Below are 144,179 nucleotides of genomic sequence, written 5' to 3' on the forward strand. Positions count from 1 at the left end.
AAAGGGAGCGTGAGGTTTCCAGGGAAGGTTTTGTGGAGAATATGATAGTGAGACCTGATGAGGAGGGGGAGACAAATGGGCTGCCATCTAGGAAAGAGAGCTCCAGGCAGAAGGATCAGCCATCCTAAGGCTCTGCAGTGGGCTCCTGTTGAGGATGAAGAACAAGGGACCACAGGGTAAGCAGCAGGGTAAGCTAGGGTAATGCTGGCAACATGATAGATCCTCGTGGGCCATGGTGAGCATCTGGGGACTTATTCTAGGTGTACTGAGAAGCCCCCCAAGAGATAGTATACAAAACTGGCACAATCTGACCCATGTTTAAAAGCTTGAGTATGAAGTTTTCCTCAGTTTCCAAGAACAGTAGCAGCGTTTTCAATGATGCTTAGCAAGTAGTCCCTTCTGTTACTTCTACCATGTCTCAAAATCTCTCTGTTCTCCAGAGCTCCTGTGGTGGTTTCAATGTGAATTCTATGTCTGAATACTTGGTCCCCAGTTTGTGGAACTGATAGAAAAGATTAGAAGGTGTGGCCTTGTTGAAGGAGGTATGTCATGGAGAAGGGGGGCTTTGAGGTGTCAAATGACTGACATCATTCACAGGCCCCCCCCACTCATTTTTGTGGGATGAATTTTAAGCTTTCAGCTGTTTCTGCCACCAGGCCTTTGCTCTGCCATGATGAACTGGAACCCTCTGGAATGATGGGGCCCCAGTGAAATGCCTTCCCTAGTAAGTTGCCTTGGTCACAATGTCTTACAATACAAAGTGCTAAGACAGCCTCATTGTGTCCCTCATGATTTCAGCTGGCTTCAGCTGGAAGTTGTAATCGAAGGTGAGACAGAACGAGATGAACAGTTGACGCGCTGGTGGCATGAACCTGTGGTGGGGTAGCCTGGACCACCTCAAAAAGGGGCTGCTCGTACAGGCATGGAAAGTTGGGTGGCTCTGACAGGACATGCTGCTGAACTGAAGACTTGAAGGATAAGGAGGGGTTGGCTAGCGACAGAGGAGCCATGCTTATTACAAAGGAATCAGTGTTCTGTAACCATCACGGTCTGGTTTCCTTACCCACCTGTCCTTCAGGACCTACCAGCCAACTCCATTGCCAGCCAACCTGAGCAAAACCTATTCTCCTGCTGAATACTGGTGCAAAAATCTGCTGTCCTTGGCTCCAAAACAAAGTCACATTTTAATCTCAGCTGAGCCTTTGACCATTCAGTACTTCCTCTTTCTTTGATAATTAACACCACAGTCCCAAAAGCACATTCTCCAGACTTCTGTGTTCTTTCTGAGACCCAGCCTCATGTATAATAGGACCCTAACTCCTCATGTACCTCAAAGAATGTTTACCTCTGCATCCATCTCCTTCAGTAGTCTCAGGAAAAAAAAAAAAGATATAATCTCCTGGAGAGAGATTAGGCATCTATCCGGCTTTGCCTGGATTGTACTGCTGAGTAACTTAATAGACTGGGGTGATAAGTGTTCTTTTTTATAGAAGCATTCTAGCTACAAATGTGAGTGGAATGCAGAATTAGACAATCACCTCTGTCCTGTGCAATCCTATTTGGTTTGAGTGAAAATCATGAGCGGATGAAACAATGACCTCCTGGATTCATAGTGAGGGTCTTAAGGAGGGTCCAGTGTGCTGTCACCAGAAAACACTGCTCAATCTTACCACAAGAATGGGGAGGCCAAAGATAGAGACCTCCTGGTGAGGTAAAATATACAGCCTTTACCCTGAGATCACTAGGAAACTTTACCAACTACTGACAACTGGGATCCATCACACAAATAATTACTTTAAGTGTCTGGGGTACAGTCTGGGCACAGAGATACTATAAAGTACCTTCATATAAATCTAATGAACAGCCAAGGTTGAGGCCACTGCCACATGGGATATAAATCACCATATAAACATCCTAATTAGGCCTCTCAAGTTCATCTCTAGCTGGAGATATTTCCATGTATTGAATGTTGCATTACTCTCCAAGGCAGGTCATAAAAAGCCTCACGATTCTTCTGGTGGACCAACTCTCCTGCTGTCTAAAGGAGTGGGCAAATCCAACCTGCCCTTTCATGTTTCTCCTTTTGATCACAAATTATCTTGTGCAATCTGGCCTATGCTGACTGTACAAGAAGGACATCAAACAAACATGAAGCTCTCTCAAGAGAATCTTGAGTAAACTCAGACTTGGCCATATTCCACTAGTTCAGTTGAGACTATCGATTTCCTATCTAACAATGTGGTGTAGTATGCTGTGATGGCCCTGAGGACTGCAACTGAGGAGAGGTCATGCAAATAAGAAGGCAGGCAGTCTCTCCTTCATGATTTCAGTAGCATAAGTACGTTTTTAAAGCAAGAAATGGCCACAACTATGTTATTTTCCAGGTGAATGGTCCTGGGGCACATGTTGTCAGGATTTATAAGGACAAAACCCATAAGCCAATGCACTTTCCCATGAAGCTTTGTTGTTACTTTTTAAGAACTACAACTCCCAGAATCCCAGGAAGCTACCTGGTCCTAGGACAGGTGGGGCTTACAGGTTAACTTCGGGTCTAACGTAACCAACCACTTTCTGCTTGGATTTGAGCCCACTTCACAGAAGAAATTCATGCCTGGCACTGTAAACTTAGTCAAAAGTCCTTGGCTGGGGAGGTCTTGGGCCCTAACAGGGAACCTACTGTCGTTGGTCTGGTAAAGGGAAATGATGTCAAACTGCCTCCTAAGTATTTTATCTATAGACTACTGCTGCTGCTCTTGGCCTCATTAGAGAAGCTCCTGTTTGCACTGGGCACTGAGAATAAGCTGCTGTCGAGTCCTCAGCCCTTCACAGGGAATCTGTCCCCTCCCCACCCCGACCCTAAGGCTAAAAAAACACTAGGAGAACAGAAGCAGAAAGTAAGACCAGGAGAATGGGGAAGGGTGCTATGGAGCAGTCTTCTGGGCAGGATGTGGCAGTCTTACCCATGAACCCACAGCTGTGGTGCCTCCCTGCACATTCCATCATAGATGGGGGAGGGTCTCACAAGGTCTCATACATCTTTGAAGAGGTAGAGGACATTAATGACGGTTTGGGCGGTGGGGTCAAATTCCTTAATGCACGCGCATTAGAATTCTCATCCAAGCAGCTGGAACTCAGAATTCTGCACTCTTCAACCTTTGTCTATGCATTAGGGGAAATGCCTAACTTGTGTAAGCCTCAGACCCGGTTCTCATAACAGCATCTGCCAATCAGTGTTGTAGAGAACAAAACCTGAGGTAACAGTAGTGATCACGTGATGGTCTGAGCTACATAAGAGATACACACTCGCCCCCCCCCCCCCCCCCCCCCCTGCCCGCACCTTTAGAAATACCAGGTTTTGAACCAAGGGCCTCACACATGCTCAGAAAGCAGGCTACCCCTGAGCTTCCCCCCAACCCCCAAATCTACACTGAATGACATTTTCTGGCCCCCTGTGCGGTTGCCCAGGACTGTGTGCTCAGCACTCAGATCTTACCAGGGTAGGACCGTTCAGGAGCAAGGAGGCCTGCGTTTGCTACAGTATGGCCCCCAGTCAACAGTGCTGTGTCCCCCAAGCCAAGTCGTGGGGCGCTCAGTCTTGAGCCTCCCGCAGGCCTGGAAGGAGGACCCTTGCGGGACAGTCTGCCTGTTGCTGGCGGTTGTGGGCCGTGGGTGGAGGCTCTTGTTGGAAAGCTCCGGGGAACAGATGGGGTTTGACGGTAGCAGCTTGATGTATAGTAACTGACAAACTACTCATCGTGCGGGGCGGTCCGGAAGGAGGCCTGCAGAGGAGTGGGCGACGGGGATCACACGGAGGGAAGTTGGCAAGCAGGACCGCACCGCGTGGGTGGAGGCGCGGGCGGAGCTGCGGGGCAGCCTGCTCTTGAGTGAGGTGAGCAGGCTCCACGGGCTGAGCACCCCTTATCAAGAGAAGCACATTGGGTAACATTTGCTCAACATCTCATAGAAACAGCTTCCCGGGAACCCAGCATCAGTGTAGTGCTGTGAGAGGCAGGACAGCCTTTCTTTTCTTCTTCTTTATAAAAATGAAATAAAAGGCGCGGGGTGGGGGGGGGGGGATCTCAGGCGGTGGGAAGCAACAGGTAACAAACTGTGGAAAATAGCTGGAGGGCAAGTGTATCATGACGCGACAGAAAGGACAAGGTGGGGAGTGAGGGAGCCTTGGTTGAGGGGAGAGCCAGCCACTCGTTTTAGCCAGACCCCTGCAGGGCTAATCTGCTCTGGTCCTGGTTGTAAGGAAGGCAAACCGGGAGGGTTTCCTTTACAGAAATAAACGGGCCCCATGCATACATAGCACAGCCCATTTGCTTTGATCACTGGAGCAACAGGGTTTTACCCTGACAGTTCTTGACATTCTGTCAGCCACATGCGAAGTCATTCCTGCCTGCCCATTGTGTTCAAGTTTATACGTTTGCTGGCACCCTTGGAAATGATAGGCAGCCTTGAAAAAGAAAGGCCTTTCCAATGTAGCCTAAACCAATTCCTGTTTCAAAAACATTACTTTATTTCCAATGTCCAATTTCAAAGCTCCCTTCAAAAGCAGAAGTGGGATGTGGGTGGGATGAAGAGCTGGGGGTGGGGTGCAGCTCAGTGGTCCAGCACTTGCTTACTGCATGCAGGGGGCTGGGGTCCACCCCCCATACTGCAATGTGTTGGAAGCTGGTATATCGAATCTAGAATTGAGGCCAGCTTGCACTGTATGGAGAGACTGGGCAGGAAGTTAAAGAAGAAATCGGTGTTCAGCTAAGCATGATGGGAAGCAAGGATCCCCACCAAATTTGTCAACAGAGCAGTGGTTCTCAACGTTGGGGTTGAATGAACCTTTCACAGGGGCCGCCTAAGACCATCCGAAAACACCACTGTTTACATTACAATTCATAACAGTAGCAGAATTACAGTCGTGAAGTAACAACGATGATAGTTTTATGGTTGGGGTCACCACAACGTGAGGAACTGTACTAAAGGGTTGCAGCATTAGGAGGGTTGAGAACCACTGACAGACTTTACAGCCCTCTCCATTCCACCTTCTTACATTTGCACATTTGCAGTGGACAAAACTTCCACACATGGTCTCTAATCCTCAGAACCTTGGCATGCATGAATTCCCCGAAGTTGCCGTTTTATGGAGATGAAAACTCAGGCTTAGAGACGGGAACCCAGAGTCACCATGGGTTTAGGAGGAAGCACTTGTCTGCCAGTAAAGAGACCTGGATCCTGTTCCTGGTTCTGCCTTCCAGGGCCAGGCTTGCATCCTCTCCTCTCAGGTCTCCTCTGGTTTCTGCAAGAGTAGCTGACCAGATGGGTTCATATGCCTAGCAGTTCAGACACCATAGGATCTCAGCAAGCCTGCTGCGGTCGTCCTGAGGCAGCCAGGAAGCTGACGGTAGTGTAACGGGACCTGCTGGGACATCTGTTTGTGTGCTGTAGTTCACACCTCTGTCTCTACAGTTACACAGTTACAGTTTCTTAATCAGTTCCGTTCATGCTCCCATTGGACAGGACATACCAAATTGCTAACAGCACCCTGGGGAGTTACACCTCAGGCTGTCGTCTGCCTTTCATGAGATTTTTTTTTTTATCCCGTGTTTAAGTTTATTAAAATATTGACTATTGGTTTAAAACCAGGGAACTCTAGGCCAGCGCCCACTCAGAGGTGGGAAAGGGGACTGTGCACTATGAAGGGGACAGCTGAGGGACTGGGAGCTGCCCAGATGCCTTGGGAAGGCTTCCATTTGCTAGTGGGAGTTGTCATGGCAGCTGCAGGCAGATGTTAACAGAAGCCCACAGAACTCCAGAGGGGAGCAGCGGAGCCTTGTGAGGCAAGGTGGACAGAGTTTGAATGTGGGCTTTGTCGATGAAGTACTGTGAGATAGTCCAGTCTCTCTCTTTCTTTCCTCTCCCTCCCCCTCCCACCGTCCCCTGCATTGATTTCGTCATCCTTAAGAGGGATTATTGGTGAAATTATTAAGGCCACTCCACGTAGTTAAAAGGGAGGTTTATTTTGTGGGCTATCTTACAAATGAAGGGGTAGGTTGCAGGGTCTGGCAAAGGTATAGCGCAGTCCTGTGGTGTTCTCTGGAGAACTCTGCTCAGTCTACCTCCAGCGTCCAGTGTCCCAGAACCAAGAGAGACCTCCTCCCAATCCTTGGTCTTCCGCTTCCTCCTCCGCCCTGCCTTGTGGGCGTGACCATTACCAAAGCCTCAATGGGGGTTGGAACTTCCAGGCCAATGCTGGGATGGCTACCCACTACAAGGGATGGCTTGGGTTTCCTTTACATGGAAACACATCCAAAGACAAGCATTTGAGTATATGGAAAATATTTGGGAGATGGTCACAGGAAGCTCTGGTAAGAGTAGGAAGTGGGACAGGAAACTTCTGTCACTCAGCAGGTCACCACACCACGCTGGGAGAGCTCAGTCCTGTTGCTGTAAAGAAAAGGTATATGTCCACTAGCTTGCACAATCATTGGTTGGGGATGTTCCTGGGGCATGAATGGCTTGGCATTGCTGAACATCCTCACACACAGGCTGGGATTTGCTAGAGGACCTGAATGGGTGTAAAGATTTTGAGAAAATAATTTTTTTTAAACCACTTCAATGCCCAGAAAGAGTAACTTGCTTGGGTTATAGGGCTGGTAAGTGGTAAGGCCAGGCTTTATAGCCAAGTTGTCTGGCATGGATAACAATTATACTAGGATAGTTCCCTGAATAAAAACAAAGAAAAAAAGGGAGAGGAGGAGGAAAAGGAAGGAAGAGGAAGAAGAAGAGGAAAAAGAGGAGGAGGCCGATGATATCGATGGCGACCACCCTCTCATCTGTGGCTCATTTCCTGAAGTCTGTCTTTCATTGTGGTGAACCTGTTTTAATCTCAGGGAGTCCAAATGGGTAAGTCTGCCTAGATACATGGACTAAAGAGACATGGGTCAGAGGGCTCAAATATTACAGCCAGGAGTTGTTCCAACCCCACTGCAGGAAGTATGACTTGGCCACAGGCTAACAAACCTGGAGGTTCTGGTCAATGCTTCCCTTTCTCCGGGCAGCATTTGGTCATATCCCCTACTCATTCAAAATGTGTGCCTGGAATTGGCCTTTCCTCAGACCCCGTAGCTAAGCTGCTTCCGTTGGTTAATGTCTTTCTTACAGGAGTGTTCTGTGAGGATACAGAGACTGGGAGGATGAGGGGGTCTCTCTGTTTCCCTAAGAGGACCTGGGACTCTGCTCCAAACCTTGACAAGGAGCTTAAGTCAACAGAAAGCTTAATTCATCAAGACAGGCAGCTTACAGAGATGACACATACAAGGTTCAGCGTGAATGTCTATGTCACAAGCATCCACCCTGTGATGGAGATGACTTAGCCCTTGACTCCTGCGAACTGGTATTCTGAGGAAAAACAAACGATGTAGTTGGATAGCAGTGACTCTGGACACAAAAGAGAGGTGTGAAGGTGAAGTGGTATGGGGTGTGGAAGAAAGGCATGTCACAAGGGCTCCTGAGGAAGCATTTGAGTAGTCACAAACAAGAAGACTCATGGGCCAAAAAAGGGGGGAGGGGAGGGTATGCACCACAGGAAAGAGCGTGACTCTGATGTGAATCCTCAAAAACAGTAAGAGCTTTCTCACCCCAGACATGCATGACCCAGGGACTTAGGATGCCGGACTTCCAGTGGCCAGCAAAAATCAGCCTGAGACTACGTATGCTGGCTAGTTTTGTGTAGTCACTTTTGGTCGACAGACCCTCCATTGAGAAAATGTTTCTGCCACATCGGCCGGTAGGCAAGCTTGTGGTGCAGTTTCTTTGTTAATGACTAATGCGGGACAGCCCAGCTCATTGGGGGAGGTGCTGCCCCTGGGCTGGTGGTCCTGGGTGCTATAAGAAAGCAGGCTGAGCAAGCCACGGGGGGGGGGGGGGGGCTATCCAGTGAGCAATATTACTTTATGGTCCCTGTTTCTGTTGCTGCTTCTAGATTTCTGCTTGAGTTCCTGCTCTGGCTTCCCTGGTGACAGAGCGTGACCTGAGAATTGTAAGATGAAATTAACCCTTTCCCAGCCAATTTACTTCTAGTCATGTTTTTTGTCACAGCAATAAAAACCCCAGCTAAGATATTGTGTCTCAGGTCAATTAAAGATGTGAACGCACAGGGATAAGCAAACTAAAGTAGACTTTATGGAGGGAAAATGAAGGAAAGGCACAAGACCATTGTCAGTAGGTGGGCTCCCAAGAAGGTTGCCATGGGGGGTCTTGTATGGTGTTTTTAAAACTTTTAAAATTATATTTAATTGTGAGTGCATGTGTGGAGGTCAGGAAACAGCTTGCAGAAGTTGATTATCTTTTTCCACTATGTGAGTTCCAGGATCAAATTCGTGTTATTTAACTGCCTTTACTTGCCAAACCATCTTGCTGGCCCTGTGGAGAATTTTTACAAGAATGTTGGTAGGGACTGGACAAAGACTGGGGTAATTTCTATGAGATTAGTTAGTTTTTGTAACATATCGCTGGTAAAGCTAATCAACTGCCTCTGACTCTGCATGCTCTTCTGGCCCAGCCAGAGAGATGTCACATGCTGTTCACCAGGCAAGGGTGGGTGAAATGTACCTCTGTCTGTAGCAAACCCACTCCTCTCTGAGAGACAGCCATTATAGCTGGGCTCCATTCCACTCTGCTAAGTGAGCATACCAATAAGCCATGGATCACGTGGCAAAACACAGATTAATAGAAATGGGTTAATTTAACATATAAGAGCTATCTAGCAAGAGACCTGCCATAGATCACGCAGTTACTATGTAATAGAAGCCTCTGTGTGTTTACTTGGGTCTGAGTGGCTGTGGGCTGGGCAGGACACAGAAAAACTTCCAACTACATTTGTCCTCTGATTTCTGCTCTGATGCTGACACTGCTGACCTTGGCCCCCTACTGACGATTAACTAGCTAGTGGCTAACTCTAGGTATTGCTGTTTTTTTTTACCTTGGTTATTGCCTTGATGTCTATTAAACTGCTCTCTCAGTCTTTACATTTTCATGACTAGCTTGTAGTTTTTACCATAGGCCTTGCCCTTACTACATATAGAAAGCTAGCTCCTATCATAACTCCCTTGAAAAATTACCAACAATTCCCTAAGCACATGACATTGGAGGTGGGGGTAAGGGTGCTGTGTGAGATGAGTCCCTGGGTCAATTAGAGTGAAGGTGTCTTACTTGGACCTGGGCTTTCTGGAGCCCCCTCCTCCGGTAGTGCTCCCTTTGGCTGGATTATTTGTTCATGCTGTGAACTGTGGTGCTGGTACAATGTATACACTGTGATGCTTAAAGAATTCCATTTTGTACTAGACATCCATCTTAGTACCTAATAGCCTTTTGTCTCTGACTCAAGTCCTGGAAGATAAGTCCCAGCAACCCTGACTCCTTGACCTCCCCCACCCATAAGTGTATAGCCGTGACCATCTGCTTGTTATGATATGACTGACTGCTGATCTTTGGCTTAGTTCCTTATGGAGACATTCAAGGACTATTTTGAGTTCACCTTGACCATCTGATCTTGGCAGAGCAGAACAGCACTTGTGGATTTTGACTTTAAAATCCCTTTCTTCACCTGCCTCTGGACACATGTCTCTAACTTGAGTTAGAGACTAAGGCCCTGTGAGCAGCTTTAATTAATTTGATCAATTAGGATCTGAATTGCATCTAGGGCTCTTTTCCTGGTGGCCTCCAACTCACAACACGTGTCATGGCTCTAAGAGTTGCTGTTCTTTCTCGCACACACATGAACCCAAAAGATCAGAAGGATTTACCAAGGAGATGCCATGGCACACATTTTAGGAAGAGTGCCTGAGTTTGACAGATTAGTGAAATGTAAAAGAACAGGCTGAGATGCCACATCCAGGTCTGCAGCCGATGCCCAAGTCAGGGAAGTGGGGGACAGAGGACGGCTTTGAAACATCCTTGCAGGGTGGCATGGGAGAAAAAAAGGGATGAGGATAGAGTGATGGCTGCATGCTAATTCCAGGAGGAGAGGAGAGGAGATAGGGGAGGAGGGAGGAGGAGGAGAGGCCAACCCTATCATCTATACCCCAGGAGTGCTCAGATCATCTGGAGCAGGATAGGGAGGAGGAGGAGGAAAGCGGGAAGAGAAGGGAGAGGGAGGGGAGGGGAGGGGAGGGGAGAATAAGAGAAGGAAGAGAGGGGAGAGCAAAAGAGGAGAGTCATAGAGGTGAGAAGGGACAAGGAAGAAAACTGAGAACAAAATGTCAGTGAACTCTGATGCCTCAGAGACAGGTGGGGAGGTAGCTGTGCAAAGGAATACTGCCCTCCATCTTCTCTGTTGAGTAGGAGCTATCTGTAGAGAGCGGGCATGTGATGGGGTTTTGAGGTGGAAACAGTTGCTTGTGGGTAGTGCATGAAGGAGTTGACTGGGGACACAGAGAAGGACTGCCAAGCACAGATTGTTTTCTTCTGCACTGACAGCTGTCATCAGTCAGGGGACCAGATGGGAGGATGAGGTAAGACTCTCCCAGCACAGAAACCACACCCTATTAATGAAGCAGATACCTCTAGGTACTAAGAGAATTATTCTTCTGAAACAGCAGAGAGCCATTGGTGCTGATGGAGTGATTTGCTCATGGGAGCCTGAACAGAACTCGGATGCCTTCCCAGTGACAGCCAGGGCAAGCCTCTTTATAATAGTGGCTCCGAGGAAAGAGAGGAAAAATGGAGGTCTGCAGATCAGATGTCTGAACATTTGAGCACTATAAACTGAAATGCTCTCACTGGCGGCCTGTATTCCCAGCTGGTGTCCTACTGTCCACAGGACCCTACCATTCCAGGATTACCTCACAAGCCAGGGCTCCAGGAGTTAAGCTCTCTCTCTCTCTCTGTCTCTCTGTCTCTCTGTCTCTCTCTCTCTCTCTCTCTCTCTGGCCACCTGTGCCCCTTAGGAGTGTTCAGATCTGGGACAAGATGGGGAGGGAGGCTAGAGCTAGGCTAGGGCTCCTTGCTGCTGCCCTCTGAAGCCAGGACAGGGGTACAGCTAGCAAGCTCTTTATGAAACAAGGCAGGAGGGTAGGAATGTGTCAGGCCACCACCTCAAGATCTCCAGGCAGGTCTAAGGGCATGAATCTAAAAGAGAGGGGGAAAGCATAGTTATTTTGTGGAAATTAGACAGGCTAGACACAAAGTTCTGGCGACTTTAAAGACACTATAAACAAAAGCCAACTGTCTGGAAACAAGCCCATTTCCTGCCCTCCTGAATTATAAAAAATAAAAAGGGTACATCTATAAAATAGATGGTTAATCACAATAGAAAAGAAATACTGATGTGTGCTATATCACAGATGCATCCCCAAGTACCATCTGTGTAGAAGAAGCTGGTCACAAACCACTATACTGCCTGATCCCACTCCAGGACATCTGGAGAAGGTGAGCCAAGGGAAGGCCAGTGGCTCCAGCCCAAGAGGGCTATGTCAGCACAGGCTTCAAGCCGTGACCCCCAGGGGACACAGAGGAATTGGATTGTTCATGACAATGCTCGGTCCTAATTTTGTTGGTGTTTACCCAATTGTGTATTTGTAAAAAGTCATCATATCAAACACTTTAAAAGTGGGGTTTGAGGACTGGAGAGATGGCTCAGAGGTTAAGAGCACTGACTGCTCTTCCAGAGGTCCTGAGTTCAATTCTCAGCAACCACATGGTGGCTCACAACCATCTTAATGAGATCTGGCGCCCTCTTCTGGCCTGCAAACATACATGCAGACAGAACACTGTACACATAATTTAAAAAAAATTTTTAAGTGGGTTTTAGGATGCTTGAAGATGTCTGGATGAACTCACCCTCCAAAGCCATTAATCAGAACCTCCTTGATTCCTAGGCAAAGGCCGTGACTTTCTCCGTGACTCCTCCCACATTCACTAGTCCCGAGGCCGTTCCTGCTAGAGCTGCCTTTGTGGGAGAGTGGACTTGTCCACCCTAAATTTTCCTCTGGCTTTTCAGAAACTCCATAGGTCTTTGCAGACCTGTAAATGACTCTGAAAGCTATCTTTTTAAACAAAGAATTAGATCCCTTTTTTCGGTATTAGTAACCCACCACGGTGTTTCTGATACCTCTTCTCTGCCTGAGAGAAACTTTGAACAGAAGACAAGATAGTGGGTCTGACAGATTACAGCGTCCCTGTTGCCTGGGGAACCTCACGTGGCTGAGGTAACACTTTCCGAGCACATCCTCCCTAACGTCTGGACCTCATCTCTTTAAGTCCTAGATGTCAACCACTTTCCACTTTGAGCCAAATAGCCCTACGCCTTAGGCATGGTTTGAAGTGTTTGTCCTTTGCCTGTTACCTGTCTCCAGTAAATTTACTTCATAGACTAAAATGATCAAATATTCAGAGGGAAAGGGTAAGTTTAAAATTATGCTAAATCCTCTCTAATCCCTCATTCCTCTTTACTCAGTTGAGCACTGGCAGGGTGTGTGGGGTGAGGGTCAGTGTGCTTTCCTGCTGTGGTTCATAATGACACAGGACCCCTTTCAAGCAAAGGGGTCTTCTTTCCAGGACCTAGGACCAGCGTGAGAAGGTCGTAGACTGACAATCTGATTTGAGTCCAAGCTCTCACATCCTGCAACTGTTCTCCTGCTTTTACAACTCCTTGAGATGGAGAGTTTTAGGAATGTTGAAATTTGTCCAAATTCTAAGTGTCACCTTTTAAAGAGCCCCACAGGCAGTCATTTCAAGGCGAATATTTCCTCATCTATTTCCAATCTAGAGATTTGTTTTCTGAAAAGAGGCCAAAAGACCCCAAAGCCAGGCCATCAAGCCCCTTCTTCGTCAGGCAGACTTGCTGTGTTTCTTTTCATTGTGGAAGAACAGGACAAGAAACCAGAGCAGTGGTGGACAGAGGACAGGGGGAGAGAAAAGACAATTGACATTACATTAGCTTGTCTGTCCAGCACATGCTCACTCTCCTAATTCCCTCCGAGGCCAGCACGCTAATTCCCACTTACATTCACTCATATCTTAAGGGTCATCGACAACTGAAAGCATGGTTATGATTATTAACAAACATGAGGATAACAGTCTTCTTAAAATTCTCATACACAGGGAACTGTTTGGCATGGACACTAGTCACATCAAAGGGCTCTTCTTGATTCTGGGGCCTAGGAAGTCTGAAGTCATCTCTACAGGTGCATAGTCTTTCTGTGACTCAGCCTGTTCACTCATCAAGTGGGAATGGTAGCTGTCTTTTCTTTTCACATAATCACGGTGAGAGCCGAAGTCCTGTGTCGAGAGCATCACAGAGACAGTGTGAGTATAGCTGTTGCCAAGAAACCTTTGGACACTGAGCAGGCAGGACCTGTGACTCGCTCCCAACTGCAGGGGCACCTGGCCTTTAGAGGAGTCTTCAGGAGCTGTCAGTGAGTCTGGTTCATAATCCCCTCACAGGCAGCTCCCTCCTGGCTCTGCCCCCACCCCCCACTCCCGCTCATAGGGACATAGTATAAAGATTTATCTTTCTGTACTTAGCACTGGGCCCTGTCGTACCAGCCTGGCCAGGGCCACCAGGCTCTCTGTGAGCTTGGGCAAGCCAGCCAGTGTGTATTAGGAAAGCATGCTGGTCAGCATTACCAGTGGGACCCACCATTGTTCTGGCCCCATGGTTCAGTGTGCAGGCTGATGTGGCTGTCTGCTGAACAATGGGGACAAATCCCTGCCTGCTGTGGACTCTGCTCCCAAGAGACAAATGCTGGCAGGATTCTCCCAGAAAGCTAGTCTTTCCACAGTCACCCCACTTTGTTATGTTTGCTGGCTCACAAAGGAGACCACAGGTACTGGGAAGATGGGACTAAAGTAGAAAGAGCCAATGTAAGACCAAGGGGGTGCTTCAGAGCCTGGCAGGAAAAAAAATGAGGGAGATTAACTTCCCATTTCTAGCAAGCAGTCACCCTGTCATGTGACTGGAGCCCTCCAAACTCCCCTCTACCCCTTGGCTCCTCCTTTCACCAGGCTCCCCCACTTCCCCTTCTTGCCTCCTCCCCTCCACCTCCACTCCAGAAAGGATTTCATAAAGTCCTCAGTAGACAGCTGAGCCAGTATCATTGAAGCCCTAGGGTACTGAATCCTGTCACTACCAAAGGGCTCCTCCTAGGACTGTCCTTCAGAGACCTCATATTTGGAAGGTTTTAGGTTTTTAGGGTAGCTGCCTTTATTCAGCATATGCCCTTCGAGTGATAGACTCAAGGGTTTTCTCTTTATTGTCTCATCTAATAGCAACAGAACTTGTGCTGTGTTGAATCTGAGGGAAAGTACAGGTAGAAAACATCTAACCTGTGTGAACTCTAGAGACAACCTAGTTGGCTTAGGAAACTTTGGGGAGCTAGACTAATGGGGCAGCCAAGAGAAGGCTGGACTCCTGTGACAATGAAGTGTGGCTTTCGTCAAGGTTGTGGACTGGATTAGATGATTCGACATAGTTCCCAACTATGAAGCATTTGCCAAAATTATAGACATTGATCGTGAAGGTGGCTCGTGGGTAAAGTAATGCCATGCAGGCATGGGGATCAGACTTTGGATTCCCAGGATCCACGTAAAAGCCAAGCAGTTTGGGCAGCCTACCTATGATCTCAGCACTCAAGGGGGCAGAGACAGGGAGTCTCTGGGCCAAGCTGACTAGCTAGATAAATAGTGAGCAAAAGACTCTGTTTCAAAATATATCAGGTGGAGAGGGGATCGAAGAAGACACTTGACATCAATCTAGAGCCTCCATAGGCATGCACATACATGTATACATGCACCCACACATATGAACACACATCTGTACCCAGATGTCATATGCACACTTATGAAAATTTATGGGATAAAGTAAAAATGTCTAAAGCTGGCTAACTATGTAGAAGACTATGGGAGAAATCCAAACAACTTGGCAGCAGATCCTTAGCATTAGAAAAGAGCAGGAACACAGTAAGCGTTGCAGTCCGGTTAGCCTCACTATGTCAGAGTCTGCACTTGCAAATCCTAACCCCAGTCCCTTTGGGATCATCCAGCATAAATCCCCGTGGTTTTGAGACTAACTCATGGATGTGAGCAAAGAGGAGTCAAGACCAGTGACCCAGGGCACGTGATCGCAGCTGGAGAGGAACAAACTCTCCCACGTCGTTCCAGGCACACCTAAAGCCATACTCTGCATTCCTGCTTCTCGCCCACCGTTTCACTGTTTTCAGATGCCCCCTAATGATAGCACCAACATGTTCTCTAAAGCATGAGAAGGCTGTGACAGACCATTCCAGAGAAAGTATGCGCTAAATAATCATCCATCTGGCATGAGTTCTGGGGCACCTAGCTATGAGCTCCATGTTCCTGAATCAATAATATGCTTAAAGTGTCTTGAAACAGAAGCACCCAAGCAGAGAGGTTTAGTGTTGCTCATTGACAAAAATACTTGTGCCAGAGGCTCACAGGAACCTGATCTCACATCTCCTCTCAGAGCAACAATTCAGCACGAGCTTGTGGTATCTTTGTACCTACTGAAGACGATGATAACAAAGCATGCATATTACACGTTTTTATACATTGCTGCTCTGTGGGTGAGAGAGTTGAAGTTATCTGTGGTGATATTTTATTTGTACTGAAATGTGATTTTATTTGTATATTAATAAAGTTGCCTTGGGGTCAGAACAAGCCATAGCAGAAGCTTGGCGGCGGTGGTGGTGCACGCCCTTAATCCCAGCACTTGGGAGGCAGAGCTAGGCAGGATCTCTGTGTGTTCAAGGATACAGCCAGCATGGTGACACATGCCTTTAATCTCAATAGCTACCATAGAAGACCTGGGGGTCTGTGCAGACAGGCAGTGACAAGGAGGTCATGTGGCTGGGTTTGCAACCAATGAGAAGGCAGAACAGAAAGTCTATATAAAAGACAGGACACACAGGAAGTAGGTCTCTGGCGGAGAGGAAAGACAGAGCAGCAGTGAAGGGTAAGGTTCTCAGCTCTCAGCTATTTGCTCTGACCTCGTGGCTTTTAACTCTGCAATTGGCTCTGTGTTTCTTATTTAACAAGACAGTTACATCTACAGATATCCATGTTAGACTATGTGACTCTGAACTGATGGTGTCAGTTGGCAGGATTTGAATCCACTCCGAGAGAGAAATAGGACTCTAGCTTTTGTACCAGGCTGCCAGTTCTTAGGAAAATATAGATGATCCCACAGCAGAACTGATAGATCATTAAGAGGGATCAAGTCTTGTAGATGGAGACTTAGGTGGGTCAGAGCTCAGACAGCAGACTGGAAACTGAAGGGGCAGACGCTGACTTTGTGTGAAGGAGAGACTGTGGTCTTCAGAGCTCTCTGACAGGAGAGAGGCAGCCTTAGTGTGATGGTTCAAACAATAACTGTCCCTCGGTGTCTCAGGTGTTTGAACGCTTGGTCCCCAGTTGGTAGCACTGTTTGGGGAGGTTTAGGAGGTGTGGTCTTGCTGGAGGAGGTATGTCCCTGGTAGCAGGCTTCAAGAGTTTAAAGACTCTGACATTTCTAGTTTTTTTTTCTCTCTCTGATTTATGATTGTGCTCCAAGGGGTGAGTTTTCAACATCCTTCCACCATGCCTTTACCATCATGGACTGAACCCTCTGGAACCATACAAACAAACCCTTCCTTCCTTTTTTTTTTTTTTTCCCAATTCAGGGTTTCTCTGTGTAGCTTTGCGCCTGTCCTGGATCTTGTTCTGTAGACCAGGCTGGCCTCGAATTCACAGAGATCTGCCTGGCTCTGCCTCCCGAGTGCTGGGATTAAAGGCGTGCGCCACCACTGCCGCTCGGCACCCTTCCTTTTCTAAATTGTCTTGATCACAGTGTTTTATCACCACAACAGAAAAGTAACTAAGACACTTAGCCGAAACAAAACACAGACAACCCTTTCCACCACACACACCAAACTCAAACCCAAAGTCAAAGGAAACAAACAAAAACAAACACAACCATCCAGATGTAGTTTGCATGGATCAGACCACAGGGAAGACACAGGGAAGAGACGAATTGCATTTAGCACACGCCAAGTGGAAGAAAAGGAGCTGCTGGGTGTGGAAGCGACAGTGTGAAGGGAAACAGAGGCATCCTTAAATCTTGTGGATGGAGACCCAGATGGATCAGAGCTCAGGCTACAGACAGGAAGCTAGAGGCATACATGCTAAGGGAGGCTCTGTGGCATTCAGAGCCCTTTGACAGCCTAGATTGGAAGCTGGTGGTCCATGGGTCCATCCACCGGGGACACGAGTTTACTACGCTTTCTTAAAACAATGCATTTAAGTGTCCTTTGTGGGGCCTGCACTGCTGTTTCAGAAGCCTCCAGTATCCCATGTTCAGCCCAACATAATGTGCTGTGATTTCCTGTTGTAATAGAGCGGCTGGGTATAGCAAATGCAGAGGAGGATGAAGTCACGATTTCAGACAGTTGATCATTTCCAGCATGTCCCATATAGAACTTAGGTCACATTTATATTTATATCCCAGCATTTGGTGTTTACTAATACTGTTCTGTGTTTCATCGTTCAGATTCACCCTGGAGGCTTGACATGGAGCCTTTGACCTAGCATCTTGAGGAAGTGGGCTGCACATCTGGGAAGGACTCAGAGTCCTGTCCCAGAGAGAACAATTAAGAGTAGAGAGAGTAAACTCAGGGTAGTAACCCTGATGTTTGGAGTATGGCTGACAGGTGGGATGCCAGCCCTTGGCTCTAACAGCAGAGCGAACCATCTTCTCCACCCCAAAGGTCTGGAATTCGTGAATGGAGGACAAAACAGTTTCTGACCTTTAGTATGCAATGCTTGAGAAACTCCTTTTAAGCAGAGCTAAGAGGTGCACCTGTGGCCTGGGAGTGACAGCAGCCTTTCTGAACTGTGTAGAAACTGACAAGCCTGTTGTTTGATGTTTCAGCAGCCACTGTTGCCTCTATAAGACTGTGCCTAGACATCCCAACACCACTCTCCTGTGCTGTACACACTGTGATGAACACCTAAGGAGCAAAGCAGTAGTTGCTACGAGAGGAGAGGCTGCCAGTAACTCACTGTGAACACAGCCTCAGTTTCCCTGTGGAGCATGACTGATAAGATCTCTGAGGTCACGTCAAGAACTTGCACTTTAAAAGCCCTGTCAGTGATCTTGGGTATTGACCACTTTTTTCCCTTGTCCTTTCTGGCCCTTGGAAAATTCTACTGTGTTCAATGGAGAACACTTGCTTTGGGGCTCTTGTGTTGGAGAGGAGGCAAGTTAGCTTCTTGGCAGGGTGGTGAGGTCCAGAACCGACAGCACAGGCAGCTCATGGGCAGGGCCCTCCGCAGCTCCGTGGGCAGCCCCCTACCTCTTCTCTCAGTGTGTGTCTCCCTTGATTCCTCCGACCACTTTTCTCATAGTCCTCACTAACAAAAATGAAAAGAAGGGGAAGATAATAAAATGAATTATAGGCGTGTAGTAGGCACTGGAATTTAGCGTTCTTGTGTATTGTCTTGGGGGAAAGACCCTAGAAAGACATGAGCTTTGCCATCTTCTTTTAAAGACAGGTGTTGTCAGCATTTCCCTAAATTCCCAGATACCCCCTAACACTCTTAGTGATGCTGTGTCTCCACCAGGATGAACAGAGTAAAGCCTTGGGAGCTACTCAGAGCATCAAGACTCCGCCCAACTCCCTTTCAAATGCCGTCATAGAGCAGAGACAAGCCGCAGTGCATCCTTCTCACGCAAACCCGGAACACATGGATCTTAAGTGAGGGCAGTAGGCCACAGGTAGCTTGGCTACTTGCAAGGGAGAGAGCCCTGGTTTCATTCTTGTCCTCAATAGGGATCCTGTCTCCTGAGAGAACTTGCAGAGGAACCTACTTCTGCCGCTTTCGACATCTTTCAGGGTCCTGTACTCACACTGCGCACAGATCTCCAGCTATTATGAGCTGAAGGGGTGAGCTGGCAATGAGATGATGGCTTTCAGAGGCTTAAACATCCTTGGAAAAGTCTACCTTTTCTAGTCACAACCTGTCGACGTGGTCCATTTAAAATGTTTCTCTGACATGTAAGTTTTCTTACTTGTAAAGTGTAGACAGGGCACTACTCATATAGAGTGGGTTGGGAAGACACAAACCATGAGTATAGGAACTCCCGCAAAAGACAGCTCTGATTATTGTTTTTGTTGAGTCTCTCTCTCGAGAGTGTGATTTCCAGCCTTCAGTGCACTCTTACTTGGTTTTGCACCAAGGTCTACACTAGTTATCTGATAGATGAACTGCTCTGTGTAACTGCCCACCATGGCAGGTTCCAGATTGTTGCTCGCTAAAAGCAAGTAAAAGACACTACAGTCGGCAGTGGGATGCATGCCAATTCTTTTATTTATGATGCTATGTGGAGCACAGGCCGGCCAGCATTCAGCCCTCAGGGAGAACTCTATGGCCCGGTCACGTCGTCACTCTACGATGCGGCGCAGTGATTGGACAGCGGGGGACGTTGCGCCCCAGTCGATGGGCTTCCGGTACTCCTTCTTGTCCAGAAGATACTGCCTGCCGCGGTAGTTGGGCAGCTCGTAGAAAACCCAGGTGCCGTCTAGAACCTTACAGGAGTGGATCTCTCGCATGTGGAACTGCTCCATGGTGGAGGGGCAGTCTTCTGTGGTTTCATACATCTGGCCGTTAAAATCACCCTTCTCGAAGATCTGGATCTTATACTGCCCTCCACTAGACTGCAAACAACAGCAACAAACAGCAATGGACAGCCATTATTAGAGAGCTCTCTAGCGCTTCAGGAACTCAGAGGATCCAGATTCACAGCCTGTCACCCTGAAAGGAGGGCCATCAGCACTGTCTCTACCGTGAAATACTGAAAAGGCTGACTTTGTTTTTTTAAGTATAATTTCTATAAATATATATGAGGTAAAAAGAGGGTCATAGAACAATTAGTATTTTGTCTTCACTTGATCTCAGCCAAAAGGCTGGGAAGTAATGTCATTCAGTCTAGTGAGGAAGTAAACTATGATTTTTATTTCAGTCAACAAAACCTAGAAAGACTTAGGAAAAGGTGTGTGGGGGAGAGGGGGCTGGAGAGAAGGCTCAGCAGATAAGCGTGCTTGCTGCTCTACCAAAGGAGTGGAGTTCAGTTCCCCAAATCTACACCAGGAAGCTCATATCCACCTGCAACTCCAGCTCTAGGGGACCCAACACTCTCTCTCTTCTGGCCCCTGAAGACACCTGCATGCAAATGTGCACACACACACACACACACACACACACACACACACACACATAAAATCTTAGAAAACATGTGGGTTGTGGCCACAGCAAGCTCCCAGACTCACCAGATGAACAGCCCTGCAAGAGCCCAGGCGGTCGTTGAGGCCCATCCAACGTTGGTACTCAGGGTACTCGCCCTGAGGTAAGATGTACATGTGCCCCGCGAAGTTGGGCCTTTCGTACACAGCCCAGGTGCCTCCTTCTACTCTGATGGAGTTGCAGCGACTTAGATATGAGTAGAAGTCGGCACAGTCACAGTCACAGTCATAGCGGCGGCCTTGAAAATTTTTGTCTTCATAGAAACTAATCTGAAGCACAGAGCAGTTAGGGAGCTGAGGGACTGGGCGGCTTTGCACACAGATGAGAGAGAAAAGCTCCCTGTCACATTAAGGCGGCTTTCCCTTCTACTGTGACCAAAAACACACTCTGCTACTTTAACTCACATCTGGCTTCTGGCAATTTTGTCAACAAATGCGATTGGGACTTTCTTAAAGTGGAGCACAATAAAAGAATGTTCTAATGGAGGACAGTCATCTCTGACCAAGACCAAACCGCATATTTACGTTTCTACAGCCCTCTACTCAAAACAGACCGGAAGTGCTGATGCAAAGCAGACCTCAGTTTTTCTGGTTGAGATAATGAACACCTGATAGGAACTCTGGGGGTTCACCAATTGTCTCTAAATATCACCTCAAAACCCCAGAATACACACTCCCCACTCCACCCCCCAACGCCTTCGTGCACAGTTATTCCACAACCAGAAAAATGCTGGGTTATAAGTGGTTGAAGTGATTAATTTCTTGGCAGTGTGCCGCCACCTTGTGGCTGATTTGATTTATTAACAGAAAAGCGCTGTCATGAGGGAGCAGAGGCGGGGAGTCTTCAGTTTTTGAGTGAGGGTGGAAGGGTGAGTAGTTGTCTAGAAGGAAAGGAAAGGGGACAAGCCTGTCCAAACGAATAAAGTGCGTGAAGAGTCACAGGAACTAGTGTATAGTGTATAGTGAGTGTACAGTGAGTGTGACCGAGCAAGGAGGTAACACGGGTAGCTGCGACCGGAAAACACCCTGAAGAGACTCAGTCAGGTCTGGGTGACTCATTAGATGGAGAGAATGGACTCCCACCAAGAGCCCTTCTCTTTCAGTTTCTTCCCCAGGTGACACACGGTTTCATTCAGCCTTAATCCCCACCCCCACCCCGTCCCAACTCTCTCACCTCTATTTCCTGTTCCCTAATTTTTTTTCTTTCTCCCACACACAAAAAATCATTTCATTCCCTTCTCTTCAAATTTGTTTTTCTGATCCCTCTTATTTCAGCATACCAGATCTAGAAGTGCCTGTTTACAGATGAGAGGGAAAAAATCCAGCTCAGCTAGCTATGTGACCAATGGAGCATTGAGCCTTCCTTCAGAGGTCAAGGTGACGGTGTGTCCTACAGTGGGGTCTGAGGGTAAAATGGAAATAACAGCAATCAAGTATAAACTTTAACACTTGACTCAAAATTGCCAGAGAAGTAGAAGGGGCCCCACCCCTGCCTGAGGAGCTATAGGCAATTAAAGGTGGTTGTGAGAGTGAGTCGTGTTCCTCGGTGGTGTAGACACTCTAAAAGAAGTCACTCTCAACCTTCCTAATGCTGCAACCCTTTAATACAGTTCATGCTCTGGTGACCCCAACCGTAAAATTATTTCGCTGCTACTGTTATGAATCGTAATGTAAATGTCTGATATGTGACCCACAGTGGGGTTGTAGACCCACAGGTTGAGAACTGCTGCTCTAAGTTGTCCTGCTCAAACAGACCACACCCAAGCTCAAGCAAGCAACCCTAATTAAATGCAATGGGACACACACACACACACACACACACACACACACACACCCTGGAACTAGTGAGGGGGCTACAGTGAAGGGGGTTGGTGTAGTGGGAGGGAAATGGGAGAATAATGGAGATGAGTTTCTGATCAAAGCACCTTATATACATGTGTAAAACTGCTAAGCACATTTCAAAAACTTTAAAATACAACTGGCTCAGTCCGTATGTTACTTGTGTGTGCTCGGGGCTGACCATCTGGCATTTGGTGACCAATGGTGTGACTTTCCCCGGGGAGGACTGCTTCTCCCACTCTGCAGCCTGCCTTAGTTGCCTGTAGTTCTTTGTGTAAGGCCCAAGTGTCACGAGCTTTCCTCTTGGCACCTTAGCATGCCCATCACCGTCATCCTTGTACAGGTTAGGCAACCGAAGAGAAATCGTTAAAAGATAGTAAGCTGCTTCTGTTGTTATGGACCAGGAGATGACTTCCAAAGATCACTAGCTATTCAAGAACAGCTAGAAGCCCATGGGCTGCAAGGTAGACAGACCCCTTGCTTCTTATGTGAGCCCATTTTTTACACTCCATCTTCCCACCCCCACATGACGTACATAGCAGCATTTACGCTCTAAACACTCAGCAGGACTGACCCTGCACCCCAGAGCCTCTTTATTGTGACCTGTGATGAGATCTTCAGGAAAACTGAGTAACTTCTGTAAGAATGGGCAGGTTCCACCCCCTTCATTCATATGCTGAATTTACTTTTGAGCCTTGACTTACCAAAAATGACCTTGTGGGAGCTATGCTATGGGAATACGGCTTGTATATTTTAATTCATTGGTTCTCACATTTACAGTCCTCTGCACATCTGCCTTATAGCAGTGTCTGGGAAGTATATATATACATGGGGTCACCATGCTGTCCACCTTCTGAGGCCAACCAGTCATCCCACATTGAACCAAGAACGTATCAGTTTTTCATGGAGCTCCAGCCCTACTACCTCTCTGTTGAGTGAATGAAGGCTGGAAATGTGAAATGTAACCACTCTATTGCTAATGGAGACAGTGTGGCCTTTGGACATAAAATTGTAGAGAACAGTAAAATAGTGCTGGTTTTCCTAGGAATTACTTCAAAATTCCTGTCACACTGGAGTTTATTTTTGAAAAACAGCCGACCAATCTAAGCAAGATTATCCCTGAGGTTAACAAAAAAAACATGCTTAATGAATCTGTTGCTCTTGCTGAGCCAATGTGCCTCTGAGTTAACCAGTAACACATAGTGAGAATGAAGGGCAGTGAGAAATAGGGATTTCTTTACACAATGTTTATGTAATAGCTGCCCTCACGGCTCTTCACATTTTCAGTGGGATTTAAGTGGTGTATCTTACACTAGACAGTCTTTCCCCTGCAACATCTGGATGGCTGTTAGTTCTGTTTGCCAAACGAGGAAAAAGAGCATCTAACAGAACAAGCTAACAGCCACCTCCAGATAACACCTGCTGGTAAACATGCTATTGTCTGCCTAACTTCTTACTCGTCTCAAAGTCTAAAGATGAAGAGACCGTGATGTGAATCTAGATGGAATTTCAATAGACCTGGCCGAGCTTTGAAAACTGTCCGTGTCTCAATAACAACAACAAAAACTGAAGGAACTGCTCTACAGGCGGGGGTTGGGGGTGGGGGAATGTAAGCAAAGAAAAATAATCAAATAACTAATGTATCACATGACATGAACATGCTCTATCATGTTTGAGGTCAACTGGAGAAACTAAGTATGGTCTGAATATTAGATTTAGGATGAATCTTGAGGGTATGTTTATTCAAGGTAAAAAAAAAAATAGCTGGGTGGTGGTGACACATGCCTTTAATCGCAGCACTCAGGAGGCAGAGGCAGGTGGATCTTTGTGAGTTCGAGGCCAGCCTGCTCTACAGAGCGAGATCAAAGGCACAAAGCTACACAGAGAAACCCTGTCTCAAAAAACCAACCCCCCCAAAAAAACGCACACAATTTTGCTTTTAGGAGATATATATCTAAGTACCTCAATCAACAAGGCAATGCAGTTAGGTACTCTTCAATGGCATAAAAAAGAGAGCAAATATAACCAAATGTTAACAATTGAAGAGAATCAGTAAAAGGCAAGAATTTGCTGCACATTTTTCTTGTTCTTTCAAGATTAGTAAGTCTGAAAGTTTTCAAACAAGGAGTCAGAGGAGGGAGGAATCAGGGACCACACACTGACTCCACCCTTTAGCCTCACTGAGGTTTACAAAAGCTAACTAACCAGAGTCCCTTCCTTCCCCAAGCCTTGCCTGAGCAGTCAGCTCCAGACAGGCAGTCGAGTCAAAGGTTGGTGAGGACCGTCTCTGGAACCAAGAACAACTGCTTGAATGAAGAAGTACTGTCTGATTGAGTTCTGGCCTGGCCACTGGCCTTCTGGAACAATATGGACTGAGGCTAAAATACATGGAACAGAATGTTGACTACCTAAGTTTTCTATTACAGTCTTCATCATTTCCTATTCCTACGAGATTAAAATCATCCATGTTGCTGGAAGGCAGCCATGGTGATGGTTTCAGTATTGCTTACCCATACAGTACTTAGCACAGCGCCATTGCTAAAGGTAAATCTTCAGTGTTGTGTCAGATGATGCTGTTAGACTAGAAAACAAGCCCTCCTCCACCCCCTCCCCATCCTTGTCCTTCAAGCACTAGGTTATTCCCCTGCAGGCAAAGAAGCAGGAGCCTTTCTGTGTTCCCCTTTCAGTGTGTCTTTAGAAGAGCAGGGGAGCTGAGATGTCTGCATGGCCTTTACTTACCTTGGCTCCAGTTTTAGACATTGTAAGTGCAGAGGTTGATTCCACACCACTGAAAGAAATCCAGAGCAGCTCCAGAGCTACAGGCACAGGGAAATTTATACCAGGCTGGTTTCAAATCAACTTGCTTAGTAGTGAGAACTGAATCCAAAATTTGAGTCAGTCATTTACAGTCTATTGATGTTTGCTGGATAAACAATTGGGATTATGAAATAAAGGAAGGCTTTATTGCCCATCTAATGCTGGCACAGCCCTGCTGCATTGTAGACTTTGCTGAATCAAGGCACCAAAACCCAGCCAAAGTTTTAAAACTTCAAAACAAGTTTTTTTCTGTGCAGTTTGTTTCATCCAATGACCTATTGGACATTCCTAATGTCTTTTTGTTCTTCAACAGAGAGCACACAGAAGAACCCGAAGACCATCCTCTACTTCAGGGCAAAAGTGAGGTTTCAAGGGCAAGCAAACTTGTACCTAAAAGTCATGAATGCTCTTGTCTTTGGGGCATTCGGAGTCATTACAAAAAATACTGGCAATCTAAAAGCTTCTAATATGGACTATATGTTATATATGTTTGGCTCTTGAATTTGATTCTGCCCTATAAGTAGGAAGGAAAATGTCTTTGATTTTGGTAAATGTATGCTAATGTGTTTGGGGTAAAATGATGTCCGCAATCTACTCACAAGCTTTAAAATTAATGACAGAATAGATGAGTCAATGAGGCAAAATGTTAACATTTGGGTACTCTAGTAACAGAGCCTATAGGGGTTTCAGTGACTTTTTTTCCAGAGCCTTACTATGTTATGTACCTGGCTGGCCTGGAATCCAGTGTGTAGTTGAGGCTGGCTTCAAGGGCACGGCAATCCTGTTCCCCAGTTCAGGAACAACAGGCTTGCCACAGCAAGGTCAGCTCACCTACTCTTGCAAGTGTCATTCAGGTTTGAATTTTTTCCAAATTAGAAAGAGCTTAACTATGTAATTAACAAGAAGAGTGTTAAATACATAGGGAGAGAAAGCTGCCTTAAGACTCCAGAATTTTCCAAGCTAGATGCTCTCTCTGCCCTTTACACTGGAATCTGCCTCTAATGTTAGGAATGGGATTAATACTTTCTACAAACTCAGAGAAACAATAAGCCAATCCTGCTCCCTTTAATTTCCCAGCAGAGCACAGTCTTCCTCAAAGTCCAATTTCACCTTTCTACTCTGTCCATCAAATACCTTTATGAATGGGATCCCCACAACAGCGTTCAACTTAAAAGGGCAAATGGTGGGGGCCCAAGAGGCATTTCCTGCTTTTGCGGAAGACTGGACTTCAGTTCCCAGCAGCCACACAGGAGCGGCTCACAGTGCAGCTCTGAGGAACTGACTCGTCTGGTCTCCTCTAGTACTGCACCCACACATACATACCCAGAGACAGACATACACACATTCATTACAATAAGAATAAATCTTTAAAAATGTGGCAGATGTGCCATGATATGCAGATCACCGAGAAAAGCAAGTAACAAACCACAGAACGTCATATTTGTGTCTTCAACTTTCAGCACTTTGAAGCGACAGCCTGACCCAGGGTCCACTGCGTCACGCCAGTGCTTCTCCACTCCGTCACCCTGGGCTTACTCGGATTTCATATTAAAGTAAGAACTATCAAGGCTCCGAGGACTTAATAAGCACGAAGAGCCTAATTTTACTTGAGAACTCCAGAAGTGGCTCTCCGTGATGCTAACTATTCAGTAAATAACCCGGGGTAGTGATCAGAATCATGTCGCTCACTTGTCCTAAAGAACAGGGCTTCCTAGCCACATATAAACCCAACTCTGGTACAGTAACAGAGTAAAAACAAAACCCTTTTATTAAAATTAAAAGTAAAACGTATCTTCTTAACAAAAGGAGAAAATTACTTTTTAGAGTTTGTTTATTGAAATTTGAAGCAGAAAATAAAAATAAAAAATTTTACACAATTTCATGTGTTTTATACTTTAAGGCCTAAAATACCATTTTATAAAACTATCTCTCCTGTACTTAGAAACCAACTGACCATACTGTCACTCTCTTTTAAAAAGGAGTAGCAATTTCCTTTTAAATAGTTACAAAGAACCACACAACTCTTTTTGTTTTGTTTTGTTTTGTTTTGTTTGAGATACTGGGTCCTCACCATGTAGACCATGCTAGCCTGGAACTCACAGAGCTCTACCTGACTCTGCCTCCTGAGCCCTGGAATCAGGCATGTGCCACCACACTTGGCTAACTTTTTCAGGTAAGACAAAACCCTTCCATCATACAGATGAAAATATGAAGTCAGCTTGTGAGCCTGCACCTAGTCACTCAGACACTAATGCATACACCGATCTGCCTTGCCCGGTGTTCCTAACCTTCGGCAGGGAAGACGTTTTTATCAAAGTCAGAAGCTCAAATTGAACCCAAGTGAGTACAGACAGGAACCAACAAAGGAGTGAACTGGAGGGAAAGCCTGAGGTCTCGTGGGCAGCAAGGGTGTCTCTCCAATACAGTCTTCAGTGGGCACCAGCCTCCATCCTTCCTCACGTTTCCAGAGCCCTGCAGGTGAGCAAAGAGAATGTAATGTATATAAATCCATTTTTACAGTCCATGCAAATATAAAAACTACTTTCATTTATAAACTCATATAAATTAGGAAGAGCATGACAATTTATCATGAGAAAATTAGCTTTGTATTCCTCTATGGTGTACTTCATAACAGAAAGAAAATATTACAAACCCCAAATTGGTAGACAGGAGGTAAACAGGAACACCAATCCCTATGCCTGACATACAGTTCTGCCTGGAGACTAACAGGAGCTCCAATCCCTATACCTTCCATTTCCTGTTTCTTTGTACAATCTCCAATCTCAACCCAGAATTTATTAACTACATATGGTGAAATTCTTTCTTTTTTTTTGATTTTTTTTTTGAGACAAGAGTTTCTCTGACAGCCCTGGCTGTCCTGGAATTCACTTTGTAGACCAAACTGGCCTCGAACTCACAGAGATACACCTGCTTCTGCCTCCTGAGTGCTGGGATTAAAGGGGTGGGCTTCTTTTTTTGAGATTTATTTTTATTTTATGTGCATGGATAGTTTGCCTGCCATGTGTGTATATGCACCCACATGCACACAGTGCCCTTGGGGGCCAGAAGAAGGCATCAGATCCTTTGGAACTGTTATTACAGACAGTTAAGAATTTCCCTGTAAGTGCTGGAAATTGAACCCGGGTCCTCTAAAAGAGCAGCAATTGCTCTAAACCAGAGCCATCTCTCCAGCCCAAAGTCATGCTTCTTAAAAGACTAGTATAGGTGGCTGTGGTGGCACATCCTACAATCCCAGCACTCGGGATGCCAAGGCAGGAGGACTGCTCCAAGTTCAAAGTCTCTGTGTCATGAACAAAATGAAAGAAAGGAAGACACACTTTGGAAAGGGAATCATTTCATTTGCAGCTTGGTTTGGAAAACTGCGGTCCCCTAAGTAGGTGAGCACATGTGGTGCAGCCTATTCCTGGGTATAAATGCACGAGATGGAAGCACATACTGCAAACATGAAGCAGTGTTATCTGAAGAAGTGGAAAGACTCCAGTCCTCTCGACGGACTGCTACCCTACTTTAAGAGACAGCAGAGATGGACCCTGACAAGCTGACTGCTTCCATTTATAAGATTGTCCAGAATAAACAAGGCAAATGCTCATTTGCTGGGCCTGGCGGTAAGAAGCTGAGGGGTTAATGGCATAGGAAATGATTACTAATGGGGAGAGGGCACTCTAACTAGGCGCTATGAAAGGTTCTGGTTTTTAAAAGGTGGCAGTTGCATAAATTTGTGAACTTAGTAAAATGCAATGAATTCTTCACCTTAGAAAGGTGAGTTGCTAGGCTAGATGGTACACACCTACAATTCCAGCTCTTTGGGAAGGTAAGGCAAGAGAAGTGCAAACTCAAAGTCTGCTTGGGTTATAGAGCAAGTTCAAGGCCAACCTAAGCAATTTAGCAAGATCTGGTCTCACAAACAAGTACAAAGAGAGCTGTAGATACAGCTCAGTGGTAGAATGATTATATAGCATGTGTGAGGCCCTGGCTTCCACCCTCAGTACCTCCAAAAGAATGAGAAAAAAAGAAAAAGAAAAAGAAGGCCCTGAACAAACAGGTGAATCTCATGTTATGTGAGTTTTATCTCTCTAAAAATAAGCTTTCTCCTATCTTGGATCCCTAGTTTCATCTCTGAAAGATAAATGCTATTTACATTTTTATACTCTTTGAGAAATTCTTTAATTCTCTAAGTGTATAAATAAAAATCTCACTGTTCTTGCTGGATTTCTAATAGGAATGATTATTTAAATCTGCAGCCAACACCCAATTTCCTCCCCTTATTTTCCAGTTACTGCACAATGCAGGAGAGCCTTGTTCTGGAGCACAGAAGGTTATTAACTGGTACAGCAGCTAGATCACTGAAGAAAGCGACACCCTCCATTAACTGCCCACAGACCACAGGAAGGAAAGAGTAATGAATCCTTATTAATTATGATGCAAGGGTTCATGATGTGGGTTTGTGTGCACACACATCCAGGCCACAGTGTGCCTTTGGAGGACAGAGGCCACCTTTTCTCCTTTCATCTTTGCATGGGTCGCCAGGGTGGAGCCCCTCCCCTCTGAAGCACTCACCACCCACATTTCTTTATTGCAAGTGAGCATTTCCATTCCTGTATTTTTTCCTATGAACTACCTATCCACACCCTATGTCTATTTTTCCACTTTCAGTCTTTAAAAACTTGAGGTTGCAAGTTCATTTCTATTTTAAATAGTTGGACAGTAGCTCAGCAGTTAAGAGCATGTGTTGCTCTTGTAGAGGGCCTAGGTTCAATTCCCAGCACCCACATGGTAGCTCACAACTGTTACTCCAGTCCCAGGAAATCTAATACCCTCTTCTGCTCTCTGGGCACACCTGTGGTCCACCATATGAAGGCAAACTGCTCATATACATAAAATAATAATTTTTTAAAAATCTGAAGAGCCCTGACCTGTGAAAGGACTCTAGGAACAGCTTGGCTCCATGCCATGCAGCTGGGGTGGACAGGACTCAACCAAACACAGCCTGGGTTTTCTAGCCCTGGCCCACACGAGGACTCCAGCAACAGCTAGCCACACACCAACCAGGAGCCTGCCCGGCACCTTTGGGAACTATTATGATCTCTTGGTTGATGAGGAGGCATGGTCCTGCGCAGTGCCATGATGGACTGGGTGGGACAAGGCAGGCCCGGGGTGGTCTGTCCGGGGCTCCAAGGAGAAAACACGGTATGGTGAGCATATGTATGGTGTGGTATGGGAGAGAGAGACAAAATGGTTCATATCCTATAGACAGAGGCCTATCTAAAGAGGTGAAAGAGATGAGGAGTAGGCTAAGCTGGGTGGCTTCACGGCCACCCAGGGCCATGGGGATGTCTGGGCCTAGGCTGCTGCTGAAGCCCATGCCTGGGTTCATGGCTATGATGCAGCCATGGTCTTTGTTGATGTCCATGGCTCCTGATACCACCAAAAGTCAAGAGGCTAGGGCCGTACAGAGTTGGCCCCACCCTTCACTGTCAGCAACACTAGGGAGAACCGGTCCTGCCCCTCACCAGCTGAAGCACTCAGAAAAGTGGGCCCTGCACTTGGCCTGGGCAGCACAGCAGTGCTGACTCTATTCACAGGGGTGGGAATGGGCTTTGAGAATGTGAGCTTAGGAGATCTGGCTCTGCCCCTCACCTGCTATTTTGTGGTGTGGGCCGGGGAGAGATGCTCCCCCACGCATCCCCATCGCCTCCCCTCCCCCCACTCCATCCTTCCCCACCCCCACCCCCACCCCCATGGCAGGTGGGAGAACTGGCCCAGTATGACTAGGAGAGCTCTCCCTGCCCCTCACCTGGGCACCACAGTAGATCTGGCCCTGCTGGTCTAAGTGTGGGAGAGGCGACCCTGAGGTCGTGGAAGCAGGAAAACAGCCCGCCCTTGCTCATTGCTACAAGAGGTGAACTAGCCTGGCAATGCTGGAGAGCTCACCCTGGTGGGGAGGGTGTGGAGTGGGAAAGAGCAGGTAGGCTGACCGACCCTGCAACTACCCAGGAGCAGGGTTATGAGGGGGCCACGCCAACACCTGCCCCCGCTATGATCTGCGGGAGCATGTGAAAGGGCAGATTCTGAAGACCCAAAGCTGCAGATCTCCATGACACAGGGCAACCACAGGAGAACCATGAGGAGTCCCAGTGAGGCCCAGCACGGACAGTGTTGCAGAAACCGGAGGCCTGGAACCTGACCAATGACTTTGCAGTGAACACTTGCCTGTAAAGATGTACAGATAAAAGTTTACTGTGTGACTCACTGTGTCACACTACTGTTTCCATGGAGAAATTTTTCTGTTTTTTTTTCTCTTAAATTTTATTGGGGTGGGGGTGCAAGGGCAGAGAGCAGATACAAAGGGACAGGGAAATGAATGTGACCAAGGTGCATGATGTGGAAGACATGAAGGAAAAATAAAAAGTTTTAAAAAAGTCTAAAAAAAATGCTGAAAAAACAGAATTTAAATTAAGTAGTTCTCAATAAATTTATTCCTATCTAGTCTCATCTACATATTTAATTCATGATTTTCTTCTAGTGTTCAGTAATAAAGTATTTATTTGGATTAATTCTAATTAACCTATTAATAATGTTCTATGTGTGATCATTAAAGACCAGTTTTTTGGATTAATTCTAATTAACCTATTAATAATGTTCTATGTGTGATCATTAAAGACCAGTTTTATGAAATAGTTTGGGGGGTGGGAAAATATATAGTAGAGAGGAGAAATAGAACTTAACGCCTGGGCTTGGAGTGACAGCTCGGCAGTTAAGAGCAGACACTGCTTTCCCAGGACCTGAGTTCAACTTCCGAAACCAACGTCAGTCAGCTCACAATCACCTGTGACTGTGGCTCCATGGGACCCAACACCTTTGACCTTCTCTGGGCACCTTCACCCAACCACACACAGACATACACACATACCCATACTTAAAAATAAAACAAAATAAATATTAAAATATTAAAGACAAAAGACAAAACAAAAACCTAGTGCTATTAATGAAAAAATAATATTTTGGTGCTACAGAAATTGTAAAAAAAAAAAAAAAGATAAAACTTGGCCGTTATATTTGCCCAAATTTCTCTAGGCACTACTTGAATAGTTTAGTTTTTCTCATCAAATAAAATGTGCCTAAAGGTGGGTGGGGTAGAAGAGAACACTGGCAAGGAGAACACACTCTAAGGTGCTTTCTTTTCTGTTCTGTATGCCGTGGAAGATTTCACAAGTGTTCCTTAAGTGCTCTGAGTTCTAAACACCTACCAGTGGTTCCGTGTGGTGTGCTATCTGGACACTTGTTTGGAGGCCGCTGCGTGTGGCACGAGGCTGTCCAGCTGGTGCCGATGTCCTGTCTCAATCAACCATGCGCAGAACTTGTTCTCCACAAGGACCTGGAACTGCTTCCTCTGCTCCCTGAAGTTGTGATTGAGAGCGAAAGCATTTAAGCAGACAACCCCAACAGATTTACTCCCATGATTACCTAAGGTCTCACCACAACCGACGACTATTTCTAGATAGTCTAGACAGTCAGAGCAAGTGAGAGACATGTCTACAGGTTTGTTCGCTGGCAGAGTCCTACTGAGGACAAAATGAATGAGACAGGGTTCAGACTGTTGGGAACAGATCATAAAGGACAGAGACTGGCCCTGTCCAGGCTGGCAACTGTGACCTGTGTATGTGTCCCTGTCAACTGTGTGCCCAGGAGGGAACACGAGAAAGAAGCAAGACAAACACACAGCACGCAGTCAAGTACTTCTAAGAAACGGCTTGCTGGGGCATGGTGGGGCGTCAGGTGACAGTGCGGCATTGCCCGGAGTGCTGCTGTAGACAGAGGGTGGACAGAAGATGTCTGTCTAGTAAGACACTTGACAGATGTTGACATGAAATGAGGGAAGAAGCAAAAGGATGTGGGCTGACTACCAGACAGAAGAAACGGAAACGATAAAGACCCCACATGATAGCCTGATGTAGGTGGCAAAGACAAGGGTAGACCAGAGCTGGGGCAGCTCACATATCAGCCTGGCTGTGTTGTGTTTCTGGGGGACACAATTCCACAGGACGCCAACAGCAGACAGGGCACTCGGGAATGACTATAGCCCAAAGCAAGAACCAGACACTCCACAGTCCCACTGAAGTCCAAAGGGAAAATAAATGTGGTGAGACCATAAAAACGACCCCTGCTCTCCTGGACGGGTGGCTGCTGTCACTCTGCTGCTTTGGATCCAGCCATCCCAACTGTCTTACAGATAAAATCACTAGGCTAGAATACTAACCTGCTCATTCCCATCCTCCACTAACACAGTGCCTAGACTACCAACCCACTCCAGTAACATAGCGCATAAAATCCTAACCTGGGATTCAAGTCCTGAGGAAAGATGCACAAGTCATTTAATTAGTGTGGCTGGAGACTCTAAAGGATCCAGTTGCACATGCACAGCAAACACTGACTCAAGAAAACACTTACTTTGTCAGACGAGCCTCCTTCACAGTTTTCTGCCAGATCTGAATCTTCTGATCTCTCTGAGCCAGCACTTTCTGGTACTCCGAGGGGAGACCCCCGGGGATCTCCACCGTGTCCCCTTCCATCTCAAAGGGAACAACAAACACGTAGAACTCACAAGGTGGCAAGAGCCGGAAGACTCTTGCATCACTGCTTTCTCTGCACACAACCATCGGGTCATCCCAGTAGTTGGGGACCGTGGCAAGGCCTGTCCTGGCCATATGCTCCTCTAGCATTGGGTAATGGGTATGAAACGGGGCCACAGTTACTCTCTGGTTCCCAGAGAGAATGAGTGGGCGTGACGGTGTCATAATGTGGAAGGTGCAGTCAGTTGTAGAGGAGATGGACAGCCGGTGGCAAACAGCAATGACCTTTAGATTCTCACAGTCATGTAGGTGGAGAGCCGTCTCCACAGGACCCAGCACAAAGGTGCTATTCCTGCATTTTTCAATTGTCACGGATCTGAAAAATGTTAAAGGAGTTAAATTCTTCTGAATGAATTACCTAGAGTAAAATTCTGACTTAAAAAAAAAAAAGAGAATCCTGGGGCTGGAGAGATGACTCAGAGTTAAGAGCACTGACTGCTCTTCAAGAGGTCCTGAGTTCAATTCCCAGTAACCACATGGTGGCTCACAACCAACTGTAATGAGATCTGGTCCCTTCTTCTGTCATGTAGGCAAACATGCAGACAGAACACTGTATAATAAATAAAATAAATCTTTTTTAAGAAAATGAACCCTGTCCAAAGAAAATATGAAAATGCTTACCGCAAGGGGGAGAGCAAATATATGAAAGACTCATTGCAGCGATGAACCCTGACATGTGCTCCTACTAGAGTGTCTGAGCTCTTGGCCAGAGTTTGCCTGTGTACCTGGCTCATCACCACCATGCGGTGCATCCGAGGGGCCCCGTGAGTATTGCAAGCAATCTTTGCTCTTTTGGTCACACCTTCAACTATTTAAGGAAACACAAATAATAAGATGGTTGCAAATCAAAACAAACAAACAAACAACAGAAACATGTGACCATGAGATTATACATGTTTACATGGATCCATGCCTAAACTCAAAATACATGCATAGAAAATATATTAGATTTAAGAGTTAATGGCAAAGTAGTGTTCACTGTTCTTTTCTATATATCTGTAATCTTTCAAAATTCATATTAAAAATGTAAACCTATAATACATTCATGATTTCTAATAAAGCTAAGATGCGTTTTCTTGGTTACCTTTTAAGTTAAGTAATGTGCCCAAGGTCCTAAACTAGTGACAGATCCACACAGCTTTCCTTCCAGGATGCCTCCATGTGTCCTCCCAATCATAATGGACTTCTCAAAATGTCATAATATCAAGTCTGCAGCCCTCTGAACTTACTAACAGCATCACTCCACAAATTCTACTTGAGTTCATGTCTTCACCCCAAGATCATTACTACTTGAGAGCACATCTTCCCCTCACTGGGCCCCTTCTGACACATCAGTTTGAGACTTGCTTCTCTGCCTGTACCTCTTACATTTTATGAAATCAACCTATACTGGGCCAATGTGGAAATGATATACAAATGTGCTAAAATTCTTTTAAAAGACTTAGTTTTTAATTGCACATATGTAGAAAAATAGCAGTAAAAAAGTTTTAAAAAAATTTGTTATCTTACTACCTTTGTTAGCATTTTAATAGTCTTTGTTGGCCTTGAACTCACAGAGATCTACCTGCCTCTGCCTCCCGAGTGCTGGGATTAAAGGCACATGCCATCATGCCTGGATAATATATTTTTAAACATCTATAAGGAAGCTATTTGTGTGCCTATCTTTGAAATTCTGAGAGTGTGGAAACATAGCTTACTATATTGTTTGTTCTCAACAACTTGGCCCAGCACCTGTCTTGGTAGCACAGCTATCTGCAGACGGTTTCCTGGTTCTTCTCAAGAGTCCACAACACTAGAACCTATTCGTTAGGCATAACGGACAGCCAGGGGTAGACACTGTCACAGCAAACACTGGACTCTCACCACTGCTCATACAATTTCTACTTTAGAAATATATTCCTTGCCTGTGTCTATGCAGCTAAAAGCCCCTCATCTCTATGTCAACTCTGAGGCAATGTCTACTGGCTGGCCAAATTCTGCTGCTAAATAGGAAATAAAAAAGATTCAAGCAAATAAGCACCTGGCTGCAAGGGGAAAGGAGAATCCAGGGAGAATGGATTAGTCATGTGAATCCTAACAAACCCCAGTCAACACTGAGGGTCCTGCTCCACAATGCAAGTCATACACACAAGGTGGGTGTGGGGATTCTGCCATGTTCCAGCTGCATGATCTCACATGCCAGTTCAGGAGCTTGACAAGGGGGTCTTGCGTCTTACGCATCAGTGTGCACTGGTGATTATGTGCACGGTGTGGTAACGCAATCTGCACATGCGTGGGTGGCGTAGCTCTGTAAGCCCACCTGCGCCTTAAAGAGCCGTGACTAAGACCCCACCTCCTCTCTGTTCTGTTCTCTCTTCCCCCACCATCTTTCTCTGCACATGCTCTTCCCCAGGCCTGGTTCTCTTGTCCCCCCACTCCACCCCTCTTCCTTCTAATAAAGCTCTGATACTGATCCTGGGGTTTGTCATGACTTTTTGCGGCAACCAGGGCCACTTATCATTCTTACAGTGGGTCCTCTTTTATATGGGGTATTTCTTATTTACTTACTTAATTGGTTTTTCCCCTTTATTTTCATCTCATGTGTATGGGTGCTTCGCCTGCATGTATGCTGTGTACCACATGCATGCAGGCAGAGACAGGGTTCACCATGTCGCCCAATTTACTTGGGATTCTTCTGCCCTGTCTTCCAAATGTTAGATTACAGGTATGTGCCACTGCACCAGGCTAGCAGACATCTGACCGTCAATACAGCAGAGAACAGTAGGTTCCCTGGCTGGTCAATTTAATATTAGGTAAAATACATTTGAAAAAATACCTTGGTGAGCCCAAGCCAATTTCTTTCCAGACTTGAGGCAAGCGGATGGGCCGTAGGGATTTGCAGTCAAACAGGCTCTCAACCAGGCTTCCAGCTTGTACAAAGAGAACGTCTTCGAGACCTTCGAGAAGCCACTTTCTGCGTGCAGCGGCTGCCACAGTGCAAGTTCATGAAGGGGGTAGACCTTCCTGGTTCTGCTCACGGTGCCCTCGATGAGGAAGCTGAGCGCCGGGATGGCGTCTTGAGAGAGCACACTGCTGTGGGTTGAGTGGAAGGACGCACTAAGTTGTCCTGGGTCTAGAAGCAGCTCGAGGAGATCCGACAGATGGTCACAGACAAAAGCCTGGTGACTGTAGTCGTTCCAATTCTAAAACAAAGAAAACCACTCAACAGAACAAAAACATTCTGTAGGAAAAAACTTCGGATTTTAATTGTATTGTGTTTCTATGCCGTGTCTCATTCTCTCCAAAGATGGAGAGTGGCCTTGTGATCAGAGTGTTGTTAACTAATGCAAAGCACTACAGATTCAACAACCCCTTCAAAACTGCTGAGACCACACTCCTTTGGATTTGTTCAGATTTTATAAAATTTACATTTTTACCCAAGGAGCTATCTTAAGGGTGAGACCAAATCATCACCCCTCACACATACAACCTGAAGGTAGTTTTGCACAGCATTTTTAGTATACATATGGCTACAATCTGATTAAACATAAAAGTAAGTATGGTGGGCACTCTTTCCCACAAACCACTGGGTTTCTTGATTTACAGATACAGTTTTATGGCACCTACATTTAACAGAAATTACCACTTTGGGAATAAGGTTTGAGTTGGCAAGTATCTCTATTATTAGCCTCATCTGCGTGAAATACATTTGTTTGGAACCCATGTCTGGCCTGGACTGTGCGATGACTATGTAAACTGAGTAAGACAGTTCTGTCCTCAAGGAACTCAGGAGTCCATGGTGAGAAGATGATAGAGATGTAACAGATATCCGCATAAGAACTGTTACAGACATCTGTAAGAGCATTCTACAAGCATGAGAGAACTACCTCATCTGAGGGAAAAAATCATGGCAGAGTGTTATTGGAGAAAATTCTTGATTGATGCCAGCAGTGAAGGGAACAACTATGAACAAAAGGCCAAGACTACAGCTCTGTCGAGAAAAGGAAGTTCGGGCTGGAATACAGGAGCCAACTGGGAACAGGAACTACAATGGCAGGCAGGGCCAATCATTAGAGGGCCTTGGACAGCTACTAAAACATGTGGACTGTACTTGCCAGGTCAGAGACATTTGAACTATACATTTCTTTTTGTTTTTTAATTTTTTTTAATTAAATTTATTCATTTACTTTATATCCCCACCATAGTCTCCCCTCCCTCCTCTCCTCTCATTCCCTCTCCCTATCCACCCCCCCCCATTGCCCAATCCACTCCTCCTCTGTTTCTGTTCAGACAGGGGCAGGCCTCCCATGGGTGTCAGCAAAGCCTGGCATATCAAAGTGAGGTAGGACTAAGCTCCTCCCCTCGTATTAAGACTTGGTATGGCAACCCAGTATGGGGAATAGGTTCCCAAAAGCCTACCAAAGCATCAGGGGCAGGTCCAAATCCACTGCTAGGAGTTCCATGGGTAGACCAAGATCTACAACGGTCACATATATGTAGAGGGCCTAGGTTGGTCCATGAAGGCTCCCTGGCTGTTGGTCCAGTGTCTGTGAGCTCCCATAACCCTAAGTTAGTTGTTTCTGTGGGTTCTCTTGTCCCCCTTGACCCCACCCCTGACTTGTACCATCCTTTTCCCCTCCTTTCAGCAGGATTCCCCAAGCTGGGCCCAGTGCTTGACTGTGGACCTCTGCATCTGCTTCCATCAGTTACTGGACAAAGGCTCTCTGATGACAATTAGGGTAGTCACCAATCTGACTGCAGGAAAAGGCCAGCTCAGGCTCCCTCTCCACTATTGCTAGGAGTCTCAGCCTGGAGTCCTTGTAGATTGGTAGGAGTTTCCCTTACACCAGGTTTCTACCAGACCCCAAAATGCTCCCCCATCAAGATATCTCTTTCATTACTCTCCCCCACTCTATCCAGTCCTCAACCCAATCCCTCATGTTCCCATCCCCCATCCATCCCTAATTTACCCAGGAGATCTCTATTTCCTCTTCCCAGAGAAATTCATGTGTCCCTCTTTGGGTCCTCCTTGTTACCTAGCCTCTCTGGGACCAAAGATTGTAGCATGGTTATTCTTTATAGCTAATACCCACTTATGACTGAGTACACACCATGTTTGTTTTTCTAGGTCTGGGTTATCTCACTCAGGATGATTTTTTTTCTAGTTCCATTCATTTGCCTTCAAATTTCCTCATGTCTTTGGTTTTAACAGCTAAGTAATACTCCACTGTGTAAATGGACCACATTTTCTTTATCCACTCTTTGGTTGAGGGACATCTAGGTTGTTTCCAGGTTCTGACTATGACGAATAATGCTGCTAGGAACATAGCTGAGCAAGTGTCCTTGTGGTATGATTGAGCATCCTTTAGATATGGGGTATATGCCCCAAATTGGTATAGCTGGGTCTTGAGGTAGATTGATTCCCAATTTTCTGAGAAACCACTATATTAATTTCCAAAGTGGCTGTACAAGTTTGCATTCCCACCAGCAGTGGAGGAGTGTTCCCCTTACTTCACATCTTCTCCAACATATTATTATCAGTTATCAGTGATATTAAACATGTTATTAGTGTTTTTGATCTTAGCCATTCTAACAGGTATAAGATGGAATGTCAGAGTTGTTTTGATATGCAATTCCCTGATGGCTAAGGATGTTGAACTCCTATAGCTGATTAACATGTTTTTTCTTTTAAATAAATTCTTCTTTGGATTCCAATGAAAACAGGTCAAGGAAGAGCTGTTTTAAGGTTCAATCAATAATTCTCATTCTTATTATTATGCCCATGGCAAGCAATATAAAAACCATGATAATAAGGAATCATTGACAGAGTTTTTCTCGAGTCCACACTGACTATAGACTAAAAGCAGCGTGACCAACTAGGATCTGAGGATGAAATCCAAGCAAAAACAAGAAGTGTAGGTCAGAAGGGAGTGAGCAGGATGTAGAGTGCTCTTCTGAGGCAGGCAGTGAGAGCTGACAGCTACTAGATACAGCTACAACTAGAATATGCTCACGGGGCAGGCAGTAGCTTCCCCCGGCCTATGAGGAACAAATAAAGGTAGACTGGACTGTGGGGACACACATTTATCTCCCAAGTCAAAGCAGAATCAGCTCATTACAGAGCCGGAACTGGCAAGTCATCTGCTCCTCTTTCAGAGGCCACAGCCTCCCCATACACCTGGTCCTCAGATAAGAGGTCTGCACTTTAAGTTTCTAATCTGCAGGTCACTCGTGGGCCTCATGGCTATTCTAGTAGGCCCCAATGTTCCATAAGCTAGTAAGTTCTTCAATCTAAAGGACTGATAGCTCTAAGTCATCATTTCAAATCAGACCAATAAGAGTCAGGCATAGAAGTACAGGTTGTCATTTCAATTTCTTGGGACACTTAGGCTGGAGGATCACATATACCCAGGAGCTTGGGACCAACTTTATTAATGAGATTCTGTTTCAACAAAGTCAAAGGTGTAACAGTGAATAAGCTACTCTGCTCAGAGTCCATTTTTCGATGTCCCTTGAACCTTAGGTGTAGGGACTATGTCACAGACATCCCATCTGGGGCTGGGTACTCACTCCACAATCACTTATCCCCTGTATTCTCACCACTTATGAATTTTTGTAATAGCCTGCATTTACTGCACAAAGAAGCTGCTTCGATGAGGGGTAAGAGATACACTTATATGAGAATATAAAGATTAGTGTTTAGAACACAGTTAAACTATCCTGATTAGGATAATGGCAGTAGTAGGCTCTCCTCTGAGGTCTGTGACTGCTCTAGCCACAGGGAATTAGTTGGCTAGGTTTACAGTACCAAGCAGGAATTCTTTCCCTTAATCCAGTTGTTGGTTACATCCTAGATTAGTGGCACTATTGTGCCACTGGAGATATCCTGCTAGGCCAGTCACTGTTGTGGTTTGTAGGCTTTACATGTGGCAAAATGAGTGGAATGATTGTAATTCAGAGGACCAGGATGCCCGTTGCAAGACATTGCCTTCTAGACATGATAGAGAAATTTTATCTATGAATATTAACAACATAGTTGCATTAAAAGAGACCTGAGGGTTGGAGATTTAGCTCAGTGGTAGAGCACTTGCCTAGCAAGCACAAGGCCCTGGGTTCAGTCCTCAGCGCACACCTTTAATCTCATCACTCGGGAGGCAGAGGCAGGTGGATCTCTGTGAGTTTGAGGCCAGCCTGGGCTACAAAGCAAGTTCCAGGACAGCCAGGGCTGTTATAGAGAGAAACTTTGACTCACAAAAAAAAAAAAAAAAAGAGACCTGCAAAATGATACTAGTTGACATGTCAATGAGGATTGGGAAAATTTCACAAGGCCTCACCCGTAGATTAAAAAGGTACATGTAACCAAGAGCTGCTGAGAATCATTTTTCTCTAGAGACAAGCCCTCTTGAGAGAGGTTATCCAACCCTAAGTGGTCAGCCCTAAACACACACACAATGTATGTGCGTGCGTGCGTGTGTGTGAACAACACCAAATGGATACACACACACACACACATACATATGTAACAATAATAATTACAAAGAGACCACGAATCCAAAGGGGTATGGTGGGAGGAGCTGGGGGACAAGAGGGAGAGGTGGAACTCATGTAAATATAGTACTCATGTATAAAATTCTAAAGAAAAAAAGCAAAGATAATTAAATTTTAAAAGCCCATTCATGCTATAACATAGGACTTTAGAAAAGGATTTACTTACTTATTTATTCATGTATATATGTCTTTGTGCATGAGTGTACGTGCATGTGTGTGCTGGTCCAAAGAGAGCGTCAGATGTCCTCTATCACTTTCTATCCATTTGTTTTGCGGCAGCAACTCTCTCTGAACTCACTCTGGAGCTCACTATTTCCTCAGCTAGGCTAGAAGCCAGCAAGCCAACAGTTCCAAAGACATTTTTCTTCTTCTTTCTATAAAAATTATTGTTTTATGTGTATGGGTATTTGCCTTGCATGTATGTCTGTGCATCATGTGCATGCCTGGTGCCTGTGGAGGCCCAAAGAGAGTGTTGGATGCTATAGAACTCAAGTTATAGACAGTGATGAACTGTCATGTGGGTGCTAGAAAACAAACCTAGGTCCTCTGCAAGAAGCCAGTGCTCTTAACTGCTGAGCCATCTCTCCCTAATACAGTGCTTCTTAAACTTTTTCTATTCCCACTTGTTTGCCTGAAACAGTTTAACATAACCCCAGATATGTAGGTATGTAAACTAGTGCACAATCAAACATTTACTGACAACACAAAAGTGAGAGATTTATCTCAAGGTGAAAGCAGAAGTTTGCACTGGGCAGAAGACGGAGGGTCAGCTACTTGTGTGAAGAACACCTCTTTATAAGTAGCTGAAAGACAGCGCTGCAAGCAGGCATCTTACAGAACAACTTGCAGCTAAAGAGAGTAAGCAATATATCAAAAATGGTATAGAAACTAGGGCTGCCTACTGGCCAAGGTGGGCAAGGTAAACATCTTACTGATAGAAATTCTTCCAAATCGCATGGCAATGACATACTATCATAGCTACTTAACAACATCTGGAATCAGCCTGACTACATCTGGAATCAACTATAACCCAAGCTGTTGGGCACATCTCTAAGGGATTTTCTTAATCTAATTATTTGCAGTAGGAGGGCCCACCCTAAATCTGGGCCACTCCTCCTGGTGGCAATCTGAATAGAGGACCTGGAAGAAGGAAGCTTTGCTTTGTGCCTGCTTATCCTCACTCGACCCTGGCTGAGGCTGGTATTAAGTATAACTTCTTCAGGATTCCGGCACCAACTAAAGACAGCAGTTCTCTGGGAATCCTCCAGGATACAGCATTAGATTGGGACTGCAGAGACATGCAGCCTTATGGACTCAACAACTACCAGATTCTAGGCCTTTCCACTGTGATACAGCCATTGCTGGACAACCTGGACTACACTGGTAAGCAGTCTAATAAATCCCTTTTTAATATCGGTACTGTTCCTTGAGAACTGACTAATATGCACACCTTGTGATGTAAAGTGGAACCCAGTAACAATGGACTTCCTTCCAATGAATGGTTCTACCAGTGAGCTGCTCAACCTGAACAAATTCAGAAATGGATTTGTTCCCGAAAAGTGAAGTATTTCGGTCTTAAGGTTTTTTTTGTTTGTTTGTTTGTTTGGTTGGTTGGTTGGTTGGTTGGTTTTTTTTGGTTTTTCGAGACAGGTTTCTCCGTGTAGCTTTGCACCTTTCCTGGAACTCGATTTGGAGCCTAGGCTGGCCTCGAACTCACAGAAATCCGCCTGCCTCTGCCTCCCGAGTGCTGGGATTAAAGGCATGTGCCACCACTGCCCGGCTTGGTCTTAAGTATTAGATGGTCTGATCTACATTAAATATGGAAAACATTACAGGTTTATAATAAAGGATCCCTTTAAGAATGATCTTCAGAGTCAGGCAGTGGTGGTGCATGCCTTTAATCCCAGAACTCAGGCAGATCTCTGTGAGTTTGAGGCCAAGCTGGTCTACAAATAGAGTTTTAGAACTTCCAGGACTGCTACACAGAGAAACTCTGGTGGGGGGGGGGGAGTGATCTTCAGAAAATATATGAAACAGAACCACTTTTCAATTAAGCCTAAGTATTCTGGGTATTCTGGGACATCTCCACAAGCGTTGAGGGATAGCAGGGCCCCAACCATCCTAAGCACCCAGAATTTGGCAGGTCTATTTGGTACAATATGGCCTTGCTTCCTGGTACTTTCCAGATGGAATTCAGAGAATACGAAGCTGCTGTGATACACTCCTGTCCTCACAGTGTGATAACCCATCAAGACGGGTTATCACAGGCTCCAGTGGCTGCTACATCTTCCTTAGAAGGAGAACTTAAAAATCTTAACTACATTAAGAAATCCCAAGCTTAGATACAGAGAAAACATTACAGGTTTGATGGAGAAATGTTTTCAAAGGCAGGGGTAAGGGACTAAGCAAGATGAAATTGCTGAGTAAATATAAACTGTGACATTAATACTGAAAACAATCTTCATCAAAATGTATGCAATATTCTTTCACCAAAACTAAAAGCCACAGGAAGCAAGGATGATGGACCTGGTGCAGTGGGAATTGAGGTCTGAAAGCAAAATCATTATCAAGAAAGTGGAAAAAAAGGTTGGGGATTTAGCTCAGTGGTAGAGCACTTGCTTAGCAAGCGCAAGGCCCTGGGTTCAATCCTCAGCTAAAAAAAAAAAAAGTGGAAAAACAGAAGAAGAAAATCCCAGTGTCTAGTGCTGGAGACACAGCATGCTCCGATGAAGCAGCCGCCACACAGACCCACACACGTGAGAATCAGAAAGAGGGCTGAGGAGAAGGCCCGGTGTGAAAGAAGGCTCGCCTTACACCATGAGGACCTGAAGGTGGCCCCCAGCACTCACAGTGTGAAGTGCAGAGACCCTGGGAGTGGGGAGCAGGGCGGACAGGAGGCTCACTGTGGCTTTCTGGCTGCCAGTCTAGTCCCAAAGCAGTAAGCTCTAGGCTCAATGAGAAGCCCTGTGTAGAGGGGGTACCCCTCAAATACAGACACAGAGACAGACAGGACAGACAGACAGAAATTTGAATTCCAAACGTGATTACTAGTAAGAAAAGAAGAATGTGAGAGTTGAGAAGGTAAATGCTGGGAACTGATTTCCTTCCTACTCAGAGGACATTTTTCCTTCTTTTCTATTGTTTCAGAGTTTTGTGGAATGAGAGTAATAATAATAGCTTTGTTTCTGAAAAACTAACTACTAAGTCCTTTGTGGAGTTTACTAAAGGCTGCTTTGTGAAGTCTCCAGTCCTCTAGGGTGTACACTACACCGGCCCGGCCTGCCTGCGCCTGCCACGCTGGAAGACACAGAGGGAAGTGACTGGTGGACACTGTTATGTTCGCTTTCCATTTTCAAGAGTGGAAGAAATGTTTGACAAAATCCTCCCTTTTAGGGAACTGTCAAACTTAAAAATTAAGGTATTTTTAGCAAATATACAATTTTTTGTGGCAAAAAAATGGGTTGACTTGTACTGATAAAAATAACTTGTACTGATTTTAAAACAATCCTTCAGAACACATGTAATTTTACTGTTTATTAAAGATTAAATTAAAGTTGCATACTACTACCATAGCACAGGAAATAAGACCAACAATCAACAAACAGGATCCCAGGAAACTAAAAAGTTTCTGTGTAGCAAAGGAAAGCAAAGACTGCCTCCTCTCAGAATGGGAGAAGACCTTTGCCAGCTACTTATCTGACAAAGGATTAAGGTCGACAGCATACTGAGAAATCAAGAAATTAAATATTAAGAAAATAAAGAACCCGGAACTCCCATCTGGACCAGAGACTGCAGGCAGACCCTGCAGTCTCCACTCCCATCTGCCCCCACGCCCATCCGCCCGAGACCCCAGCCACTTCCTGAGACTCAGAGACCAGCCTCCAGTTCCCATCCTGCCCAGAGCTCCCATCTTGTCCAGAGGTGAGTGCCTGGGGTCACACCCAGAGAGGCCCGCAACTAGGTCCCAGCCCTGGGTACCAGCCATTCTGGGAAGACCTGCCCAACTTGGCCCCAGGTTCTGGCCATCGGGCAGGAACCCCCAACCCCACCGGGAAGGTTCCCCTCCTCCAAGACCCCCGGCAGACCCTGCAATCTCCACACCCTGCCCCCACACCCATCTGCCCAAGACCCCAGCCACTTCCTGAGACTCAGAGACCAGCCCCCTATCCAGCCAGGAACTCCCATCTGGACCAGAGAGCTTCCATCTGCACCAGAGAGAGGCTTCCTGAATCTGTCAGCTCTGTCTGGACCAAGTGTGCTGATAAGACCAAGAAGGAATCCATGAGGAGATGGGCAGACATTAAGGCAGAAGTACATACAACAAAATAAAGAGCAATACAGCACCACCAGAACCTAGCCCTCCTCCAAGAGCTAGACCTGAACATCACAAAATGGAAGAAGCAGAAGAAAACCACCTTATGAATAACATCATGAAGAGGTTAGAGCCTTATATAGAAGAAATCAAAAATGAAGCAGAGGAACAGACAAACAAAAAATGGGAAGAACACTACAAAAAAAAAAAAACTAGAGGAAAGGACAAATAAAGCAGAAGAAAACAATAAGTCCCTGAAAGAAAATCATGAAAAAGCAATGAAACAGATGAGGGAAACAGTCCAAGACCTGAAAAGGGAAATAGAAAAAATGAAGAAGACACTAGCAGAGGGAATGCTAGAAATAGAAAATCTGAGTAAATGAACAGGAACTTCAGATGCAAGTATAACCAACAGAATGCAAGAGATGGAAGAGAGGATCTCTGGTGTTGAAGATACGGTAGAAGAAATAGATTCATCAGTCAAAGAAAACACTAAAGCCAACAAAGTCATGACCCAAAATGTCCAAGAAATTTGGGACACATGAAAAGACCAAACCTACGAATAATAGGGATAAAGGAAGGAGAAGAATACCAACTCAAAGGCACAGAAAATATATTTAACAAGATTATAGAAGAAAACTTTCCCAACTTAAAGAATGAAATGCCTATGAAGATACAAGAAGCCTAGAGAACATCAAACAGACTAGACCCCCCAAAAAAGTCCCCTTGCCACATAATAATTAAATAACTAAATGTACAGAATAAAGAAAGAATATTAAGAGCAGCAAAGGAAAAAGGCCAAGTGACTAAAGGCAAACCCATCAGAATAACACCCGATTTCTCAATGGAGACTTTGAAAGCCAGAAGGATCTGGACAGATGTAATGCAGACACTGAGAGACGAGGGATGCCAGCCTAGACTAATATAACATGCAAAACTTTCAATCATCATAGACAGAGTGAACAAGATATTGCAAGACAAAACCAGATTTAAACAATATTTATCCACAAACCCAGCCCTACAGAAAGCACTAGAAGGAAAATTCCAACCTAAGGAAGTCAGATACATCCTCGAAAACACAGGCAATAGATAACACCACAGCAGTAAACCCCAAAGAAGAGAAGTATACACATAATACCACAAAACAAACAAACAAACAAACAAACAACAACAACAAAAAAAAAACCAGGAATGAACAATCACTGGTCATTAATATCCCTTAATATCAATGGACTTAATTCACCTATAAAAAGACACAGGCTAATAGAATGGATACAAAAGCAGGACCCATCTTTCTGCTGCATACAAGAAACACACCTCAAATTCAAAGATAGACACTACCTAAGAATAAAAGGCTGGGAAAAGACTTTCCAATCAAATGGTCTTAAGAAGCAAGCTGGTGTAGCCATCCTAATATTCAGCAAAATAGAATTCAAACTAAAATCAATCAAAAGAGATCAAGAAGGACATAATATACTCATCGCAGGAAAGATCCACCAGGATGAAGTTTCAATTTTGAACATTTATGCCCCAAACACAAGGGCACCCACATATGTAAAAGAAACATTACTAAAGCTTAAATCACATATAAAACCACACACATTAATAGTGGGAGACTTCAACACCCCACTTTCACCTCTGGACAGATCGGCCAAATTGAAACTTAACAGAGACATAATGGACTTAACTGATGCTATGGCTCAAATGGACTTAATTGATATCTACAGAACATTCCACCCAAACAAAAAAGAATATACCTTCTTCTCAGCACCCCATGGAACCTTCTCTAAAACTGACCACATACTTGGCCACAAAGCAAGTCTCAACAGATACAAAACAATTGGAATAACCTCCTGCATTCTATCAGACCACCATGGTTTAAAGTTAGATTTCAACAACAACAAAAACTACAGAAAACTTACAATCTCATGGAAACTGAATAATGCTCAACTGAATCACCAATGGGTTAAGGAAGAAATAAAGAAAGAAATTAAAGACTTCCTAGAGATCAACTGAAATGAATACACCACATACCCAAACTTATGGGACACTATGAAAGCAGGGCTAAGAGGGAAATTCACAGCACTAAATGCCCAGATAAAGAAGTTGGAGAAATCTCACACTAGTGACTTAACAGCACACCTGAAAGCTCTAGAACAAGAAGCAAATTCTCCCAGGAGGAACAGATGCCAGGAAATTATCAAATTGAGAGCTGAAATCAATAAAATAGAAATACAGAGAACAATACAAAGGATTAATGAAACAAAGAGTTGGTTCTTTGAGAAAATCAACAAGATAGACAAGCCCTTATCCAAACTAACCAGAAGACAGAGAGAGAGCATCCAAATTAACAAAATCAGAAATGAAAAGGGGACATAACAGCAGACAATGAGGTAATCCAGAGAATCATCTGGTCATACTTTAAAAACCTCTACTCCACAAAACTGGAAAATCTAAAAGAAATGGATAATTTTCTGGATAGGTACCACATACCCAGATAAACCATTTAAATAGTCCAATAACCCCTAAAGAAATAGAATCAGTCATTAAAAGTCTCCCAACCAAAAAAAGCCCAGGACCAGATGGTTTCAACACAGAATTCTACCAGATCTTCAAAGAAAAGTTAATACCAATACTGTTTGAATTGTTCCACACAATAGAAGCAGAAGGAATATTACCAAACTCCTTCTATGAGGCTACAATTACCCTGATTCCTGAACCAAACGAAGATGCAACAAAGAAAGAGAACTACAGACCGATCTCCCTCATGAACATTGATGCAAAAATACTCAATAAAATACTGGCAAACAGACTCCAAGAACACATCAAAACAATTATCCACCATGATCAAGTAGGCTTCATCCCAGGGATGCAAGGGTGGTTCAACATACGAAAGTCCGTCAATGTAATACACCATATAAACAAACTCAAAGAAAAAAAACCACATGATCATCTCACTAGATGCAGAAAAGGCATTTGACAAAATCCAACACCCCTTCATGGTGAAGGTCTTGGAGCGATCAGGAATACAGGGAACATACCTAAACATATTAAAGGCAATCTACAGCAAGCCAACAGCCAACATCAAATTAAATGGAGAGAAACTCAAAGCAATTCCACTAAAATCAGGAACAAGGCAAGGCTGTCCCCTCTCTCCATACTTATTCAATATAGTACCTGAAGTTCTAGCCAGAGCAATAAGACAACATAAGGAGATTAAGGGGATACAAACTGGAAAGGAAAAAGTCAAGCTTTCCCTATTTGCAGATGACATGATAGTATACATGAGTGACCCCAAAAATTCAACCAAGCAACTGATACAGCTAATAAAAACCTTCAGCAACATAGCAGGATACAAGATCAACTCAAAAAAATCAGTAGCCCTCCTATATACAATTGACAAACAGGCTGAGAAGGAAATCAGAGACACATCACCCTTTACAATAGCCACAAATGATATAAAATACCTTGGGGTTACACTAACTAAGTGTTTGAAGGACCTATATGACAAGAACTTTAAGTCCCTGAAAAAAGAAATTGAAGAAGATGTCAGAAAATGGAAAGATCTCCCATGCTCATGGATAGGCAGGATTAACATAGTAAAAATGGCGATCTTACCAAAAGCAATCTACAGATTCAATGCTCAATCATACCACAAGGGCATTTGCTCAGCTATATTCATATCAGCTTTGTTTGTAATAGCCAGAACCTGGAAACAACCTAGATGCCCTTCAACTGAAGAATGGATAAAGAAAATGTGGTACATATACACAATGGAGTACTACTCAAGCAGAGAAAAACAATGACATCATGAGGTTTGCAGGCAAATGGATGGATCTAGAAAAAATCATCCTGAGTGAGGTAACCAGACTCAGAAAGACAAACATGGTATGTACTCACTCATAGGAGGATACTTGATGTAAAACAAATCTGACTAAACTGCTACTCACAACCCCAGGGAGGCTACCTAGAAAACAGGACCCTAAGAAAGACACAGGGATCGCCCAATGACAGAAAAATGGATGAGAGCTACATGAACAACCTGGATGTGAGTGGGGGTAATGAAGGGCAAGATTTGAGGGAAAGAGAGCTAGGGGAGCAGGAGATCCTGGCTGGATCAAGAACAGACAGGGAGAACAAGGAATAACAGACATGATCAATGAAGACTATATGAGAATAGGAAGAAGCAAAGTGCTAGAGAGGTCCCCAGAAATCCACAAAGATACTTCCACTGTAGACTACTGGCAATGGTCAAGAGAAAGCCCGAACTGACCTAGTCTGGTGATCGGATGGCCAAACACCCTAACTGTCATGCTAGAACTCTCATCCAATGACTGATGGAAGCAGATGCAAAGATCCACGGCCAGGTCCCAGGTGGAGGTCCAGGAGTCCAATTGGCAAGAAAGAGGAGGGATTGTATGAGCGAGAATTGTTGAGACCAAGATTAGGAAAAGCACAGGGACAAATAGCCAAACTAATGGAAACACATAAACTATGAACCAAAAGCTGAGGAGCCCCCAACTGGATCAGGCCCTCTGGATAAGTGAGACAGTTTATTAGCTTGAACTGTTTGGGAGGCACCTAGGCATTGGGACCCGGACCTGTCCTTAGTGCATGAGCTGGATGTTTGGAACGTGGGGCTTATGTAGGGACACTGCTCAGCCTGGGAAGAGGGGACTGGACCCGCCTGGACTGAATCTGCCAGGCTGAGCTGAATCCCCAGGGGAGTCTTTGCCCTGGAGGAGATGGGAATGGGGGGTTGGCTGGGGGAAAGGAGGGGGCAGGAGGGTGGAAGACAGGGGAACCCATGGCTAATATGTAATATTAAATTAAATTATAAAATAAAAAAAAGAAAAAGAAAAAAGGAAGAAAGAAAATGGCCACAAATCATAAAAAAAGAAAATAAAGAACCCAATTAAAAATAGGTAATGGGATTCAACAAAATAGTTCCAAAGAGATAGGAAAATGGCTAGGAAACACTTGAAAAGTCTTAAGGGGATGCAGATGGAAGCTACATGAGGATTTCCTCTCTCCTCAGGTCACAGAGGCCTCAGAAGCTCCCCAAGCAACACAAGCTATTGTCACTGACCCTGGTTACTCACCATAACTACATGGGAAGACCCTACTACTGAAGACACTGGACTCTGGCTAAGCGACAGAGACACCCATCTCAAACTGACCTGGAAACTGCCTCCCTGATGGCTGGCTTTAAGTGCCGGAAGGTACTGAGTAGGCTGCTGGGAAAGAAAAGACTTCAATGAACCCAACCCTCAATACTGAAATACTGATTAGCTAGACAAGATGATGCGACTGGGGTCAGCAAGATGGCTCCACAGATAAAGGTGCTTGCTGCCAAGCCTGGTGACCCAAGTTCAAGCCCTGGGAGCCACATGGTGAAAGAGGAGAAGCAACCTTAGTAGGCTGTCCTCTGACCTCCAGCCGCGCTATGACACCTCCACACTAAAAGAGCCTTCATGTCGTACTATGGATTACATTTTACAGCTTTTCAACACATTTTCCACACCAAGAAAGCAGACGGAAATACTTGTTTCTCTTTAAAATGGAAAAGAAAAAGCAGTACGACTTTTCTAAGACTCATTATGTGTAACAGTTAATTATGTGCGACAGTTGTTAATACACATAAAAATTACTTAAGCAATTAAGGGGGAAGAGGAGGAAAAAGTTGTTTTTGTTTATTTGTTTGTTTGTACATTTTTGAGCTGGAGTTTCATTGAATAGCCCAGGTTGGCCTTGAAATCACAACCTTCCTGGCTCAGCCTCCCAGGAGCTAGAGTTACAAGCATACTCAACAATGCCTGGCTTCATTCCAAAATACTTTTTAGTGAAGGGGAAGCATTTCCTTTACAAAATATGAGCCATACCTTATTGTTACAACTGGTCCTTTCAGTTAGGTTAGGAGACTGCGGTCTGCTTCTGGGACTGGGCCACTCTTCCCCAATCAAAGATGTCCGCAGGGAGATCTTGTTTAACTGTTGGATGTACAAGAAGAGCAGAAACTGCAGGGTATCCACTGAAAGCTGTCCAGGAAATAAAAATACACCTATCACTTACAATTCAGTATATAATAAACTAGGGTTACATGGCTTCTTGATCTTAAAGACATCAAATTTAGAAATGGCTATCACTTGATGCCCAGACAGAAGAATTTCTAAACTCTGTAACTGGAGTCACTTCATAAAAAGCTACAGGAAATCTTTCTGAAAACCAATGTCCTTTCCAAAAGTACATTACAGGTGAAAAATGAGCTTCAGTAATTCCAAGAGTAAATGAACACATGTAAGAAGAAAAGAAGGAAGTTCAATAAAGCATGAAGGTTTGTAGGCTGGCCAAGAAAATCCAGCACACCAATCTAATTAACTGAAGCGGGGATCCGTGTGGCCACCAGAGCTACGCTGTTCCATATGCATGTGCATTTTGGATGCAAATGGGCCTCAGGCTCTTGTAAAATTCTTAAAGTGTTTGACTTAAAGAAAATGCTGGTCTGGTTGTACATCTATAATCCTAGCACTCAGCAAGCTAAGGAGTAAGGATTGTGAGTCTGAGTCCATCCTGGGCTACACAGTGAGTGAGACCATTTAAAATAAACAAAACTACGTACAACCAAAACCAAAAGTCACTACTATTCTGCTGCCATCCATCCTATTTGAGGAAGGGTGTGGTTTGAAGCTCACGATTTTCATATTCCCATCCCAATGCACACACAGGAGCGAAATGGTGAAGTAATGTACCTGGGTCCACACTTGGATCCACCGCAATCTCTGGCTAAGGATTTCTAACCCAGTGTGCTAGTCAGTCTTTGTCAACTTGACATGAGGTAGAGGACCCTGAGACTGTGACCTGTGGCCATGTCTGTGGGACATCTTTTTGATTAATGAATGATATAAGATGGCCCAGCCACCCAAGTCGTGTCCGCCCTGGAAGGTGGTCCTAGGTTGAATACAAAAGCACAGGCTGAGCAAGCTAGAGGAGCAAGCTAGAGGAGCAAGCTAGCAAGCACCACCCTCTCTGGTCTCTGCTTGAGTTCCTGCCCTGGCTTTCCTGGATGGACTGTAACCTCTAAGCAAACAAACCTTTCCTCTCCAAATTGGTTTTGGTCTGTGTTTTAACATAGCAATAGAGAGCAACCCATACCCAAGAAGCTGAAAAACACAGATTCCCAGATCATCCAAATCCAGTTAACCAAGTGTCAACTGTGAACTCATACATTTAAAAAAGTTAGAAAGGGTTTTATGTATGTAGAGGCCAAGGCTGGCCTCTATTTTGCTATGTAGCCAAAGATGATCTTGAACTTCTGACTCTCTTGCCCCATCTCCTTGGTGCTGCGGTTAGAGGCATGTACTACCACATCCAGTTTATTTAACATCGGGGAATGAGCCCAGAGTTCTGGCGATGCAAGGCAAGCACTCTACCCACTAAACTACCCCTTTCTTCACATTCTTAAACTTCCTGCAGAGACAAGAGAAATAACGTAGATTCCCCCACATGCTTCACCCAAGCTCCCTATCTTTAAAACTAGACCAGGATCACAGCTAGGATCTCTACACGGAAACTGTGCAGAAAGAGAACACTCCCATCAACAAGAAGATCTCCTTCTTACCAGCTTTCACCTCTCCCCTGCCTCTTGGCATCCATTTACCAATTCTTCATCTCAGTGTTTTAAGAATATTACACACAAGGAATCACACTGAGGCAGCAAGCTCAGGAACCAGTGAAGCTTGGGGTCCCCATGAGGTTGTGGGCACCCCCATCATGTAACAGCATACTTAGCAGCCTAATTCCTTTACCTGACATACTATGCGCACACAACCGTCTCCAAACACTGTACCTAGCAACCTCAGGACTCAACTCCCACCTGTGCCAGCTTACTCATACTCCCATATCTGAACAATACTGTATGCTTCCCTGCCCCATTTACAGTTTCTGTTCAAGCACGGCCCCAATGTATATAGGTTATAAGGACTAGAAGGGCTGATCTAGCCTGAACTGGTTTTGGATATATGCAGAATAAGGTAAAAATGTGATCTCTAGAAACCCTTTAGAGAGAATCCTCTATTTACCATCTTATGCCTATGCGTAATTGGATGTCCACACTATTAAAATCAGATGCATTGTGAGGAGGTACATATGCAATAGGGAAAAAGAATACATGCTCCAACCTATCTATCAAGATGGAGAGACCCACCCTATCTCCAGCCCTTCCTTCTCTCATACTCCATAAGAAGAGCCTAGGCTACAGCCCAAGGCCGTTCAATGTCTTCAGTCCTGTGGCCTGCTGTCAGTCTTGACGATGCATCCCTCCTAATCTGCACCACCGCTCTGCTCCAAATAAAATTACCTTGCTTCTTTTGTAAACCTGCAGGAGCCCTTACTTTCAATTCTTGGATAAAGAAACACCCAAGCTGGGCCCTGATCACCAGTAACAATAGGCCAACTAACAATTATTTTGATGGATTTGCTTCTTCACAGCATAAATTCCTTGATTTCATACATCTAGTTTAACAATCATTACTGCTTCAGGCAGTCTCCCACGAGACAGTAAAGAGTCCTCCTTTTCTACTTTAATATCCATAGCAACCACAAGAAGCACTCAAAAAACGTGGATGGTTCTTAACATTTCTTCATCTTCATGTCCAGGCACTACTCTACCTAGCATCTAACCACTGCAGTACCTCCGCCTAGTGGTTGTGGGGAAAACTTCAGTTTCCAAAACTTTCTTTAGCTATTACCCCATGGTGCCAACACTGGATAGTCCTTCTCTGCTCCCAGGGCACACATACATGCGCCATTCATTTCCCAGTCTCTGCTGCAGTTAATATTAGGAGTTACTATGAGTAACAGTCCATGGAATGAAGATGAATTCATACTTGCTACTTCAAGACTGACCCACAAAACGGAAGAAACAGAAACCAAAGACTCAGGTCCTGTTTGGCAGGGCTGGGGCAACTGTACTTTTTTCTAACTTTGAATCCCATTTTTCCAGAGACCTATAAAGCCTACCCATGGGGGAACAAAACACATGCAAAGTAAGGCAGACACAGAAGGATAAATATGACTTCCTTTGTATGGACTATTAGTCTACTTTTGTCAGTATAATGAAATATGCATGGCAGGCTACTTTGTAAAAAGATAAGTTATTTTGGCTCACAGTTCTGTAAGTACAAAGAATCCATCTGGTGGTGGCCTTCTTTGGCCAGAGTCACAAGGTAGCCTGGGAGTATCAGATGGCCAGAGTGGGAGAGGAATGTTATCTGTCTGTTCTATCTCTCTCACAAATCCATCAATAGTAAGACTACGCTAACGATCTTATCTAATCCTAATCACTGTCCAAAGGCCCCCATCTCTAAACACTGCTGTTAGATTGGGTTTTAGAGTGTGATTTTTATTTTATTAGTGCATACTCATTATATGAAGCAACAGGCTTTGTTATGACATTATCTTACACATAAATCATACATACTAGTAATAGCTATATGCTTTTGTTGAATAAAATTCCATTAGGTACACACACACACACACACACACACACACACACACACACACACACATATATATATATTTTCTTTATTCATTTATCTATTGGTGGACAAATATGATTCTGTGTTCTGACTATTAAGTAGTGTTTCAATAAACATGGATGTCAACCCTCTCTTGGTATGCTCACTTAAGACACCCTTGGGTTCACACTTTCCTGCTGGTTTCCAATCCATCAGCAGGACGTGAGGATTCCTCTTTCCCGAGTCCTCATCAGTCACTTGTCACTTGTCATTTCTGCTGCCATTCCGACTGTGGTAAACTGGATTCTCAAAGCACCGTGAATTTGCACTTCCCCAATGGCTAAAGACACTTAACATTTTCCTTATATATTTATTGCCACTTACATTTTTTTGAGACTTGTTATCCAATTCATTTATTCATTTATTGGCTGTGTTGTTCATTTGGTTGAATTTCCTCAGTTCTTTATAGATCCTAGAGATCAACCCCATGAGTCTGCATTTCTCTCAGTCTGTGACGGTCTCCTCCCTCTTCTGAGTATTTCCTCCCCTACTGTGTAGTGTTAAATCTCACACAATCCCCAGCATCACTTCTTGAGCTTCTGTCCTGTGCTCTGAGTCCTTTTCAGCAAGTCCTTGTCTGTGTCTGCCCCTTACGCTGGCCTCCCCGAACACTCTAGAGTTTCAGGCATTTGATGCATTTTTCATTGGTTTTATTCAGAAAAGAGGGTCCACTGTGATTTTTCCACACATGGATATGCAGTTTCCCGGCACCACTTATTGAAGACGACACCATTTCTCCCTGTGTTTTGAAGATCAGGTGCCTGTGGCCACGCTTGGCTTCTCTCTGGGTCCTCTGTCTGTCTATTAGTGTTTGTTCTCGTTACCATGGTTCCTTACTAGAATTTGAGGTCGGGTACTGTGGCATCTCCAGCCTTGCTCGTTCGCCACAGAACTCTTCAGCTATTCAGGGCCTTTGGTGCTTCTATGAATTCTAAGATTTTTTTTCTCCTAGTACTGTAAAGAACGTCATAAAACTTTGAGTGTACAGAACCTGTAGATTTGGTAATATTGCCATTTTTTACAGTATTACTCCTGTTAATGTGTGAGCATTGGTGTCCTTTCTGTTTTCTGTGTCTTCTTCAATTTCCTTTTTTAGTGTCTAAAATGGTCACTGTACAAGTCTTTCACTTCCTCTGGTGAGTTTGCTCCACGGTTGTTTGCTTGGCTTTTCCCCCCTTACTTCTTCCTCAGCAAGCTCGTTCTTAGTATACAGAAAAACTATCACTTTGTACACATTGTTCTTCTGTCTTGCTACTTTTCTGAGAATGTTTGTCTGGTAGAGTCATTAGGATCTTTTTATACTTATTATATATGTATTTTATTTATTTTTTATTTTGAGACTAAGCTGACCTTGTGAAAGAGATCCGCTTGGATAAAATGAGGCCAGATGTATCAGGACAATAGGAAAGGGACCTCAGAAGTCTATGGGGCTACTTCTCCAACACAGGCCAGGGGCTTAAAGGAAAGAACGGTTTCAGAGTACACTCCCTAAGTTCTCACTTTATGGCCCTGCTTTCCAGAAATGCACTCGTTGGCCACCTCAGCTATGTTCAAGTAAGCCCAGGTATAGTTGATAACATTAATGTCAGCTCTTAGTATAACATACACTGTAGGCATGCACAATGCAAGAGCTATGGAGACATGGCAGCTTCCACCCAGATCTCAAAGCAAAGCTTAAGAGGCCACACAGAAGCCTATCTTTGGGGTCCTGCCAAAGAGGATCAATGCCCAATGAAACCAGAAGCATGAGACTACCACCAGGACTCTGTAACTGGGAACTACTGATCTACAGTGCCAACCTGGGAAAGCTGCAGTCATGAGATCCTAAACTGAGAGCTGAAGTATGGGCTGAGCTTAGCAAAGACATAGGGGAAGAGCTATGTGAGGCTTTAGGGGTACAATTCCAACCCAAGACAAGAGAATTTGGAATTTTATCAACTTGTGTCTGCTCTGGTATAAGGTGGAAGGATGTGCTCTGGGCCAATACTACTTTTCTTTCTTTCTTTTTTTTTTTTTTTGTTTTTGTTTTTTTTTTTTGTTGTTTTTGTTTTTTGTTTTTTGAGACAGGATTTCTCTGTATTAACAGTCCTGGCTGTGCTGAAACTTGCTCTGTTGACCTGGCTGGCCTTGAACTTAAAGAGAGCACCTACCTCTGCCTCCTGAGTGCTGGAATTAATTAAAGGCCTGTGCTACCATGCCTGGCCAGTTACTACTTTCCCTTTGAGATGGAAGTATTTCTGAGTAGATACCTTGATTTTACAGCCTCACAACTGAAGAGTTTGCCTTGAATCTCAAATGAGACACTAGAGTTCTTAACTGAGGCTGGAATAAGTTAAGACTGTGGGACTATTTACGGAAGATGATTCTGTGAGCAAATGAGCTATGTGGAGCAAGAGACAGAGCAGAATGCTATGACTTGAATATGATTTGTCCATTCTGAAAATTCATGTTGAAATTTGATCCTCATGATGAGGAGGCACTAAGAGGTAAAAATAATGTGACTTCAGTGTCGGGTGGGACTTAGGAGGTGATAAGGATTAAACAAAGATATCAGATCAAAGCCCTGTGATTCAATACTGGAAGCTTTGTAAGCAGAAGAGAGACTATTGTACACACACAGGAAAAGAGTGTCTCTCACCATGTGATGCCTTCCTGTACTACAGCAAGAACGGTATAGCCCAGTAGTTCTCAACCTTCCTGATGCTGCGACCCTTTAATACAGTTCCTCATGTTATGGTAACCCACAACCAGAAAATTATTTTCATTGCTACATCATAACTGAAATTTTGCTACTGTATGAATCATATCTGTGTTTCCCAATGATCTTATGTGACCCCTGTTAAAGGGTTATCTGACTCCAAAGGGGTTGAGACCCACAGGTTGAGAACCACCGCTGTAGCCATATATGTGGCCTCTTGACTTTGGATCTCCAGAACTATGAGCCACAAAAAAGCTCTTTTAAAACAGCCCCGTCTGTGCATTACAATATTAGCAACAGAAAGTGGGTGAATTAATAAATACAGTCATAATAATTATTTAATTTTTGCATACAGCAAATGTTAATTTAAAACAAAGTAGAATGAGGTGGCTGACTGAGACTCGGGCTGCTACCTGTTAACAGTTCACTGGCCCCAAGTATATTTAAAGTGAATTGAGAGCTGCCAATTCATGGTTCCTTCAGGAGTGGGTAACTATGGACTAGTAAGTAAAAGGACTAATTCACTGATCACGGATGGAAATGCTAACATTCAAACAGCACTTCAAAATCACAATGGCTAACAACCTAAAACCTCAGACTAGACTGTCAGTACAAAAGTCAGGAATGGATTCTTTCTCAGAGCAACTACACACACATCAGTCCTACCTGATTTAAGAATGGATTCTTTCTCAGAGTAACTACACACACATCAGCCCATACCTGATTTAAGAATGGATTCTTTCTCAGAGCAACTACACACACATCAGTCCTACCTGATTTATGAATGGATTCTTTCTTAGAGTAACTACACACACATCAGCCCATACCTGATTTATGAATGGATTCTTTCTCAGAGTAACTACACACACATCAGCCCATACCTGATTTATGAATGGATTCTTTCTCAGAGTAACTACACACACATCAGCCCATACCTGATTTATGAATGGATTCTTTCTCAGAGCAACTACACACATATCAGTCCTACCTGATTTAAGAATGGATTCTTTCTCAGAGTAGCTATGTACACATCAGCCATACCTGATTTCTTTTCTTTTCCACTTCTTCTTCGGTCGTGCAGTTGGACAAAACTTCAGACCACTCCAGGCGCTCCTCGGGTGTCCTCACCGAAAGATTATCGAATATCTCAAAGTAAAGCCATGCTAGCTCCTTGGCCAGCTGCAGCTTTCCACATGCTATGTGCCTCCACGTAGACCAGTACAGGCGTGGGTAGGCGCCTTCTGTGGCCCGAGTCCGCACATAGGAGGCTATCTTCCTGAGGTAGTGAAGACTGAATTTGGAGGGGGGTGGGACTTGCAAGGCACCCACTATAAACGGTTCTGCTTTTACCCAGAGGAGAACTCCGGACTCATCCATAGTATCTCCAAAGACATCAGGACAAAGCAGCTTCTTTGCATACCTACAAAACAGACATGAAACAAATCTTATTCAGCCCTTTTCTTGGAAAATGATTTCCCCCTCAACCATCTTTAAATGTGTTGTATCCTCAGTTTAACAGCAGCTCTGGCCCTCACCAAAAGCAAAATGGACTTTTGGTCAAATTCCATTGCAATCTATTTGAGAAAAAAACAAAACTATGACTTGATCATTATTTCAATTGTTTGAAATGGTTGTTTTAGGAAAGTGTGTAAATGCATACAGTCTGGGTTATATTCCTGCCTGGAGAATGAGGAAAAGGAATGGGGTGGGTGGGGGGGATCATCCTATCATAGGGTACTATGCTGTACCCTGCTAGGAAACATCAGTAAAAATAAGCGGAATGAATGTTTACAGAAATATCAATTACACCTCGAAGACAGTGGGCTAATAACAATTTGGATATACAGGGCCAGCAAGATGGCTCAGGGACAAAGGCTCTTGCCACCAAGCCTGGTGACCTGAGTTCAACCCCCAGGACTCACATGTTGAAGAGGGAAACCCATTTCTGAAGTTTATCTTCTAATCCCCACAGCTCCCCACACTCCAACTAACTAAATAAAAGTAATTAAAATTAAAAATTATTCTTAAAGATCTGAATATGTAGGTTGACCATAAGGCCCAACACCAAGCATTAATACCAGATGCAGACAAGAATGTAAAAAGTGAAAACATCAACGAAGGAACTCTCTGTAGTGAACTGGCTCTGCCATGTTGCCCTGCAGTCCAGCCACGGCACTTCCAAAGCTGTTAAAAATAGCAATATAACACCAGTGCGGGTCACTCAGGTTCCCACCACTAAAGGGAAATTAACTGATGTCTTACAGTACTTGTCTTTTTTCTGGATTGCATGCTACTTTGGTTTTGAATGTTCGTGGTTGTGGTACATATATACAATTCTGAAGTATTTTCAAGGTATCTCAGCATTCCAAATGTACTATAGTTTACTTTTCAATACTTAACAGTTTCCAATTTTCATAAAAAGATGGGAAAATTCTGATGATTGTTGACAGTGATGGACAGAGGGACCCAGCTTTAAAATTACTATTTTAAAAAGTTCAAACATTTCAACTATTACATATAATGTTCTGATTATCTCTTTCTGCATATTACTCACTATAAATTGCTTCCCAGGGATTTTTAGATGTGCATTAAAAAATGGCATTTCTGGAATTTCTGACATATAGCCCTTCCCAGGGCAACTATCAAACTGCCTCATCATCTAACTAAAACACACCCATCTCACTGAGCACTCCTTGGCATCAACATCACCTGAAAAGAACTTTCCTTATGACCAATGAAAAACGATGTATTATTGCTTTAAAAAAGAAGTAAGTGAGAAGCAGAAATGGCTCAGTGGTGAAGAGCACCGACTGCTTTTCCAAAGGACCTGGGTTCAATTCCCAGCATCCAGATGGCAGCTCACAACCATCTGCAACACCCTCCTCTGTGGGCACTACACACACATGGTCACACGGTGCATAGTCATACACGCAGACAAAACATCCATACACATAAAATAAACACATATATGTATGTATATACGTAGGTGTATATATATATATATTTGATGGAGCACTTATGTACCCTGCAGGGAGTTTACGTGGGAAGCAGGAGGCTAAAAGCGGCATCTTTCATCTCCTTTCATTCACACAATCACCTGCATTTCCCTCACTTCAGACAAGAATCATTGACAAGTCAGGGGACTTGTCTAGAATCATGTTTAGTTGGCACACTCTGGTTTAGGGTTCTGGTCTGCTTTGAGAACTTCATGGCTACAACTTTGGAAAGTGGTACGGGGAGAAATTCTAAAAATTAGTCTAGAAGAGAACGACAGCCCTGAGACAGGAGCCTTTAAACACCACAGAAAGGTCCACTCAAACGATGGCTGTCCAATCCAGGAATGACTGAGGACAGCGCTATGAGGAAACCCTGGGTTTTCTCCGGAACGGAAACAGGGTGTCTTCGAGGCCACAGGTGCCTGATGTTGCCGACCCCTTACCAGGACTCGGCTCACCAGGGGCAGTTGGTAGGCACAAACCCGGGGGATGGGGGTGTGGGGCTGCTACCTGGGCGGTGCTGGCTCGGGCGGGCAGGGCAAGGGCCCGGGACGCTCCCCGAGGTCCGCCGCCCGCGCCGAGGTCCCGCGTGGAGGCGGAATAGCCAAGGGCGCAGACCGAGTCGGGCTCCGGGGCAGCCAACCCACCCTCCCGGAGGCCGCTGACAGTATCGGGGCAGCACTCACCACCACCCCTCTCCGCGCCCCGCCGCCGCCGCCGCACAGTGCGCAAGCGCCAGGCCTCCCACCACAGAGCCCTGGCGGACTGCAGCTAGAGAGACCACGGCACACTGGTTCCCGGGCTGGGAACTTTCTGGCGCTGCGCCCTTGGGCCCGGGGTTGGGAACTGTGGTCCTCCCCTGCGGCTGGTGAAGTTAACGCGCTGTGATGGGTAATTACAACGCCTGCGGCACTTTAGAGCTACTGGGTGCGGGGACGTGTCCTCTTGAGCGCTCCCGTAAACTAGACCGAGGCGTGGAAAGGAGAACTCAGCAAGAAGCGGAGGGAGAGTCAGATCCCGAGGGAACGAGAGCCAGGGCTTGAACTCCTTAATTCTGCTAACCTTCCAGCCAAGCTACAGCCTTCAGGAAGCCTTTCAGATTCAGCCCAGGAGACGGGCAAGGAAGAAAACGTCCTCTTACTTGGCTTTCAATATTCCCGCTTTCCTAGTTCTTTACAGCTTCTCTAGGTGAGATAGTAGACCATAAAAAGTAATAGTCCTGCTGGGCACCCAGCACTCCAGAGGCAGAAGTAGGAAGATCGCTGATCTGAGTTCAAGGCCAGCCTGGTCTACAGAATGAGTTCCAGGACAGCCAGAGCTACACAGAAAAACCTTGTCTTTAATAATAATAATAATAATAATAATAATAATAAAGGCAATGGTTCTTCCTAGGTAAGTTCTCTCCTCCAGTGAGAGAGGGTCCACAGCCTAAAACAGGGCTTCTGAAAACTGCACAGTACTCTCAGAAGCAAACATTTTTTAAGGGGATGGGATATACTATGTGTGGTAGTTAATTTTTGTCAACTTGACACAAACTGAAGAACTGCCACCATCATGCTGGACATGTCCATGGGGGCATTTTTCTTGATTAATGAATGATACCTGATTAATGAATGATACCTGAGGGTCCAGCCCAATGTGAGCGGTGCCATCCCTGGACAGGTGGACCTGGATGGTATAAAAAAGCAGTCTGAGCAAGCCATTAGAGGCAAGCGTGTAAGTGTCCTCCATGGTCTCTGCTTTGGTTCCTGGCTTACGTTATCCGTTGTGTTCCATCCATAAAATGGACCATTACCTGTAAGTCATAGTGTTTATTTACCAAAGCAACTCTGCCCCAAACACTCTGAGAACCTGGAACGAATGCCCTAAGACTATGCTGAAATCTCAACAGCAGAGTTACTCTAGACTGCGGGGAAGGAACTTTGCAACAAGGCCTATTCAGCAAGTGGCAAACCCAAAGCGGAGCCAAAGTCTGCCTGGTTTCAAGCAGTGTCCAGTATCAGGAAGGACCTGCCAGTATCTGCCACTTGCTTCATGAGGACAGGCCCAGCTCTGTGATAAGAACAGCATTCACAACCTGACCCCTGAATTCAGGACTACCCAGAAGTCTGCCCACATTTGTGACTCCTCCCGGGAAGGACAGACAGCCAAATAACAGGATCAGTTGTGGCCCAACCTTGGAAACGACTGTCTACAGGTGTGCCTGGCATCTGAGAGCCTAGGAAGGGACACAGAGTCCAGGCTGACAACAGCAATAGTCAAGAGACTACATTTGGTGGGCACCTCGCCCAGCTCCCCCTCCCCCATTTAATTTATCCCTTTATTCAATACCCAGTGTTCTTTGTTCCCGTCCTGTCTTTTTTCTTTTTTCTCTCTCTTCCTTTCCCACTTTTACTTTGATACACTTTCTCAAAGAACACAGGCTGGCCTGTTTGGTGGGGTCTCTGAGTCTCCTGAGAGTGTGACTATTTAAGGTTATGCGACTATATTTCTTTGCCTGTCTCTTCTCATTCCATCTTTAGCCTAAACAGCATCCTCTCCCCTCTTACACCCACTGCTCACTCATTCTGTGTACTTTTTTTAATCAGCCCAGCACTGCTCATAACTACTAGTGTGGGCTGCTGTCCTCGAAGCATGGTTTGGCTGGTGGTCTCTAAACTCTCTCATCTGCAGAGCTCATCAGCAGAAGAGCTTACAAGATCGGGTCCATGGGTATTCTGCAATGGAGGGTACAGAGGCTCCTGGGCCTGCCCTTCCCGAGGATGGGCAGTTAATGGTTGGAAAGGGTGGAAAGAGTCAAGTCTAGTCCTCTCTGAAGACAGGCAGTGAACACTTGCTGAGAGGGAGATTTTCCTCAAGATGCAGTCTTTTGTAAGCTGCCCGTGCTCCTGTTGAAACCCCTCACTCATGTTCCAATAAATTTATTGGTTATCACGCTAGACTCATATACAGTTGTTTTGTGTCATTGGAGGTGGTGGTGGTGGTGGTGGTGGTGGTGGTGGTGGTCTACTGCTGGTGCCCTACCTGGCATAAACAGACATCTATTCATGCTCCCAGAAAAGTTCACACAATACTTGTTGCCCAAAACTTCGGCACAACAGAACTAAAGATGACATTGTGAGGAGCATCTGCACTGTCTTTGAAGCTGGCTCTTTGAGGGTGGAGACTCCACCTGGACAACCCTTCCAAATGTGGCACAGGATGGCATGTCTTCCAGTATATATGCTGTGGGTAAAAGACATACCACTAAATCTGATGTGTCTGATGGATGGGCACGGTGGATCTCAAGGAGGCCATTTTCCTCAATGATGTATGGAGTGGCATGCCATCCTGACACATGGGGTCCATTTGTGTATGGAGACAATCCCAAAATGGCTGATGGGTTAGAGAATATACTACAATCCCTCCAAGTGGCATGTATGGGACAGGGCTTCAAGCAAACTGTAGCCTAGCCCCTTATCTAGACAATAAGACATGCACTGGGGTTGAGCTGTCTTCCCAGAAAAATTGCCGTCAAAAGAATTACAAGAAAAAGGCATGCAGATGATATCCACACTCCCTCTGAACTGGCAGGAAAGGGGGCAGTGAGAGATGACGAGATGGAGATGTTGGCTTGACATTTCTTATGGTGGCAGGGGGAAGGGGGAGAGCACAAATTAAATCTGTAGTAAATAGCTGCCTCAGTCGGTGCTCAATTGCTGTGAACTACGGTAACTCCTATAAAGGACAGCATTTAGTTGGGGCTTGCTTACAATTCCAGAGGTTTAGTCCATTGTCATGGTAGGGAGAACAGCACCACACAGGCAGATGTGGTGCTGTAGAAGTAGCTGAGAATTCTACATCCAGAACCATGGGCAGCAGGAAGAGAGCTGCTGGTCCTGGCTTGGATTTTAAAATCTCAAAACCCATCCTCAGTGACACCTTTCCTCCCACAAGGCCACACCCACCCGAACAAGGACACACCTCCTTATCCCTCCCACGTAGTGCCACTCCCTTAATGACTAAGTACTCAAACCTATGAGCCTATGGGGGACATTCTTCTTCAAACCACCACATTCCACTCTCTGACCACCCCCCATCAGCCTGTAGCCATATCATAATGCAAAAATGCATTCAGTCCAACCTCAAAAGTCCCATAGTCTATCAGTCTCAATAATGTTTAAAAGTTCAGTCTCTTCTGAGATTCATGGCGGTCTCCTAACTGAATAAAAGGAGGTGAGAGATGCTGTTTCCAGCATTCTGCTTCCCGAATAATCTTCAACATACAGTGGCACAGGCTATACATTACCATTCCAAAATGGAGGGAAGGGAGCACAGTGAGGAGATACTGGACCAAAGCGAGACCGAAAACCAGCAAGGAAAACTCCAAATCCTGCATTTCCCTGTTTGATGTCAAAGTGCTCTTCAGGTCTCCAACTCTGTTCAGCTTTGTTGACTGCAACACACTTCTTTCTCTTGAGCCGGTTCCACTCCCTGTTAGCAGCTCTCCTCTGCAAGTATCCCAGACTCTGGCATCTCCAATGTCTTGGGTTCTCCAAGGCAATCCAGGCCTCACCTTCACAGCTTCACACAATGGCGTCTCCATGCAGGGACACCCTGACACATGCCTGACCTCAGCAGCTTTCCTTAGTTAGGGAGGTAGAGTCCACAACCCACTTCTTTTATCATTGATTCTAAAGCCAGAACCACAGGGCCGAAGATGCCAAGATGTAATCTTTTCAATTACATTTTCATTAGCTTTCTGTTTTTGATGGTTTCCTTCACTACTTATGATCTTTGATTCCTTTCCAGAAGTTGGAAGCTTAGCTGGGTGGGGTCTTGCCCTGAGGCCATCACTCCCTTTATTCCATTTAGCACTGGGCTTTTCTTTAAACTACCTTCTTGAGCACTGAACTTAGCTCCATTACACATCCTGTCCTGGTGCTCCTTTCCACTTGAACTGTACATTTTGTGTTTTTCCTTGCTCAGCTTTCTCCTTTTCATTATAGACCTGCATAAATGTGACCACTAACAACCATACAAGGGTCAATACGAGGCTGTCTTGAAATCTCTGCCAATGCCATTAATCCAAAACTCTTCAATTTAGCCTCAGGCAGATTTTCTGGACAAGAGCAAAAAAGGCAGCCACATTCTTTGCCGAAATATCCCAAGAATGATCTCTAGGCCACTTCCTAATAGTCTTCCCCTCTGAAACTTCCTGGGCTGGACCCCCACAGTTCAAATCTCCCTCAGCACTGTCCAACCTCAGCATGCTCCAACCAGTATGGCCTATTAGAAAGGCCCCCTTAACACACTCAACCGCTTTCCTAATCCAAAGTCCACATTCTGCCAACGTGCATCACGGTCAGGCCCTGTCACAGCAGCAATACCTAGCTCCCAGGTAACAACTTCTATCTTAGTCCCCACACGGCCCCTCATGGGATTCCAAAACTTGGAACCCACAGTAAGTGGACATTGAGGATGAGGCAGAAGTGATAGATACCCAACCATCAGGTCCAGCCTTTAATACCAAAAGGAAAATTCATAGTATGGTATACAGATGGAGGCCTTAGTAATGGTCCAATACAAGAAACTATGATGATCAGGGAATAGTCTGTCATTCTACTGTTTGAACTGGGAATGGCTTTCTAAGTGTGTGTGTGTGTGTGTGTGTGTGTGTGTGTGTGTGTGTGTACGTGTGGCGCCTGCTGTTTCTCAATACTGCTTCCCAAGTATAGATGCAATGTGGTCAGCCACCTCCCTGCTCCTGCTGCCATGCCTTCCCGGATATGACAGACTATCCCTTTGGAACTGTGAGCCAAAATAAACCCTTTCTCCCTACATTGTTTTTGTTTGTTTGTGTGTCTGTTTGTTTGTTTTCAGGGTATTTTTAACACAATAACAGAAAAGAGACTAACACAGGAAATGGTACCAAGAAGTGGAGTCATTGCTGCGGTATACCTGACCACGTGGCCTTTGGGCTTTCGTTTGGTAGAATGTTAAAGTTTCAGAACTCCAGGCTGGAAAAGAACTGAAGGCTGGAAACAGAATGGAGTAAGTCATTCAAGTGTAGGCCAGAAGGCAGCAACACTGAGAGAGCGAGACAGTGGAGCCTTGTTTGTGACGTTCATGAGGGAACAAGGCTCCTATCAGGACCTGGACTAGGGGCCGTTAGTGTGACGGTTTGACACAGACCCTGGCTGCCTTCTGCTCCTTTCCTAAGAATTTGAGCAAGCCTGACTCTAACATAGACTAAGACTTCAAGACAGATAACACTGCGCCTGTTGCATGGTTATTACTGATTACTCTGATGCGGGCCTATAATAAACAAGCAAGTGGGACTGAAGGAATGAAATGTGCAGTCTGAAGAAGAAAGAGGCAGAAATAGGCTTAACCCTGCCTCTAAGACATGTCCTGGGAAAGGGATAATTGCTAAGAGAAGCTCCTTGCTCTGCACAGAAACAAAAGGAAAGGAGCCCTGAGGACAAACCCTCAATGAAGGTCCCAACCCAGAAAAGCAGAGCCCTGGGATGGTCTCCACTCTGTACCTAGCAAACGCCTAGGTAAGTTTTTGCCAGCTGTAGCACACTGAAGTTGTTGCAACAGTGGTCCAAGGTTCTCGGGCTCCATCTTGAGCTGGAAGCAGAAATAGGTAATATGGTCCACATCATATTGGCTTTGGATGCATGAAAGATGTAAGACTGAGGAGGATATTGATTTTTTTTTTTCCCATGAGTTTCAGAGAGCACCTGAGTCCAAGCAGAGTGTGTGTGTGTGTGTGTTTGTGTGTGTGTGTGTGTGTGTGTGTGTGTGTGTGTGTGTGTGTGTGTTGGGGTGGGTGTTGGTGCAGACTGGGAGTCCCCGCAAAGCCACTGTGCTTGAAGCTGTAAAGATAAAGCCTGGGTTGTGATGGAGACCCCCAAGATGTTTGAAATGCCATCACAGTGGGACATCTGCCTAGGAGGGCTGCATACAGAGTGGAGCCAGGCCAAGGGAAATGTATGTTGCAGGCAGCAAAGCTGAAAAAAAAAGAAAGAAAGAGAGAGAGAGAGAGAGAGAGAGAGAGAGAGAGGGAGGGAAGGAAGAAAGAGAGACAGAGAGAGGGAGGGAGGGAGAGGGATGGAGAGAGAGAGAGAGAGAGAGAGAGAGAGAGAGAGAGAGAAAAGAAAGAAAGAAAGAAAGAAAGAAAGAAAGAAAGAAAGAAAGAAAGAAAGAAAGAAAGAAAGAAAAAAAGCAGAGTTAGGCCTTGGAAACTGGAGTCCCAGGTACCAGAAATGGTGCTAAAGGATTTGTTGTTTGCTCTGCTAGGTTTTAGTAATGTTTTGGCCTGAGCATCCATCACTATGCCCCATTTCTTCCTTTTGGAATAGGAATGTTTACTCAGGCCCTGTGTATGTTGGAAGTATGTAATCTGTTTTCTGTTGTTCAGTGGGTTACATAGTTCAAAGATTGCCTTGAGTCTCAGAAGAGACTCTGGACTTTAGAGCAGTGTTGGTGTTCTTAAAAAGACTATGGGAACTCTGAAAGTTGGACTAAATGCTTTTTGCATCACAAGATGGCATGAGCCTATGAGGACCAAGGGTGGAATACTATGATTTGAATATGAATGGCTACATAGGCTCATGGGTCTAAACATTGGACCTCAAATGGTGGAGCTGTCTAGGAAAGTTATGGAGCTTCCAGGATATGGAGCCTTGCTGGAGGAAATACATCACAAGGGGTGGGCCTTGGAGTTCTACAAGCTGGCCACATTTGTTTTCTCCCCACTTTCTGAGCACAGATGCCATGTGATCAGCCTGTTCTGTTCTCCTGATACCATACTTTCTCTGCCTGTTGCCATGTCTTCACCACCACGATGGGATTTAATTCAAAGTACACCCTTTCTCCCCTAACTTGCTTCTTGTCAAAGTATTTTATCACAATGCCCAGTTCACTGAACCAGGCAGAACTGTTCACAATAGTGTTAAGGCTGACATAATCTTTACAAGGGAAGAGAGGCTCTAGCAGGTCTGAATTATTTAGACTAGCATGTAAATTAAGTTTGTAAAATGCTAAAACCATCAAGAGGGGATAAGAAAAACTAGATGAAGGAGCCTGTCTGCATGTGCTGATTGGTCTTGGTCAACATAACACTAACCTAGACACATCTGGATGCTGTGGAATAATCCTTCTGTTCACTGTGAATATGTATTACTCTCATTGATTAATAAAAAGCTGACAGGCTGGTAGCTGGACAGGAAGTTAGGCAGGAAAGCCAAATTGAGAATGATGGGAAGGAGTATGGAGTCAGGAGAGACACCAGCCAACTGCCCAGGAAGCAAGACATGCTAGAGGACAAGTAAGCCATGAACCACATGGCAATACATAGATTAATAGAAATGGTTAATTTAAATGTAAGAGTTAGCTGGTAACCAGCCTGAGCTATTGGCAGAGCATTTATAATTTAAATTAAGTATCTGAGTGATTATTTTGGAGCAGGAAGTAGGGACAGGAAAACTGCCTACATCTGGAAAAAGGGAATCTCAATTGAAGAATTGCCTCCATCAGCCTGGCCTGTAGGCAGGTCTACAGGTGCATTTTTTTCATTGATGATTGATGTGTGACGATCCAGTTCCCTATGGGCAATGCCACTTTGGGCAGGTGGTGCTGGTTTGTATAAGAAAGCAGGCTGAGCAAGCTAGTAAGCAGTGTTTCTCCATGGTCTCTGACTCAGTTCCTGTCTGCCTCTATGTTCCTAACTGAGTTATCCCTTGGCTTCCCACCATAATGGACTGTTAACTGTCTGTCAAATAAGCCCTTTGCCCCCTGAGTTGCTTTTGGTCATGATGTTCATCACAACACAAACCAAACTAAGACACTGGATAACTCAAAAGAAAATGTGTATTTGTATTGATGAATTTTGTAAGGACAAAATAGCCAAATCCAGTGCTTGTGAGCCTCTGGAAAGCTTCCAACTTCCCCTGGACAAAACTGTACAGTGTGTAAAGGCTAGAACAGTACAAGTGAAGAGACTAACCTTGTCCTGGGATTTTAGTCCTACCTCATGCCTATCCCCAGTAATCAGAACATATCTCTCTACTGCAGCAAGTATCCTAAGGACAGAAACTGTTCACCCAGCCCAAGGCCCTTTCAGCAGCCGCATGTGGCCAATAGAAAAGCAGCAGTAAGTCACAACTAGGGCCCAGGGAAATCAGGGTTCTCTAGAGGAAAGGAACTGTGTGTGTGTGTGTGTGTGTGTGTGTGTGTGTGTGTGTGTGTGTGTGTGTGTGTGTTTGGGACTTATTAGGGTGGCTGACAGGCTGTGTTCCAGCTACTACACTGGCTGTTTCCTGACTGAAAGTCCCAAGAATCCCACAGTTATTCAGTCCATGAAGATGGATGTCTCAGCTGCTCTTCATATATGTTGGAATCTTGAAGAAACAGGCTCCAGTGCAGTGGTTCTCAACCTTTCTAATGCTGTGACCCTTTAATACACTTCCTCATGTTCTGGTGATTCCCCAACCTTAAAGTTATTTTTGTTGCTACTTCATAACTAATTTTGCTACTGTTTTGAACCATAATGTAAATATCTGATATGAGGGACATCTTATATAAGACCCCCAGGGGTCACGACTCACATGTTGAGAACCACTGCTCTAAAGCCATAAAGGAATGCCTAGGCAGGTCATAGGTACTTGCCAGTTGAGAATGAGGACAAGCTGGCAAAAGGCAAAACTTCTTTCCATGTCATTTATATAGGCTGCCACTAGAAGATATAGCCTAGATTTAGAGTGGGTTTTCCCACTTCAAATAATCCAATCAAGGAAAAAAAAATTCCTTAGAGGTGCCCAGCTGCTTGAGTTTTAAATTAATTCCAGACACAACCAAGAATTACTATCACACCAAGAGGGAATATGACCATACTCCCCCTTGGCCTTAGAGCCAGTCTGAGGCGCCCCCCCCTGCCCACCCCCCCCATCCCCGCCCAATGCCTGCAGGAGGTAGGGAGATGCATGGTGGCTCTAAGACAGTGCACCAGGATGAGGACAGAGGGCTCGTGGAGTATGAATGTGAATTGTGGGGGACAAAGTGAAGTATGACTTCCCATCCAGACTACTGTACCCAGTATTTTGCAGAAAGAATTAGTATAAATATTCAACTATTTTCATGCTGTATTGGACCTTGCTAACATTTTTCTCTAGTGTCCCCTTAGCTGCTGACCCCTGAAATCAACAGGTATTTGCTTGGATCATGGGTGGTGGGCCTTCAGGGATCCTGACTACCCTTTGCAAAAAGTTTCATTTCACAGGTAATTCAATGCTCGCCTCTGAGTGTTTACAAACTTAGAAAAGAACCTGAAAGGCATATGCACACTGATAGGAGGGTAGGAAATGAGCTCACACAGTATGCCTGGCTAGACATAGCTGTGAAATTCTTGGGAACTTTACAATTGGATGAAATTACAGAGGGCACACAAGTGAATGAGAGAATTCTCCAACAAGCCTGTGCCTGTGATAAGGCAATAAAGAGCTTGAATAAAGTGACCTGTATTGGTGGGAGAAGGTATCCCCAGATGCCATAGGGTTACTAATGAAAACTCTAAAACCAGGGATAGACCACCTTCCTAAGAGATGTTGGCCGAGGAGCCCCGGAGGACCCCCACAAACAATACAAGCTATCACCGTTGCTATGGGTTGCCTGCAGTAGACGTAAAAACCCTATTGGGGAAGACATCACTGTGGTTGCAGGACATGGAGAAAACAAGCTGGGATTAAGCTGGAAGCTTCCTCCTCATTGGCTGGTTTTCACAGTGCTGAAAGGTGCTGAATTAAGCTGAAAATTACTACCAACTGTCTTACCTATCATCAACACACCTTCTGGTAGAGTAGTAGCATGACTGTTATAGATAAAACCAACCACTTGTCATTAGCTATAAGGCCTGCTCCACAGAAAGAAAAGGAAGACACTCACGTCTGGTGCTATAAACCCAGTGCTTTAAGGCTGGCAAAAGCTTGTAGCCAGGGAGATCATGGGCCCTAGCGGGGAAGCCACTGGGCTTGGTTTACTAAATGAACATGATGTGCTGGTCAAACCATCTTTTACATGTTTATGTTTATTCTCAGATTATTGCCGCTCTCATATTTGGACCACAAAGCTTCTTTTAGCTGTGGGCAATAGTTCTGTAGAAACTTAAAAATGGCCAAAGTAGAAAAGTGTGACTGCTGTAAGCTCAGCCCTAAATGGGCCATCTCTATTACCTATATCTGTATCTGTATGCTCAGCCCTAAATGGGCCATCTCTATTACCTATATCTGTATCTGTATGCTCAGCCCTAAATGGGCCATCTCTATTACCTATATCTGTATCTGTATGCTCAGCCCTAAATGGGCCATCTCTATTACCTATATCTGTATCTGTATGCTCAGCCCTAAATGGGCCATCTCTATTACCTATATCTATAACTGTATGCTCAGCCCTAAATGGGCCATCTCTATTACCTATATCTATATCTGTATGCTCAGCCCTAAATAGGCCATCTCTATTATCTATAACTGTATGCTCAGCCCTAAATAGGCCATCTTTATTACCTATATCTGTATCATCAATATCACCTATATCATCTATATCACATACTCATTCACCCAAGAATGCAAAAGAGGGAGAAGACTATAAGAGAGGAGGAAAGGGCCATTATGTTGTGGAATGCTGTCTTCCAAGCATGACATGGCCATTGAGCTCTTGAACTCTGGATAACTATGAGTAACTGCGGAGATCTACACACGCTGTGATTATCTGTCACCCACTTGCCCATTAGTGTTCAGTTATGGAGCAGAGGCTCAGGAGGCTGCCCTCTGAGGACAGAGGCAGTTAACGGTTGCTAGTGGAGGGGCTCACAAGGCTGTGTGCCTCCCAGAGGATCTGTAGGCAATAAATACCACCAGGAGAAACTTTCCTTAGGTGCTGCAATTGCTAAATTGCCCATGAGCCTGTAAGTAATTCTAATTAAAAGCCAGACTTGGATAGAATTGATTCTTTGATGGGGTGAAAGGACCCCCAGATAAAACTCATACAACACTAATCTTCCTCTGCTTTTCCTTCCATTCACACTCACAGGATGAACACAGTACTGTGAGTGTTTCTTTGCACCCAGAATGACCGAGCTCAAGGGATGATTTGGGTTTCGTTTTGTTTTTACTATTTCTGTATTTTCATAGTGGATCTACACTTTGATAATGATTGTTTTTACGGACACCATTCTATTCTCAGGCGAGTTTGGGTATTGCACCTAGTACCCCAAACACATGGCCAACGGGCCAAGGGTCTAACTTCCAATGTAGGACCCCAGTATGGCAGAGAAAAATGATACCTTAACCCTACTACAACCTTGTCCTTCTGGAACTGTGCAAATGTGTCTACTGATAGAATGGGAGGGGGGTAACCAATGAACCTAACTGCAATCCAAGTCCCAATGCAAACATAAGAAACATAAGAAAATAATGAACAGAATTCCTCCAAAAATTATTAATCTAATAGTAAGGTCTCCTTAAGAGTGAAGGCAGGAGGTCGTGGGAGTATAAAGCAGGTGACAACTAGTACTTAACAGGTCAACTCACCAGATCCACCTGATGGGGAGCTCCACCTGGCAAGGCTGTGGAGTCACTGACCAGTTGTTTCTGTCTGTAATTTTTCTCATGTGCCACTTTATTTCTTTTCTAGTAACACTTATGGGTTTTCCCCACTGCTTGTGTGTTTATCTCATAAAAATATTCCATCTTTGAGCACACTTAAAGCAGTGGGTGGTCAGGAAGATGATTTCTGCTTAATCTGTATAATTCTGATGATTAGAAATAATACTAGAATGTTTTTCTTAACTGACACAGGAAACTAACAGCATTCTCAGTCACAAAGACAGCTAATTCTAGATTTCAGAACAAATTCAATACAGACTAGCTGCCCCTGCAGAGAATACACAAACGTAAGTTCCAGGTGTTTACAGCTAAATCAAGGTCAGAACTGAAACAACTTTGGTAGACATAACCCTCTGCAGTAATTCTCTTTCTGCATGTACCCCAACCACTCAAGTTCAGCAAACTACTGTTATTGCATCCTGAATTTCAATGTCATTCGCTGTCTGGGAAAGAGCTACGTGAACAGCCAAGCATTGCTCACTAGCCGGTCTGTGTGACATCGCTAGCCTGAGAAAAACTGTGTGACTTATCATGTGTTAGGAGAATGGGTCGGACCCTGAAAATGTAACATGGAATTGTCCAGAGTTTGGTTATGAGAAGAGAAGGAGGAATGAGAGAGTGTGTGAGTGAATGTGTGTGTGAGTGTGTGAATGTGTGTGTGTATGAGTGTATATGTGTGAATGTGTGTGTGTGAGTGAATGTGTGAGTGTGTGAAAGTATGTGTGTGTGTGTGTGTGTGTGTGTGTGAGAGAGAGAGAGAGTTGAAATGGAGATGTAGCTGAATATGAAGAAGCGAGGAAGCAAGGTGAGTGAAAGAATGAGTGAAGAGCGAGGGAATATTGCAGAGTAAGTGTGAGTGGGGGAGAGTGCTGTCCGAAGGAGCTGCTGCTATGTAGAGGAGCTGTGTAAAGAGCTAGCTGTGAGTGTGTTAGAGTGTGGGTGTGGGTGTGGGTGTGCAGAGGGAGCCGAGAAGAGAGGACAAGTAGCTAGGCAGTAGAGAGAGCAAGAGGGATTTTTAAAGAGGATTTTTTTTCATTATTCAGTAATGTATTTTCAAGCACTCAATTAAAATACAATTGGAAGAATCATATTCTTTCCTTTTATCTATTTAGTATATTACCATACTTTATGGTATTAAAGAGGATTTTTTTAAGATGAAGTAAAAGAGAAAGCTACCATCAGAAAACGTGTGTGTTTCCTTATTTTTTCCCAGATAGAAAAGGTTTAGTCCTCAGATAGACAAGAATTTTTCCTAAGCCCTCGCCACCTTCATGGATTTTTTTTTTTTTTTTACACACCCTGGTGGTGACTGAAGACAGGACTCATGTGATTCTTAACCCTGGAGTATAAATTGTCTGATGCTCTGAATAAAGTTGGTCATTGCATGAGACTTTAGTCTGCCTCATTTTTAGGCTCTATCCTCCCAGGTCTCACAACCTTTAGAGCGGCAAACCAGGGGGCGCTGAAAGGAGTCTGGGGGGGTGGGGGGTGGGAGTGATGCAGATATAATGCTCATGTGTGAAGTTCTCCCAAATTTTTAAATCATAAAGAGACTAGAAAAGAACTCACATGACTGTCGGGAGCTGTGCGGCTAGTTTTGGACCAGTAGATGAGTGCTTGTCCAAGGGGTCTCCAGATGAGGCAAAGCCCACGGGCAGCCTCACTCGGCAAGGACCAGTGGACTTCAGGACAGCGCAGAATACTGCTGGGATACTGCTGGGACAGCGCGGCCTGCACCCTCTCTTCTCTCTCCCAATACTGATGATTCTCTTGGCGGTTTTTAGTGTCATTTTGTCAGTTACACAAACAGGACAGATGTCATCATTCCCGGAAACCACATTTTTTTTTCCTCCAGTATTTTCCCCTAAAATTCCCTGGGAGCTGATGCTCCTCAGTTTTCTTGCCTGGGGATGCCAGCTGTCGCTCCAGACCCTGGGAGCTGTTCTGATTCAGTGCTGATACGATCAGAGGCAGATCACCCCTGTTTCTGTAAGTATGTTTTGAGCAAGACTGTTGTTCTTGAAGATGTGTACCTATGTACAAAACCTTTTAGTTTTATAAAGACAGGATGTACCTAGCTCAATATTTGGCCAAGCTAGCAAAATGATAAGTGTTGTTTTTGGTTTAAAAATGTTTTGATGTAAAAGCTGAGAAAAAAAAATTGACATATTTGTTTTTGCCGGAGGTTAACATTGGAGGGTAGAAAAAGCATGTTTGTTAATATTTAAAAAAAAACAAAAAAACAAAAAAACATGCTTATAAATAATAAAGACAGTTTGTAGTATAAATAAAGACAGTTTGAGGCCCACACTATCATACCCAAGCTATTTGTCAAAACTGAAGGAGAAAGGAGGCCTTTCTATGATTTAAAAAAAAAAACAAAAAAAACAAAAACGGAACTCCTGACCAATAAGCTGGTTCTACAGAAGCTATCTGAAGGACTCCTTCATAGTGGAGAGAAAGATAAACGCATCTACAAGGCCAAAGGGAAGAATAATCATGATGGAACAGAATCTAAGTAAGCAAGAACAGACTCCTAACACTACAGATGAACACATTGGCGGGGACTAATACCTGCTTCTCATTCACAACTGAATCTTCATCTTTTTTTGAGTTTTGGTTTTTGAGACAGGGTTTTTCTACGTAACCCTGGCTGTCCTGGAACTCACTTTGTAGACCAGTCTATCTTTGAACTTACAGAGATCCACCTGCCTTTGCCACCTGAGCGCTAGGATTAAAAGTGTGGGCCACCATGTCCTGTTCCAGAGCAAATCTTAATTATCTTGATTCCACAATCAAAAGACACAGACTAGCAGATTGGACATCGAAAAAAAAAAAAAAAAAAAAAGGATGTACCTTTTTTTGTTGCCTCCAAGAAATGTACCTCCCCATCACGGGCAGATACTAACTACCTTGGGGTGAAAGAATGGACTAGGGTATGGCTATTCCAAGAAAACTAACCTAGGAAGCAAATGAGTGTTGCTGTTCTAACAGCTGACAAATACACTTCAAACCAAATCTATTCAGAAAAGACAAGGTCACTTCACACTGATTGAGGGAACAACCAATCAGGAAGATGTCACTATTCCCCAAACACAAGTCACCCAATCATATAAAACAGATACCTCCGGAAACAGACACAGACACAGGTTAGCCCCAGCACCATAACTGGTACCTTCAATACCCCACCCCCACCACCACACAGGCTACTCTGACAACAAATAAACACCTGAATTAAACAGCATCCTAGATCAAACAGACCTAACTGACATCTACAAAGCATCTCATCCAAACACAGTCTTCTCGACATCCCACAGAACTTTCTCTAAAACACGTCACATAATAGGACACAAAGCAAGTCTTAACAGATACAGGGAAAGTGAAATAATCTCATGTTCATTACCCATCATCATTGGGTAAAACTAGAAACCAACAACAAGAGAAACTACCGAGCATTCACTAACTGAAGGAGACTGAACAACGGGAGGAGGTGGTCGTGGGCTACTCACTGTGCTTGCAGAGCACCCATGAGGGGTGGCTCACCACCAACTCTAACTCCAGCTCCAGGAGATCCACAGCCTCTTCTGAGGGCCCTTATACCCACATATGCACATACCCACAGGGACACACACATACAGACACAGCTTAAAAATCATAAACCTAAACCAACTTTGTAAATTACTAGACTAGAATAATATAAATACAACATCCCCAAACCTATGACACGTGATGAAGGTGGGTGGTGGGGGCAGAGTAACCACCAGGAGTCAGTATTCTCCTTCCACCTTGTTGAGGCAGTCTCTATTTTTTTTTTTCATTTTTCTTTATTAAGAAATTTTCGGGGCTAGGGATTTAGCTCAGTGGTAGAGCACTTGCCTAGCCAAGCACAAGGCCCTGAGTTCGATCCTCAGCTCAAAAAAAAAAGAAAGAAAGAAATTTTCTACTTACTCCCCAAGCCACCCCACATCCCCACATCCCCCAAATCGAGGTCTCCCATGGGGAGTCAGCAGAGCCCAGCACACTGAGCCTAGGCAGGTCCAAGCCCCTTCCTACCGCACCAAGGCTGTGCAAGGTGTCATACCACAGGCACCAGATTCCAGAAGCCTGCCCATAGACCAGGGACAGATCCCGATCCCCCTGCCTGGGTGCCCCCACAACAGTTCGAGCCAAACAACCATTTTCCGTATCCAGGGGGCCTAGTCCAGTCCCATGGGGGATCCACAGCCACCAGTCCACAGTTCATGGGCTTCCACTAGTGTGGCCGGTCATCTCTGCACGTCCTCCCATCATGATCTTGATGTCCCCTGCCTGTAGTATCTCTCCTCTCTCATCAATTCAATTCCTGGAGCTCAGCCTGGTGCCTGGCCGTGGATCTCTGTATCTGCCTCCATCTGTCACTGGGCAAAGGCTCTATGATGACAGCTAGGTTATTTGCTAGGCACCCTCTGGACCACGAGGCAGTCTCTCTTACTGTTTCAAAAATCTGAATGTACATTATCATGTGTGCGCGCACGCATGCACTGTATGCACATACCATACAAGCATGTCGAGGCCATAGGACAACATGAGGGAGTCAGTTCTCTTTATACCATTTGGGTACAAAGACTGAACTCGGGTACTCAAACTTGACAGCATCCCTCTTTACTCACTGGGCCATCTCACCAAGCCTCTCCTGTTTGTGTCTCTGTTTTGTGCTACAGGCTAGCTGGCCTTCAAGCTTTTGCCTGACTCCCTTTCTCAGCCTCCCATCTTGAAGTGGGAATGTTGAGATACAGATGTGAACTACCACATCTAGCTTTTGATGAGGGCTTCAAGAATTGAACTCAGGTCATTAGGTTTGCATAGTAAGTGCATTTCCCCACTGAGCCATCTCCTTGTAACCATGAAATCAGTTCTAAGAGGGAACTGCACACCTACATTTTAAAAATTCAGAGACATCACAAATAATTTTAAAATCCACCGTAGGGTCTTGGGAAAACAAGAATAAGACAAACCTCAGATAACTGGATGGAAAGTAAGTGAAAGAAATACACTTTGGCCCTGAAACCAGAGCCAAAGAAACACACCCTGACTCTGAAATCAGAGTCAAAAAAAACACACTTTGGCCTAAAACCAGAGCAAATGAAGGAAACAAATCCTGGCCCTGAAACCCAAACCAAAATGTTAAAAAGAGCCAGTGAAAGAAACACACTTTGGCCAGGCAGAGGTGGCACACGCCTTTAAGCCCAGCACTTGGGAGGCAAAGCCAGGCGGATCTCTGTGAGTTTGAGGCCAGCCTGGTCTACAGAGCAAGCTCCAGGAAAGGCGCAAAGCTACACAGAGAAAACCTGTCTTGGAAAAAAAAAAAAAAAAAAGAAAGAAAGAAAGAAAGAAAAAGAAAAAAAGAAAAGAAACACACTTTGGCCCTGAAACCAGAGCTAAAGAAACACACTCTGCCCCTGACCAACTCAGCATGAAAACCAAAAAATCCCTGAATAGGAAAACCAACCAATTCCTGAGCATGAACCCAACCAATTCCTGAGCATGAAACCAACCAATCCCTGAGCAGGAAAACCAACCAATTCCTGAGCATGCAACCAACCAATCACTGAGCAAAAAATCCAGCCAATTTCTGAGGTTTTCAAGCTCAGGATTGAAATCTGACCAATTCCCACGCTGAAAATCTTCACCCTGGAAAAACTCTGCCCCTAAAAAGCCCTTTATAAACCCTGTACCAGTTCAGTTGGGAGCTGCCTTTTTCCACCCTGGATACTTCCCTCCCAATAAGTCCCTTGAGTGAGTTCTGGGTGAAGACCTTCTTTCCAAGGAGTGGACCAGGGCAGAGAAGTAACAACTTTCAACAGAGCAGGAGAAAACCCGCTACCTTTCTGCAGGGGTTTCTCCCTTAGCAGAGTGAAGCAGAGAAGTAACAGCTTTTCGTAGAGCAGAGAAGCAATGGACATCTCTGCAGGAAAAGTCTCTTAGAAGAGTGGAGCAGAGGTGAGCTATAATGGATCTCTTTGAGAGGGGCAGGATTGCTACATTCCCGTAGGGAAACCATCCCCCCACCAGAACAGAGCTAAAGGTATAGCTTGGCTTTTCCAACAGCCAGGATCCCTTTCCCTCCAGAGCTGTAACACTTACAGTACTTTTGTTTCTGCCCCTGATTGTGGATGTGGTGTGACCAGCTATTTCAAATTCCTGCCCTGAGACTTCTCTGCAATGATTGGACTTTTTATGTAACCTGGAATTGTAAGCCAAAGAATGTCGTCCTTCTTCAGGGTGTTTTTTATCCTAACAACAGAAATGGAACCAGGACACAGCTCAGCAGGCTGTGGCGCCAAGCCTGACCATCCAAATTCAACACTTAGGACTGACACGGTGGAAGAACAGACTACAAGTTTGTCCTGACCTCCATATGTGGCGCGCGCGCGCGCGCACACACACACACACACACACACACACACACACACACACACAAGAAATAAACAAGAAATGGTAGGGGCATAGAAATGAATAAATTGAAATGAAAAAAAAAAAATAAAGAATTCATGAAATGACAGGATCAACAGATCCTTACCTAAACTAACCAACACACCAGAGAAACCTTAAATCAACAATATCAGAAAAAAAAAAAAAAAGGAACCATTACAAGATATCAATGAAATTCCCATCACCAGCAAAACCTAAAAGAAATGGATAACTTTCTAGAAGTATACAACCTGCCAGTTACATGAAGAGGAGATAATTTAAACAACTATGTAACAAGCATCAATACTGAAGCAGTAAAAATAATTAAAAACAACAACAAAAATCTCCCAACTAAAGAGTCCTATGGTGATTTGAAGAAGAATGGCCCCCATAGGCTCATATATGTGAATGCTTAGTCAACAAGGAATGAAACTCTTTGAGAGGATTAGAAGGATTAAGTATGTCCTTGTTGGAGCAGGTGTGGTCTCGTTGGTGGACGAGCGTCACTAAGGAGTGACAGGCCTAGGCTTTTGAATCTGGCTGGATACAGCACTCTCAGCTCCTGCTCCTGCATCTGCCCGCATGCCACCATGCTCTCTGCCATTATGGTAATGAACTAGGCCTCTAAACTGTTAAGCAAGCTCCAGTTAAGTGCTTCATTTTGTAAGAGTTGCTGTGGTCATGGTGTCTCTTTACAGCAAGAGAACAGTGACTAAGACAAGCTTAAACCCAGATCCCAGATGGATTCACTGCAAAACTCTACCAAACCTTTAGGAAAAACTCCAACACTTCTCAAAGTATTCCATAAAATAACTTTTTAAAAATAAAGCCAGTTTGCCCTACTACTAGCACCAAAGACACTACAAAGAAAAGAAAATTATACACCTATCTCTTTAATGAACACAGATGTAAAAATTCTCAATACAGCACTAGCAAGCCAGGCTGGAGAGATGGCTCATGGGTTAAGAACATATACTGTTCTAGAGGACCGGATTTGATTCCTAGCACCAACATCCATCTCCAAGTCCAGTTCCAGGGGATCTCTACCCTCTTCTGGCCTCCTTGAGCAACAGACATGCACTGGCTTACATGCAGGCAAAGCACCCATGCACATAAAATAAGCCTTTTTCTTATTAATGAAGGAAAGTGTGTTGACAGAACATCCATGTTTGTTGAGCACTATTCACAGCAGCTAAGTTACAGAACTAACCCAGGAGTTCAACAACAGCAGAATAAAGAAAATGTGCATTATGTACACAATGGTTTTGTTTGTTCGTTTGTCTAATCATAAAGAATGCAGTTATGCTGTCTACAGAAAAATGGATACTACTGGAAGTATTCATCTTAAGGGACGTAAGCCAGTCTCAGCGAGACAAATACATGTTTTCTCTCATCTGTGGTTCCTTGGTTTATATATGTACTTAAAATTACATACATATAGACGGCATCAAAGTAGAAGCAAAACTGTCTAGAGAAACAAAGGGAATACAGGACAGAGAAAAAAAGGAAGGCAAGAGGGCATATGGTAAGAAGGAGAATATGCTCCATGTGCATTGTATACTTGTATAATTTGCTTGTGCAAGAAAGTACCATATACCATTAATATATACAATGAAAATTTTTTTAAAAGGAAGGGAGCTAATTATTCTGGAAGATTTTAGAATATTTAATAGATGAGTGGATACTGATCATTAAATTAGACAGCTTTATGGTAACAGTAAATTACCATAGAGTTGGCATTTTACTTTGCGTGCAATTTAAAGCCATTAGAGGCTTTTACGCCAGAGAGTGACTCGATCTGACATACTTTTAAAAAATCACGAGGGCGCTGGGGAAACAGTTCAGTCGGAAAGCTTGACACTTGCTGTACAAGCAGGAGGACTTGAATTCCACCCGCAGTAGCAACTGCGGCAACAATGGCCTGAAATCCCAGCGCTGGGGATACAGACAGAGATGGAACCCTGGGCTCCCAGGTCCATCAGCCTAATCTGTGATCTCCAGGTCCCTAGTGCGCTAGTGCGTGCACACAATCATCGGGTGGAGAGCGGGAGTATTTTAAAATATTCTATCGAGACATAAAAGTTTGGAGGCAGAAGATTGGTTAGGAGAACTTTGGAAGCAAGAGATAACTGTGACTTGGGCAAGAAGTGGAGCTGTAGTGAACACAATCAGGATACCGTTCATTGGTAAAGATCTGGGTAACTTATGCAGGGAGCAAGGCTAAGCGGAGCAGCTTTGCTCAACAACTAGTTTTCTGTGTTAAACAAAACCGGAGAAGAAGAACAACCAACGAACAAGTTCTACTCCGAACTATAACGGCTTTTATTGATTGCATGCTTACTACGTGCAACTCTGTTGGGAAACTTACAGAAAATATTTCAATTAAAAATTCCCAACACCGGGCTGGAGAGATGGCTCAGCCGTTAAAGGCTAGGCTCACAACCAAAAAATTCCCAACACGGCCACTGAACGTTTTGCCTTAGTTTTGTCGAAAACAGGTTCAGAAGAGGGGTGGGGGGGGGGGTTGTCTCACCGCTACGAAGAGCTGGAAGCCGAATCTGAACTTAAGTCGGTCTCCGCGGCGGCTTGTCTATAAGGTACCAGGACTCTTTTCTACGGAATCGAGACTATTTGTAACAAGTTTGTGCGATCCTATCCCCGCCAGAGCAGCCGCCCACTCAACTGTGGTTGCGCCTCGGCAATCGCGCGCGTCCCGTGCGCACACGACGTAGTTCCCAGACCGGTAACCAAGTTAAGACCTCTTGCGAGCAATTGGTCAGACTTAGAAAGGCGTCTCGCGATTGGTGGACCCTCGGGGTTTCCTCGCAGCGCGCCCGTCTCCGCCTGTAAGTTTCTCCTGGTCGCAGGCACTTCCGGGCGGCGCGCACCTCTGACGTCTCCTCTCCCCATTGGCCGGCAGCCGCGGCTGCGGTTCCGTAGTCTGACTGGCTGCCCGCGCCGCCTCGGAGGTGAAGTGTACCGCGCCGATTGGCTGCGGGGCGGCGGTCGCGTGTGATGTCCCAGGCGGCGATTGGCCCACGCCTGGCTGCTCGCCGGCTCGGGGGCTCCCGGAAAGTGGCAGCTGAGGAGGGGGCGCGCTAGCTGTCTCGGTGGCCGGGCGAGAGACCCGGCCTTGAGGCGGCCTCTCTGGGCCGGAAGGGCTGATCGGCGGACGCAGCGGCGCGGGAGGCTGAGCGTGCGGGACCGGGCGACACCATGGCCCCGCAGAACCTGAGCACCTTCTGCCTGTTGCTGCTGTACCTCATCGGGGCTGTGATGGCCGGGTGAGGAAGGGGCTCCGCTCCGCGCGGCACGGGGCCCGAGGGGCGGCCTCTGCTGAGAGGGACGCGGGTGGCATCGAGGAAGGGGGCAGTGAGGGAGCGGCACTGCCCGGCCGAGGGTCGGAGGGCTCGTGCGGGCCAGGCTGGCCCTGCGGAGCCAGGTTTCCCAGAAGAGCGGGAGTTGGTTGCAGAGCCACATACTACGTTGGGCATCGGAGGGAGTTCGGTGGTTGTGAGCAGAAGTAGGGTCGCGGAACTCTGGGGAAGGAAGGGGCTCCCGATGGAGATGAAGGTAGTGAGTGCCAGGCAGGGGTTGAGGCTACAGACACGTCTTGACGACGGTGGGTTACCCAGCTTGCAACAAGCCCCTGACGGGCTGACACTGAAGTGGGTGGGCCATGGTGCCAAGTCAGGTGCACGTAAGGAAGCCAAGTTCAGACTGAAGGAAACTGGCTTGAGGGAGCAACGACCCTCTTTAGAGAGCTTTCGCCCTTGCCACCTTCTCCGGCTAGCGAGCCTGAACTGTCAACTTGCCTCACTGCCCCTCTCCGTGGTTGCTTCTTGAGCTGGGTTAGGTATGACTCGGAAGAGCAGTTCACTAACAGGTAATGAAAAACTGGGATTCTAACCTCATGCCACTCCTATGAATCATACAGGCTTGAAGGAACTTTATCGATGTTCTGAAACCGGGGAAAACATTGTGCCTCCGTTCAGGGAGAAAGAGCAGACTTTGAGGTTCTCCCAGCATTTAAAAACGCACGACCCTATAGTTCTGATGACTCAGGATGTGGTATATAAGACTTGTGTTTAGAGTGCCTGCATCCTGAATCCCAGCTTTTGGAGGGTGAAAACAGGTGGATCGGAATTCAAGGTCATCTTCAGCTGCGGAGTGAGTGCCAGGCTTGCTTGGCCAACATCACACCTTATCTCAAGTAAATAAGGAAGCACAAAAATAAGAACACACCCAAAACTAGTAGGTGTCAGATTCTGATCATGTGTAGGTTGTTGCGGTACCTCAAATAGCTTTTAAAGTTGTTTTCTTTGGTTTTTGCTCTTTGCATATATGCCTAAATTTTGTCATTTTTTTTCTTGTAAAATACTTTAAATTTCTAAAAGTTAACATCTCTTACATATGCTTTATTGTTTTCCCGTAGTTTTATTAAGCCATGAGTACCCAAAGTATTTAAGAAAACATCAGCATAAAATTTTGGAGTTGGGAGTTGAGGTATGCTGGTCTCCAACTCAACATGTAGCTAAGGGCAGCCTTGAACTCCTTCATCATCCTTCAGCCTCCACTTCCCACATGCTAAAACTGCAGGCATGAGTGACATTCCTGGCAAATTCTAGTATTTTTTTAATATTATAGCTTTAAACTTCAGTCTCTCATAAAGTAGCCTCTGGGGAGTATGTTGACACTGAGCTGTCATTTAACCTTTCACCCCTTTAATAAAACTTTACTAATTTCTCTGACAATTTCACACACACACAGTGTGATCCTACCTACCCAATCTCACACACACCACCACCACCACACCCCCCCCCCCCCCACCCACCCCCCACCCTGGCACACCCCAACATGCCCCCTTCCTGCCCTCGTGTGACTGACTGAGTCCAGTTAATTGGTGCTGCCTACTGGAATGGTGACTAATGGTGTTGGTTTGCTCTTTGTGAAAGTCATGTTCAGGTACCCATAACTTGAGTGAATTCATGAGTGCCATTTCCAGAAGACAGGATCTGACAACACTCCTCCCCTTCCCCTGCTTTTACATTCTTTCTGCCCCACCTCCCACAGTGTTCCCTAAACCTTGGGGGCTTGGGGAGAGGCAGGGGAGGTTGAAATAGATGTTCCACTTAAGACTGAGTACTCAGCCGTCAGTCACCTATTCTCCACGCTTTGGCCAAGTATGTTGATGCATGAACTACTGCCACCTATAGAAACAAGCCTCTGTGACCAAAGCTGAGAGCCTGTGAATCTATAGATATAACCTAAATATTTATAAGGTATATTATGAATTATATTATAGGTATAACCTGAAAATCACGTGTCTATTTAGCAAAGCAGCAATAATAATCTCTTCCTGTCCCAGGGCCTGTGACCTCCCCAGCCATAGGCTTTCAAACAGCTTTACCAGATAAGAATTCCCTCCTGTGGAGCAGGCCTCAAATCCAACCAGAAAGCCGTAGGTTAACCCCATAATCTTCACGTCACTATTGGGGCAGATGTGGGTACATCTTGCCTTTTTGGTCAGTATTAGTAATTTTTCTTCTCACACAGCCAAATAACCTTCTGGTGCCATGAAAGCTGGCCAGGAGGGAGGAAGTTTTCATGTCATCTCCATCCTGATTTCTCTATGTTCTATAACCAAAGTGTGTGTGTGTCATCAACAGTAGGGGCTTCCATCTAGGGCATCTAGTAGGCAACCCAGAGCAATGACGAGAGCCTTTTGTTTGGGGGGGCCTCCCTGACTCATAACTCATAGGAAAGTTTCCCACACCCAGCACTGAGACTTTTCACTTCGTGATCCATGTTCTTCTAAGCAAAACGTTGTCCACTCATGCAGGGTACCTGTGTTCAAAATCCTCCATCTGTCTGTCTCTAAGATTTTATTTTTTAAGTACATGTACATGCATGAACATGTAAGTACAAGTGTCCACAGAAGCAAGAAAAGGGTGTTGAATTCCTCAAAGCTGGAATTAAAGGTGGGTGTAAATCACCCAACAGGGGTGCTGAAAACTGAACTCAACTCCTCTGTAAGAGTAATACACACTTTACGATCATGGCGGGGGGGGGGGGGGGGGGCTTCATATGTCTTTATGGTTTTTTGGCTTAGCTAACAAAGCAGTGGCTTTCCATGGTTTGTTTGTTTTAAATCCTTAGTTTTGTTTACCCTACCCTCCTCCAGAAGCATATTCTTAAGACTGCTACTTAAGTAAGCTTTGCTCTCTGTGTAGTTAGCCTTTTCGTTATTAAATACCTGTTCCTTTCTCATGAGATGTCGGGTCTTTTCAGTTGAGGTAGGGACTTCCTGTGGGTGATAAGTTTTAAAAATGATAAAGTTGAGCTGAGCCTGGTGGCACACGCCTTTTCCCCCAGCACTCAGGAGGCAGAGGCGGGCAGATCTCTGTGTGTTCAAAATCAACCTGCTCCACAGTGAATTCCAGGACAGCCAGGGCTACAGGAATACCTAGTCTCAAAAAACAAAACAGAGTTCTATAGTTGAGCTGGACATGGCTTGTATTCCTATACACTTGGCTTTGGGAGGTAGAGGCAGGAGCATCAGGAGTTCAAGACTGCTTTCAGATACTATGAGTTCAAGGCTACATGAAACCCTGTCTATAAAAACCAAGCCAAAACCCTGACCGAATGATTAAAATGACTGATTACTTTTCCAGCAGTGTGACTAAGAGCGTAAACTAATCACAGCCTCCTGAATGCCTGGGTTATAGGTGTATGCCATCGTGAATTCAGTGCTTCATGACTTACAGGCAAGCACTCTAGAGACCGAGCCATATGCCAGGCCATAAAATACGTTTTCCATATTCCACCTTGTGTCTTGGTTCCCCAGTTCATTTTGCCCATACATTGTAAGATTACAATCCACACTGTGTTAGTGTCCATTATGTGACTTTTCTAGACCCATTATTGAGATAATGTTTCCAGAATCAATTCTAGTAGCTAAAATTCTGGCCAGAAATGGATGCTGTGAGCACTTGTATGCATTCAGCTCTTTCGAGGAGTGGTTACTGGTCTCTTTGGTGAGCTGGATACGGCCCTTCCCTGAAATGTCGTTCATAGTCTTACTCTAGCTTTCCATCAACACTTCCTGCAGAGAACCCTTTTATGGCTGATTCCATGTATGCCCTGGAAATGTCTCTACTTTATATCCCAGTTCACATTATATGCGTATTCTCAACTACCAGGCCACAGAGGCTCCTGTGTGTGAACTTTAGAGGCTGTCTGATATAAAGACTCTGTAGTTACTGGCAATGAATGTATGAAATGTATATTTTTCCAGCAAAATACACTGTAATCCTTAAATACAGATGAGTGTTATTCTTCCTTCAGAGTTATTATTTAGACTTTGCTTAGCCTTTTATTTTAACTCTCTAAGTCAGTCCATCTTTAACGTTCCCAAAGTGCTACTGTTTGGACTTTTATATGACATAATCTTTGTGAATAAAGATAACTCTCTTCTTTGACCTTTGGAAACAGTCAGAAACTGGCTCAGCAGTTAAGGGCACTTGCTGCTCCTACCGAGGACCCCAGTGCCCACGTGGTGGTTCACAGGCACCTGTAACTCCAGATCCAGGGGATCCAGCTTTTCTCAACTCCCAGGGTACCTTGCACTCACACCCACATGTGAACACACATAGGTGTTCATAATTAAAAATAAAATAAATTCTTTTTAAAAAAATCATTTGGAGCCATTGTAGGGAATAAAGAGAATTAATTGGGTTGTTTGGTTTTTAGCTGGAAGTAACCTGGAGCCATAAAACACACAAATAGTTTCTCTGCTGAAGGTAGTTCTAAAAGAAGGATGTCACCAGTGCTTTGCATGTTTTTAAGCTGCCTCAAATCATAGGCTCTCATTACGATTACTTCAGTGTCTAAGACTGTAAAGCCTAGCATATTCTCTTTTTTTTTTCTTTATTTTTGTGTATGTGCACATATCACATATACCATCATCTTTATATTTACATGCTTATATAAGTAGACCATACTATAAAGGGAGAAAAAAAATACTTTTCACTTTTAAAAATGTAAGACATCCTGGCTTAGAAAGATATTCAGTGATTAAGAGCTGTCCTGTTCTTGCAGAGGACTGGGTTTCAGTTCCCAGCACCCACATCAGGCAGCTCAGAACTGTGAAGGTTCTGTACTCCACCATCACTTGCATGTGGTACACATATAGACAGACAGGTACACACACATACACATAATGTTTAATATAATACAGAGCTAGAGAGATAGCTCAGACAAACACATAAATTTTAAAACAAACAAAAAATGTGATTCGTCCATCCCTCCCCAAGAGAAGAGCTATTGACAGGTAATAGTTGCTGGGTGAGGGGGAGTCATTTTTCTTTATGGATGCAGCCTCTGATAAGTGCCCAGGCTTTAGTAAATACCTCCCTCCCCACACTTATGTGAGTCTCCCTGACTAAACTTGGTGGGCCACAAACAAAAATAAAATAAAACAAAACATATGGAAGTAGAAAAGGGGGACTTACTGGGAAGACGGAGGTTTCAGTGTGAGTGAAGGATGTGAGAGACGGTAAGGAAGTCGGGTGAGAATGACCGGAGAACGTTGTCACCGATTAAAAAAGTAAGTTTCAGATGTAATACAGAGCTCTCTAATGACGTCTTACCTGCCCATCCTCTCAGGCGAGATTTCTATAAGATCTTGGGGGTGCCTCGAAGTGCCTCCATAAAGGACATTAAGAAGGCCTACAGGAAACTGGCTCTGCAGCTTCATCCTGACCGGAACCCTGATGATCCCCAAGCCCAGGAGAAATTCCAGGATCTGGGTGCTGCTTATGAGGTGAGTCATGAAAACAAAATAGGAACAGAACCCGTGGATAGGGGAAAAGGCCAAAACACAGAGAAACCTCCCTCAGGTCATTTCTGTCTGAAAACAGGAAGAACATAAAAGTGAAAGTAGTATGTGTTCCCAGATTGTAGTCATTATCTATAGATTCCATTTCCTGCCTTTTTAGAGATTTGTTTTTATGTATGTGTGTGTGTGTTTGTGTGTACATATGCCAGGTATGTGTGAGTGCCCATAGAGGCTGGAAGAGGTATCAGATCTCCTGGACCTGGAGTTACAGGTGATTGTGAGCTGCCCAACCTGGGTACTGGGAACCAAACTCAGGTCCTCTGCAAGAACAGCAAATGTTCTTAATGGCTGAACCATCTTGCCAGCCCCTCTGACAGAAATTCTTAACCTGGGCCCATGTGTAAATTTGAAGGGGTTGGTGACCCCTAAAATGACACATAATGTTTTGTTTCTTATGAGACACAGACTTCACATTTTGTACTGTCTCCCAGAAATAGTATCATTATTTGCTAGGAACCCAGTACTCAAAAATCCTTCCTAGGAAAGCTGGGTTTACCCCTTTCTTTTTCAGCAGTAAGGTCTTGCTGTGCAGCTCTGGCTGTCCTGGAACTATGTAAACCAGGCTGGCCTCACCACACCTAGCTTCATGTGCTACTCTTGATAATGAATCTGCAGTGTTCTCTATGCATGACCTGAGCAGGCCAGACATGTCTCACTTGTGAAATTGAAGTTTATTTGACTCACTACCTCTGTGGGATTACTGCAGATCTCCCTTTTTCTTTGTGTCATTCAGACCTGTGTGCCTTCCTCCCAGGTAAATTAGTGTGCACAATCAGATGGTTAATACAGTTCAAAGACTCGTTAGCAAACGAGGTAAGATTGATTACCGTTAGCATTTTAGCTAGTTGAGAGTCTGAATATTAGTTGACTAATCAACTACTCCCCTCAGCCCCCTTCTCTTAAAATAGGCTGAGTATAGTGAAAAGCACCTGTGACTCTAGCTACCTAGAAACTGAGCTAAATGTATCACTTGAGCTCAGGTGTTAAGCCCAGCCTGAGCAATATGGTAAGCAGTTTACAGTGTCCAAAGAGATGTAAAGCTCTTTAATTTTCAAATGTACATATGTGTTTATATGCTTCGGGTTTCTAACATGAAAGAACTTTTTTATATTTTGTTTTCAACCTTTATTTTTATTATTTGTATATATGTATGTGCGTATGAGTACAGAAGATGCCCACAGAGGCCAGAGGCATCAGATGCCCCTGGAGCTGTGGTCACCGTTGTGAGCCACCCAGCATGGCTGCTAAGAATCAAACGTGGGTCCTCTGCAAGAGCAGCATGTGCTCTTAACCACATGCCATCTATCTGTTCAGCACACCCTCTTTTTTTCTTTTTTAATTAATAAGCTTTTTATAAAAAAAAAATTATGTGGGTGGATGTATTGCCTGCTTGTCTGTAGGTGCACTTTGTTCATGCCTGTTGCCTATGGAAATCAGAAGAGGGCATTGAATCCCTTGGAACTGGAGTTGCAGATGGCTGTGAACCACCATGTGGGTTCTAGGAACCAAATCCAGGCCCTCTACAGGAGCTATTAACTGCTGAGCCCTCTTTCCAGCCCTTTTTAAAATTAGCATAGAGTAATGGATTTGATTGTGGGAATTTCATACATTTATACTTAGTTTTCATCAATCCCCTATATACATTTTTTCTTCTTGCATGTTAAAGGCAAATTTTTACATGCTTAGAAACCAGTTTTTTTCTTATATCCGTTGGATCATACAAACATTAAGCAAAGTTCTATCAGGCAGTGAAATTGACTCTAAGGAACATAGAGTAGTGTTCATGAATATTTTCTCAAAAATAATATTTTCTTGACCTGAAGATGTCACAAACTTACACACACTTTAAGGCAGACAGCATTCTTCTACAGATGGGTTTCTATACATACCAAAGCATGAAAAAAAAGAAAGGAATGAGAACATCGCTGGGGGTTTTAACTTCAGGCCAGGATTCTGCTCTCGTGGCATGCCGGTCTTCTAATATGCAGTGTGCATTGCAGGGATCAGGTAGTGGTTTTAAGACTGCTAATTTAGAGAACCTATCACTCCTGATAATCTGTCATAGTTATAGTCTAGTTTACAGTTTAGTGACACAACATAGCACAGAGCTTACAGAATAAGCCTTGGAATTAAATTGCCTAGAAAATTAGCCTGAGCAGTCCATCTCCCCTCTTTCCTGGTACCTTCTCGACCTTCACAGTCACATTTCTTAAATACAGTGTTTAAGTACTAAATCAGATTTAATAACTTAGGGTTAAAAGCATGAACCGAGCAATGTGGACTAGACAGTGCACCAAAGTATTCAGTCTGTTGAAACAGCTTAACAGACACGTTGCTACATGTCTACAGTTCAACTCAAGGGACTAAGTCAGGTTGAGCATGAGTTTGAGGCCAGCCTGGGCTACATTTGGAAGTCTAGGGCAGCCTGAGACTCATAGCAAGACCTTATCTCAAAACTCCAAAACAGACAAAAGATAACAACTTTAAATATGCCTTAGTAGCATATATAATGAAAATCACACTCGCTGGAAAGATTTAGGTCAGAGTGGAAAACAGCTGTGAACATGAATATACCTTAACTGACGTGCAGAGTATAACACTTTCCCACTGGCATTTATCCCCAGGTTCTGTCAGATAGTGAAAAACGAAAACAGTACGATACTTATGGTGAAGAAGGCTTGAAAGATGGTCACCAGAGTTCCCATGGGGACATTTTTTCACAGTAAGTTATTTGCCCATTTGCAAAGTATTACATTCTGAGACTGGACCACTTAGGCACTAAATGAATTATTCTTGGAAGCAGAGGGCAGAGTTGCCTCTGTTTCATCCTGTGGACAACAGAGGGGTGCCTATGATAGTCATCATCAGAGAAGGAATTCATAGGGTCTCTTGATCTCCTATTGCACTCGGCTTTCTGGGAATTCAGGATACCTGGAATGCTAACAAATACTTCTCCTCACTGAACCCTCCTTGTTGACATTTGAATCTCCTTATGTCATGATGTTTTATACTAGGAGATCTAACCCAAGATCAGCTCTGTAATTATAAGCAGAAAGATATTTGAGTCTGTACTCGCATGGAGTGAAGTTCGTTTCTTCAGATTCTGAGCCCTGCCCCTCAAGTAAGAATAGTTACAGTTGTCTGCTGAGCCTGTCAAGGAAGCACCTCTTCCCCTGACCACCGAAGTGATGCTGGAGATGTCAGAAAGAGAAGCTGCCTCTCCTACTCAGTCCTTCCTCTTCAGCTGAAGGCTTCTGAGTGCATGCACCTGAACAACTCAAAAACACTGTTTTATCCAACTCAGAGTCGTTCTTCTTACCTCCAAACACTAATTTTGACCTTGTACAGGTCAGGACTTCATGCGGAGGCTTTGCTTTTCAACTTTAAACAAGTGTACAAAGTGGTAGCTTCTTTGTCAAGGTTAATCTCTTAAGAATACGTGTAGTGAACACATGCAATATGTAAAATGTTCCAGATTACCCTTAAAGAATTCCTTAAATTAGGCCAGGTATAGTGTTCACACCTTTAATCCCAGGCAGAGGCAGGTGGATCTCTGAGTTTGAGGCCAGCCTAGTCTGCAAAGCGAATTCCAGGACATCCAGGGCTACGCAGTGAAATCCTGTCTTGGGAAAAGAAAAGAAAAGAAATCCTTAAATAAACAAGAAAGTTCAAATTGCACAAGATTTTATATATTAACCCTTTTTTTCAATAAGTGTCTCTTGTCTGGATTTTCTCAGTATTGAATGGATTATTTCATTGATTGAGTCCAACATTGAATCCACTGACATACTGTGTGTTCCTATATGATTCTTATGTATGGATCATATTGTATTAAGAGTAAGTAGCCGGGCGGTGGTGGCGCACGCCTTTAATCCCAGCTCTCGGGAGGCAGAGGCAGGCAGATCTCTGTGAGTTCGAGGCCAGCCTCGTCTACAGAGCGACAGGCTCCAAAGCTACAGAGAAACCCTGTCTCGAAAAACCAAAAAAAAAAAAAAAAAAAAGAATAAGTGTCTTTATTAATGTGAAGAAAATAAATAATGTGAGACATAGGACTTGAGTTCTTCTTGCTGACAAATTTGCTGTGTATCTACAGCTTCTTTGGAGATTTTGGCTTCATGTTTGGAGGAACTCCTCGTCAGCAGGACAGAAATATTCCAAGAGGAAGTGACATCATCGTAGATCTCGAAGTCACTTTAGAAGAAGTCTATGCAGGAAACTTTGTGGAAGTAAGTTCATACAACACACCTACTCAGACTGGCGTGCAGAACTTGTACTTTTGACCAAAAGTCAGAGACTTTAGTGTACTTTCTGTCTTTTAGAAAACAAGAGGGAGTGGCTGAAACACAATTAAGTTATCATCATCCTTAATTCATAACAGTCACAAACTGAACTCCCTGTCTAGCCCAAGAACTCAGCAACACAGCACCATGCTCTGCCTGCCTGTGTGCTGCTTCCGTATCCCATCCCCACCTCACTGCAGGGATAACTTTACCGTTCCTTTCTGGTCGGTTACACGCACAGGAACCTAACCAGTGTGTTTCTATTGTCTGTGAGTCTGTAAAAATGGCATGCCATCCGTATCTAGACAGACTTTTGTCACCATGCGTTACCTTTGCTTACAGCTGTCAGGCTCTGAATACAGTCTCATTGTGGACCATCAATAGGAGGGTTTGGTTTGGTTCTTAACTCCCTGAGTCCTATATGTAGACATTCCTGTACATAGTCTAGTTACACGTAAGTGAGGACGTCTCTTACATAGATAAGTGTAAGAGTGGACTGAGTTGTGTTAGCACATGTTCATGCTTTACAAGAAAATGCCATAGTATGTTTGAAATTGTATCAGCACTCAGCATGCCATGGCAGTTCATGAGGCTTCATAGATTTGCTCCCCTGCCCCCCAGTTCTGGAGCTGTGGGACTTGAACCTAAGGCTTCCCTCATGCTAGGCAGGTACTCTACCTGTATGGGATATTCCCTGCTTCCTCTCTGACGTTTGGAATTATTAGAATGGGTCTGGCATGTTATCTCCTTGTGGTTTGTGCTTCTTGGGTACCAGCTAGTAGAAGCATCCCTTGGTGGCCCTGTCTGTCCCTCCTATGAAGCGCCCCTTTGCATATGCCCTGCTTTCTCTTTCTCTTGTTCATTTGTAAGGCCGCTTCGTTTTGCAACTGTCTCTGTTAGCCGTAGTACAGACACGTCTACCTTTTTGTTTTGTTTTGTTTTTGTTTTTGTTTTCTGAGACAGGGTTTCTCTGTGTAGCTTTGTGCCTTTCCTGGATCTCACTCTGTAGCCCAGGCTGGCCTCAAACTCACAGAGATCCGCCTGCCTCTGCCTCCCGAGTGCTGAGATTAAAGGTGTGCGCCACCACCGCCCGGCAGTCTACCCATTTATAATAGAACTTGTCTTTGCACGATACTTAAGATTTATTTTCATTAATGCAAGTGTTCATTTTAATGTGAAAAAAATCCGATCTTTAATTGTTAGTTTTTGAGTCTTCTATTTTAAAAATCTACTCTAAAATGAGAAGGCTGTTCTGTGTTCTCTGGTAAAAGTTTGCCATCTTTAACCTGAGGTTGTCTTCCTTTAAAGTTTGGGATGGACTTTGCAGCTGGACTGCATACTTTGAAACCCTGTCATTTACTTAACACGGTGCTGCTCTTTCCTCACTGTGCGTGAGAAGTACCTGCAGAGCTGTGGGGTGAGATGAGTGTGCGTGCGTGTCTAGGGGTGTTTGCGGCACAGCTGCGGGGGTTTTCTCCAGACGTGTGTCACTTCGCTCCATGAGCACAGTGCCATACAATTACACAGATACAAGAGTGAGGGGCTTTTTTTTTTACACTTACTCTATTTTAGTTTTGTGTATGTCTGTGTGGGGCAGGTGTTCAGGCATCAGATGTAGATGCTGGAAATCAAACTCTACGAAAACAATATGTGCTTTTAACCACTGAACCATCTCTCTAGCCCTTTTGATTTTGTTGTTTTGGGACAAAGTATCACACAGTCCACACTGGCCACAAGGTCATAAACTCATTAGGAAGTTAAGGAGCTATAGATAGACATATATATTATTTATATGTTTATATATATGATTGATGTTTGAAAACAGCTACATGGAGATGATTGTTGTCTCTCATATGTTGGTGTCTGAATGGTGATAGCACTGGGGATTAGTCTTGGACTAGGTTGCCTAAAACAGAAAGAGGTGGTTTGGGGAGATCAATCGTAGAACTGGATGGTAGCCGCACAGCAGTGTTTCAACACTGTGATTGTTCTTTCGGGGGTTATGTTTTACACAACTCAGATTTCTTTTTTTTTTTTTTTTTTTGAGCTGAGGACAGAACCCAGGACCTTGCGCTTGCTAGGCAGGCGCTCTACCACTGAGCTAAATCCCCAACCCCTCAGATTTCTTAACAACGATAATCCTATGAGCTGCTTTCAGTCAGTAGCCCTGGGTGTGCCTTGGAAATGCTGGTCTTTACCTTGTGTTAGAGTCTCTTCTTATTCCCCTCTCTACTCGCACAGCTTCGGGTGGAGATTAGAGTCGTTAAATGTATGTTTGCTCCGTTCTTGTGTTGGGTTTGATTTGTACCCCCAGAGTTCTGTGAACTTCCAGGTTCTGTGAGGGATAGCTTGCAGAGAAGGCATGTGTGCAGAGCGCTGCTCCACTGAGGAAACTAAAGGCTGGTTTATGCATCCTCAGGTAGTTAGAAACAAGCCTGTAGCCAGGCAGGCTCCTGGCAAACGGAAATGCAACTGTCGGCAGGAGATGCGGACCACACAGCTGGGGCCAGGGCGCTTCCAAATGACCCAGGAGGTGGTTTGTGACGAGTGCCCCAATGTCAAGTAAGTGGAAGGCCCTCTGTGGGTCTCTCGGAAACACGCGATGTTCTGATTGTCTCTGCCTGGCTGTCCCCTCCCCCGCCACGTTCCACCAAGAGAGAGCAGTGCGCGTCTCCAAGACACGAGGCAGCACCCTTCATTTCTGAGCTACGTGTGGCAGATGTTTGCTTCCCTCCAGCTCTGACTGAGAGCAACCTTGATGTCTGTGTGACACAGACTCTCTGCTCTGAGTGCTGACATCTGGGAGCCCTAAACAGGCCCAGAGAGCTTTGGCCAATAGCACAGTGTGACTGTCCAAGAAAAGGCTCCGAGCACAGTGGTAAATCTGATTATATCTGGGGCTTCAACAATATTTTCTTTTCCCTTTGTAATTCCATCTGTCTCAGATTAGTGAATGAAGAACGGACACTAGAAGTGGAAATAGAGCCTGGTGTGAGAGATGGCATGGAGTACCCCTTTATTGGAGAAGGTGAGATGCTGATGTTGTCTTAACTCACTTCAGCCTTATCTCAGATCTTAATGGCTGCCTGGTATGAGGGAGGAGTGGAGACATTGTCTCCCAGACAGACTGACAGACTCCACAGAGACGCTGCCTGAGGCAAAGTGCCACATCAATACATGTTTCGTGTGTGTGACTTCTGGTCTTCTCTGAACTGTTCTGACCAGGTGAGCCTCATGTGGATGGAGAACCTGGAGACTTACGATTCCGAATCAAAGTTGTCAAGTAGGTATCCGCTGGGAGAGGCGCCTCCAGCCCTGCTTCTCGCTTGAGTGATTATGAGATGATGTGTCTGTAGTTTTTCTTCTGTTTTATGCATCCTGTTCCATAAGTAATTATTTCTAACTCTGCAACAGTCCTGAAGATGGTGGGGAGGGGGGCTGGCCTTGAGCTCCAGTTGTTTTTAAGTCCTTAGGACTTAAAAAGTCAAAGATGCTGGAAGAAAGACTTGGTAAGAATTGAAAAGAGAGCTGGGCATTGGTAGACTACTTGCCTAGCATGCACAGAGCCCTGGTTTGGTCCTGGCACTGTATAAACCAGGCTGGGTGGCACATGCCTGTAATGCCAGTGTTTAGGTGGTAGAGAGGCAGATCAAGAAAGAGTTCAAGGTCCTCCAGCCTGGGCCTCAGAACAAAACAAACAAAAACAAGAGATGCAAAGAGCTGTGCATGAGAGGCAGTCTGCAATAGGAATCAAGGAGTGCTGCAGTTGTTTTCCATAAAGAGGCCCTGCAGTCACATTACTATTCAGCGGTCCTCTCACAGCTCCTCCCCAGTGTGGAGTGCTACTTAAATAGGAATTTTGCCCACGCTTCAGGCTTTCTTGTTTATTATTTTCTCTTATTAACTATTTGGAAACCAGTGATAGGTCTGTGTTTAAGGCTGGATTAAAACATTGTTCCCACTGGGTTCCTAGCCAAGCATTGTCTTTCTTTCCTATAACCCAGTGGTTGGTGGTTTTCCTCACCTTCATGTACTTCTGCTGATCGTACACTCCTTAGAAATGGAGTTCATATGACCTCCACCACTCTATAGTCTCAGCTAATACCCTATGCAAAGGTATGTCAAGTGCTGTTTGAAAGAGTGGTGTGCATCCTTTCCAAGATTTTCTAGCACTTTTTACCTTTTTCCATTTCAGGCACCGTATATTTGAGAGGAGAGGGGATGATTTGTACACAAATGTGACAATCTCACTAGTTGAGGCTCTGGTTGGCTTTGAAATGGACATCACTCACTTGGATGGTCACAAGGTAAACATGCCAGCCTTCCAGCTTTGTGGTCACGTGGTGGGTTTAGGTTATCTGGAACCAGAGGCTTCTTTCTGGTCCTCTGCCACTGTCCCCTGGCTGTGCTGCTGATCTGTATTTTTGTCTCTCAGTGCCTGTCACCCTAAGGTTCCCTTACCTACCCTCTCTGCTGAGCTGTGACATCAGCTTGTCGCCAGCGCTCACTAGAAGTTGTATGATGGACTAAGGATGTGCCTGTCCCGCTCCACTTGGTTCCATTCTGCTTTCCAGGTGCATATTTCCCGGGATAAGATTACCAGGCCAGGAGCCAAGCTCTGGAAGAAAGGGGAAGGGCTTCCCAACTTTGACAACAACAACATCAAAGGCTCTTTGATAATCACTTTTGATGTGGATTTTCCAAAAGAACAGCTGACAGAGGAGGCAAAAGAAGGTATAGTGTGTGTGTGTGTGTGTGTGTGTGTGTGTGTGTGTGTGTGTGCGTGTGCGCAGACCCTGGGGAAGTCACATTGTTGTTAACTAGTCACTCATTCTTCGGCAGGTGTCAAGCAGCTGCTCAAGCAAGGACCCGTGCAGAAGGTGTACAACGGACTGCAGGGCTATTAGGGGTGAAAGAGATCGGACTCCGGTGACATAGGTGCATCAGCGATATTTATTATCTGCGGGGGCTTTGTGTGTGTTTCGTTATTTTCAGTATGCAAGTTCGGCTTAATCTTTTTTTTTTTCCCTGATGATCGTCATGTCATGAATAAGAGGTTTGAGAATCCGTCTGTTGCGTTCAGACAAGAATGACCGGCAGAAGGTTAACTAATACCTCTCCCTCCGGGGATATAATGTCTGGTGCTGCTGCCCGAGGTCCAAGGAGAAACGTCTCAGAGGATGCCAGAGCACAGGAACCAGATGAGGGGTTAGAGAGAATTGTTAGCTATTTCAAAATGCAAACTGGAGAAGTCTGTTTTTAAATACATCTTGTTGTTATTTTTTTCCTGGACTCCTGTTTCTTTTCCCTGTGAGTGGATGGGTGTTCTTCCCATCAAGCAAGATGGACACACAGCATATAAGGAATGAGGAGGGTCTAGCCCCAGGCCCCACTAAACACACGGTGTCTGTCTCGTAGCAACAAGCTGGAAGAAACCTAATAGATCAGAGACTGAGCTACACGAATTCAAGTCACACAGAGACCTACTGTCTAAGAGAACACAGTTTCTCGTTTTCTTCGATAATAATAAAATCTGATATGAGCATTTTACTGTTTAGAAAGTACTTTTGTCTATCCATCCCAGTTGGCCTAATGACCAGAAACCTGTTAGTTTAGGAGCTAAGATGGCTGGCGCTAGAAAATAAATGTTAGAACCACGAGTGTTTTTTTTTCTGGTGGCACCAGATTCAGATGCCACCTGGCTTGAGCGTTCTTGACTTATGAACCCCCGTTTCTCCAGTACTTAGGACTGCTTGCTGCAGCAACTCTGTTTCAGGACAGTGTGTGGGAGCTGCTTTTGACCACCGGGCGTTCCTCTCGCTGCCCTCAGCTGTGCAGCAGCCGTTGCTGTGTGAGACTCTCAGAAACCCAGCAGAGCACAGAGACATGCATGGACAATCTGGCTTTCTCTACATCCTATACACACACGTGCTCTGCTTCAGGGTGCTTTTTGCACATTTGTAAGCACATACTCAGGTCAGTGGGCTTTCACAGTCTGTACACGCATTTATACATACACCCATGCACGTTCAGTAGGGTATTTTTACTTTTTCTGTCAAAGGCTGCCTCTGGTGGCCCCGGAGAACCCTGGTCATATTTATACTTGCAAGTGCACTTTTTCCAGGAGTCAGTCCACCCAAAGCTGGAAGATCCCACCCAGCTCTTGCTCTCACAGTGAAGAAATGTCACTGGGGTCTGTGTCACTTTTTATTCACTGCTTAGACTTGCGATTTAGGGAGTTCCTTCCACCATTGGGCTCCAAGCCCTAGGTCACTTTAAGTGCATTGGAAAGGTTTATGTCAAAGGTCTGTAGACTTTATGTGAAACTGCGGTGACATGTCATATGGGAATGGTGGAAAAGATCATGCCAGGCTCCAAAGGCACTGTGGTCTCTGCGACAGCAAGCTCCCACCTTGTACTGAGATACCCATCTACTCAGATTGCAGGGGATTTCCAGGCCTAGGAGACTGTAGTAGTTGAAGGGAGTCTAGCCCGCCCAGGCATGACAACCGCGGCTCTGCAGGCCTTGCCCTTCTCCCCCATTCCCTCTGCCTTGCTAAAAAGCTGTTAGATTGCAATCTTAAAGCTAGCTCCCAAGGTCTACTCCCTTATTTGGCCACTTCCTTTTCCTGAGGCTGAATACAAGGTCCAGCTGTCAAAATACCGAAGTCCAGCAGTCAAAAGCCTCCTTTGGCTCACCTAATTAACATGCCTAATCAAAATTAAACACCTCATCCTAACATGGGGTTTCCCGTTGTATCTTTATAAACTGCCATTTTCCTATGGACCATGTCTGTCTCCCTCTATCCAGAGACGGTCCTTTGTCCTCCAGAATAAATACCTCTCCCCCTCCCCCTCCCCCCCCCTCTCCCTTTTCCTTCTCCCTCGCCCTCTGTCTCCTGTCTTTGTCCCTCATTCCTGCCCTCTGTCCCCCTGGGGCAAATAAATCTTTGTGCTGAGAACTTGGTCTTGGGGATCCTGAACCGAGACCCATCCTTTCAATAATCAACATGGAAATTTCCTTCACCAGAAATTTTCATGTGCTTCTATGAGAGATCTTTCCTGTGGAGACCAACACGACTACTCACCCCAGAAAGAGAACAGTCCAAAATAATGATTGCACCAAGTCCAGCCTGGTAAACCCCTGAGTTTTTACTGGTGGTGTTAAAGGATGTGGGTGAGGAGGTACGGCAGCAGGGGTGAGTCAAAAAGGTAGCTGCATAACCAAAAGCCCATCCCAGCACCAGTGACAGTTCAGGAGGGCTGCAACCCCAGGCCTGTGCAACCTGCAGACAGCTTGACCAGATGGTTTGACCGAGAAGAACCCTGAGGCTGTCTGGCCTCTCACCGCAGCCTACAGCTGTTTACTCCTGGGGCCAGAGAGGAGCTTGCAAGTTTCCACTTCTCCTGATGCCCACCTTTTGTTGATCTTCAGCCTGGGTTCTGGAGGAGGGACCAGTGAGAGAAGCTGCTGTACTGCAGGATACAGTTTATGAACAGTGCAAACTTATTCTGCTCATTGACACAGACAAAAAGACCTGTTAAGGGCCTACCGTAGGCTGTGTTCCAAGTATTTTATATGGATAGATAGTCTTGGCTTTCAATTGGAAGAGAATTTGAACCTAGGCAATTTGCTCCTAAAAATGTACTTAGTACAGTGACTAAGTGAGTACAGGAATATTGTTAGACAACAGGTGGTAGAGGCCAGAGAGTCAACTCAGTGGATAAAGGTACCACCAAACTCACAACGTGAATTCAATCCCTGGGACCCGTATGGTGGAAGGAGAGGACAGACTTCTGCAGGTTGTTTTCTGACCTCCACATGAGCATTGTGTTGCATGTGTGCATACACACAGATGATAAATGAACAATAATAAATCCACAACAGGAAATGCACGCCGGGTAAGCTGGTGGGAGAAGAACCACTGTCTGGAGATCTGCAAGGAAAACTGGCATTTGAGGGAGCTCTAGAATGCAGAATGGATACCGAGCCTGGAAACAGATTACCTTGGATGCTGGAAGCAAGCTAACCCCTTTGAACCTTGTTGTCTGTAAAATGAAGGGAAAGAAGGGTGAGGTGAGACAGACTTTCTCTGTGTACCCCTGGCTGTCCTGGAACTTACGCTGTAGACCAGGTTGACCTCAAACTCAGAGATCTGCTGCCTCTGCCTCCTGAGTGCTGGGATTAAAGGCGTGTGCCACCACTGCCCAGCAAAAGTATGAGTTTTTAACGAGCTTTTGTGCATTTCTTAGCATATAGTTTGGCTATTCAGACACTTGTTCCATGCTCCTCAATTATTGGCTAAGCTGTTAGATTCCTAAAGTAAGTGGGTGTTAGTGCTCAGAAGTCATGAGATAGCTCTATGGATAAAAGGGCATGCTGCACAGATCTCATGACCTGTGCACCTCCAGAGCCCATCAAAGCCAGGTGCTATGGCTGTCTCTTCTATTCACACACTCCTACAGCAAAGTAGGAGGCAAGGTGGGAGGCAGAGACGAGAGAAGCATCCAGGGAAGGCTGCAGGCCAGCTACCCTGGAAAATGAAGCAGGACAGAAACAAGATGGAAGGAGAGTGGACTTTCAAAAGTTGCCCTCTGACCTCAACACCTGTGCCATGGCACATGCAGATACACAGACACACATACACAACAGAAAGTAATTATAATCAATGTTTTTAAAAGTTAAGCCCCAACTGAAAAGTTTTAGTGTTACCACAAATGGGAATAGAAAGAATTATTTTTTTAAGTTCTAGTTCTAGTGATGATCTGAAAAGCAAATATGTTCAAGGACTCCAGGAAATAAGCAAGAAAAAAAATACCCTAATGTTCACTTCCTTAGCCTCTAGTATTTCCCCCACCATAACTGCCCCAGCACTTGGGATCAAGGATTGAATAAAGTCACCTACAGTGAGCATCAGTCCAGTTCCTGTGTGGATGTTTTATGTCAAAAGCCCAGACTCAGCCAGAAGGATGGCTCAGTGGGTAATGGGCACCTGCTGTCAAGCCTGACAACCTGAGTCACAACAGAGCCTTGCATACACCCCTCCCTCACAACATAAGCAGATACCCTAGACCACTGAAAGACGAAATACTGCTGAATATGCACAGACCCCTATTAAAGCAGCCTGCCTAAGAATGACATACTGTAAGACAGTTTCCCTGGAGTCATGCGTGGTTCAAGAGGTGCCATGATGAGGTACAACATATACACTGGATTTTTTGTTTTTGTTTTGGAGACAGGGTCTCACATAGCCCGGCTGACATCAAACTCACTATGTAGCCCAGGCTGGCCTTGAACAAGAACCTCCGGTTTCCACCTCCCAAGTGTTAGGATTTCAAGCGTGTGCCACCATGCCCAGGTTACTAGTGCTAGGCAGAGCCCTGCCAGCTGAGCCACATCCCCTGCTTCTTCGCACTGGACTTTGAAGATGTAACTGTAAAATGTAAAACATCTCAATTGTTATAACTATACTACAGTAATACTGTTTTGAATATATTAGGTAAAGTAAAACAGTATGAAAAAATACACTATTAAAATTCGCCTAAGAGTCTTTGAAAACTTTTCGAAATGTGACTATTAAAATTGCTAAAGTGCATTTATAGTTCACATTCTATTTATGTTGACAGTGGGTCTGTACCCAGGCTGTCCAGGTCAACGGGGGGAGGAAAGAGCTGTAGGTAAGGACTTAGATCTAGTGTCTCTCATTCCAGGCTGTTGTACTGGGTTGGGGTCCTCCAACTGGACAATCCATTATTTTACCTCTGCATCCGCACTGTAATCTGAATACTGTATCGGCTGGGGCAGAGACTTCCATCCAAAACCAAACAAATTTCTGCCAAAGAACTGAAACCAACTCATGGATTTTGTGGAATTGACAAGCACTAGAATGTTTCCATGAAAATAAGTCATTTCCAGCCAGCTATATTTCTGTCACGCCTTCATTGATGTCAGTGATGTGAGGAGAAGCTCACTGTGATCCCATTACCACAAGACTGTCGGGAGATGAGCCTGGCTGAGCTGCTTACTCTCTGGGAGCTTGTGTTGTACCTTGGGGCCAGGACTTCACAGTTTCTAGTGATTGGGAGAGATTAGCCACCTCCAGTCTTCAGCCCTCTCTTTACAATGTCTTTAAGCCACAGACATGTTTAGCAACCTTCTCAACATGCTTTGTCGACAACCGTTTCACCCTGAGCACAGCTGATCTCATCCAAAGACACGGTTTTCTTCACGTGTTACTACTGTCTTGTCGATCCCTGCCTTCCCAGTCTCCATCTCTCCCTACTGGTGGTCATTCTGTGAGGGTGTTTCTAACATGGTTGGTTTTGACAGTAGAAGTAAAATGGGAAGTTTTCATGCCATCATGGAAAAGTATATATCCAGACTCACATTCAGTATGTCACACTCCAGTTTTATCGAAAGCTCCCCTGACTTCTCCATTGTAGAGTGAGTGATGGTCTTAAAAACATCCATTGAACACTTAGACATTCGCAACCGGAGTCCCTTTCTTGGGACAGACAGGCAAAAAGAAGTAAGTCTGTATCTGTTTATCAAAGGTTTGGAAGGTTTAGTTTGGTTTCTGTTTTGGGATACGGGCTTTGGTTTGGTTTGGTTTTTCCTTTCTCCCCACTGCAATAAGCAACATTTGTCCCCAGATGGCGCTAAAATAGTGGCGTGAGCTCTGTGAAATCACCCCTGGGCAATAGATTTTTTTTTACAAGTCATTTTCCAATGATTGCCAATAAAGATCAAGCTATTCGGTAAAGCAAATAATAATCTAAATGCAAATTCAAATACATAATGCGCTCTGACTGTGCCTGGCCTCCCCTTCACCATCCCTAATGCTAGTGTAGAGACGGTAGATGCCATGTGGGCTGGGTTTTTTGTTGTTACATTTATTTATACATTCTTCTATGTGCGCATGCTGTGTGCATATGTGAGTGCCACTGTACATGCGGGGAGGTCAGAGGACAACCTGTGGAAGTCTGTTCTCTCCTTCCACAGTGTGGGTCCCAGAGATCAAACAGGTCATCAGGCTTGGCAGCCAGTGCCTTCCACATCTTGCTGGCCCAACATGGCCTGGGTTTGTATTTGGAGCGTGATTCTGCCCAATATAAAAACAATAATATTAAAAATACAGACAACTTTTTTTGGGGGGAAGCTGAGGATTGAACCCAGGGCCTTGCGCTAGGCAAGCACTCTACCACTGAGCTAAATCCCCAACCCCATACAGACGACTTCTGAGAACGGATGAACCACTGCCAAGGCCTGGAGTGTGTTGTCAAGAACAAGGCACGTACCTAGTTAAAGCAGTGGCCTCCTCTTTCAGGTAGCTCATTAAAATAAACTGAGAGGACAGGGAATGTATGTAACAGACAAGTTTTTCTGTGAAGCCTGTGAAGATCCATCTTGGGCTATTTCTGGGGAGGCATATGGTTGTGGAGTCCTACCTTGCTAATTACAGCGGCACCAGCTGCAGTAAGTGACTGGCTCAGCCAACACAGAAGGAAGGCAGAGTCTGTCGGCACAAAGGGGCTGTGGTCTGATCCGCTCGATATTTGTATTGGTGCTGAGTATCTCAGCAAGAGCTTGATGCCTACTGCATATGCAAGTGGTGGCGTTCTCACAGCAATTATCAGTGCAAAGAGCTCGGGGAAGGCAGAACCCACTGACACCAACCAGGGAAGCCTGTCTGATGTTTCAGGGCAGAGAAACGACTTTGGCAAGCAGCGGCAGTGAAGAGGCCTGGCTTAACAACGATGTCAAGTTTTCACCTGGATCGATGTCTGTTGACACAGTTAAAGGCAAACTTGTCCTGCGTGTGTGGGCAGACTAACAGAGGAGCCAGATGAATAAAAGGTCTAACATCAGGGGCTACAAGAAGCTGTAAGGCTTCACATTATAATAAATCACACACACACACACACACACACACACACACACACACACACACACACGTGTTGTGGTTTGGTAAAGGAATGTTGACTCTGGGGCAGAGGACTTCCTCTAAGTCTGCTCCACAGCTGCCATAGAAGAGAGGTCAGGGTCTCTGAGGGAACCAGATGATATGTGGATGAGACCATAAGGGTTGTGTCCCCCTGCTATTAGTATATACCCAATTACTCAACACAGCTGGGCTTGATGGAGATTGCCTTGTTCTACTTGGGTTAGTCAGTGTGGCAGCTCAGGAGCAAGGGTCTAGAGTCATCTAAAGACTCTCTTCTCATATGTCCAACCGCTGATTCTAGAACAAAGTTCCTGAATCAGTCTCAAGACACATGCCCTGAAAGGAAGAGAGACCAGGGTGGAGACCTTGTCCCTTTCTATGATCTGGCTTTACAACCCCACAGCAATCCTGCCACACAGGAGAGAAATTTGGCTTGATCTTTTGACCAAAACCTTTACATCGTCAAAGAGTACGTATAATTGCAAGCTTAAGCTGCGGCCATGTTTGGAAAGAAAATAATTCTGAGGTTCTCACAGGAGGTGATCGTGCAAGAAGGACATCAGGGCAAGAATGGGAATTGCCACAGCACTCATGGCCTGGGAAAAGGAGCTGAAACTCCAGAAGTGTGAGGCATCTCCTAGGCCATGAAGACCACCCTCCTGAGAGCAGAGGAGGAGGCAGGGTGCCTATGTCAGGGTAAGGGGACAGGGACTAATACATTCTGCCAGATACAGTCACAGATAGGAACTAGGAACTTTCCTATAGGGCTTTGAGTCCATTCCCATGTTTATTAAGTCAATTCTGCTAGCCAGGTCTGCGTGTGCCTGCCTTCCTCTGGACTCAGGGAGGGAGGGGTTCTCTGTGTTCTTTCTAGCAGATGAAAGCCCATGGTCTCAGGCACACATGCATATGCGCTCAAGTACGCTCACGCGCGCGCGCGCGCGCGCGCGCGCACACACACACACACACACACACACACACACACGGGGTGGGGGGAGGGGGGACGTCAAAACACGACAAGGTGAGTGTGTGAACTCTCTTGTACGGTCAGTTTTAGAGCTTTAGTTATGACAAGCTGAGAACACCTTTCCCAATGGGGAAACTGACTTGAAAACATTACACTCTAGTGATCCACTGAGCATTTTGAAGCTGCTGCTGGGTGAATCACTGAGAGGCACCAGGGAACCAAGGATGTCCAGAGACCAGCCAGTGAGTGGAGGCCAGCCTTACTCCACAATGCCCTTAACATGGTCTCTGGACTGGGACAGCTTCCCAGAGTACAGATCATGGAGTTGGGTGGGGGCTTTCCAATCCATGTGGCCATGTGGTCCAGTCCTTGCTGAAGATGACTCTGGTCCCGCACTGGCATGCTGGGTCTGTTGTTAGGTCGTGTGCCTCCCCTGGAGTCTGGGACCTATCATTTCCTCCAGCCTCCCCTTCCTCCTCCTCCACACACCTTCTTCTCTGGCAATGTCCACAGCACCTGCCCTGGGTATATATAGGCCCAAGCCAGATCCCGGCTCCTTCGTTCAGGACAGGAAAAGCAGGTCCTGTGCCAGCTGGGCTGCTGTAACATGTCACATGAGTTCTGAAAGGTGATTACCCCCACCCCCACCTCCCTACTCATTTATCAGAATAGAAAGCATAAGAATGAAATCAGCTATAAAACATGCTTATTTAAATAGTTAACAAAATGTTTTTTGCGGCCAGGTGGTGGTGGCACACATCTTTAATCCCAGCACTTGGGAGGCAGAGCCAGGCAGATCTTTGTGAGTTCAAGACCAGCCTGGGCTACAGAGTGAGTTCCAGGAAAGGCGCAAAGCTACACAGAGAAACCCTATCTTGAAGAAAAAACAACAACAACAACAACAACAACAACAACAAAGCTTTTTGCTGAGAAAAAAAAAGAGCAGTTGAGTAGTGAAAAATCCAGGTCTAATAATCAACATTGGTCTTGTGTGTGTGTGTGTGTGTGTGTGTGTGTGTGTGTGTGTGTGTGTCTGTGTGTGTGTGTGTGTGTGTGTGTGTCTGTGTGTGTGTGTGTGTGTGTGTGTGTGTGTGTGTGTGTGTGTCTGTGTGTGTGTGTGTGTGTCTGTGTGTGTGTGTGTGTCTGTGTGTGTACGCGCAAGGACAGGGTCACTTAGAATGACTGACTGAATCTAGACAGACCTTGACAAGACCTGAGCCAGAGCCTAACATAGCATACTTTGAATTTTCCTGTCTAGAGACCAAGAACCACAGAAACCCTTGTACATGGAGCGACTGATGTGTCCAGAGGTTTTGAAACTGTATGTTTGGTTCTGTGGTTCTGGGCTTGGTATCTGGCCTTCATGAGGGCATAACAAAGAGAGTTGCCCATTTCCAGAGTATTAGGTCTCCTGGTGCTGCTTTTCTGTATCCCAAGATGGTCCTCCCTGTAAAGGAAAAGCATGTGGGGGTCTGGGGGAGGAGGTGTTCTCTCCACAGTGAGTATAGATGTTCTCACCGTGGAGGGAGACTCAGAACTCATGTGACACCAGTGGAGCAAAGCATAGGCTTGGAGGTTATCTCTATCCTGACAAGATACAGGAGACGGAAATGGGTTAACAGCTGATGTGGCGAAGGTACATTTCACATGGATGGAGAAAACATTGCTCACTCACAGTTAAGGAAGAGAGTGCTGACCTCTGCCCACCCACTGGGGTCACCTGTTCACCTCACTTCCTGCCAAGATTCCCTTGTCAATAGTTTTTCCCTGGCCTTGTGTTTGAGGACACATGAATAACAAGCTGACTGTGGACTTGCATTCCATTGCATCACAAAGTAAATTAGCCTTGAACTGTTAGTTTGGACTGTCTACAAGAGATAATGCAGCCATCCCCTTGCTACATGTAGTTTCTGGGTTTCAAATGTCCTCAGTAACCATTTCCTATCCTTTCTGAAATGTGATGTTCCTAAACTTCTTTAGTTAAATGTCCTATAATATGCTCCTTTCTCAAAATGTGCTACATTGTAGCTATTTATCCAGTAGACATTATTTAAAAGTGATCTTGTCATGCAGGGTCCATGTGAGTACCATGCCCTTTTTTAAGGAATTGTTCTCTGTCCCTGGCTACCACAGGGTGTTGCTACAGCCCCTCAGCTCTCTGCCCTTTTTCTAGATACTTCTTCCTTAGTTTGGAGACTGGTGCCTGGTTGTGGATATCACAGCTTATCTCAGGACACTTCTCAATCCCTTGGGTGCCACTATCTGCACCCAGGGACTGCTGCCTGACATCGTCCTCCATGACTGCTTGGTTTTAGGGACTACTCCTTTCTTTCTTTCTTTCTTTCTTTCTTTCTTTCTTTCTTTCTTTCTTTCTTCTTCTTCTTCTTCTTTTTTTTTCTTTTTTTCTTTTTTTTTTTGAGCTGAGGCTTGAACCCAGGGCCTTGCGCTTGCTAGGTAAGTGCTCTACCACTGAGCTAAATCCCCAACCTGGGACTACTCCTTTCTATAGGAGACCAAAGCATTCCCCTGGATACCACTGCCTGATTGACACTTGGCTTGCCCTGGGACCCTGCTTGTTCTCTTTAAAGTACTTTGGCCATAGCTGTCATCTCCTGGGCACTACTGCCTGCCCTGGGCACCACTTCTCTTGAGGAACACTTTCTGCTTGAGTCCTGCTACCTGCCATAAACACCACTGTTTGACTGGGGGCACTGTTGTCAGTAACCAGGCGCTTCCCCACTTCCTGGCACAACTGCCTGCCTCTGGACATTGCTGCCTGGTGCTGAACAGCCACTACATGCTGCTGGGCATACTGCCTACCCTGAGCCCTCCTGGCCTTTGCCCTAGACACTCTCCTGAAGCTTTTCCTGCTCCGCTTCCAGCTGAGGTCTTGAACACCAGAGCCACACAGCATTGTAAGACAGTTGGATAATGCCTCTTTGTTTTCCTTTGTCCCAAGCTGCCAACAAGCACCAAAAGAAAGGTGTTTGGACTTCTGAAGTCCACTGAGGACAGTGTCCCTTCAGTTCTTACAACAGAACTCAAATATTTGTGTCAGAAGACAAATCCAAGTGATATGTAACTGTTGTGTTTTTCCGGTTGTTTACAGAGCCTCCAGTACCAGGATAACCCTGTTAGTCCAAGAAGATATGTTCTACCCAAGAAGGGAGCTGCCTGGAGAAGGAGCTGAGAGTTCTACATCTGGACCCACAGGCAGCAGAAAGAAAGAGAGAGCACTGGGCCTGGCTTGGGCTTCTGAACCTCAAAGCCCACCCCCAGTGACTCACTTCCTCCAACAAGGCCAGATCGACTCCAAAAAGACCACACCTTCCAATCCCTCCCAAGCGGTGCCACTCCCCAGTGACCAAGCATTCAAAAATATGAACCTATGGGGATTATATTCATTCAAACCACCACAGCTCCTCACCCCTTCCATTAGGTGGTCTGTTCCATTGGTCCTCAGAAAGGAGCCATGCTGCCTGGGGTGAGTGTCACATACACTATATTGGTAAATTGTCACGTCCTGTTTGATCTCACTGAAAAGCTGGCTCCAGGAGCAGGGCTGCACCCCTATTTCAGACTCAAGCATACTTGTCTTAAAATGTCCTCCAACACCCCTTATCTGCGGGTAGGCTGGTCCTCCTAGTTCCTGTAATAGGAGAATACAGAAAAACAGCCATGCCCTGGAGAACTACTCCCAGCAGAGGCCATCAACATTTGTCCTGTGGCTGGAAGCACCTGCAGCAGGCAGGAGACATTGAAAGCTCAGCCTCAGGAGACTCATCTGTGGAGAGAAAGCTCAGCCAGCCCAGACGGCTCCCTAACCTTCCCCATCGGCTTCTGCTGGATGCTGGGAGCACCGGATTTGATGATGCTGTCTCTATCTGTAACTATTTGCTTTTTTTCACTTGGAAGTCGTACACTGGAAAGGTTGTTCTGTCTGGGACCCTCAAGCTATCAAAAGCTCCAGTTGGCTGTTCTGGTTCCCCAGGGCTCCCCAGGTCAGTTTCTGCTGATGGTGTGAGGATCTGATTTGGGGCTCTACTATGGTTTTGCTGCTTGCTGTTTTATTATTTTACACCTGCTTGCTGCATACTTAATAAACTCACTCCTATGAAACCAGAGATGTGACTATTTATTGTCTATAGAGAACAGACAAGGCAGAGGCCCGAGAGCACAGAAAACATCAAGGTATCTATGCCACTGGCCCATGAGGGGGGAAATCTCAAATCTTGACAAGTCACAGGACAAGAAAAAGCCCCAAGTTTGTAGAATAAGTGAAGTTGAATAATTGTGCAAATCAAATGGAAAGAACAAAATGCCGGCGGCTTGTCAATTTGTCCCAAGTCGTAATACCAGAAACGATGGCGTCTGGATCAGCTGAACACAAACAGTACCTGAAATGCAAACATTAGGACAGAGGTGTTGAAAATGGGGATGGTGAGGTTTTCCTCAAGAAAAATGCCTTTGTGTTCTCTCTCATCGGGTCTCTGGGGATGACTTCAGGCATGTGAAAGTGCTGACATGCGCACTGTTCGCTGGGCCACTCCAGGTGTCTGTGTGGGAAATGCTTCACCTTGGCATGAAGTGGAGTCGTGTCAATGTGGGGCAGAGGACACAGACCTCGGTCAAAGTTCTGCCGTTATCACCTGGCTGCTGTGCCAAGCCCCACACAGAACCACTGCCATGAAAGGAGCCAAGACATCAAGTTAGAGGATGGAGGCTCTTGCCTGTTGGCCTGTGCCTGATCCATTCTTTGACTAACCTAATTTTTTTATAGTGCTGGGGATGGGACTCAGCACGTCACTCATGATAGGCAACTCTACAACTGAGCTATATCCCTAGCCCTCACGTAATTACTGTTAGTTTTTATTTTTCACTAAGAATCTGTTGGCTTTTAAAATTCTCTCTCCCTGTTGGCACTTGCTTTGGAGATGGCTTTGAATAACATGGCCAGAACTGATTTATTCATTGGGCAGGCAGCTAGCAGATGGCATCTGGGGGAAAGGACTAAGAATGCTCATGAAAAAAAAAATTACCCCTCAAAAGGCCAGCTGAGCATGGAGGACCCAAGCTGTGAGTAACTCAGGCAGACCTCCACTTGTCCGATCCTGCCCCACATTCTCCTCCCTTCGCCTTCTTGTCTTTGCTAGAAATGAGTCTCTCCTTCTCTGCAGATGCCTGAAGCACTCAGTTCCTTTTATGCATTACTTGAGGTCGGCAGGGCCATGCTTTGCGTGGCCCCATGAAAATGAAAAACCCAGGTTCCCTTGTTAGGAAAAAAAAAAAAAAAAAAAAAAAAGAATGTTTGAAATTTCAAGACATCCAAAATTCAGTATTATTCCACCAAGCACAGATTGCTTCTAAGTGCAGGATCTGATGCCCAAGAGTAGACAGACAGCTGGAAAGGTCAGACCTGACTACACTTGTGGATTCCAAGGGGAAACTGAGAGCACCACCAGGCAAACCATCTTTTAGGTGCCCATTGGAAGCCCTCCCAGGGGAGGCCCTATGATGCCTTGTTCCTGGGCTCCGGCACTAAATACTTGCATCTCTGGCCTCCGGCACCAGCCATTTGCATCTAGTACACACGTTTTTTTTTGCTGGCATCTCCGGGTGGGAAAACAACTGTTTCCTTTTTAAAACCACTGTCTTCCTTTTTTCTTCTGATTCTTCCATTGCCAGAAGTTACCAACACAAGGCCCTTCTGGAACAGCATACAGATACAACAACAAAACACATATGTAGTACCTATCACTTTCGCCTGTTATATCCCTTCTGTGCTATTAGTAATATAGATGGTACTTGCCATGAGTATTAAGTGTATGCTTGTTTTTTAGTGCTATGAAAACCATCTCTTTTCTATAATGCTACTGGAATCACCCCTTTACAGATGAGTAAAGTGAGGCTCAAAGTTTGGGCAACTGGACCCCAAGGGGATAAAACCCAAAGAGCCTTTACCCGTAGTCATTGCCCACCCTGCTCTGGACAGGGGCTACAGGAAGGCAAAGGCCACCTCCTTGTCTTTAGCATTCCACACATGTTCTCTGTGTGCTCTCCATCCTGGAGCACTGGGACAATTAAAAGCTATTTATTGGGAGCCAACCCTGTGCCAAGCTTCACAATGAACATGCTGCTGACATTATCTCTCAGACTCCTCACGTCATCTTTCCGAGCCCAGTTTTAGTGCTATGTTTAACCGATGGAGAGAGTGGGGCTTAGCAAGACATAATCTTGCTCAATTGGCAAGTCATGGCAGAAGGGTTTAGATTTTGGTGGGCCTTTGACTCCTCGTGGAGGCTCGTGATCATGCTCAGCTGCCCAGTAGCCATGCCTCTCACACAGCTGACTTTCTCCATCCTCTCACCCTCACCTTTGTGCTCCTGCCACAGCCAGAGTCCCTGTCCAAATCTAGGTCCTGAGGTTCAGCCTGCCACTGAGCCCACCAAACAACTGGGCTTCTGGTTGCACAATCTCAGCACACAAGAAAGCTACCCTGGCCCCATGATCTGCACCTTCTCTACAAGTTGTCTCTCCAGTGTCCTGCTGCTGTTCAGTGTTTGATAAGAACACATGCCACAATGATGGTCCACCTTCCTCAGTGTAGTCAAGAGACGACCAGCCTAGAGCTTTGCTAGATTAAAGACCAATGGAGGCTCCCTCCATCTTACAACTCTAGCATTGCGGTCTACATTTCCCCTGTACGTGTTTAAGAAGCCTAATCAAAGGCAATCTGTAGAGGAATGCCATTGTTTTGACTTCATTGTTAATGCTTTTGAGAGTCCAGATAAAGCTCTGGGCTCTAGGAGAAACCTTTCTGGAATGGCAATTGACTAGCTTCTGTGCACTAATTTTTGAACAATGCACTTCAAAAGACACAAGCCATGTCCACTCAGCTATGTAACTAGTTGATTCATAACCACAAGATGACTTATCTCACTGTTAACCATTGCTGTTAGTCTTGCCAATTGATTGCCAATGGTTAGATTATCTCAACACAGATTTAGGTAAACAGTGACTGAAAAAAGAGAGATAATGAAGCCTAAAAAGGGGAACAAGGGTTAAACACGATTTTCTAGAGCCTGATGTAGAGACCAGGCATTTAGTATGTATAATTGCTGAGGGAGAAAATGTGAGTGCCCGGTGAGGTTTGAAATCAGGCTGGTGTAAAAGGAAAAGCTGTTTGTTCACAGCTAGAAACAGAACAGAAAGGGCTGCCAGAGAGGAAGAGAAGCCCCTGTGTCTGAACCTTCTCCAGCGGAGTCCCAGCACCAGAGGGAACTCCTGGGTGGGAGGCTGTTCTGTAGTCCCTCTGTGCTGGGTACCAGGCAGGTTGTGTGCTTACAAGACTGCATAGGAGAGAGAACTCTGCCCACTCCAGGGCTGTGTTTTTCTGGGTTTCAGGCTGAGGGCAGGAACCTGTTCTCTGTGGGCTCACAACCGGCGGTCAAGAGCCTTGCTGTCACACACAGCAGGGAACAACTGAAAGAAAGGGTCACACTCTCTAGCTGTGTCTCCTTGACACACAGCACATCAGAGTAGGGCAAGAAAGAGTTCTGACATCAGCAAGTGTGTGTCCAGAATATCCTCTGCACATCAGTAAGCGGATTCACAGAACCTTAGTATCCACTCACTGGTGAACAGCCCCTTGGCAACCTCAACTGTCCAGAGGATGTACTGTTGAATGTCCAGACTGAACAGGATGCTCTAAAGGGAACCATGACCATGCCTAACAGCAACTTTGAAATCTTCAAAAGGATGATGGGACCCAACAAAGATAAATTCATGTGGACTATGGTAAAGCCATTAGCGCCACAGAAAGATCAACTTTGGACTACAAACTGCTCAGGACAATTCCGAGATGACTGGTAGAGAGGAAAGACAGAGCAGCAGTGAAGGGTAAGGTTTTCAGCTCTCAGCTATTGCTCTGACCTCTTGGCTTTTAACTCTGTAATTGGCTCTGTGTTTCTTATTTAACAAGACGGTTACATCTACATGGTGCCATGGGTGACTTGGTGCCAGTGGCTATGGCTCTTCCTGAAGTCTTCATGTCCAATGCCCAGCAAGCTCGTTCACACCTCTCTTCTGTTGAAGAGTGGTACTCATCTTGAAGATGGCAGAGGGCGGTGAAGAAGCCAGCAGGAGAGGTGGATGTGATGTTCTTCACTGGCTAGAAAGTCCCTGAGAAACATGTAACTAGAAATAGTGTAATCATTCACCTTTTATTTACCTTTTTAACCTGCATTTGAGATAACCTCAATATCCCTCAAGTCATCACTAAAGTTTATAGAGGCTGTTTTTGTCAGGAAAAAAAAAAATGATTTCTAATTATTTTTTTAACTGACTCAAATGATGCCACAAACCCAACCTCTTTTTCACTGTTAACTAAACTCATTGCATGTTTATATTCCTTTAGCCTCCCCCAAAAGAGCCATGCTAACAAGTTGCTAGCTGATCAGTAGTGACCAGGAGCCAAAGCTCTAGCTTCCTTTGGGCTCTAGAGCCTTCTGGCTTGGGGTCAACAGAGAAGCAACATGAATGGGCTAAATCCAGGCTCTGTGTCATCAAGGTCAGGTTCCAGAACCTCCCTGAGCCTCTGCTTCCTCTGGTGTAAAGAAGAAAGGGTGGGAACAATGCAGCTCTCCTACATCTCCTAGACTAGGAAAGAGAGGATGCTGGCTGCTGTGGAGGTGAGAGCCCAGCCTCCGCAGCCACATGCCTCATTTCTTTGGCCCTACACTGATTTTTTTTTTTTTTTTTTTTAATGAGCCAGAGCATGTGCTAGGCATCAAGGCTACACTGAGAAGCATGTAACAGAAAGCGTTCTTCCAAACAAAAGAGAATGGAGGCTTCCTGTTGTTTCTTCTGAGGTCAAGTACAATCAGCTGCACAAATCACAGATTTCCCGGGGCCCATCTCAACAGCTCAAAGGATAAAGACAGCAGCAGTGGAGACAATGACAATGTCCCTTGAAAAAGAGGAAAGAAGAGAGAAAAAGAAGAAAGATCTGTTAAGAGCCACAGGGTTTTCTCCCTGTTCTGTGTGCACCTCCTGCCTCTTCACCAAGGCCAGACAAGAAGGAAGAGCCTACAGCTCAGAACTGAGGTGGGGCAAGCCCAGAGACGGCACCTCCTTCACCCTGGCACCTTCACGTCTTCCTTGCCTCAGCTCAGTCTGACCCTGTTCTTCCCCTCACATGTCCGTCCTCATGTCGCCTTCTTTTGGATTTAGAGCTGCAGAACCAGCATGTGATCCCTAGGACCAGGTCACTGGCTTTAATCTCTTTGGCTCTGTGATCAGGCCCGTCATCCAACTGTGGTGTGTGGACACTGAGTGTAAAGGGTTCTTCACATAACCGGGCAGTGTCTTCTGGAGCAACTGATATGGAATTACCTTCCCAAACTGGCTGATGGACCCTGGGATGAGGCGAACTGGCATTCTGGGCATTCTGTTGGTTGATGTTTTCTGTTGGAGAACTAAAACCCACTCTCACCTCACAGGTGTTGTGACATTAATGGCTTGATGGTTTTGTACAGTGGTTTCTAGCAGATGAGATGTTGCTGAGCCCAATGCGACGAGAGAGAGAGAGAGAGAGAGAGAGAGAGAGAGAGAGAGAGAGAGAGAGAGAACCCTCAGGACACATGATGTCTTCTCCTCCCTCTGTGTCCAGGCACCTAACTACACAGATGGTAGATCCTCTCACCCCAAATGCTTGTTCTTTGAACATAAGAATGAAGTTAATAAATCAGAAGTTAAATACTGGCTTCACAGGGCTTTGGCCCTTTAGGAACCATAAAGAGCAGAGTCAGGTAACTGGCTGTGATTAGCCTAACACTGAGGCTCTTCATCCCCCACGGCAGCCAATCTGCTTCTTGCTTTTGCTGGCATGCGCACATTCCTGCTCTGGTTTGTGAGGAGCTGTATTTCTATCATCCCTGCCTCACTTGGAATTTCACCACCCTTCGAGTGCCACCCTTCTGTACTGAGGCCCCTGGCAGGGCCACAGAGAGTGCCTGCCTCTGAAAACTCTGGTCCTGAATTTATATTTTATTGATTTTTTCAAAGAACCAACTCTTTGTTTCATTGATTTTTTGTATTGTTCTCTTGGTTTCTATTTCGTTGATTTCAGCCCTGAATTTGATTATTTCCTGGCATCTGTTTCTCCTGGGTGAGTTTGTTTCTTTTTGTTCTAGCGCTTTCAGTTGTGCTGTTAATTCATTGGTATGAGATTTCTCCATCTTCTTTATGTGTGTGTTCAGAGCCATGACTTTTCCTCTTAGTGCTGCTTTCATAGTGTCCCATAAGTTTGGGTATGTTGTACTTTCATTTTCATTGAATTCTAGGAAATCTTTAATTTCTTTCTTTATTTCTTCCTTGCCCCATTGATGTTTCAGGTGGGCATTATTCAGTTTCCATGAGATTGTAGGCTTTCTATAATTTTTGTTGTTGTTGAAGTCTAACTTTAAGGCATGGTAGTCTGATAAGATACAGGAGGTTATTCCAATGTTTTTGTATCTGTTGAGATTTGTTTTGTGACCAAGCATGTGGTCAATTTTTGAGAAGGTTCCATAGGGTGCTGAAAAGAAGGTATATTCTTTTGTGTTAGGATGGAATGTTCTGTAGATATCTATTAAGTCCATTTGAGTCATAATATCTGTTAGGTCCTTTATTTCTTTGTTGAGTTTCAGTCTAGTAGATCTGTCTTTTGGTGAGAGTGGTGTGTTGAAATCTCCCACTACTAATATGTGGGGTTTGATGTGCATTTTAAGCTTTAGTAATGTTTCTTTTATAAATGTAGGTGCCTTTGTATTTGGGGCATAGATGTTCAGAATCGAGACTTCATCTTGGTGGATTTTTTCTGTGATAAATATGTAATGTCCATCCTAATTTCTTTTGATTGATTTTAATTTGAAGTCTCTTTTATTAGATATTAGGATGGCTACTCCAGCTTGTTTCCTGGGTCCATTTGCTTGGAAAACCTTTTCCCAGCCCTTTACTCTGAGATAGTGTTTATCTTCAATAGTGAGATGTGTTTCTTGTATACAGCAGAAGGATGGATCCTGTCTTCTAACCCATTCTGTTAGTCTGTGTCTTTTTATAGGTGAGTTGAGACCATTGATATTGGTGGCTATTAATGACCAATGATTGTTAGTTCCTGTTATTTATTTGGTTGTGTTACAGTTTCCTTCTTTGGTGTTTATGGTGTGGGATTGTCTATTGCCTGAGTTTTCATGGGTGTGTTTAGCTTCTTTAGGTTGGATTTTTCCTTCTAATGCTTTCTGTAGGGCTGGGTTTATGGACAGGTATTGTTTAAATCTGGTTTTATCATGGAATATTCTGTTTACTCAGTCCATGGTGATTGAGAGTTTTGCTGGATATAGTAGTCTGAGTTGTCATCTGTGGTCTCTTAGTGTCTGCATAACAGGACCTTCTGGCTTTCATTGTCTCTTTTGAGAAGTCTGGTGTTATTCTGATGGGTTTGCCTTTATATGTTACTTTGTCTTTTTCCTTTGAGGCTCTTAATATTTTTTCTTTGTTCTGTATGTTTAGTGTTTTGATTATTATGTGGCAAGGGGATTTTTTTTTTTTGATCCAGTTTATTTGGTGTTCTGTAAGCTTCTTGTATCTTCATTGGTATTTCTTTCTTTAGGCTAGGAAAGTTTTCTTCTATGATTTTGTTGAATATATGCCTTTGAGTTGGTCCAAATTTATATTGACCTGGGTCACATTTCACAGCTATAAATACTGAGTTCTCATCCATCCATTCTCTCTCTCTCTCTCTCTCTCTCTCCTCACTTCTCACCTTCCCTGCTCTCTCTCTTCTAACAAGAGGGACTAAACCCAGGATCTTGTACATGCTGAGCAAACGCTCTATCACTGAACTCAGGGCCAGGCCTCCTTCCTTCCTTTCTCCCCTGAGAAACACATTAAGCTGACCAGTGTGGCATTTAACTCATTCTGTAGCCCAGGCTGACCTTGAATGTGTGATTCTCCTTCCTCAGCCTCCCTAGTAGCTGAGATTAAGATGAACAGACTTGGGTCACCAGGCCTAGTTTAAATGCTAAACTCTGTGTTGGAATGATTCAAACATATCACCTAGTCTAATGACTCTCTGGTGACACATTGAGGCCCTGATGCCGTTCCTAACTCCTGTCCTGAGGTCTGTGCCATCATTAGCTCCACCTCCTACTCTGCTGCCACCTTAGGAATTGCGATCCTGAGACTTAGCACCAGTTTCCCTCAGCAAGCTTTACCACACTGCATTGTATTTAGTGTGAGTACAGAGCACTGTTACCCCATAGCGACATGAGTGCTGGGGGGGTGGGGGGCACAGAGAAACTCACAGAAGTCATTAAAATAACACAGGCACACAGCAGAATCACATGGTGTCCTTACACATATGTTTTAAGTCTCTTTAATAACATGGAGCAATATTCGTTTATATAGTGCTAAATGGAAAAAATAAACAGCTGTCCATTCTATTTGATCAGGAAAATGATGTGCATGGTTAAGAGCAATTTTATTCTCCTCTCACTGTACCACTGGGTGACAGACAGACAGCCACCAGCTTCTGCTGTAAACAGTGTTACTGTCTGGTACGTTGCCACCTCGTCTTTTCTTCACGCAAAATCTTATTTTAATAAATATTAGTGCTGTACAAGTGCAGTTCTGGGCAATGCCCACGAGTGATAGGCTGGCACCAGAGCACTGGAGGGGTTGTGACTCTGGGGGTATCCATGCAGATGGGCATGAAGGCTGTTAGCTAGAACTCCCTGTTCCTCATGTGGACAGGGCAGCCCCATCCCTCCGGGTTTAAAGGAGGAGATGAGAGAAGGCCTGAAAGGCTCTCATGGCTGGGATAGGGAGCCCCAGCAAGCTGGAGCTGATGGCAGGGCTGTCTGGCTATGGGACAAAGGGAGACAAGGAGCCTACTGCTCACAGGTGGAGATTCCAGGCTAAGGATGGTGCGGGTCACCAGGCAGCAGATTCCAGAACAGGCTTCTTCCTACAGAGCAAGCACAGGTGTACATACCTTTCCACCTTTGACTCATGAGGCACTTCTGTAAATTATTCCTTTTCACTTCAGGCTTATGCTAACCCCAATGGGGAGCAAGCGACATACACAGGATGGATGGGTTTCTACCCAAGGGTCTGAGAATCGGGTTATGTGAAAGAGAGTAGATTAGGTTTTCAAAAAAGACAGTTCCAAGTCAAAAGTTCAATTGAGCCGTGAAGGGTAAAGTTGTGGCTTCTATGCTTGAGCGTGTAACTTCTAAAGCACTCCCGTGTTTCCAAATACTCAGGAATGTCCAGATTAAGTGTCCTAACTCATGCTAGAAATCTCATCCAATGACTGAGGGAAGCAGATGTAGAGGTCCACAACCAGGCCCCAGGTAGAGGTCCAGGAGTCCAATTGGCAAGAAAGAGGAGGGATTGTATAAGCGAGAATTGTTGAGACCAAGATTGGAAAAGCACAGGGACAAATAGCCAAACTAATGGAAACACATGAATTATGAACCAAAGGCTGTGGAGCCCCAAATGGATCAGGCCCTCTGGATAAGTGAGACAATTGAATAGCTTGAACTGTTTGGGAGGCATCCAGGCAGTGGGACCAGGAACCTTGGGGTTTACACAGGGACACTTTGCTCAGCCTGGAAGGAGGGGACTGGACCTGACTAGACTGAATCTACCAGGTTGAGCTGAATCCCCAGGGGAGTCTTTGCCCTGGAAGAGATGGGAAGGGGGGGAAAGTGGGGGGGTACATAGGGGAGCATGGCTGATATGTAAAACTAAATTAAATTATAAAATTTTAAAAAAAAAAAGAAAAGAAAAGCTTAGCCCTCCCAAAGAGCTCCTATGTCATGCCCTTAAATAAGATTGGCACACAGTTAATGGGAAGTCGACTCTGCTAGATGAGTAGCTAGGCTGTCTCTGGGAGTCACGACCCTTCCCCAAGAGAGCCCAGAGTTCCCATTCAATTCTGTACATGCATGCACAGCTGGAAGCAAATATAAAATATGAGCCTTTGCAGCCACCATCTCTGCCCTGTCACCCTCCCTCATTACCCACACCCTGTCTGTTTCCTACAAGTTGATGCCATTAAGATTTCCTTCTCCTTCTCCTCCTTCTCCTCCTCCTCCTCCTCTTCCTCCTTCTTATGTAACAAGTACTTCCCCCCCACCTTGAAGCAATATTAATTCACAGGACAAATCCACCCAAACATGGTGATCTTCAGTATTTGAAATGGTCTCCATGGGAAGGCTCCTTTGCTCTGGGTTCTTGTACGACATTTCTGGAACCTGTCACTGTCCTGCCCACACTCCCTGGAGGTTTTGTCTGGGGCTGTCAAAAGCTGCAGCCACACTATCATCCTGTTGCGGCTGCAAAGAGAGTAAAGCAGATGAGCATGTTCATAGCTGCCCTTGCCTGGAAGGCTGGCATCCAACCCGGAGCTGTGTCCAGCGAGTGGCACACAGTAGGCCATACCTCCACTGCACTGCACGTGTGCCCTGGATGGGAGCAGAGGGCTGCTGGGGCCAAACAGCCCCCCAGAAGTCACAAAGCAGGGCCTGCCTCTGCTGTTCCCTGCAGGGCCTGGTGGTGGTGAGGTCTGCAGGATGCAGAATGGGAAGGGAAATCCATACAGCTGTGCTGGTCATACCTCCCTGCCATAAGAACGCCTTCTTTCACCTCTATTCTTCTTGCCCAGACACTGTCATTTCCCATAGCTCACTGTGTCTTTGTTATGTATGTGGACCTTACTCTCCCTCTGGGATTCTTCTTGAAAGGGGTCAATCGACATCATGAAAAGATGTATCAGATTGTTACATAGCGCCGTTCCCCTCATGGGTGCCGCGACATACTCATATTCGGGTAGATGACCCTCCCCATGCTGCCATGGCTGCACTCTGGGCTGGCCATGTCCATTTCACCCTCAGCTGCCTCCTCTCTCTACTGATAGAACTGCGTTCCAAGCAGACTTTGGAACATCTTCCCCCACGGCAGCATTGACTTTGGCAGGTTTATTGGGGATTGCTGATGTCCTAACCTATTTGCTTTTCCAGAGTTGGTATTTGCAGGGATTATTTGGAACCAGAACAAAATGCATCCCACGCCCTTATGCAATTCCTTTGGCAGGCTCTATCAGATAAAGCCCTCTGCCCCTCCATTGGTCTAGCTCTCCAAGCTGATCGTCTGGGCTAGTCCTGACATCTGCCTCGCTGGAGCAGCCATGAAGTCCCTGGTCCTGCTCCTTTGTTTTGCTCAGCTCTGGGGCTGCCAATCAGTTCCACATGGTACAGGGCTGGGTTTCAGAGAAGTCGCTTGTGATGACCCAGAAGTAGATCGCATAGCTTTGATGGCCGTGGACTACCTCAATCAACATCTGTTTCATGGATTCAAGCACATCTTGAATCAGATTGACAAAGTCAAGGTGATGTCTCGGGTAAGTGAGCCTGCCATGACTGAACTGAAAGAATCTATGTTTGGGGCACAACCCAGTGCCTCAGGAGGCTAGCATCTCCAAGCGTAGATAAAACTGCAGCAGGGACTGGTCTCTTCCCAGAAACAGGACAGGGAAAGAGGAGAGCAGGAGAAGCCACATCAGTACCATAAGAGTACCACATCTCACAGACAATGCTCCGTGTAGGAAAAAGAAAGGACTCTGAAGGATAGTTCACAGACCACAGGTGGAAGGCAGTACTTGCTGGGAAATCTTGGGCTCTATTTGCCAATTTGAAAATCACTTCTCTTTCTTGGCTTCTGTCTGTCTCTGATGAAAGTGGTATTTGACCAGTGCCCATGTGTGACAGCCCTTTAACACAGATCATTTCATTAAGCCCTCCCTCTCCCGGTTCCAGCCCTACATGGCAGCCATGCGGTTGTACAACAGATGTCAGATGCGGTGGGCACTCACAGGTTGAAACCATAAACTCTCCCATAGTTGGCTGCTTTTGACATACACAGTTGGGAATTCCATGTGGTTCAGCTTAACATAAAGATGGCAAGGACATGTTTGTGTCACAAGAGACTTGTGATTTAGGAGGGAAGGTAAAATGGACATCAGGATGCCCAGACTGAGGAATGATAGCCAGTATTACAAAGGGACGGCTGATTGGAAACCAGGGTCTTCCTGGGTGAATTTTAAGAACACAGCAGCAGAAAGGCATAATGACTAGATCTGTGCAGATGGACATGCAGTATACATGTCAGAGGGAAAGCCACAAGAGCATTGTGCACCAAGTGCAGAGACTGAGGGCCACTTTCCTTGGGACTCCCAAGTGGAGCAGGAAGCAGGGGGTCATTTGGGACACCCATGCATTAAAACCCAGTGCTGCTTCTCATGGCAGTGCTGAGGTCTCAGGCAGAGCTGAAAGGAGAGGTAAACTAAGCCAGGTTGAGACTTTTCCAAACTTTGGGCCAGTTTAAGATGTGAAAAAAAAAAAAAAAAGAATACATGGACCGGTAGAGTAACTGAACAACCTCGCAGGGTCCTGCAAGACTCCCAGATTGCTTCCACACCAGTGATGACAGTTTCCCAGCCTCAGAATGGACAGACAGGAAGCAGGAACGCGCTGTGCATCCAAGGCTGGTTGAGCTAGACAATAGGAACAGCCAAGGGAATCCTCCAAGGAAAGGAAAACTGAAAGGAGAGGAGGGATGTGGACAAGTAGAGGGAAGAAAGAACGAAGCAGAGTGACAGAAAAGAGACAGAGCAAGATAGTGAACTGCTCAAAATAAAGAGTAGCCTCAGTGTCATTTCTCCTGTGGAAAAGCTCAGAATAAGGACTGTGGTTTGCACAGCCAGCCACACCCTCCACCCGCCTTTCTCCATTTCACACCTGCCCCATCTATAGTAAAAGACGAAAATCAAGAAAACAGTGGGGAGACAGAGGAGGTTGAGACTAGTGGGGCCTCTTCTCACTTCCCCCAAAGTTCACCCTCATCCAAGCCCCACCAGGGCCTCCTACCAGCTGGCGCACTGCATGGGCTGGCGCTTGCTCATCTCCTTCCCTCTCTCTCCACAGCGGCCTTTTGGAGAGGTGTATGAGTTGGAAGTAGACACGCTGGAGACCACCTGCCATGTTCTGGACCCCACTCCCCTGGCCAACTGTTCTGTGAGGCAGGTGGCCGAGCATGTGAGTACCAGTTTATGGGTGCTACCTTATGGTGGGTGGGTGGAGCCTGGCCACTGTGGTTCAACAGAGAGCAGCCAGTCCTTAGCCAACTCATGGCAGCCATCTTGGCTAGCCAGAGTGCAATGTCAAAAACTGCTGTTGGATGGTGCCTTCCTGGAGGCCGGTTTTCACAACACTTGAGCTTTCTCCTTGAAGCTCTCCCTGAAGGCAAATTATAATTGTAAGAACTGTGAAGGTCACCTTGGGTGGATACCTCCCACAGCTCTGCCAGGACGCTCCCCAACTGAGCTTCATGATGCAGTGCTCCTGGGCTTCAGCACGGGTTTCTTTCCCAGGCGGTGGAGGGAGACTGTGACTTCCACGTTCTGAAACAAGATGGCCAATTCTCAGTGTTACACTCAAAGTGCCATTCCACTCCAGGTCAGATGGTTCTTCTGCTTATTTTTATCTTGTAGCATGAGGAAGGAATCAATAATTTTGAACTCAAATAGTTCTCACTTCATTGGCAAGGATTCGGGGTATTGGGGTTCTAATACATTTTTTTTAAGGAGCTTGTTCCCATGGGTGGACATTGTCCCTTATGGCTATGACTTGGTGAAGCTTCATACAGCTGCTTGAAGGTTTAGAGAAAAGTCGTGTTACACTTGGAGCGTGCACAGCCCTTTCTAAAGCGGCAAACAGTGTTGAGTACCTTGGAGAACTACCGTTAAGACCCCATTCATCTTTCTGCCCAGACTCTGCGGAGGACGTGCGTAAGATTTGCCCAATTTGCCCACTGCTGGCTCTGCTCAATGACACCAATGTGGTGCACGCCGTCAATGCTGCCATGGATGCCTTCAATGCACAGAATAACGGAACCTATTTTAAACTGGTGGAGATTTCTCGGGCTCAAAATGTGGTAAAAAAAAAAAAAAGCAAGCAAACAAACAAACAACTAAGACTCTTGTGGTAGATTTGGGCAATTAATTTGGTGGCTCTTGGGGAACGTTTAGGGGTGACAACCAGAAGACAAGGGGGTATTAGTTGAAAGGCTGGCAAGGGGGCTCCTGGGACTGGGGGGAACCCCAAACTCTCAGCAACACTGTCCCAGACTTCAGCAACACTGTCCCAGACTGAGCCACTTCAATATATCAGCCACAAGGAGCAGCTAGGCAGCAACCTGGCACTCCTGCTTCTGCCTATCCCTTAACACCAGGGCTTTCCGTTCACACACAGTAATTCACTGGATGCCACACAATCACCACCCCACCACCACATCCGCAGCAATCTGGAAATCAATACTTACAAAGGTCTGGAGCTACTCATACTGTTGGGCAGCTAATGGAAGGTTCCTAATCTGGGCATCAAGTCCAGAGACGTCAGCGTTGGGAGGGACCCATCTAATTGTACAACACAAGTTTAACTATTTGCATGCAACAGAATTGTGATGTTTAAGAAAGCTGGCAATCTGGAAGTAAGCCAGGACATAATTGCAAAACCATTAATACAGGTGGTAAATCTGTAATTCCTGGAAAATGCCCATCCCATACTACACCAACTAACAGATGTTCTGTGCCTGCACGGCTCCAAGCCCTATGAGGAAGGAGGCAATAAGTAATTTCCTCCATTCTCTCATCTGCTTTGTTTCTCACTTGATCCTGGTGTGGGCCATCTCTTCTCCTCTCCCTTCAGCCGAGAATGGCCCAAACACTGGGTTCCAGTGGTTGAGGGCCAAGGAGATGCTGGATTCCCATCCCTGCCTGTCTAAAGTTGGCTTTTTGACTTCCTATTTCCTCTCTGAAAACTTACCTCTCCCCTGAGTGATGGACAATGAACACTTCCCAATCCTTTGAGAAGATTCAGCTCCTACCTCCACAACCCAAACTATTCAGAACACAGACCCTTCAGCTGCCCAGGGCCACACACGTGATCTGTGTGATTTGTGTTCTCTCAAGCTGTGCCAAACTTAAGGCCTTCCCTCCCTCCCCTCTCTCCTTCTTCCCTCCCTTCCTCCATCCCTTCCTCCCTCCCTCCCTCCCTCCCTCCGACTTCTTGTTCCTCTCAATTCCAGCTCATCTTGCCTCACGTGTGTTTTCCTTTTATTCGAAGCCTCTCCCAATTTCTACTCTTGTGGAGTTTGTGGTAGCTGCTACTGATTGCACTGCTCAAGAGGTCACAGATCCAGCCAAATGCAACCTACTGGCAGAAAAGGTGAGTGGGCCAGACCCTGGGGCTCTTGTCACCAGGCAAAGCTGGTTGTGTGGAACAAACATCTCTTTATAGTTTACTTCTTGGGACTGAAGGAAGAAAGTGTGGGGGAAAAGTGCAAAATGTCCACTTGTGACGCTGGAGAGATGGCTCAGCAGCTAAGGGCACATACTACTCTTCATCCAAAGGACCCAAGGTCAATTCCCAGCACCCATGTCCGGCGGCTCACTTTTAACTCCAGTTTTGACACCTCTAACCTTTGCAGGCACCTGCACACACACACACACACACACACACACACACACACACATGCACACACACGCGTGCGCACGCACACACACACATGCGCACGCACACAGACCCATACACATAATTAATAATAATAAAATCAAATCTTAATTTTTAAAACAATCTCCACTTACTCACTTGCTGTGGGGCTGGGCCATGCCAGATCTTTCTCTGGTGCCTTACCTCCCCACTTCAAGTACAGTCCCCAAACTATCTCACCTCTGTGAAGTACATGAATTATGGTGAAAGACAGCAGCCAGTTCCCAATGTAGTCTGGGCGTGTGGCTGCTGGAAGCATGAGAAGTAGATTTCCCAAATGTGGCCTCTGATACTTGAAAGCGCTGAGTCTTTGATTCAGTCACCTCCATTCGTGGAGATTTACCTTCAAGATAGTGTCAGAGGTGTTTGACTGAAATACACCTGCAAAGATGATGTATCATCCATAACTCATGGCTGAAGAACACAGAGGAAGGATCCCAGTGTTCAGTGAGAGTGAGTCATTGAGCAATGTGTGGCACACAAGCGAACAGAAAATTGTGCGGGATAATGATAAATGTGAGAAAAACATCTCTAGAGTAATTGGAAGACACAGGACACCGAAGTCATATTCACAGTGACTTCAAGTTGTAGTTTCAGTTGTATTTAGCAGAACTTCTTTAAAAATCAAAAACCACACCTGTGTTAGCAGTAGCTCTTCTTCCCCACCACCATCTTGGGGATGACAGGCAAGTCTTCTCCCTCTCACAGGGTTTCTGTACATTCAGTGACATTTGTAGACTTGCATACCGTACGATTTATAAGCAAAAACCAAGCATTTCATTTGAAGCAAAGTTAGTGTTTATTAAGTGAGATGTAAGTTTGTTTGTTCTTTTAAAAGAAAGTGATATCTTAGACTTAAGTGGATATGTGTATGGCGGGGGGGGGGGGGGGGGGGGGGGCTGACTTTCATTACCTAGGGCATGGCTGTGGCTTCTCAAGGGAGAGTTGCCCAGAAATTATAAACTTAAAAGAAGTAAATTCAAAAGAAAAGAATTAGAAATTTAGGTTGCTTTGCTTTGATATATTATACTACAGTTGAAGCTGGGGGAGAACCATTTTTATGTCATATAAAATAACCCTTTTCCTTCTGGAACAGCAATACGGTTTCTGCAAGGCGAGTGTGGCCCAAAAGCTTGGTGGGGAAGAGGTTTCAGTGGCCTGCACAATTTTCCCAAAACAGGTAACTGCATGGATCTGCTACAGAACAGTGGCCCCTTCACACTTCTGCAGTGGATTAGTAATAACGGGATACTTGGCCATCTTGTTCTAAGCCTCAAAGTGGGATGTAACACTACAGTGTGTGAACTCGTCCACTGAGTGCAGGAGTTTCAGCCCTGCCTTTCTTTCCCTCCATTCACTGGTGGCTGGGGGGCGGGGAGGGGGGAGAAAACAGTCTTCATGTGGAGTTGGCAAAGCCTCCTTGTTATTTGCAAAAGATGGAAGTGCTTTTCCTAGTCACAGAGACCAAGTGGGCTGCTCTGCCTGGCAGCTCGGAGGTACTCACGGCAAAGGGTGAAGGCTCTCTGTGGGTGAGGTGCCGGCAAATGGACTGCGTTTGTGGAAGTTATACTACTGAGACTGCAGCCCCATAGGCCAGTTACCCCTTCCTGTGAGGAGCCTTAGCATTTTACCAGTTCTTTTAAACTACATTCTTCCCAACAGTGTTTCCCTAACAATCATTACTGTGAAGCAATGGTGAGGGGGTGCAACCCAGACTCATAGACAGCCCTGCCTGGGAGGAAGAGCCAATCTTACCTAAGAAAATGGTCCTCTCTCTCTCTCCTTGTGCCCCTACAGCCCCAGCCAGACAGTGTTGTTGAAGCAGCCTTCGCACCTGCACCAGCTGGCCCACCCTCATCTTTGGTGGTAGGACCCATGATGGTGGCAGTTCCTCCAGCCCACCAAACCCACCATGACCTGCGCCATGCCTTCTCACCCGTGGCCTCAGTGGAGTCGGCCTCAGGAGAAGTTGTTGGCCCACCTAAGGTGGTCCAGCCTAGCACTGTAGGTGCTGCCAGTCCAGCGGTCCAGCTATGCCCAGGCAGGGTGAGACACTTCGAGATCTAGACTCAGTGAAGTAAGGTTTTGGCAGAGAGAACATACAGCCGCCATTTTTTCCAAGACTGGACATGAAGCCTGGGAGCTTGGCCATCTAACAGCTTGAATTCCAGTTCTCTTCATCCCTCGGAGAACAGGAGCGGAGAAGAGATGGCTGGCAGCAGCATTGCCACATATGTGATGACAGACTACTGCCATGTTTCTCTGCCTTCTTGCTGACCTCATAAAAATGGTCGCAATGGTGACATTGAAAGGTGCTCTTGCCAATCTTGTATCTACCCATAAATAAAAGTGCCTGAAGGACCTTTCTTAAACAAGAAGGTTCTGAGTCAAACTGTGGTCATGGTCATTGTCTGCCTCCTTCCAGTCTCCTTGTGTGTGTGGTCTGTCAGTCTAACAGGTGCACTGACGTCACTCTACCAAGTCTACGTGAGAAGAGAAGCCGAGAAGTAGGATTGCAATAATCAGGAAAGTATGAGACCAAGGTGGGCTTGAAGCCCATAGGCAATGACTATTTCCTCATGAGAAAACCATTCTGTTCACTGATGGAGGACCAAAAACATTCTTAAAGGAGGTCCCAGTGCCTATACTTTGTAAAAACAAAGTTGGCTTTTCCCAACTCTAGGGTAAAGAGGGACTGGTAATTAATACACGGTTCTCACTCTCATTGGATTGGTTCATTGTGCATGTTGAAAGTCCCTATTGATTGAGATGGTGATCATTGTGTGAGCCCAGTAACCTGACCTCAACCCCCAGAAACCACAGGAAGACGGAAAGAGATCTGCCTCCACAAAGACCTGCTGTGTGTGGACTGTGTGCGCTTCATTGTATGATGGGGGGTTGGTCTTCCTAGTTCACCCACTTTAAAACCAGAGTAAATGGTCTGCTGTCAGAAGAGTTACAGAAGGGGAGTCTGGGAAGATGCCCTGTAAATGTCTGGAGACGTTCTCAGGCACCAGATGGCATGATGGACAAAGTTGTTCTCCCCCCCCCCTGGGGGGGGGGATCCTAAGCAATATCAGTTTTTATTTCTAGTAAGACCTTCTGCTACCTCACTCCGGGGCCTTTCCAGGTAGAGTTTTAATATGTAAGACCAATTGAGCGGCCACACTGAACCAGGAAGACGGGGTCAGGCATTGCTACGCACCGTGTCACCTGCCTCAAAGTTTGTCAACATGACAGAGAAAGAAGGACTGTCCAGAAAAGCAAGAAAATCACAGAGCTTATAGCATCCAGATCAAAAGAAGAGAGCATGGGCCGCTGTGCCGGGTGCTACAGGGAGAGCAGAGGGCATGGGCAGCTGTGCTGGGTGCTGTGAGGAGAACAGAGGGCATGGGCCGCTGTGCCGGGTGCTGTGAGGAGAACAGAGGGCATGGGCCGCTGTGCCGGGTGCTGTGAGGAGAACAGAGGGCATGGGCAGCTGTGCCGGGTGCTGTGAGGAGAACAGAGGGCATGGGCAGCTGTGCCGGGTGCTGTGAGGAGAACAGAGGGCATGGGCAGCTGTGCCGGGTGCTGTGAGGAGAACAGAGGGCATACAGACTGAGAAAAGCCACTGTTTGGTTGGTGACTGAGAGGTTGCAGTCACCATTGGCTGGTGTGGTTGTAGTAGGAGGGTAACCCAAATGTCCAAGGTTGCCCAATGGGACATGTTGAGGAACTAGAGGGCAGACAAGGTCCCCTCTGTCAAGCAGATTATGAGGAGTACAAGAGACCAAGTGTCATCTAAAAGGGTAAGCAATAGGAAGAAAGGTTTCTCATCTAAGAAAAATGGTTCGGAGTGCCATTAGGGAAACAGTGGAAGAAGTCGGGAGGTGAACACTGATGGTGGGTGTTAGCAGGTGGGAATTCTAGTCTTTCTTTGAGGAAGCTTGCCAGGGGATCCCAAAGAGGCACTTCTCACACAGGACTGCAGAAGACTGATCCACTTTCCACTCTCGCTACACACAGGAGTGGCTGTGAGAGACTATGTTGTGGATTAGAGGTTCCCCAGGGCAGGTGGTAAGTGTGCAATCCAAATTAAGTAAAAAGGAGAATGAAATTTGTTGAGTTGGTCTTTGCTAAGAAACAGCTGGATCCAGGAGTCCAAACAATGTCATCAAGTTCTACCCTACTTATTTGCCGTGTCCTCCTTTCTCTCCTTGCCTCCACCCCCTTCCACGCAGCCACCAACAGCCTTGCATCAACCCAACCCTCCTGGATGGAAGACCAGCCAAGACATCCAAGGAAGGAGCGTTCTGGGTTGGAATAGCAGGCCCAGGGGCTCTGCGGCTGCCATAGATTGGTGTGACTAGGAACAGACAGGATGAGCTGAAGCAGAGGGACGGAAGACTGGAGGGGACAAGGGCCAGGCCAGGAGCAGCCCTGCTATCCCCAGAAGGAGTTAGGGTATTAGTCCAGTTGAAAACACTAATAGTTTTAGACGGAGGTGGGTGATGTAGTCGACTTTGCATTAAAGGATGGGGGGGGGGTGTATCTAGAGAGATAGCTTAGAAGTTAGGGCCATTTGCTGTTCTCACAAAGGGCCTGGGTTCAGTCTCCAGCACTGGTCTGCCACTCCATTTCCAAGAGATCCAATACCCCCTTCTGGCTTCTGTGAGTATGAAGCACACATGTGGTATTCATGTCTATATGCAGAAAAGCACCCCTACACATACAGTACAAATATATTTAAAATATAAAATCACTTATACCCCAGGCCTCTCAACCTGGGGATGGGATGGAGTACAGTGAAGCAGAATCAGGCCACACCCCCTGAGACTCACATGGAAGTGGGGGCATTTTCTTGGGAGGCCACCAATGTTTGGAGGTCAGGTGCCAAACATTCCCGAAACATGCAGAACAACCCTGACAATGATTAATCAATATCTAGTCATTAAGTGAGTGCCAATGGCCCCTACAAAGTTGCTTGATGGAAAGTAGATTAAAACCACATGACTACAGCCTTGGTGGGTGGCAGACATGATACAAATTTGGAGGTCAAGGCCCCAGATCCTGCTGTTGGATTTGATGTGGCAGTATAAAAAAACAACAAGGTCTGTAACTGTACCTTTGCAAACTGGGGTGGGTAGGGAGACCTATGGCCGGGGTAGAGAACATGGTTCATTCCATTTGACTTAGTTCAAATTCTCTCTCCTCGAAGTTTACTGTCTAGCTGACCCATATAATTACCTCATGAATTTCAAGGAGGCGTTACAGCCAGACAGACCTGCAGGAACTGGGCCACACAGCTCACCTTCCTTCTCTTCATGCCCTCACGTGAACAGGTGCACCGAAGTGTGAGGACAAGGGAATGCCATGAATGCACGCATGGCACTTCCTGACACCGTCTGGGTCTGCAGAACATAAACGCTCTCTTGGCCTCCTCTCCTCCCCCTTCCTCTCCCCTCCTCCCCCTTCCTCTCTTTCTTGCCTTTCTCTTCCTTTGCTTAGAATTTGGTGGTTTCAGAAGGCTGAGTTCTTGACTTCCTCTAAATCTCTGCTGTCCATCTGGCGAGTTCGTCCTCTCTCATGACTATTAGTCACACTCAGATAAATTTCACTGTTTTGCTCCAGCTCAGATGTCTTCCTGAATCCAGCACGGTACCTCCAATGTCTCCAGAATTCCCTCACTTGAATCGACCAAGAAAGGCTTCCATTATTTTCTGTAAATAATGCTAGCTGGAGACCTAGCCTTGCTGGAAATGTGTGTTGCTTTAGTGTAACTTCATCCCAATTACAAACACACAGTAGGGAGTTGAGATAGAAAACTACTGAAACCACTTCTCTCAGTGTCCTTGCACATAGAAGGGGCAGAGAGAAGCCGCCCGCACTTTCTATATGCTGTTGTCAGAGGCACTACTTAGCCTCGGCTGACCTGAGACTCATGAGGAAGCTCAGCCTTGATTCAAATTCTCCATCCTCCTGCTCCAGCCTCCCAACGACTGGCCTTATAGGCATGTGTGACCCACTGATTTTATATTTTCTTAACATCATCTCTAGTATTTTGCAGAATGCTCCTTCCTAAATCAAAGTGGTACATATATCCCATTCACTTGCCTTCCTAGTGGCCTTGTAGTCACGACTATTTCCCACTGGGTTTCAGGTGCATTTCTAAGTACCTGTGTCACCACTACCTATCATCTACACCAACAGATATGTCACAGTTTGCTTTCTATTCATGTGATAAAACACGATGCCCTGCAGGGCGGCGGTAGCACACACCTTTAATCCCAGCACTGGGGAGGCAGCGGCAGGCAGGCCACAGGCCACTTGGTCTCTACCTCAGCTATTCAGCTGGGTCTTGTTGAGATAGAGGCAGCTTGGTATAATCAATGTGTGGCTGGTTCCAACTAGATTTGTGCTTTAAAAAAAAAAAAATTAGCACAGAGCTGGAGCTGACCTTTGGGTGCTTTTTCAAAAATGTCCCCAAATCATCGAAAAAGGGAAACAGGGTTAGGAGAAAGATGGGTGGTCAGAGGCTAGGGCAGTCTCCTGTGAAGTTGGGTGCTGGCTTCAGGAGTCCAGGCAGTCATCAAGGCAAAAGCTAGGGTATGCTATGTGGGGTGGTAAGTGCACATGAATAAAGACAGTGTGGAGTTGAGGGAGGTCTACAAGCTAAGTGCTAAGGGCCGTCAACAGCGAGGGAGAGATCAGAGGGTCAGAAGACAGAAGTGAAAAGGAATAGGAAGCCGAGTCTACCAGACAAGATGTTCCTACTTCCTCTAAATCAGTCATTCTCAACCTCCCTAGTGCTGCGACCCTTTAATACAGTTCCTCATGTTGTGGTGTCAAGTGTTTATCTAATTATTCTTAGTCAATAAAAACTCGGGACTCGCCAGGCAGTAGTGGCAAACGTCTTTAATCCCAGCACTTGGGAGGCAGAGCCAGGTGGATCTCTGTGAGTTTGAGGCCAGCCTGGGCTACAGAGCGAGATCTAGGACAGGCACCAAAGCTACAGAGAAATCCTGTTGCGAAAACAAACAAACAAAAAAACCTCAGGACTCAGATATCAGGATAAGAACCTGAGAAGTGGCAGAGAAGTGACCAGTGACCTCCTCTATCTCTCCTTCCTCAATCCAAAAGGGCTGAGCAGCTCTCTAAGCCCCTCCCTACTACTTCCTGTGTCTCTCTCTATGTCCTGGGTCTTCCAAAACCTCTATGACTAATTTGGTCAGCTAGGAGCTAGATCTGCCCTCTGATTCAAGGTAAACTTTATTGGTATCTCAAGAGTATCAGAGTGCAATCAAAATATCCCACAACAGTGATGACCCCCCAACCATGAAATCATTTTCGCTGCTACTTCTTAACTGTAATTTTGCTACTGCTATGAACCACAACAGAAGTCTCTGTGCTTTCTGACAGTCTGAGGTGACCTCTGTCAAAGGGTCATGTGACCCGCCGCTCTAGTGTGCTAATGGCATTACCAGTTGGTGGTCTTTAGCACCAAGCTATAACAGCATATCAATTATTGATAAGCAAGTATATAACTAAGTAATAGTTATGCATATATTAGCAATGTGAATTAAAGTCTTAGAGCTAGGGATGTAGCACAGCCGTAGAAGAATCGCCAGCTTGAGCCAAGGTCCTGAGCTCAGTGCTGAAAACAAGCAAAAACGATTTTTATGGATGGCTCTGTAATTGGTGACTTTTAACGTATGAATGAAGTCTGTGCTCCTGATCATGGCATTCCAGTCCTTACAGAATTGGCTTTGTTCCCCGTTTCTATGCTATTTCTAGCACATTCTATGCTTTAACAAAATTCAGCCAGAGGAGTCTCCTGAACACAGCCCAAGACATGGTCTCCATGCACCTTCCTTTGCCCTGTCCACCCTCCTACCCCATCCACTTCAAAACCAGCGGTTCTCAACCTGTGGGTGGAGACCCTTTCCAGGCTGGAATGACCCTTTCACAGGGATCACACATATCAGATATCCTGAATATCAGATATCTATATTATGAGTCACAACAGTAGCAAAATTGCAGCTATGAAGTAGCAAGGAAAATAATTTCATGGTTGGGGGTCACCACAACATGAGGAACTGTATTAAAGGGTCACAGCATTAGGAAGGTTGAGAACCACTGTCCTAGACCATCTTTCTCTTCAGAAAGCATTCTCCTTTTCTGGACCTGTTTGATGGCACAGAGCCCTTGCAGACCTGTTTTGATTTTCTGAGCGTACATGCAGCATCTGGTCTGGTCCATTTTAATTCATCTTCCTGTTATTTTTCCTTGTTCTTTGAAGATGTGGTCTTTTTTTTTTTTTTTTTTTTGATTGATCTATTTATTATGTGTTCTGCATGTATGTCTGCAGGCCAGAAGAGGGCACTAGATCTCTTATAGATGTGAGCCACCATGTTGTTGGGAATTGAACTCAGGACCTCTGGAAGAGCAGCCAGTGCTCTTAACCTCTGAGTCATCTCTCCAGCCTGCAGTCTTATACTTAGAAAAGCGCCATTTTTCTTTAATTGTTGAAATAAGTCACAGCAAAACAACGCTCCTCTAAGTGGGGAAACAGTCTGTACATTCTCACCGAGGCTGGGAGGGGCATGCTGGGATATGTTCTCACATGCTGACATTAGGCTGCCTCTGGTTTGAAAGAAAATGGCCCCCAAAAGGGAGTGGTACTATTAGGAGGTGTGGTCTTATTGGAGGAAGTGTGTCACTGTGGGGGCAGGCTCTGAGGTCTCTTTTGCTCAAGCTTCCCTCAGTGTGGCATCAATCAACTTCCTGTTGTCTACAAGATATAGGACTCTCAGTTACTCCAGCACCATGTCTGTCTGCACTCACCCATACTCTCAGTCAAGATGATAATGGACTGCACCTCAGAAACTGTAAGCGAGCCACCTCAATTAAAAGTTTTCTTTATAAGAGTTGCCGTGGTCATGGTGTCTCTTCACAGCAGTAGAAATTCCTAACTAAGAGAGCTGCCATAATCATCCTCACTTCAATGACCCTGATCCTCGGGTGTTCGCCGGTGGCCTTGACCACTCTCCTTCCCTACCCAGCCCCCTGCAATGCCCTGCCCACAGCCAGCTCCTGAATCTCACCCGCCATCTTGTCTCCTCTGCCTTTGCTTTACTTCTGCCCTCTTCCCAGTCGCACCCCCACAGAGCAGATGTCCTCATCCTGCTCACAAAGCTTGCCCCATTCTACTGTCTTCACTTTTCTCTCTTTCCTTTTTGCCACCCACCTTCTGTCCATCTCTCATTCGTTTTGATCAGTGAGTGCCAGTCCCTCTGTCCCCACATTATCCAATCTATTAGACACCTCCTGGCTTCACGGCCTTGTCTATGGGCTCCAGTCCCCATCACTTATTGAAGCACACTCACTTCAGGTCTCAACCTCTCCTCCCTGCTTCCAGCCCGAGGGTCTCGCTGTAGGGTTTTCCTACCTCTGATTGCTCCGTGTCCTTCGATGGGGCCACTGGAAGGTCTCCTGCTTGCTCTTCATCTCTGTGACTGTCTCCCAGTCCCTCCAATGGCTAACCTACATTTGCCTCTCTCAAGTCCCTAACCACATGCCTATGTCTCAACCCTCAACAGATGAATATCTCAGTTGCCAGATGAAGTGTCGTCAGCTGAGAACTCACAAATCACACAATCTCGCCTTCTTTACAGCTCTAAGCCTTACCTGCCTCAGGTTGCACCCTCCTCCTGTGCCTTCCCTGATTACAGTTGTGTATCACGCAGCAGCGGTAAGAGTTATGAGGAGTACATCAGCAGAGACTTCCTTCTTTCCTTCCTTCCTTCCTTTCTTCCTTCCTTGGCAGTTGTCTAACTTTATCTGACGCTCAGTAGTTCTCATCCACCTTCATGGTCTGTAGTTTTCTAACATGGAGATATAACTTACAAAGTGTCTTAGGGTTTCTATTGCTGAGGTAAAGTGGAGCTCTGTGAGTTCAAGGCCAATGTGGTCTACAGAACTAGTTCCAGGACAGCCAAGGCTACACAAAGAAACCCTGTCTCAAAAACAAACAAAACAAAACAAAACAAAAACCACATGACCAGAAGCAAGGTAAGAAGGAAAGGTTTTTTGCTTACACTTCTACAGGGGAGGAACTCAAGCAAGGCGGGAACCTGGAGGTGGAACTGATGCAGAGGCCATGGAGGGGTGCTGCTGTGTACTGCTTGCTCCCCATAGCTTGCTTGGGCTGCTTTTTTATAGCTCCCAGGACCACCAGCTCAGGGGTGGCTCTGCCCAAAGTGAGCCTCACCTTTCCACATCAATCACTAATTCAGAAAATGTACCACAGGCTTGCCCATAAGCCAGTCTGGTGGGGGCATTTTCCCAATTGAGGGTCCCTTCCCTAATGACTCTAGCTTGTGTCAAGTTGACAAAAAACTAGCCAGCACACAAAATATAGTACTTGTTCATTAAATCTTTATCCCCACTGTGTTTCCTGACAAACACACATGGGAAAACATGGAACATGCTCAGTGCACACATCTGAAGTGCCCAGTTTCTTAATGGCAAATCTCTAAACCTCTTGAGCAGGGTCTCTTTTTGTAACCCTGGCTGCCCTGGAACTCACAGGTAGACCAGCTGGCCTTGAACTCACAGAGATCTGCTTGTCTCCTGAGTGCTGAGATTAAAGGCTAGGCTAAGGAAATATTTCTTGAAGCCACTCTCTGGAGCACTTTGAATGCTGGGGATGTTTTCTTGGATTACCACCTCATCAATGGCAGAAGGGCCCTTCTTTAGATCACCCCTTCCCCCTGCTTCTTTGCCATGGCCATTCTACCAAGTCCAGATTGGAGAAGAAAGGGGATTCATAGAGCAAACATCACAGAGGTTACTCAACACACAATCACTCAGGCCTCTTGACACAGTCTAGAGACGTAGTAAGCAGAAGCTGTATTGGCTGCAGCTAGTGTAGCTTTCATACTCTCTGACAGGAAACTTCTTTAAGGAGCATAAGGACTGCTCTCTAGAATGATAACAGATGCGTAGTGTAGTAGGTACACAAACTAACCCTTGTTCATTATCGTTACCAACTGCCAAGTAGGGACTTGTTGCTGGGTCAATCTACTGTGGTTGGCTCATCTGGCAGTCTGTTTAGCATCTGCAACAAAACATGGGAGATGCATTTCTGTGATGTGCCAACTGTTAATGTCACTGAGTGATAAGAATTTTTTCTGCTCTGTTAGAATCTTTTTTTTTTTTTTCAAGGTGTGGTTTCTCTGTGCAGCCCTGGCTGTCCTGGAACTCACTCTGTAGAAAAGGCTGGCCTTGAATTCACAGAGATCCACCTGCCTCTGCCTCCTGGGTGCTGGGGTTAAAGGTGTGTGCCACTACCGCCCACCTGTCCTGCTACAATCCTAAGAGACTGTTGTCATACATGGTGCATAATTGACCACAGCATCTGCACATCCTATCACTCTGCTTTTCCTTCCCAATCTCCCTTCTGTCTACTATTAGCCTCTCTTTTTGCACCTCTTATAGACACTTTCAGACAATCCTCAGAAGTTACTCTTCTTCCCTTGACCCTGCTTTTCCCTCAGGAGACTTCTCCTGCTCCTGCCCATCCTTTTAGAGAACTAAGTCTTTTTTTGTGTTTTTAAATTTTTTTTTTTTTTTATAAATGCCACTGTGCTGGCTAGTTTTGTGTCAGTTTGACACAGCTATACTCATCAGAGAGGAGCCTCAATTGAAAAATATGCCTCCATAAGATTGGACTGTAGGCAAGCCTGTAGGGCATTTTCTTAATTAGTGATTGATGGGGGAGGGCCCAGCTCATGGTGTGCAATACCAACCCTGAGCTGGTGGTCCTGGGTTCTATAAGAAAGCGGGCTGAGCAAGCCATGTGGAGCAAGCCAGTAAGCAGCACTCCTCCATGGCCTCTGCATCAGCTCCTGCCCTGTTTGAGTTCCTGTCCTGACTTCCTCCCATGATGAACAGTGATGTGGATGTGTAAGTCACACAAACCCTTTCCTCCCCAAGCTGCTTTTGCTGCTTTGGGTCATGGTGTTTCATCACAGCAATAGAAACCCTAACTAGGACATCTACATTCTTGTTTGCTTTTTTTTTTTTTTTTTTTTTTTTTTTTTTTTTTAAGTATAGAGAATATGGGCTGGAGAGATGGCTCAGCAGTTAAGAGTACTTGCTGCTCTAATCAAAGGGCCAGAGTTCAAATCCCAGCACTCACATCAGGTGTCTCACAACTGCCTGTAATTCTAGTTCCAAAGAACCTTGTGTGCCCTTCTGGCTACACACACACACACACACACACACACACACACACACACACACACACACACACACACACACACACACACACACACACACACACAAATTAAATTTTAAGATTATAATTTAATTACAACATCTCTCCCTCCCCAGTCTTCCCTTCAAACCCTCCCACTCTCCTTGAAATTCATGGTCTCCCCTTATAGTAGACAGGATCCAGAGGGAAGGGAGGAAGCCAGCTAGACTCTTCAAAAGCACACCTGCCTCCTGAAGTTTCCGTGACCTCCCAAGACAGTGCCACCAGCTGAGGCCAGGTGCTGCACACAGGAGCTGTGCGTGCACAGCGGGGTGTAAATATGCATGTGTCTCAGTGCTGGAGCCTTTTGTCAGCCTCATATCCCTTCTCCAGTGTTGCTCTCCTTACAGCCAGGCTTAAGAGAAACTGTCTACCCATGGCCTGTTCAAGGCCGGAACTCCAGTTCACTATCCCACTACAATCTGGCCTTCACCCTCTCCACTCCTCTGAAGATCCACCAGGGTCCATCTCCAGGCACCTCCTGGGCGCTGAAAGCAATGGATACATTTTAATACCTGCGTTTGGTCTAGTTCTTTATGGCACCTCACCCTCAGTCCCCCTCCCCTTTTCTGTATGGATCCGATCCCTCCTTGCCTTAGGGTCCAGGCTTTCTCCTGTGGGCCTTTCATCCTAACAGTCTTTCAGTAGCTCATCTTCCTCTGTTTTCCCTTTAAGCACGAGCTTTTCCAGAGTCCTGTTTCTGCTGCTGCCGGGGGAGCCCATGTCCAGGTCCCAAAGGACTCTGTTGCTGCTGTTGTTCATTCTCTTTAGACTTCAGCTCCACACTAGACCTGGTGATGCACATCCACAATCGCAGCTCTCTGCAGGTAGGAATGGGAAGATCAGGGGGTCCAGGTCATCTTCAACTATATGGTGAGTTCCAGGCCAGCCTGGGATATACGAAATCCCGCCAGAAACACACAAGGCTTCAGGTCCATAAAGCCAACATCAATTATATAAATCTCCAAATAGGCCATTTAGGCATTCCTCAGGCCCTTTAAACTTAAGCCTAAAACCCTGATCTTCATATCTCTCCCTCTTAACTCTGTCCAACTCCTGAGGTAGGCAATCATAGGAACAGCTTAGCACTGATGCCGGGATTCATTTGGCTTGAGCAATAAACACACCTCTTCCTAACAATGCACATAGCAACCTATTTGCACCTTAAACCCTCACCTGCATCGGGCTGTGCACATACCTACTTAAACAATGGAAATAATTTACTCCTTCTAGTAATCCCTTGATAGCCTCCTAACTTCCTGTTTCTATTTAGACACATCCTGAATCACATCCTGAAACCACGTGAGGGATGGACAAGTAAGGTCAGGAATGCTGCCCCAGATGCCTGTGCAATGTGGCAAACTGTGTCCTCTGGATGAACTTGTAGGGTGAATCTGTTTATGATCTTATGCCTATGATTATATGTCGGCATATATTTGATTAAAACCACATGCATTGTGGGAAAAGGACATGCTCAGTAGAACCGCTTATGTAACCCAAGTCTTTCAGCTAGACTAGAGAACCACCTTAGCTACACTTGTAGCAAGCAGCTCCTCCTCCTAGATATCATTAAGTACCCCAAACAGTAACCCAGGGCCCTTGAGTAGTCTAACCCTGGGAGCCTCTTGCTCACTTGCAGCATATCTGATCCACACTATGGCTTTGCTTAATCTAAATACATTTTCCTTGCCACTGTGCAATCTGTGTGTGCATCTCCAGTCTTTTGGCTAAGACATCAAATAATTGGACAAGGTTGGTCCAGACAGCATCCCTCTGTAACACTCTGGCATTGGCAACCAAAGGCCTTGACACAGTCACAGACCCTCAGATATTCTGGGTTATTCTCAAGCCCTCCTTCATTGCCACCATATCAGATTGTTCATTTGGACTTGATTTCTTGAATCTTCAAAATAGCTCAGAGTCACCCCATCTGTCCCACAGTTATTTCCATCTCTGCTTCAGATTTCCCTCACTCATGGCTGTGTTGGTCAGGGTTCAGTCAGACTTAGCAAACCTAGTGAGAGGTGTTATAAGGGACTGCATTATCCAATTGAGGGGCCTAGACATACATTCTCTGGAAAGCTGTCTCTATGCGGCATGGTGGATTGTGAAGTCCAGAATGGCTATTCAGTCAGACAGATGCACATGGAACAGAGGGATTGAGTGCGCCACGAGTGTGAGCTGAAGTTCACAGGCTCCACAGACACCTGTGCCTGTTTCATTGACCATGACCTTGGTGACCTTTAAAGTCTAATGGGCCTATGCAAATCATTACAATCCAGAAGGCCCTCTGGTTCCTGCCTGTTGATCAATTTTGCTAGTGATGTAATTTCAGTGGTAGAGCACCAACTTAGCATGTGCAAGGCCCTGGATTAAATTCCCAACTCTACAAACACAATAGAAATCATCTGGCTGGATCTTGGCGAGCTTATGGCTCAGGGGTAGAGTGATTGCCGAGGATGTGCCAGGCCCCAAATCCTAACCCCTGGTAACAAAACAAAAAAATTACTTATACTATTTGGAGACTAATTAGTCAAAATAATGTATTTTTCCAAATTTAGATATCTTAACTCCAAAAAGAACACTTTAAAAATGATGTTGGTACTTGCTGAACATACAAAGGCTAAGAACTGCCACAAGTCATGTATACAAGCCAGGTGCCCCAGTACAAGGGGTTTCTTTACTAAGAGCATCATCCTGTTCTCACAAGGCAGGCTGTCTTCTCTTTCTTCCCTGACTGGTCATTTGTGGTCCTGTGGTGACTGTGAGCTCCACAAGGCACAGGAGCAAGTGACCTTTAGTTCTTACCATGGAATGGGTTGAAATTCAAGCATTCATTTAGAAGGATGTGTGTGTGTGTGTGTGTGTGTGTGTGTGTGTGTGTGTATGAGTGTTTGTGCTCTATGTGTGAGGATGTGCATATGTATGTGTGTATGTGCATGTATAAGTGTATGTGTGTGCATGCATGTATTGTATGTGTGTGTTGTATGTAGGTGTCCATGCTTGCATGCATGCATGCAGAGGGAACCAGAAGAAAGTGGGTATCTGCCTCTGTTGCTCTCCACCTTATTCAGGGAGACAGTCTCCCACTGAACCATGTTTTTGGCTGGATGGCCAATGAGCTTCCAGGATCCTCTCGTCTTCCCTACTTCCCCATAACACCCATTATAGGGGCGCCTGCATCCATGTCCAGTTTCTTACATGATTGCTGAGGATTTGAACTCGGGTCCTCATGCTTACAAAACAAGCCATTTGAGCTATCTTCCTGGAACCTAAAGAGACCTTCTGAGTGAAGTTTTGGATATGGATTCCCAGACTTCTGGGTTTAGTTCTCCTGAGTCTATAATACTTGTCTTTGTTATGAGGCCTTGACCTGTCATCTCTCTAAACTCCCTGGGTTTTTGTGGAACTAACTCCTATTCATTCTTCAAAGCTTGTCTCAGATTCCAAGTCCCCCAGGAGTCCTTGCTAACCCCCTACCCACCATGTCTGAATCAGGGTCTAACCGTTAGTCTTTCTTTTGTGGTTAGACTCAAAGTTTATAATTTCTGCTTTGTTTTTGTTTTTGTTTTTCAAGCCAAGGTTTCTCTGTGTAGCCCTGACTATCCTGGAACTCACTTTATAGACCAGGCTGGCCTTGAACTCATAAAGATCTGCCTGCCTCTGCCTTCCAAGTGCTGGGATAAAAGGTGTATGCCACTATCCAGTCTAAAGCTTTAAAACAAAACAAAACAAAACAAAAAAACTTTTTATTATTTTGTGTGTACGATGTGTGAACGCAGGCCTGCAGGCCAGGGCACATGAAGGTCAGAGGGCGACTTTCAGAATCAGTTCTCTCCTGCCACCTTGGTGTATGTTCATCCGGGTCACACAGCAAGTGCGCTGCTCACTGAGCCATCTTGCCAGCTGGATAAGCTTTCCAGTTCTGCATCCTCAGCACCTAGCTCGGTGCCTGCACAATGCTGTAGGGTTTCTTAACTGGAGAAAAGCTTGGGGCATTATTCACGTGGAGGAACGTCCTTCTTATCCCTCAGAATCCAGATCCATCCCACAAGGATGAGCCCTGCAAGGCTCCCCAGCCCCTCCCTGCCCTTTCATGAGAAAGGTTCCTGTTTACTGTGCTTACAGCATCCCCAGGAAGCTCCTTGCTGGTGACTCACTCACTGCCATTGTGGACTCTGTCGTTCCAATGTGGCTGGCGAGCATTCATAGCAAAAGAGTTCACATCTGAGATTGCCTTGGACCCAGTGGCTCCCCTTTGAGTCATTTATACTAAGACAACAATGAAGATACTGAAACAACAATTAAACAGATTTACCCACAGGAATGTGAACTGAAGCAATGCTTACCACAGTGAAAAAAAAAAAAAAATAGAAACGATCTAAATGTCTTACAAAGAGAATTCTGGTTTGGATAATTGCATCAACTATCCAAAAGCTTCCATGTAATAATTAAAACTATAGAAATGGGTTTGTTTATATGTTGGTTATTAACAATCTACTGTTGGATTTTAAAATCAAGCTACAATATAGAACTATGGTATTATATTACTTTCCTGTAAAATGGGTGCGGTATATGCATAGAAGAAAATCTCAGATACTGAACAATCACTGAGCAGTGCAATGGAGCAGGCTTGTTTTCCAGCTGCCTGCAGGTTTTCCAGTAGAGCACATGCTCACACTGGGGATAATCTTCAATGAGAAGAAAAGTTTGAATAGCTGGGAGTGGATTTTATTTAAGCCCTCGAGGCCCAGTCCTATTCATAGGCATAGATATTTTTGGACAGAGAACAAAAAAGAAAAAAAAGTCAATTATTAAACATCACCATTCACTAGGCATGTGCTGTCTGCATGGTCTCGTGTAAATATGAATGTCGTCTATTTTTTTAACTTAATTTTTTTCTTAAATTACAATTTTACTTATTTGTTTAATGTGCATGAGTGCCTGGGGGTGGGAGAGGATATGGGCATGGCTGGGTGTGGCAGTCAGAGCACATGTGGCTGCCAGACTTGGTAGCATCACTTTTACCCACTGGGCCATCTCACCAGCCTCTACATTTTCATTAAGAAAACCTGATATCAAGGGGGGCGAAATACCTGTACCTGAAGTCACTCAGCCAGTCACAAATTCCATCCAACAGGTCGACTATCTGTGAGTCTGGCTCTGTCTGTCCCAACGGAGCACCCCTCCAGGTACTCCTTCCAACAAGGGGCCTCCGGTCTAGGCCAGCACCAGCACTTATTGATAAGGGTGAAAACAAACCTGAGCCTGAGCTCATCCTCCTCTGATGTAAGCTCACCAGAGGTCAGTGATCCCTGCATCCAGGAAACCAGATCAAAGCCTGGGGTTTGCCCTGGGGTTAAAGGATAATTGTGTGTTTGTCTGAGGATTGACCCAACAAGACCCATGATGGCCAAGAACAACAAACATCGTGTACTGGCTGGAGAGCACACAAAGGTTGGGGATTTTGGGGTTCACTGACTCCGTGGCTGGATGTGTGCTCTTAGGTAGATGTCTGATTTCTCGGGACTTTGGCTGTGCCATTTCAAGAAAGCAAGCTTTGGTCGACAGCCTCTCTGAGGGCCTGTCAACCTCTAACCTTGTGATTCTGATCCAATGTAGATCGTATTAGAGGTAGGAAGTCAGAGGGCTCATGTCACCCACCCACCTTCAGAGGGAGGGAGATGTTCTTATACCCAAGAGGAGGACACTGGTTCTCAGAAAGAAATGGTTTCTCAGACTTTGGAGTAGCTTCCTTCATGTAATCTCAATGCTCTCTCCCCATCGCCACCACACATATCTTTAAATGATGATGAGTAAGTATATCTCTGTTTCCTAGGAAATTTATGAAGGGTAAGTTAATACTTTCTCTGATAAAGAGACTGAAGGCTGGCATATTGCCTTCTAGGCCAGAATCACAGGAGTCTGCTTGGCTCAGCTACAGAGCCTTTAACCTGGGTCAGGAGTTGGAAAAATCAAAGCTCATAAGGGGGAATTTCTTTCTACTTTAATTTCTTCCTATTTTAATTTTCTTTCTATTTTTTTTAATGTGTATGGATGTTTTGCCTGCATACATGTCTGTGTACCATGTGTGTGCAGTGCTCATGGAGGCCAGAAGAGGGTGTCAGGTCCCCTTGAACTGGAGTTACAGACAATTTTGAGCCACCATGTGGGTGCTGAGACTTGAACCCAGACCCTCCGGAAGAGCAGCCTGTGCTCTTAAGCCCTCAGCTATCTCTCCAGCTCCAGAAAGGAGCATTTTCTGATGCTCATTCTTTATTTATTTCACCCAAAATAAACTCTGAGGTTTGCAGAGCACTGTCTCCAACCAC

At 45.4% G+C, this 144,179-nt stretch overlaps 4 protein-coding genes across 6 annotated transcripts; 2 read left to right on the top strand and 2 right to left on the bottom strand.

Annotated features, from left to right (window-relative positions):
* Positions 1-19,383: 19,383 nt before the first annotated feature.
* Crygs (crystallin gamma S) lies at positions 19,384-20,642 on the bottom strand (the record flags this gene model as incomplete). Its single annotated transcript, XM_036204180.1, has 2 exons — positions 19,384-19,709; positions 20,322-20,642. Coding segments are annotated over 2 exons (594 nt in total), but the record flags the coding sequence as incomplete, so codon positions are not given.
* Positions 20,643-32,223: 11,581 nt separating this feature from the next.
* On the bottom strand, positions 32,224-82,658 carry Tbccd1 (TBCC domain containing 1). Of its 3 annotated transcripts, none has more exons than XM_036204187.1 (7): positions 82,340-82,658; positions 58,755-59,133; positions 51,323-51,478; positions 36,417-36,783; positions 34,223-34,409; positions 33,420-33,917; positions 32,224-32,368 (listed from the first exon to the last, which is right to left on the bottom strand). In XM_036204187.1, exons 2-7 carry the CDS (start codon positions 59,088-59,090, stop codon positions 32,239-32,241), a joined length of 1,674 nt encoding a protein of 557 aa, XP_036060080.1. In that variant the 5' UTR covers positions 59,091-59,133; positions 82,340-82,658; the 3' UTR covers positions 32,224-32,238. The 3 variants fall into 3 exon arrangements, with proteins under 3 accessions (XP_036060080.1, XP_036060082.1, XP_036060081.1); XM_036204189.1 differs by lacking the exon at positions 82,340-82,658 and adding an exon at positions 61,396-61,434; XM_036204188.1 differs by lacking the exon at positions 82,340-82,658 and adding an exon at positions 61,220-61,416.
* Positions 82,659-82,785: 127 nt separating this feature from the next.
* Positions 82,786-98,532, top strand: Dnajb11 (DnaJ heat shock protein family (Hsp40) member B11). Its single transcript, XM_036203997.1, has 10 exons — positions 82,786-83,090; positions 88,474-88,630; positions 91,330-91,427; positions 92,799-92,931; positions 95,405-95,547; positions 95,931-96,013; positions 96,211-96,268; positions 97,181-97,292; positions 97,560-97,719; positions 97,828-98,532. Exons 1-10 carry the CDS (start codon positions 83,023-83,025, stop codon positions 97,890-97,892), a joined length of 1,077 nt encoding a protein of 358 aa, XP_036059890.1. The 5' UTR covers positions 82,786-83,022; the 3' UTR covers positions 97,893-98,532.
* Positions 98,533-121,074: 22,542 nt separating this feature from the next.
* On the top strand, positions 121,075-127,881 carry Ahsg (alpha 2-HS glycoprotein). The gene is made up of 7 exons (XM_036204011.1): positions 121,075-121,342; positions 122,925-123,035; positions 123,371-123,455; positions 123,770-123,933; positions 125,124-125,225; positions 126,646-126,729; positions 127,347-127,881. The coding sequence occupies exons 1-7, from the start codon at positions 121,130-121,132 to the stop codon at positions 127,614-127,616; spliced, it is 1,029 nt and encodes a 342-aa protein (XP_036059904.1). The 5' UTR covers positions 121,075-121,129; the 3' UTR covers positions 127,617-127,881.
* Positions 127,882-144,179: the final 16,298 nt, after the last annotated feature.

The sequence above is a fragment of the Onychomys torridus genome, chromosome 12 (assembly GCF_903995425.1).
Source record: "Onychomys torridus chromosome 12, mOncTor1.1, whole genome shotgun sequence".
Taxonomy (NCBI): domain Eukaryota; kingdom Metazoa; phylum Chordata; class Mammalia; order Rodentia; family Cricetidae; genus Onychomys; species Onychomys torridus.

Excerpts from the sequence above, each read along its gene's own strand:
- Dnajb11 (XM_036203997.1), top strand. The coding sequence starts at position 83,023 with ATGGCCCCGCAGAACCTGAGCACCTTCTGCCTGTTGCTGCTGTACCTC. Across the intron at positions 96,014-96,210 it reads GTACCCCTTTATTGGAGAAG|GTGAGCCTCATGTGGATGGA; the intron begins GTGAGATGCTGA and ends TGTTCTGACCAG. Across the intron at positions 97,293-97,559 it reads CTCACTTGGATGGTCACAAG|GTGCATATTTCCCGGGATAA; the intron begins GTAAACATGCCA and ends TCTGCTTTCCAG.
- Ahsg (XM_036204011.1), top strand. The coding sequence starts at position 121,130 with ATGAAGTCCCTGGTCCTGCTCCTTTGTTTTGCTCAGCTCTGGGGCTGC. Across the intron at positions 121,343-122,924 it reads AAGTCAAGGTGATGTCTCGG|CGGCCTTTTGGAGAGGTGTA; the intron begins GTAAGTGAGCCT and ends CTCTCTCCACAG. Across the intron at positions 125,226-126,645 it reads GCAACCTACTGGCAGAAAAG|CAATACGGTTTCTGCAAGGC; the intron begins GTGAGTGGGCCA and ends CTTCTGGAACAG.
- Tbccd1 (XM_036204187.1), bottom strand. The coding sequence starts at position 59,090 with ATGGATGAGTCCGGAGTTCTCCTCTGGGTAAAAGCAGAACCGTTTATA. Across the intron at positions 51,479-58,754 it reads TGGAAAAGAAAAGAAATCAG|CTTTCAGTGGATACCCTGCA; the intron begins GTATGGCTGATG and ends TTTCCTGGACAG. Across the intron at positions 32,369-33,419 it reads AAGGAGGCTCGTCTGACAAA|GGAGCAGAGGAAGCAGTTCC; the intron begins GTAAGTGTTTTC and ends TCACAACTTCAG.